Genomic DNA, 141896 nt, shown 5'->3' on the forward strand with positions numbered 1-141896 from the left:
GTAATGTAAAGTGAACAATTGCAGTTCATACAAATAGGGGGTATGGTGTGACAAGAACAGTAGTTATGACAGCTTCTTACCAACTAAAGGATTATTACGGATATCCAGTATGCAGAGAGTAGAATTTGTCTTCAAGGCCTCCAGAAGATGACAAGCTCCTCGATTGGACAGGCCGCATTTCTGCAGGTCCACAGCTGCTTGTAAGACCCCAAACAAACAAAGAAAGATCTTAATGAATACCACAAAATAAACAAAACAAATAAAAAAAACTTTCTGTCGCTGCTGCTAACTTTCCACCTTCTAACCTTTCAGCCAGTGGTCTTCAGCTAGCTCGCGTGCAAGATGAGCAGCACCCAAGTCCCCAATCAAAGTGTTACAGTTCAGGGTGAGGCGGCGGAGACCTCCCATGCCTTCCAATTTTGGCTGTTGATACCTCAAAGATTGTGCCCATGCAGAGCCACGCCTCTCCATTCCTTGATGCTAAAACACAATAGCGTTTGTGTCATCATTGACATGAATTTAAAAATATCTCCACTTTTGAATTATTCACACATGTACTATTCGTGTATTATATAGTAAATTCTACCTGGATAATGTTGGCAAGATGTTCAGCTCCTCTCCATGTGATGTTGCATCCTGTAAAATCTATTTCTTTGATTTTTGTAGAGTATTTCACACTTTGACAAATGACTGAAAAATATGAGAAAAAAGTGCTTGGTAAAATCACGAAACATCAAACCAAATTAGGAGAATCTAGATTAAGATTCTGTGACAAATAGCTAAGGATTATGTGCATCACAAATAGGTAGGCACTTACCCTCTAACCCGTCATCTGCGAGAGGACAGTTTGCGAAGGAAAGAAATTGCAAGGAAACACTTTTAGCTATACCCTGAAATGAAACATGATTTTCATGCATTAACTAAAACCTCAAGAAGAATATATTTTTACAATTCAATCTTGAATAATCCTTCCCCCCTGAAATGCATAGATATGCCATTTATTCATTCTACAAGAAAATAACATTCTATAATATCACATTTTATGAAATTTCCACTGTCTTTTTGAGACCTTCGGTTTTGATGAAGAAAAAAAAAAAAACACAGGCACATATAGCACATAGGGCAAACTGGAGACTGTTGCCCCCCATTTGCAAGCACCTCCGTTATGTGTAGACTATAACTAAGTCAGACTTGCTTATCTAAGTGTTAAAGCACTTTGAAAACCTCAAAAGGTACTCAAGTGAATTTGTAGTTATTTTAAAAGCAGACTAACTTTCAGCAACCCGAAATGCTGGAAGACAGAGTTGTTCGTGACATAGGTTTCAATTGTACCGTAGTAAGTAGTCATTGTAAGCTGCAATTGTGTGGCCCATTGTTACCTTTGTTAAGTTGACAAGGTCTCTTTCCCTCAGAGGAAGCCCATTGAGCTTTAAAGTTTTCAGGCTGGGAGAAAGTAATAGACACTCCTTCAGAGCTTTACATAATTTGAATGTCATGTCCTTAGAGCGGATATATGGGATCTTCTTCCTAAACAATGGTTTGTAGTACCTTCTATCTATGATATAAAAGAAAAAGATTAAGATACAAAGTTGATACCAATAGAGCTCAACGTTAGATCATTTGTAAACATTACCTGCATCTCCACAACCGTGACTTGTCTGGAACGTGCTAGTAATTGCTATGTGGTGAAGGTGTTTATTGATAGAGATAGCGTCCAAGATAGGAGGCCAATCGGCTAACTTGACCCTGTCTGCATTGAACTCCAGAATGCCTTTGTTGAGATGCATTTTCACAGCAGTGAGGGGGATGCATTGTTGTTGGGTGCAGGTATAAGTGTAGTATTCCATGAAGTCATGGGCACCCCGCTTTTTCATCTGAACACTCTCCTGGACCATTGCTGAGAGTTGAAGAAGAATGGTGGTTAGCAAATCCGCTTGGTTCATCACTGCCACGTTTTTTAATTTGTGCAACCCCTAAACTTGTATCATTCACTCAAGAGGGGTTTTATACTGTAAAGATGAATTGTTGGCTGCGTACTACTATGCAGTACAAAATTAAATCAGTGGTTCTCAAAAACTGTGGGAGTCTAAGCAGGAGTCCATGGGATGCAGCTTGGGGAAGCCACAAAAACAATTTGCAATAGTAGTAAGAACATGTGAATACCTCAACGATTGGTATGCCAATAAAATAAACGTACAAAATCAACTAATCTTTCCTTACCTTCTGCTCTTGATGTTGTGTCAATGGAGAGTTTCTGGTTCTCGGTTATCTAATGTGAGGTTAAACAGGAGAAGAGTTGACATCAGAAGCACATACTTCCGGTGAAACGTTTATAAAAGGTTGATGACAACTGTGTGGTCAATCAGTGGAATAGTCCGCGAGTTTTCCACTAGACTCCTTCCTTGGTAAAAAAAAAAAAAAAAAAAGTCTGCCAATCATGCTACGGTACATTTGCTTATGTTAGGGTATGCGTGTAAGCGAATGGCTTTGCGCCATTAAGAATTTTTTTTTTCTAATGAATTAAGGAAGTTTGCTTTCAGTAAAAGAAAATGTTTTTGAAACGCAAAAATTGATTCCCATGGCATGCTTGTGGTGTTCACATAATTAGAAAATGTCTTTGGGGTTAGATTAATTTTCAGTAAAAGTAGTACAAAATTTGATTGAACGTTAGCATCATAGCAACTGTCGTGATGTAAAACATTACTAGTTAGCAACGTGTTGCCCAAGACAAGTGCTAAAGTCTCAAGCCGTTAGACGAAACAAAATCTGATGTTTCACGTCAGTACGTGATTTAGAAATACTGTACCTCAAATTTCGGGGGATACCTTCAGCGGTTCTCTTGCTTTTACGTGTTGGCAACTTCAAGGGTTTGCTGTGCATAAACGTAAACAGTAGAAGCGGTGTTTCAAAAAGTGACGCTATCTTGTTCGTTGTATACATGTCATGTCATTCCTCTTGATGTAATATACTTGACCGCCCTCTATTGTATGTAATACGCACGACACAAATATCACAATTTCTTATTTGAATTGAGCCAAAGGCAAGGGAAATGACAACGACATAAAACCACAACAGACATTTTGTCTTGCAGTTTTCGTCCAGCAGTTTACATCATCACCAAAATAGTCGAAATATATTCTTTTTCCAGATAGTAAGGAAATATGTACCATCTCTTGGGAAACTGTTTAATTGGAGTTGTCCAATTCTCTTCTGCCAGGCTCCACTTTCAATAGAATGGAAGGGATGAAATGATTTTAATATTCAAGACCAATCCATCAGTTTAGGTAAAGATAAGTGGTGAATATATTCTTTTCGTTCTTTGACAACAGCTAGACAGCTAGGATTTCAGGATATTTGGGTTACCAGCATCTTTGTATTCCACGAGATCCACACTCTTAATCTGAGCAGCAACATGAGATGACTTCTCCTCAGGACCAGGACCAGAGAAAGCCGTAAATTCACCTTGACATGGAGCAGAGAATGGAGCAAACGATCACTATCCTCAGGCATGCCTCCCCAAATGATGTGTGAATGATGGAAAACAATGGAGGTAGAGATGGAAATGTTTTTTTTTCTCCTTACGAGTTATACTGGAAAGTAGCGCCATGCAGGTTGACAGCCTTGTGAATTGTTAATTAGGCTAAAGCCTTGTTTCCATAGAAACCACTTACCAATGTTTTTAAATTGTCAGATAATCTTGAATAAACATTTAACTGACATGTCACATAATTCTAATTCTATGCATACATGGGGAAAAAAAATTCGAGTTTGTTCTTGTAACATTCAGAGTGCAGTAATTTGCCAAATACCAAATAAATAAGTGCCACTAACGGAAAATAATAATTGAATTACTGTAATTCCCCAAAATACGAGACGCACCCTTATTTTTGGGGTGAAATTCTGGTATTTTCTTTGTTACTGTGTATAAGACATACCAACACTTGTAAAACAACAAAGTAAAAACTATACCAAAACATAATCAATCTCATCTTTTGTAAGTCTTTCATATTTTCTTGTTCAGCGTTGTTAAGCATGTTTCAGATTTTCCACGTTGTCACATTGTGAGTGGTCAATGAATGCTTCGCCAGAGTTGAATGCGCATCAAGCTTCAGTTTCTCTTTTTCTTGAGTTAATTTTCCCATAAATATAATCTGAAATTGAACAAAATCCGTGTTTCACCAAATTTATGATTGTGTGTGTTTATGCCAAAAGACCGCAAATAATGAACTAGTCAAATGGAATACCGTTCAGTGTTCTCTAACCGGTGCAATCTTAATTGAATAAGCTTGGCATTTCATACATGAGTAAATTGGGTTACAAGCTTGGTCATGGAACAAGGTTATCTCTTCAATCATGAGATAACTGAATAGTGTTCATTTTGGAGAATCCCTCAATGTCAGTAAGTGTCAGTCCCACAACATAATGGAAATTATGATTTGTTAGCAGCATTACGAAAAACAGTATTCTAATTTTCACTAAACTCTGCACTGTACAATACAGGCATGTATAGTTTTAGTGACTTTGGGGTCAAGTTGTGCAGCGCTATATCCAGTAGATGGTGGTGCCATTAAAGGAATGGACTGTAAAATTCTGCTTCCTTCTGCATTGGTGGGCAACATTATATAGAAGGGGCAAGGAACTCCGGTTCCTCGAGAGCCATATCCTGCCTGTTTTTGATGTGTCTCACTTTCGACACACCTGATTGAAGTGATCAGGATCGTTATCAGGCTTCCACAGGGCTTGCTGCTGAGCTGATTATTTGAACCAGGTGTGAAAGTCAAGGGAGACAATCACGTCTTTTTTCTAGAAGACCTAATATTTAAGCTGCCTGCGCACATTGTTAAACTGCCCTAAAACATTAAATTAAAGTATTAAACCACTGACTTATTTTGATGATCATTTCGCATAGCACAGGTGTCAAACTCAGGTCCACGGAGGGGCATGTGCTATTATTTTTTAGATGTTTCCCTCCTCAGCCACACCTGACTCAAAAGGTAAGGATCTTTATTAGGCTCCTGCTAAGCTTTTTGATGCAGATAATTTGAATCAGGTTTGTTGGAGGAGGCTACCATCAAACACAGGCTGGATAGGGGCTCTCGAAGATGTGGTAGACCACTGATCTAAAACATTTTAAGACTTTTCTGAAGTATCATTCACAGATATATTTTTAAATCATTACTAAGACATTTTTACAGTGGCCTTGAAATGCAATCACACACTCACACAAAACTAAAGCAAACCAAAAAAAGGTAATTGCAAACAAAAAACAAAAATGCCTTACAAGAGAAAGAAGCTCATAAGAGAAAAAAAAAAGAGCATGCAAGAAAAAGGAGCATGCAAAACAGAAGATTGCAAATACAAGACACACAAAAAGAGACACGCAAAAAAAAAAAAGAGCATGCATAAAAATAAAGCATACAGGAGTACACTAGCTTTCCCTACCAGAAGTGGCCGGTGCAGGTGGGGGGAGAAGGATGTGGAACCACTTTTGATTTGACAACAGGAGGCCACTTGATTGAACGTAAATGTCCATCTTTGAGCAGGAGATTAATCCCATGGCAAGTCACGTTCTGTTGGTGTTTTGGGGGTTGCGTGTTAATTGTGGAGTTCCTGTTCATTTCTGTCTCAGGTTCATGTTGTGATTCCCTCGTGTCTGTCTTTTTATTGTGATCTGTTCCACCTGTCGTCCACCTGTCCAATCAGCTGTTGCGTGTCTTCCTAATTGTATGCTGTGTATTCAAGCCCCAGAGTTTTCCCCCAGTTAGTTGCTGGGTCATTTTATGATATTGTTACCTCTTTTGCTATCTAGAGGCCCATTACAGGGTGGCTCGGTAGTGCAGTGAATAGCGCGTCCGCCTCACAGTTCAAAAGGTCCCAGTTCAAATCCACTTGGCCTTCCTGTGTGGAGTTTGCATGTTCTCCCCAAACCTGCGTGGGTTCTCTCTGGGCACTCCGGCTTCCTCCCACTCCCAAAAAACATGCATGGCAGGTGAATTGGACATACTGAATTGTCCTTAGGTGTGATTGGTCATTCTTCTCTGTGTGCCCTGCAATTGGCTGGCAACCAATTCGGGCTGTCCCCCGCCTACTGCCCGAAGCCAGCTGAGTTAGGCGCCTGCGACTCCTGTGGGGATAAGCGGCTATAGAAAATGGCATTACCTCCCTGTTTTTTCGTGAGTTTGGTTTGTGTTTCAAGTTTCGTTTGTTACTTAACCCTAATTTTTGCTCTTGTTGGATTTATAGTATTATTAAACTGTTAATTTGAACACCTCACCTTCCAACTTCCCTTGCATTTTTGTAACCCACTTTCCAACACCCTTCACCACCATGCCACATGATCATGACAACTACCAGCAATTCAAACGTTGTTGCTGTTATCAGAATCGTGGACTTGTCAGATCGCTTCTGAGGAACTTGTCAAAACTTTAAATTAAATTCAGCAAAGTATTAAGGAATCTAATTATTGTAGATGGTGAACTCAATGCCCTCAAATGGCGTGGTGGGTTAATCTCAGTATCCTATGGTCTGGTGGCATCCTTTTTTGCTGTTTTGTTTTTTCCTTAATTTACAATTTCTTGCTGCTCCTTTTTTTTTTTTTTTGGTGCTCCTTTTTTGTCTGCTTCGTTTTTTGAATGCTACTTTTTTGCACGCTCTTTTATTCTGTGCTCTTTTGCCTACGCAATCGTTGCGTGCGTCAATGTTTTTGTGTGCCTCTCTCTTGTAAGGTGTTTTTTTAATGTGTGATTGCGTTTTTTGTTTGTGTGATTTGCACTTCAGGGCCACCTTACATTTTAGATAAACATTAGAATTGCATTATTCATTAGGATTAAAGTATGTCCTTCGAAAAACTTCTTAAAATGTGCGTGAGAGAGAGAGAGGGGGGGGGGGGGGGGGGTGATGGAAAGTTGAACACGTTCGCATCACAGTATACAGAGATTCAGCCTTGTTTGGAGTTTGCATTTTCTTCCCGTGCTGGCGTGGGTCTTCTCTCGTCTCCTGCCGCATTCCAAAAACATTCACGGTAAATATTGGACTCTTCAAATTGCCCTTAGGTGTGATTTAGAGTGAATGGTTGTCTGTCTCGGTGTGCCCTACGATTGACTGGCTACCTGTCCAGGGTGTTCCCTGCCTACTGCCCCAAGACGGCTGGGATAGGCACCTGCAAGCCAGCGACCCAGTAAGGATAAGCAAGTTGAGAAAATAGATGGATCGACGTGTGCGAGCACCTGCTGTTTGGTTGACTCAATGTCATTTGAAAACGTTTTCCTTTTCCAGTTGTTCTTGAACGCACCATGACAACGCCCTTTATGCGGTTCTAGGCTGTCTTCGTTGAATACCATTGGTCCATTCTCGCGCCAATCAAAAGATCCTTGGTTCCAGGAATCCCAACCCACGCTTCTTTCTATCCATTAGGATTGGGTACGCCACAGGCAGCAAGGAGCTAGCGCCATAACGCAAAACCATAGAACTCGCCGTGTCAACGTTTACTCACTGGATTACGTGATCAAGACATCATAAAGGATTTGTGGCCACATACCAGGTGATTTTTGCCTCACTTAGTGACCTCATAATAACCGTTAAACTAAAGGGTGATCGGATGTGCGCTTGTTGTTGGCTTGATGTTCCCCCGCCCCCACCCCTATACAATATATCATTGACGCTGCTACGCCTATGCTGAAGGCGAATATTTAAATCGCGTCATCCACCCGGTTACGTTGAAGATTTCAAGATATTATCAATCCAGAAAATTTATGCGAGGCAAATGGCATGATGGGCGTCACGACATCTTTGTTTCTGCTCCTGACCGCTTGCTAATGCTAACATTATTGAAACGATGCAATGCGGACAGCCTTTTCTGTGACCTGTCATGGAGGATTACATTTTTTAAACATCAAATGCTTATTATTTAATTATGCATGCATGCAGTTGTTTGCCTACGTGTACTCGTGTAAATATGTCCTCAAAATGTTTATTATTGTAAGGTAATCCAAAACAAATAATTTTCATTTGTCTTGCCCCAATTCCCAAGTTTTTTGTTTTTTTTTGGTCATTTTATTCACTAAGCAGGTGAAGAGCCACACCCCTCATACAGTTGTTATATACAGACACCACATGAGCAAGCATTGGACTATAGAGGAAGGCAAATCCAGGGACCGTGGAGTGACTGTTGGCTGGTCCAATTGGTTTGAAATGAAGTGAGAGAGAGAAGAGGGACAGAGGCAGAGAAAACAGGATAGTGGGATTGAGTGACCGTAGGATAAGAGAACAATGGGCACAATAACAGCTGTATCACCAACAGTGATGCTGTAGTGACTACAGTATTACTACAGTGTCGTCCCATGGGGCAGCAGTATCTCAGTCTGATTTGGAGTTGGGGGACAGAGGTTTGTCGTTTGCACATTGAATCTCATTCGTATGCGCGTGATCTAGTTCAATGAGTGGTCAGCAACAAAACGTAGAATCAAAGTGTCAGGTAAACCTTGCTTTAATGGGCTATCATATTTAGGTATGATTAAAAAGACTGCAACAATGGCGATGCTGAGACATTCAGGCTTGATCATGTCTTTTAATCGTTGTGTATATGTAATCGCGAGAGCATCACAATTATCTATTTTTTATTAACTCCTGTTGCATGGTTATGAATCTTAAAATATTAATTCTACTTGTGTTCAAACAGCATGCGTTAAATGCAGCCACCAGCAAAAAAATCTTTTGTACATGTGCACTACAAGTCAAGAGATGATCCAAAACAAAACTGTCTTTCTAAGTATACCTTTAAAAAATGTATAGCTTTTAATCATAATCAATACATCTAAATGAATTCAAACAGAATGTTTTATATTGTTGTGTAGCACTGCACTCCGTTATGTTTGAGAGCTATTGTTTATATTTTAACGATACTGATTATGATACGATCAAATGGATCAGCGACACATTTTCAATTTTGGAGCTGCTCACCATTGATTATTTCAATAAATGAATAATCTGTCGTTTTCTTAATTAATTGAGAATCAGTTAAAAAAAAATAAAACATGATTTCCAAAGTTCCATCTCGTTATACAAAACAGGCCATTTATTCAACCTGAGTGGCGTAACATGCAATTGCTACAGTGCACATAGGCTAGTCCCTAGTTGGATGCAGGCTGCAAAGTACAAGCTGCTAATGATCATTTTTTTGTGATTGGCTTTAAATGACATGGCATATTTGTAATAGTTGCCCTGAATTAGTCAGTCAGGTTTTGCTAGTCCTGTACTCTGGTGTGTCTCGGTAATGGAAACTTTTACTACATACAGGAGCTCCTGTTACACTAGCTTGTGGTTTCTTTCTCTCCACTCACTGGTAGCCACAGTACGTTGATATCAGATGACAGCATAGGTTTATGATGGGAAGGGTGTTGGTCTAGGCAATAAATGTAATTCATTTTATTAATTGTATTTTAGTTTTTCAGGAAATACAATAGATGAAACGAATCATTCCAGAGAATAACCCAGAATAACAGAGTTAGACTTTGGCCAATGATTTAGTGGTGTGTTATTTCAAATAATTGGAAATGGACTTTTTTGCCGTTTGCCTGTTGGCTACATACATTTTGTAAAGTTAAATGCATGAAAAACTACAGAGAACAGGAAGGAAGGACTGATTGAGTTGTACAGCTTCACACACTGGACTGAATGTCCTTTCACTAGTGATGTCAGAGCACTGGCATTTTCACACATACACGCACACACTCTCTCTCACACACACACACACACACACACACACACACACACACACACGCACACACATACAAATACACATCTGTTAACTTATTTTGCTCTTAATGCATCCGGTCGTCCTCTAGTTCTCATTCAAAGGTCAGGATCAGGATTGTGGCTCATGTTTCAGAGTGCACATACCCGAACATGTTATTATTTTTTTCACTCCCATTTTTCCCTCCCTGGTGATGTGACATCCCACAAGTGGTCAATATAATTAGTTTGTATTTATTCTAGTTTTGAAACGATCATTAAAGTAACCTACAGTGCTCATTTTACCTCTGAAAACTGTTGGGTTTCCAGGACTTGAAATACTGAAAAGCCCTGAGTCCCAACAGAAATGTTCGGAGTCCCGACAATGATCAATGATTTGGTAAAAAAAAAAAAAAAAAAAAAAAAAGTAGGAGTGGGAATATTTAACTGTCTCACGATTTGATTTGATTCCGATTATGGGGTCTCTGATTCGATCCAGAATTGGTTTTCAATTTAGTTCAGATTTGTAAGACACATGTCTTCTTCCAAAAAAATAACATGTAGACAACCGCTACTCCTTGAAGCTAGCTATAAATTATATAGGTTTTAACTGCAAAATATGATGAAAGAAAGTTTTTATTTTAATTGAAATTGCAGTAACAAAATAATACAGTATGTGAAAAACTGTTGCCCAAATGAAAAAAAAAAATTTCAGTACATTTATGACAAAGAAGATAAAAAAATAAACTTTTTCAAGTGAGCAGCTAAATTGACAGTATATGCAAAGCATGAAACGTGCCAGTTTGTTCACCTCTGAGCTTATTATTAATCACAATGGTAAAATGTTATTTACTACAGTATAGGCAATATTTTAATTCATTTACATGTATGTGAGCAATATGTTTGCATGAATTAATTTGGTGTTTGCAAACATGGTTGTGTATTTTATCTTGTTTTATTTTATTTTGTGAACATGCTGAAGTTTTGTGTTGCTTTGATTACAGACCATTTGCTTTCTGTATGAATATTTGTTCCTGGGTAGCTCATTTAATTCCTATCTGTGCATGTGAGGGCGAGCTGGCTCAACTTTAGCAGCAGTGTTCACTTTTATCATAAAGAATCAGATGGATGCCTCATGGAATATATGTACCCATGTTTACTATGGTCTAACTAAAGGGATTCATATTTAAAAAGTCCCTTTGTAATGTTTCCTTGCAAACAGTTGAGTAATTTGCAGGAATAATTACATTTGACTGAGATGAAGTTCAATGAGAGTCGAATGAAAAGGCTGGAAACCATTTTATAGGGTCACAAGGTTTTACTGTTGTCCAATTTTTCTTTGAAAAAGACAGAACAAAAAGTCCTTTAAACAAATTTGGCTTCTGAGAAATGTTTACAGCCCTTCACCTACACAGCATTTCAACATATTTTCCCGTAGCTCTGAATGGCCTTGGACAAAATAGACTAAACTCCAAGGGAGGAAAAAGTCTTGTCTAAAACGGGAACACCGCTGGCATACAGATGAAGCTCCCGGCTCAGTTTTTAAGTGCTGACCACGTTCTCGTTGTTTGCCCCGTTTGTGGTTGCATTTATCGCTGCTGCCCAGCAAACAAGTATTGATTTGTTCGTGTGTGGCCAGCTTTTGGAGCTATCAGTTTCTTGGGTGCGTTTCCCAGAATCTGCTCATTGTCCAGCTTCCAATCACTGGACTTTCAGCTTTCAGCTCATAAGATGTGGTGGGGGCCGGCCGTCTGTCTGGCTGGCTGGCATATTATGCTTCAGGATCTTTTGATGTGGGGGGGGCCCACCTACCTTGCAACCAGTTCAGAAACCATCCTGATGATGACACATCTGTGTCTGTGCTGCTTTGTTTTATTTTTTTTTTCAAACCAAAGAGAGTCTGGAAGAATTTCAAATGGAATAAATCACAAGCTCATTATTTTGAGTCCAAGTGTAGACATGGAGTCTTTTGTAATCATGAATTGAGTTGTACCCATGTGTTATCTTTTTGTCATGCATGTCCCATCTTGTCCAATCGGGAAACCGGAGCACCTGTGTTACAGTTGAACACAACAAATCCGAGAATAGCTTACATAAACACACTGGTTCGCAGAGTTCATGGCTTTAAATATCCCATCCTCTCTAGATGTTCTTGTCATCCGTAATGTTGACTTTAACACCAACTTGGTTATCCTCCCTTTTCCAGCACCACTATGTTTTGTCTTGTCTTGGTGCAGTTTTAAGTTATAGACGTGACTTCAGCCTAACCAGCATATGGCGTTCACCTTGTTGATCAAGTTGATTTCGTACATGGAGTCTTATGGGAAAAATTGTTGTGCCCTTTTTTGAACACAGGGGTAGTATTTTCTGCTTCTCTGACATTGCCAAACTTTTTTCTTGCTCTGTGACTTTCCATACGTTGATGCATGACCTTTTCCTCATGGAAGAAAGGGCTTCTTTATTCCTATCACCAACCACCTTATTAGGGACAGCTATGGAAAGAGAGCTTGTGAGAGAGTTGTTGAAAATTCTTCCTTTACGAGATATTCAGTCTCATTGACTCCCACTGTCAGAAAAGTCATCATTTTAGTTGTTTTCAACATTATTTTGCAGATGGGTATAGAGTGCCTAGATATTGTGAACTACAAAAAATATTCCCTGCCTTGACGTAACCTCAAAGGTTTTCAGGTTATGACGGTTTGCTTGAATTATGTATATATGTTTTGCTCTGTTATACATGCCAAATTTTGCGTCACAGGTGAGTCACTGCTTTGTTGAAGTAAAAAAATAAAATAAAAATGCAAATACCATCAACGGTACAAGAAATTCCTTGCTTTAGATGTCAATGCACATCCATCCATTTACTAAACGTGACAGTCAAATAAAAATAAAAATTGACAACACTCAAAAAGAACGATTTGGATACAAGCTTGTAACTCCACAGAATGCCGCAACTCAGAAAAACACACATCTGTTGCTTGAATCACACACTATGTCCGCGACTCAGAAAAACACAAATCTTTTGCTCGAATCACACACTATGTAAAATAATTTATTGCTTTCATTACATGCTGTTTCATTGTATTGCTTCGATGTTATAAGATACTGTTCTAAGACGGCTCAGTTGTGAGTGGTTAGCTAATCCGCCTCACAGTTAAGGACCTGAGTTTGAATCCAGCTGACTCTTGCCTTCCTGTGTGAAGTTTGCATACTCTCCCCGAGCTCACGTGGGTTCTCTCCAAGCACTCCGGCTTTCTCCCAAGTTCTAAAAACATGCATGGAAGGTTCATTGGACACTCTCTAAATTGTCCATAGGTGTGATTCGGTACGTGAATGGTGGTTCGTCTCTGTGTGCCCTGCACTTGGCTGACAACCAGTTCAGGGTGTCCCCCACTTACTGCCTGAAGTCAGCTGGGGTAAGTACCAGCAAGCCTGTGACCCTTGTGGGGATTAGCGGTTATAGAAAATTGTTGGTTGGATGGAAAATAGTTTTATTTTTCTTTACAAAAAAGGTGTTTAGGGGGATGGAACTGATTGAAAGCCTTTTCTCTGAAAACATGCGTTTCAAACCATATTCCAATTTTCATTAAACTCTGTACAATACACGGATGTGTCATTTGGTGACTTTGGGGTTGATTTGGGCAGAACTATATCCAGTAGATCATAGGTGGCAAACTCCTGTCCTCGAGGGCCATGTTTTTGATCCTTCTCTCTCAAAACCACCTGATTCAAATGATTAGGATCAGTTTCAAGCTCCTGCAGAGCTTGCTGGTGAGCTAATCATGAGAATCAGGTGTTTTGGGGAGAAAAACTTGGAAAACATGCAGAATATCGGCCCTTGAGGGCCGGCGTTTGACACCTGTGCAGTAGATGGCGCTGCCAGTAAAAGAATGTATTGTGAAATGCTGTTTTTTCTGGACTGGTGGGCAACGCTATAGCTTGGCACATATTATTACTATTTGGAAAATGACAAAGACAAGCCTAGAATTGTTTGGCCTCTGTCGTAGCGTGTGCAAAAAAATTGGGTAGAAGCTTATTGCGCAAGTGTGCAAATGCTGTGGCCAGTGTTTTTTTTGTACTTTGGTTGTTCCTTCAGGTTGGTACATGTGCTATTGAGGGATGACTTCCAGTTAGGACAAGATAAACAGTTGATGTGCGGGAAGAACAGGCGTCTCTTTCTCAAACTTATGGCTTATTTAAAACAAACTGTCTCATGTACATAAATGGATGAGTTGTCTCTATTTATGTTTTTTAGGCTCTCACGGGGTGCTCTGCCAACAGCATGCTGCTGCCATAGTGGAAGGGACCGCAAACAGTCACTTGCCAATCACCATGCCTCAGTTACAAGCCAGATGCTGGTCTGTCTGGCTCATCTGTTTTGTCCTCTCAGTGGTACACACTCATGCTCAAAATGGTAGGAATCTGCCATCTTTGTTTCAACATTGTTGCAAATGTCTTTGTACACAACATTCAAATTGAGGTGAACTTGTGTAATGGAAGTGAAAAAAACGTTTTTTTTTGTGCTCACTTCTGTTGCCCCTCAGATCTGACCATACCCCAGCAGGTACAACTGACACCCAACATGCGCACACAGCAGATATCTATTTCCTGGCATGGAGGCAGCACCACAACGTTTGATGTCATGATCCTCAGGACGGAGCTCAATGAAACTGTCTTCTATGTGAGGGAATTTTCCTTTTTTGTTTTTGGTTTTTTTTTTAAATTATGTTTCAAGAGTCTCACATGAAGACCAGATTTGAACCCTCTGACCTCTGAACTAGGAGGGAGATGATGCGAACCAGTTGTTCACCAAGAATACTAATAATTTGGGGGTGGGGGTCATATGATTTGGGTAGCAAAGGGGAAGCAAAGTCTTTTTTTCCAACAATATGTTCTGTGCACCCCCTGTAGCTGAACACATCATTCTGATTAATACTGTGTTTGTGGAACTGGAACATAAATTAGACAGCAAAATCCAGCCATTCTCATTCATATTGAGATGTCCATTTGTCCACTTGCTGTCAACTGAAAATTACATCTGGTTGCTTAGGACTCGGGTTAAAAAAAAATTTCATCTGTTTTTTTGTTTTTTTTGTTTAAGTTTACTTATATGATGCAAAGGGAGCCGTGGCTTGTAGTTTCCTGTGCTCTTAATTTTATTTTCGATTGACAGCAAGTGTAAACATGGCCACCGCTTGAGCCGTATGAAACCGGATAGAATTTGCAGTTTAATTCATACTCCGCAGTCAGAAAATCATATGTATATTATTGTAAAGTTATTAGTGATATTATTCACTCAACTTCCCTTTTAAGTTGAAAGGAAACTGTTATAACACTTACAGTAACTAATGGTAACTTAATAGTGTTAATGTCTGTTATTAATGTCAGTAATGAACCATTGTTACCATCATGTTTTAGGACACACTGCATGCCAATTTCAACCAGACCACTGCTCGGTATGAGTGGAATTGGACCTCAGCAGAACCTCTCGAATGTACCTCATTGTCTGTCCAAGTCCGCTCCAGAGAGGGAACACTTACGAGTGAATGGAGCAACACGCAGATCCTCCAAGGTCAAACATCCATAATAATCTAACTCCACTGTGCTTTAAGACACCAAACCTGTCTATTTATAGATTTCCGCCCTTAAATGATCGAATTCCTCCCATTATTTCTTCTTCTTCAGGAAAAGATCTGCCTACCAATGTGATCTACCAGATGTACCCCCAGGATAGAATTGTGCTTACGGGGGACAGCACCACGTTCTGTTGCATTGTAGCAGAGGGGCAGCTCTTTGGTTCCATGCAATATGGCAACAAAGCCATGAATGCCACACGGCTGAGTCGGCGGAGTTACAGCATCACGGTAACTCACCAGGCTCCGTCAAATAGGACAGGGACCAATGTCATCTGCAAGGACAGCTTGGACAGAACCAAACTGTCTGGAACTGTGGTGTTTGTTGGATGTAAGTTTGTTATGACTCCTAAAATTTGGGTTGCTTTGGTTTATTTGCTATTATTTGGTGACATGTAAATTCAGAGAAGCAACTATTGCTTTAGAGTCATAAATTGTGTTTTGTTGTTTTCCAGTAAAAAGCTTTCATTTCTGTCCTTTAGTTTTAATGGATACAATACCGTATAGTTTAATCCCCACTATGGGACAGAAACCTGATACTGTATATCCAAATAGGCTATTTCACAGACTAATGCAGTTAAAAGCTCTATTACATTTGAGTAAGCCTGTTTGTGTTTTGTTAAAAACTGAAATCTGGAATGCTTCACTGCAGAAGGAATCCATAGCCACAAAGGAAAGTCTTTGTTAATTTTTTTTTCATCATTTATTAAGTTTCTTATGGCTACAACCTTAGGGAGTGTTAAGATGAATAACCACAGATGTTTTAGTAAGTACGTTTCCAGGCTTTTCGTCTGGTCAGGTGTCACATGAGCTACGATTCTGTGAATGACCAGTGCCGGCGTGTTATTCATGCATTTTTAGACAAAAAATAGAATAATAAAATATCTATTTACATTAAATGCAAGTTACCTTTCTGAACCTTTTAAATCTATATTTTGGAATATAATCTATACCAGCAGACAAGGAGAACGCTTAAATTAGCAAACTTTTATTTTAATAAGATTTGCAAATGAGTTTGTGATTTTAGTGCTTGCTGGTGTCATACTAATGTCACTTCATACTGTTATTTCCCCAGATCCTCCTCTGCTCAGTGATTTTCAGTGTGAGACTCGAGATTTGAGGTCAGCCGTGTGCCAGTGGAAAGAAGTGCGAGGTACAGGACTGTATGGCAGACGGAAAACAATCTACTCGCTAAATAATAGGTACTGCTGGCGTGCTCATCAAATTCGTAGCAACCTTAATCGACAACAAAATGCCAGTTAATTGTCTAACATGACTAATTATATTTTTATAGGAAATGTGAGGAGACCACCTTGCTAGAAAATCTGAAGACATGTAGCACGGAGCAGTGGGAGGGTAACTGGACACTGGAAGCTGTGAATCCTCTCGGCCGGTACAGCATGCTGGATTCAGCTGAAATCCGACACAGAGGTGAGTAGCTTGACTCATGTTATTGTGAAACACTTATATGATAAAACGTAAATATACCTAGTGCAATTGTAATTCATATTGTTTGTTTGTTTTATTCCAGTGCGCCCAGTGGCACCTGAAAATCTGAGCGCTGTGGTCAATGCTTGGAATGCCACTTTACTGTGGAAGTGGGTATATGACAGTTATCATTCCCTGCCGCTTGTCTGCCAGGTAGAACTCAGGTCTTATGACAACAAAACCAAGGTCAGTTATTTCCTTTACTTTGAGCTCCATTGCATCTTTTCATGTTCATCAATACATTCTTACATTTGTTAAAAATGTACGTGTCCAGCGTACCTTTACAGGCGTCGGTCTGACGGCGGTGCGGCTTTTTGAGCTTTATCCCAATGAGGAATACAGCGTTAAAGTCCGCTGTGCTGCGCAGCAGAATTTCTGGAAGTGGGGTAACTGGAGCCAACCCTTTACTATCAAAACAAATATGGATGGTAAGGATGGATGCATGGTTTGTATACCTTTATTTACGTTATAACCATCTTTCAAAATAAACTAAATACTATTTGATTATATTGGAACCATTATTTTCATTTTCACCACAGTTCCAGATCAGCCTGATGTGTGGGTGCATATCAACAATGACAATAGTGGTCAGATCGTTTGGAAGGTGATTTTTATATTTATTTTCGTCTCAGTCAACTGAATGAGTTCATTGTATATTCACAGTAGCTTTGTTTGCTTATGAAGTTCTGTTGTGCAGTAGCTTCTAGTTTTTCCAGTGTATGATTGATACGAGTATAAATTGCATTTTTCCAAAATGAAAATGGAATATCTAAATTGGACAATTCATTCATAACTCAGCAAGTATTAGTTTTGGGGGTTGTTGTACACATGGTTAATCAGTTGATTTTTTTGAGGGGTGAAATCGTACACTGTATTTGTATACTGCAGATCAGAGTGTCAAACAAATTTTTGTTGCACACCAGCTTCATTTACAGAACTCTAATGACGGTGAAACAAAATATCACCATGACCATCTCATCAAATTATTACAGATAAACAACAAATTGATAGATTATTTGAAATCAGGACTCAAACATAGTTTGCTAAGTTATTAAAATTATTGGAAAAAGGGTAGCAAAAAAAATCTCTTATTATTTTTTTTACACATGACTTCAAATTGCGTGAAACAAATTTAGTACAGATTTCCACATGGATCACAGACACATGTTTTGCTTTTGCAAAAATAAATTGTAGCGGGCCAGATCTGGCCCCATGCGACACCGTATTTCTGACAGTGATACTGAAGCCGACAAACTAAAAAAAGAGCTATGTGATTGGCTGCTGCAACAGAGGAGAACTGATGTGTGATACACAACGAGAGCTACACACTGCACCTGCCCATTGGCTTGGACGATTTAAAAAACCTTGACTTCTAAAGCCGCAATATATTGCCAATCCGGTTATCATCCCATGCCCAGTTGGTCGAATTATTTAAAAAAAAAAGTTTTTGTACAGTATAAATTGTGGTTGTTTTTTTAAAATGTCTTTTTTTTTTTTTTTTTTTACTTGAGCTTTGTGTTCACGTTCTTCAGCTGCTGTATCACGATAATAGACGTATATGTAATGATATTAATTCCTCCCATAATCTCCCTCTTTCCTCTTTCTCTACCGTTCCCTCTTTAGCCTTTGTCAGCTCGAGAAAGCCATGGTCAAATTACATCTTATGAAGTGACACTGTGGAGCCCCAAAGAGAACCTGCAGCACACTGAAACGCTTCCTCCTGACACCTTTATGCTGCCAATCAATCTCACTCGAATCTCCGCCTTCACCAATGACAATCAAGTTATGGCAGCTGTCATTGCCAAGAACGCGGCTGGGGATTCGCTGCCCGCAAGTGTAATTGTTCCTCTACGTGTTGCAGGTATGTCGTAGTTAGGAGGCTGCTGAGTCCTTACAAACATATGTATAGACTTAACTTGTTTGCATAGTCACAACATGATGGTACACTTTTGCAATCTAATGAGATCATTTAGAAGAGACTCTGTATTCAAAGTGTCACAAAAAATTACATTATTTGGAATATGAATATCTGAGTCACTACATGTCCAAGGCAAATGAAATTAAGAAGGCGTAATTCTGAAAAGGTATCTCTCATAATTCCAATAACATATTCTTAGGTCTTCATTCATTTTGCTACTAGAGAAGTACAAACTGTTCATCAATTAAATAAATAAATTAAACATTTTTTTTTTCCTTATATTCCTCCTCTTCCCAGATAAAAGTCACATTTCTGAGTCCAGAGCGGTTTATATGGACAGAGGTTTCCCCCTGGTCTGGCAGGATGAATCCAACTCAAGCTGTGGTTATGTCATTGAGTGGCATGATGCTCTCTGCCAGAAAGATTGCCATGTTGAGTGGGTCAAGGTGGCAACTGGATACACAAATATTTCCATTGAATCAGGTACTGTTTTTTGTCTGTTATGTTTTGTTTTTGTCTGGTAGGGTATTTATTTATTTACGTGTTTAGGTGTGTTCTTTGTGTTAAACTTCCAGGAGCAACATATTTATTTACATTGGAATGTACATTTCTCTGATATATGATAAATAAACTAATGTAATGAGCATTGTTGTTTTTGACCAAACATATTTTGAAATTTGGCAGAAGGCACAACATTTGTTTCATCCAACAATAAAAATTCTCCCTAACACGTGCGAAAACCCTTTTTTCGTTATACTTACATTTTTCTTGTAACTTCCTGTTTGTACACATTTAAGACCATCTGTATGTGCCCTGTAATTGACTAGCGACTGATCTAGGGTGTATCTCGCCTCTTGCTCAAAAGGCATCTAGGATAGGTTGCAGTACAGCGGTATTCTGAATGAACACACTCAAAAATTGATTGAAATCTTTAGGAATACAATCATTTAAATATGAACTTTTGAGACGGACTTGCATCGTTACATTTGGGTATGTTTAAAACATTGCGCATCTCTCATCCCGTCAGTGAACTTCCAACCAGGTGTGAAGTACAACATCTCCTTGTTCAGCTGCTCATCAGAGCTGTTGCACTTCTGGCAGGGCTACATGCAGGAACTGGGTAAGTAGGAATGACCTTTTTGCCACCGACACAGCATTTCTTGTCAAAATATCTTTCAATTTTAAATAATCTAAAAACCTTTCTCTCCTAGCTCCCTCCACAGCTGTCCCCTATCTATTCATCAGGCAACAGGACTCAGATGTTCTCTTGATGTGGGAAGCCATGCCTGAGGCCAGCAGGAGAGGATATATCTTGGGCTACAACATTTACCTCAACAATGACTCTCACCTTGTGCTGCTCGGTACATATTGGCTACTTTACTTATCATTCTAGCAATGAAACCAATACATCCTGCTGCGCGCTTTCATTCCACCATGTTCCCCACCCTTGCAGCCAATCTATCGGGAGAAGAAAGCAGGAAGTATACAGTAAAGGGTCTCTCCGAGGGCTCCTATAAATTCACAGTCAAAGCTTACACTTCAGCAGGCGAGAATACAGGCTCCACCATCTCCATCACAGTGGAGGAGTTGGGTATGTCTGTCCAGTAAATACTGTATACTGTATTGCATCCTGTAAATATATATTTGGTCTCTAATTTTTCCTTTGTTCTTTTCCTTTAAGCTGATTGGCTCATCTTGGAAATATTGGCATCTCTGGGAGCTTTAGCATTATTGGTGTCCGTTGTCACCTTCCTTTGCTATAAGAAACGAAAATGGTGAGTCAGTGTAGCGCACTTTCTTGCTGAAACAGTTTATTTGAGCATGTGACCTGGCCGAGGCAATATCAAGTAGCAGTTTCGGGTCAATACCTGGCGCTTATTTCATGTCATACTTGCCGAAGCAGCCAATACCATTAGTATTGGTCTCTCTCTTGGAGCAGTTTTGCAATCACGAATTAGATGTTACAAATTAGAAGAATGGAAAACTGTTGCTCATCCATCCAATAGCTATCTGTTTGTTGGAGGTCGGATCACAGGGGCAGCAGCTTAAGCAGGGAAGCCCAGACTTCCCTCTCTCCGGCCACCTCGTCCAGCTTCTCCAGGAGGATCCCCAGGGTTTCCCAGGACAGCCGAGGACTAGTCTCTTCAGCGTGTGTCCCGGTGGGACATGCCTGGAACACCTCTTGAGGGAGGCGTCCGGAAGTCATCCTATCTAGATGCCCGAACCACCTCCACTGTCTCCTCTCAACGTGGTGGAGCAGTGGCTGGACGCTGAGTCTATCCCTAATGACTGAGCTTCACACCCTATCTCTAAGAGAGAGCCCAGATACCTTGGCAGAGGAAACTACTTTGGGCCGCTTGTATCTGGAATCTTGTTCTTTTGGTCACAACCCACAGGTCATGACCATAGGTGAGGGCATAAACGTATATTGACTGGTAAATCGGGACCTTCACCTTTTGGCGTAGCTCTTTCTTCACCACAACAGACCGGCACACTGTCCGCATCACAGCAGACGCTGCACCGATACGCCTGTTGATCTCTTGTTCCATCTGACCCTCACTTGTGAACAAGACCGTAAAATAATTGAACTCTTCACTTGAGAGGACCTCATCCCCGACCCAGAGAGGCACTCCACCCTTTTCCGACTGAGGACCATGGTCTCAGATTTGGAGGTGCTGATCTTCATCCCAGCCATTTCATACTCTGCTGCAAAATGCTCCAGTAAGAGTTGGAGGTCATGGCCTGAAGAAGCCAACAGCACAACATCATCCGCAAATAGCAGAGCTGCAATGCTGAGATCTTCAAACCGGACCCTTCAATGCTTCAGCTGTGCCTAGAAATTCTGTCCATAAAGATAATGAACAGAATCTGTGACAATGAGCAGCCTTGATGGAGTCCAACCCTCACCAGAAACGAATTTGACATACTGTCAGAAATGTGGACCAAACTCTGACATTGGTGATACAGGGACCGAACAGCCTCCTATCAAGCTGTTTGGTACCCTATACCCCCACAGAGCTCCAAGAAAGACACAGTCAAACGCCTTTACCAAATGGACAAAACACATGTAGACCGGTTGGGTGAACTCCCATGCACCCTGGAGGATTCTGCTGAGGGTGTAGAGCTGACACCTAGGGTGTCCTGGTGCCAAGTGCAATATGGATACCCATATATTTGAACATTTTGTTTGTTATGGTCAATCCGTGATGAGCACAAAAGTCCAATAACAATCCTCTTGGGTTCAGATCGAGGGGGGGGGTGCATTCCTCCCAATCACCCCCCTCCTGGTGTCACTGTCATTGACTACATGAGGATTGAAGTCCCCCAGCAGAACTTGGGAGTCCCTGGGGGGAGCCCATTCCAGCACAGCCTCCAAGGACTCCAAAGAGGGTGGGTTCTCTGAAATGCTGTGTGGTGAATAAGCACAAACCACAGTCAGGAACCGTCCACCCCACCCGAAGGCGGAGGGAGGCTACCCTCTAGTCCACTGGGGTAAACCCCAATATCCTGAGCCGGAGAGCAAGAAGTATGCCCACACTTGCTATCGCCTCTTACCTCGGGCAACTCCAGAGTGGAAGAGAGTCCAACCCCTCTTGAGAGGACTAATACCTGAGCACAAGCTGTGTGTGGAGCCGAGTCAAACTATATCTAGTTGTAACCTTTCTGCCTCACACACCAGCTCAGGCTCCTTCATTACCAGAGAAAATTTTACCTCTGGGGATTGGAGCGCCAAGCTCCCCGCCTTTGGCCGCCACCCAGCTCACAACGCACCCGACCTCTATGGCCCCTGTCACAGGTGGTGAACTCATGTTAAGATGGAACCGCTTCTCCGCTAAGGGCTGAGCCCGACCAAGCCTCAAGGGTACAGGCCTGCCCACCAAGCGCTCGCCAGCGAGCCCCTCCCCCAGGCCTGGCTCCAGAAGGGGACCCCTGGTGACCTGCGTCCGGACAAGGGAAAACCAGATCCAAATGTTTTAATCATCATAAAGGGTCAATAGTCTGTGCTTAGTCTGGTCCCTCACCTAGGACCTCTTTGCCATGGGTGACCTTATCAGGGGCATAAACCCCCAGACAACTTTGCACACAGGGGGGTTGCCGCTAATTTCTTGTAATTTTATTTATCTTTCCTTTAAAGAAAGACCTATCCCAATATAGCATTTTATTTTAAAAAAAGCTGACACAAATTTCTTGAAATTTTAACAAAATGCTAATTGAAATAGATAGGTCTTTAAATGGAACTGCCATTGTTTTATCAAAAGTACTGGTAGTATCAGTATCGGTGACTCAAACGTTGAGTACTCATACGTATATGCTTATCGCTGAAAAAAGAGGTATCGAACATCCCTGCTAATATTTATTTTGACAGTGTATGCTGCACAATAACATTTTACTTTTTTTTTCTCATCAGGGTTAAGACAGCATTCTATCCAGACATACCCCAACCCAAATTGAACGACGACTGGACCAGGACACAGGTACATGCCAGTATATTAGGCCCTACCACAATACTGAATGCACCAACTTGAACTCACTTATCTGTCAAGGTCATCTCATTCTAGCTGCACAGAGATTTCTCATGTACTGTATGTTAAGTGAAATGTTCTTTGTTCAAACAAAGCCAGGTGGTCACTGAATAACAAAATATTATGCTTAATATTTATTTTCCATTACTCTCACCAGCATACATACTGTAGATAAATTATAAATTAAGATATTTTGCTGCAGCAAAATTTTGATTTTTCATGACTTTGATGTCTTTGGAAATGACTCATCCAAACAAATGTTCTCAAGAGGCTATTAATTAAAGTTTATTGTCATAGTTTAGAGCAACAATTCTCAATCTTTTTTCCAATCATGTACCACCTGATTTTTTTTTGTTTGTTTTTGCCAAGGACCCCCTAACCAAAAACAAAGTATTTTTTAGATGGGAAAATAAGAAGACTTTAAAACAGGGTGCTGTGCGATCCGAACTTTGGAACTACATTTGAACCCCCCCGCCCTCATTGGTCAATGTAGCGCCAGGAAACAATCACGTGTCTTGTAGGCGAGGCCGTGAGCTGACTGACTGATTGGCTCCCAGTCTTTTCTAAGCTGTTGAGTGTTTACTACAGTACCTCCAGTAGCTGTCTCCATGTGAATCTCACACGCGAGTGAACACGCAGCTGAAGGAGTATGTTGAGCTACACTTTCTCATTTGCATGTGAGATTCACTCGGGGATAGCTTGAAAAATGAAGCGTGATGTAGTGAGGGAACTCTGCAGCTGTTCAAATCTCCCTTACCCCCAGAGGTTCTCGTCCATCCATTTGAGAAGCACTGGTCTGGAGTGTTGTACAGCTGCATTGTACCGATCGTCAGAGTTTTCCTCAGTTCACTTTGATGTGGTTCTATACCATTGTAAACTACAAGAATACATGTTAGTTTAATGAATATTATCTAATGCATTCTTGATCATCGATTGTTTCAACCAAACAGGGTCCGCTGGATGTGAGGCCCTCGCCCCATAATCTGGTCCATGTTGTCGAAAAGCCCGAACTGGATTCTCTTAAAGAAGTGTTGGTCGTCATTCCCGAAGAGGATGAGGAGGAAGAGGATCAGATGTTTGGAGATGAACCGGTCGACACGGACGAGCCATCGTCATTACGCTACTACAACCAAATGATTGACGAGCGCCCCATAAGGCCACGCTACCCAGACTCTTCGGCTTCTTCTTCGTCTTCGATGGACTCTGGGCAAACCGATGTGACTTACACAGGAATCCAAACTTCTGGGTCATCTCTGGTTCTCCACACAGATCAACAGGGTTCCTCTGAGGTGGAAATGACTGAAAGCGGAGGCGGATACCGCCCTCAGGTGCAACCTGCAGCACTGAATGACAACTCACAAATGGTTCCATCGCTGTCTTCCCAAGATCCCCACGCTGCCTGCTCCGGAGGCTACAAACCCCAAAACTCTTGGAATTTGGATTCACCCGGGGAGGCTGAAGAACGGGATCGCCTGGCACCGTGCTTGGGCTCGCCCACTTCTGTGGCTTCCACTCAGTTCCTTCTTCCCAATGGCGAGTCAGAGGAACACGGCGAAGAGAAACGTCCGCTCAGTACTTCAGCGGCGGGGTGGTTCACCAACCTGCTGTCATCTACAAAACCGTGATATCCTCTCTTTCGAAGCTACTCCGCCAACAGGTTGGCTTACCCTTTTACATTCATGAGTATTACCAGCGATATTGATCAAACTGCAAAAGCCTCACCCATCGGGTCAAAAAGTAATGTCTCCATTTGATGCAGGTAAATTAATATGATTTTTGAAAAACAACACGAAAACACAAAACTCAAGTGTGATCCACCCAATATCCTCATTTAGTGGCCAGTGGCATTGATTTACTTATTGGTGGTCACGTGATGTCTTGATGTCTGTCAGCCATGATGCATATTAGTATCAATCATAGACAAAGTGAAGTCAAAAATGAGTTGCGCTGATATGCTTCAGAGATGCAGCTTTTAGTTTGTATTCTACTTTTTTCTTTTACTCATTGTGGTATGTAAAATGCTCGCTCTAGAATGAAAGTCATTTTTCAAACCAAACATTTCCATTTTTTGTTGAAACACTATAAAAGGAACAGTTAATTTTAGGTTTAGTGTGAGTGTAACATGTCTGTTAATTGTCTTTGAGTAGCCCTCATGAAATGATGTCCTATGCACTTTTAATGAGTCATTATTTTACACAAAATCAGAAGGTGATTTATTTTACACTCTGGAATTGTCTGGATGATGACACTGATGATATAAGCTAGAATGTATTCAATGTCATGTACTGAACAAATGCTATCATATTACTTTTGTTTATGTTTGTCTTCCTTTTTTTTAACCTAGTTTTTTGTAAATATTTTACAGGCCAGTTTTTTTATGTCCTATGTAGCATGTTAACTGCTAGTCAGTGGCTTTCCATGCAAATATTCAGAATGATCTTTGGGAGTCAATCATAATGTTTGTGTTTAAAGTACGTATAAATGTAATGCTTCCAGTCATTTGCACCACGTCACCTTTCACAGACTGCCTTGCTACTCAATTAAGTGTTTCAAATATGTACATGATACACACACACACACGCACACCCACACATATATGTGTGTGTGTGTGTATATATATATATATATATATATATATATATATATATATGTATATATATATATATATGTATATATATATATATATATATATATATATATATATATATATATATATGTATATATATATATGTATATGTATATATATATATATATGTATATGTATATATATATATGTATGTATATATATATATATGTATATATATATATATATATATATATATATATATATATATGTATATATATATATATATATATGTATATATATATATGTATATATATATATATATATATATGAAAATGAGAGTGGTTCAGAACAGATCAATAATGTATGAGACACCAATGATAATGTCAACAGCATATTGTTGTTTTATAATGTTTTATTTCAATTTGCTAACTGTCTTCTATCTCACAAAACCCTTCCTCAAATTTTGTTTAAATTCCGTTTAAATTTAAACGGATTTCGTTTTCCGTTTAAAAGCCGTTTAAATTCATTTGCATATACTGTATGGCAGGACATTGTATGCTAATTTCCAAGTCAAATTTCTCAGTGCCTACAGCCGACAAGCTTTAAGTAAAACTACTGTGATAGGAATGGTGACAAAAATAATGAGGATGGAACTGGATGACTTTGCTGGTCAACTTCTCAGGTGGTCCTTTTTTGACTACTGGGGAAAATGTTTTCATTTAGCAATGCTGTTGTTCTTATACAAGAAATATCGATTGACTGGCTTTAATCCAAAAGCTACAGTGATGGTAAAATGACTGTGCTAGCCAATATGAGATCATATTAGACGAGGGGTGTCCAAACTCGGTCCTCGAGGGCCGCTAGAAGAAACCTAGAAGACATCCAGGATACAGGTCCTTGAGGACCGGATTAGGACACCCCTGTACTAAACAGATGATATAGTTTTGAGAATTTAAAAGTGGCTGTACATTATTTTCCCTTTTTTAAAGCCTGCAATGAGTCAGGCTAGGTTACTAGATTTAGGTTGTGTCAACAGATAAGGTTTTATACTAAGCTATATCTGGTGTACATGTATCTTTTTGCTCTCCTACATAGGAAATATAAATGTTTACGATTTAACCAAAAGATCTCAATGTTTGTTATTAATAGCATATTGTGATTTTATTCTAATGATAGCTTAGTCTGCTTTCACAGCCTTGTGTCACATTGTCCGATGCTGATATGGTCTCAAGAAAAGCTTGACTCTGCTTATATGGATGACACCAGGGTAGCTTGCTGCCACCCGTCCTGATTTGTAAATGCATGCTGTATAAGCAAACACTACAAAACTATGATACTGTACTTTATGCTGTTTGAGCTCCTATGGCTTTAAAAACTAACAATGACTAATGCAGTGCATGACTTCATGACTTAATGTACACCCATATTTGATCAAAATAATTCATAATTAAGTGCTTTAAATTCTATGATCTTTCTGACAATATCATGTTTGTAATTCATGAAAATGATGAGGTGGGAGAATACTCGGATAGCTTATAAAAACGTGGATTTTTTTTTCCTGAACCGATAATGTTAACACCAAGTTGAAATATTAATCATGTAAAAGATAATAAAAAAACGAAACAAAAAAATGTTGGCTAGTTGTCTGTTATTCCATCATGTGTTTATCGATTGTTGAGATATGTTGCATAGCCTCAAATAATGGCTCTAAAAATTAAAACAACAATGTTGTAGCGTTTCCATGGTGACGACAGAACGTTGTATCGTCTTCCCTCACCGTACTGTATGTTTTTTGTTTTTTTTTTCCTTTGGCAGTCATTTTGTGGCTTAAATTGACAGTGCAATCATTTAAAATAGTCAAGTGTGTTGTTACATATCTTATATTTAAAAGTGTAGTTCAACGAGCACGACGTCACGAAAACCGACGAGAAAAATGTGGCGGATTCACTGGGAAGTACAGTTTGCCGGGTAACATAGCAACACCGAGTCCGTTTGCTTGACCATCACTTAATGACGTATTTTCTCATATGGAAAATGTTTCAAATCCCCTTGGTGGTAAGAGTTCGAAACGACCGCAAGCACTGGTCGTAAACTCATCTTGGTAAATCGAAAAGACAAATGTTCCAAAGAAGAATATGTCGGACATATTGTGCAAGTGGCTCAACGAAGAGCTTCGCCTGTCAAAGGTTATCGGTACGTATGACTGAAATTAAATGTATCGAGATTTACTTGTGTGCTTACTCATTTATGTATGCTTATTGTGGCTGTTGATGGTTTTGGTGCGTCAAATTATTTTTTTTAAAAGCTTCAGATTGAGCCAAAAAATGATACATCCTGGCAGGTGGCAGTTCAACTTAGTAATGGTCGGGAATGATTTATTCAATAACTACATTTTATTTTCTGACAGCCACCTACATCTATATTTAACAAGCAGTAGTTGTAGTTTTCATTACTTCAGTTCACTTTAATTCATTCGGTGTTTCCCAACTTTTTTTGTGCCAAGGCACGTATTTTACATAAACAAAGAAAAAGTCTCATGGCTCACTGTAAAAAAGTCCCCCCAAAATTATACTTTACACCGTTTAAATAATCGCAATCCAGGGGGAGAACATTTGATTGTTCTGCTGCACTAAGGAAAATACTTAGCACAGTATTAGTATTGAGTAATTAAGTCGCTGCTTGGTGCCCCCTGACCACTAGAGGGCTCCCACAAAGCGTGAATTGTCATTCATTCATTCATTCATTCATTCATTCATTCATTTATTCATTCATTTATTCATTCATTCATTCATTCAATCAATCATTTAGAAAATGAAAATATGGCTGGAGATTCAAAATGTAACTTTATTTCATTTACATGTAGGCTCAGCAACAATATTCTGTTTCCAGGCTTTTTGTGGTTTCGTATTACATTTTCTAAAAGGATTTTGCATTTGACCCAAGTTCAATTCCAGCTCGCTTTGGCCTTCCTGCGCGGCGTTTGCATGTTTTCCCCGAGTGTGGGTTATCTCTTCCTCCCACACTCAAAAGAACATGCATGGAAGGTATAGGACACACTGAATTATCCTTAGGTGTGATTGGGTGCGTGAATGGTTGTTTATCCCACTGTGACCTGCATTTGGCTGGCAACCATTTTAGAGTGTCCCCCGCCTACTGCCTGAAGTCTGCTGGAATAGGCACCTGCAAGCCTGCAACCCTTGTGAGGAGAAGCAGCTATAGAAAATGGATGGATGGATGGATTTTGCATTTGACAACTCATGCCACTCTTTGTAATATCCATTAAATCATGTGTTTATCTTTCTCAGAACCAAAGCACTTCGCCAGGGATTTTGCCAGTGGTTACCTAATTGGAGAGGTTTTACAGAAATATCAAATGATTAATGATGTCAGTATCTTTACAAAAACTGAGTAAGTTCATTGTTTCCCCATTTTTACAACTAAATGTCAAAACTGCATGCTTTGTCTTGAATCCTTCTTTATTTTACTCTGCAAACCAATGTGCCCACAGCACCTCCACCTCCAAATTGAACAATTTCACGCGCCTCGAGCCAACTCTTCATCGGCTAGGCATCTCCTTCGACCTGGCAGCAGCTCAGGCAGTGATGCAGGAGAAGCCTGGTGCTGCCACACATCTTCTTTATCAGCTCTATGTCTCATTAGAAAAGCAGAAAAAGAGAAAGTTTGAAATCATGCAACCTGATGCCCTGCATAAAAAAGGTCGCGAAATGTTCTCTGATGTAAGTGTGATGAGATTCATCAATGTAGCACCCATTGAAACGGTGACCTCTGACAAGTAATTTAAATATGCATCCTAAATCTGTATTTGTTTCATGTAGCGTCTACATCTTGCAGTGAAGAAACATGATGCAGAGTTGAAGTTGCAGAAAGTCAATCAAGACTTAGAAAAGAGACGCCCGCAGCTTGACAAGTCAGCTCAGAAGAGAAGTCACCTCAAAGACCAGGATGAAAAAAGAGCCACGCACCTGAGAAAGGTGCGCAAGGAAAGTCATCTCAAAGTGTCCTTTATCAACACAAACATGAACTTTAAACCAGTACATGATTAAAATAAACACCTCCCCCTTCCACTTAGTAACCTTTCCGTATAGGCTTTCGAAACAAATTCATAACAATCTACATATTACTGACTTTATTCTGTATGTTGTGCAGTTTTCTCGTCCAAAGTACAGTGATGTCATGTCAAGTCAAAACCAGTCCTCTGAAGTCCAGTTGCCAAAACCTCCTCCCTACTCGTCACTGGTCAACATGAGGCGGCAGAAGCACCAGCAACGCAAAGATCAGCAGGCAGAGGTCACAATCTAATTAAAGCTAACCAGAACGCAAATACCTTTGACCACACTTGAATTTTCCTTGTGAAAACAATACTAAAAGTGGTCTTGATACAACAAAAGGAAGAAAGGGCTTGACTCCAACAACAAGTATGTTTAATCTTTCTACAGTATGTCATATATTCATATCCGATTGCACAAGAAGAGCACAGATGAATGCCTGTCTCATATCAAACATATTTAAGGGAGATTGATCAAAGAGAGATTATTATTTGTATTTTTCAAATATCATTGATGAGTTAAGTAAAAAAAAAAAAAAAAAAAAAAAGTGACAGTCTAAGTAAAAGGCAGTTTTTTCCTCTGGGGTGATAAAGCTGATGCTGTAGCACCATGAGTGAGTCTCACCATGTACGTAGCTGCTGAAGATGACTCAAGACTCAACTTGACCCCATGTTTAAACATTTGTGGTCAGAGCGCACTCACTCTCCAGCTAAAATACTTCATCTTTTGAGTCGACGTGATCTTCATTTCATTGGCTCAAATCATGTAAATTACACATGGTGTCCTGCTCAAAGTCTTGCAATTTAATTGACGTACAAAGACATGGCCATGAGTCTGTGTGAATAATATAAAAGTAACGTGCTGTGTCATACTTCCGTCCATGCAGATAGTCCAGGCTGAAATTGCAGAGTTTGAGATAAACAGGAAAAAGCTGACCACTTCAGGCTTGGCTTCTTCTCCAGGGTGTGAGAAACTTTTTCATTATACATTAATTTAACATGTTTATGTTCCTCATAACAGTCTGTGTTTTCATAGAATAGCAAAAATGCAAATAGTCCGTTTATTGCTGTATGTAAGGATTGGTGCTCCCTATATTGCAGTTTAAGGGATAAATCAAACATCTAAGATCACGAAACCATTTAGCGTCATTTCAAAATCAACTTACAATATTACTCTTAAGAATAAATGAATTACACATATTTTTTTCATTTTGTTCCTGAGCAACAATAACAAACTTCAGCGGCAAAAAAATTGACAAACATACATTTGTGTATAATGTTTTGTAGATTGTGTATTTGCAGGAAATGACATATATGCATGTAATAGTACAAATGATAATAAAATTAACAACTGAATAATTAGTAATAAAATATATTAATAATATGTATTGAAAAAAGGAGTTAAAAGACGTTCAAAAGCTGTTCTTATGTTAAAAGCTACTTGTAATTCTGCCTTGAACAACCTTGGATAAACCTAGCTCCTCCTTACCTTCTTACCTGTGTGCACATTTCCGATTAGACAATCCGCTGATTCCATCTTGTGGCAGTTTGGGGCTTTTTAGAAAAAAAGGTGAATAGGTGGATTTTTCATGGAATAACGCGGAACAGGTTCCACATAGGAAAAAGACAAATGGAACCATTTGTGGATACTAAACCTGGAGTATGCAGTGGAGTACTCATCTTGTTATAGTTGGATGTTCTTTGATTCTCTTGATTCACTCTCACTAGAAGCCTAGATGTTCCACTTGGAGCTAGCACTCAGGGTAATGGAGGTGAAAATGAGCTGACACTCCAATCCAGCAGCGCGTATATTCAGGCGATTCGCCAGAGGTTGCAGGAGAATGTTGCCGCTTCTGAGCAGAGAGAAAAGAGACGAATAAGATGCCTGGTCGAGCAGCTCAAAGCCCACGTGGCTCAAGAGGTGGGTCACTCGTAAGCTTGAATAGGTCCATTGAGACATGCACTGGGTATTGGTTAAACACACTTATGCATTTGTCAATTTGGTAATAAACTCACCACACTTTATATGTACTACTGTATGTACTCTATACTCGGTATGTGCCCTTCTCCCTTGCAGGAGAGATGGCGAGAGGAGCAGCTGGTTAGGTGTCTGACAGGCCAGACTCAACAAGAGAAACGTTTGGCAGTTCAACTACTCCAAATGCGCAAGCAGAAGGATGCTTTTCGACAGAACCGGCTGCTGATAGAACAGCAGTTTCAGCAACAGAGAGAAATGGAATTCCGAGAAGCTCTTGAAAGGGAAGCGGTGAGTGTCAAAATATGTTCACTTCACAGACATGTGCGTTTGTTGATGTCATTTCTGGCATTTTCTGACCTGCCAAAGCACTTGTGATACCTTTGGGATTCAGGCCTTGACCCGTCAGGCTCAGTTGGACCGGGCAGAGGAGATCGAATTGGAGTTGGAATTCTGCAAGAAGATGGCTGCTGAGTTTGCTCAGAACAGATCCAAGAAGCATTTTGAGAAGTGTAAGGAGATTTTGTATCAAATCATGGACTTGGCCACCAAGGTTACAGAATATCGCCTGCTCACTGGAAAGTAAGTGATAAGTTCACACCTCACATGTGGCATCGGTTTTTAGTAATCATAGCAATAAAAATCACTGCACTTACTTTAGCGCTTCCCAAGATTTACTGTATGTAGTGCAAAAATCACGAAGGGACCCACGCCAACCACATTCTAACTTTAAAAACCACTTCACATAAAGATGCTTTCGCAGTTGTTTGTATGACAATTGTAATTGTATTTCTCACAGTAGCAAACACATCAGTGGTGTGGTATACTTTGTTTCTAGATTTGCATTTAAGATAAGACTGCGTCCTTTTCAGTCTGATTCCTGCCAAGATGATGCGTGAATGGAAAGAACTGCTGTTAAATGGTCTCCCTCTTTATGAGCAACAGCGACTTCCATCGCCCGAGCCAGACCCAGTTGAACTCCAGAAAGAGGAGCTGCTCAACACACAGGATTACGAGGAATATGTTGTGAGTCAAAAACATAAATGTAACACTTATGTCGTGCCCTACTTTTGAACTCAAAGATCTAAGAGTTTTTCAATCATGAGCATTTAATAGCATCTTGACGTTGCACTTGTGACGTGGATAGATAAGCATGGCAAAGGAGAGATGCTCGAATGTTTCCAGATTTGTAAAAAAAAACTCTGGGATTTGTGTTGATATGTCGTAAACTGGGAACAAAATGTGCATTAATATTCGTGATTAGAAGTGCGCTACTTTGATCCATGTGGACTCGGATGGTACGTAAGACAAGGGAGCCCTGAGATTCAACTTAATTTTGTTGTTACTGTTTGGTGTGTGTCAGAATATGGTGGGAGAATGGACATGGACAGAGGAGGCCGGGGAGGCCAGTTCACCAGTTGTGCCAAGTCCCAACAATATTCTCAGACACATGATCTTGAGAATGAGGACCTTGATCCCGTTAATGAGCCCATCAGCAGTTCCTGGCTACAGGCTCAAGGCATGCGTCCTGGGCAAGTTCTGCTCCGGCAAGACCACCTGTTTGAAGAGGATTGCTCAAGGTACATGATGTCAATGAATCAAGCGTGACTCGTACACACACGAACAAGCCTTGTTTTTTTGAGGTCTTACCTTCTAAGTAAGCCTGTTGTCTTCTTGTAGAGCTCAAAATATGTGTCATATCAGTGGACAGGCTTGTAGAAGAGGCACTGAACGCTCACCGAAGTAGAGAGAAGGTGAGTCAAGAATCACCTCTCAGACCATTCTGGAGGTTAGCAACTCACCTGTAACCATTTTAAATCATATGTGCAGATCAAAGAAGAAAGTGAAGAACGTGAGAAAGAACTTGCCCCAATTATGAATACAGGTGTGTTAAACTTGTTAGTACAATTGTACCCCTAATCCTGTGATCTATAACTGCAGTTTCTCATTGATATCTTTCGTTGTTCAGATGTGCGCGGTAAAGACGAACAATCAGGCATGGATGTAAGAAGCAATTGCTGAAAAATGTCACACAAAGCAAAATTCAAGTCAGCCATCCCAAGCGCCCTCTTTGTTTTCATACCAGTTGTCGATCCGTGCAATGCTGGGAGCAGCTGCTGCTGAGAAGCTAAGCAAAGGTGGCGTCACCCCTGATGAGTTATTGGTGGACATTGTGGTAGAGGCTGTCAGGTATCATGAATAAAAAATGCACATGAAGAATTAGTAGACACTCAATGTAGAAATATTTGCAATCTTGTGAGCAGCCAGATTCCATTAGAGTCCGGTTGGATCCTAGATGGCTTTCCGGTCAACATAGATCAGGCCCATCTACTTGAGAAAGCCATGGCCTCTCTTGACGCGGGGTGTGAAGTAGTGAGCAGAAAGGTAGATCTCGCCATTGATCCGATTCCTCCACTGCCCCCGCCTCCGCTGCCTGCACTGGACTTGGCTATACTGCTGGATATTCCTGATCAGTGTGTTGCCAAGCGGGCGATCAGTGTCTCTGGTACGTTTTGAATAAGTTGTGAAGGGGTCTGAATACTTTGACAAAATACAGTACTGTGCATAGTTTTTAGTGCTTTGCTATTTTTGCTATTGTAATAATTCTTTTCATTCTATTGTTTTGATTTTGTGAACGATGAAATAACAAGACCCAAACCGAAAATAATTTCGCCAAATTTAATTAAGGTGTCGAATTAGGCCTGGAAGAACCCACTCCATGTGATTTCTGCTGAAGCTTTAGATGATGATATTCATTAATGCAATTGTCCACTCACCCATAATCATGATGGCACACTGCAACACTTTGTTCAGCTTCCATGAACCAGGAAGTAGTAGTTTACTGCCACAAACAGATGGACAAACAAAGTCAACGTGACTAACAAATGTTTTTTCACTTGACCATTAAACCAGTCTGGCTCTGGAATAAGCTGTGTGAATTGTAGTTATGTGTGGTTAGCAGATGGTAATTCGCGTGTTGCCTGTGTGCAGTACTGTATCGGCATATTTTTTCAAATCAATAGAACAACAAATAAAGTAAAAAAACAAATACAACTGGATTTCATTTAATTATCCGACATTACTTTCACATAAAGATGGAGGCAAACAATCGCCTGTTGCTAGAGCGTCCCCACACAGAACCAAGCGATTGTTTGCGGCACAGATTCCACACAGGTAATAACATTTAATGAACTTTTTGACTGGCTGTCACCTTGCATCCCCAGTCCAACAACAATTTTCCTCGTTTAGGATCGCATCTTTTCAGGATAAATGGGTCAAGCTTCAAGAATGGTGTGAAAACAGTGGCAGGAAAAGTATTTTGATTCGTGTGAATGCAGATGTACCAATGGAGGAGCTTTACATAAACATGAAAAATATCCTGGAGAAAGCTTTAGTGCAAAAACAGGAAGGTAACAGGAAGTGAATGCAATATATATATATATATATATATATATATATATATATATATATATATATATATATATATATATATATATATATATATATATATATATATATATATATATATATATATATAATTCATTTGATATGTTTTTCAATTTGCTGCACCAGCTCCTTGGCTGTATCTTGCTGAGGAAGTTGCATTGGACACCTCAGTATCACCTACAGTTTCTCCCCCTCCTGCGCCGGCCGTCACAAATGAAGATGTCGTACTTGAAGAATCCCAATTGAGCGTTATGGAGGAAAACTCCAACTCAGACACCCTAACAGGTACAAGACTCATATTTGTAATGCGTGAAAACAGATGTGAAATGTACTGGATGCAAAATGTATATTGAGAACATACAATTGACTTTCAATTCAATTCCTACTGGGAACTGACATTTTTAGAGGATAACTTGAAATTATCCATTGTGTATTTTATTAGCTGTAGCATGGTATTGCCCAAGAGCTCCCACATGCACACTGGGGTATGGATTGATATAACTCGGAAAACACCCAGATTTTAACGAGGATAAAGTCATCATCTTAAGTATTACACAAGGAAATGTTGTTGTTTGTTTTTTACCTCTTGAGATGAGTAATCTCATTTTCAAGAGGATCCAACATACAAATTCAATAAACATAACACAAACAATATCTCACCCCTGAACCCAAACAGAGCAACAGATGTCAGCTATAAAATAAATCAATATATCAAAACTGAATTGCCTGCGTGAGTAAAATCAAGGATATCTGAACATAGGTCACACATGCACATGCTGTAACATCCATATAAAATAAAGAAATGTCACTAATTTCAATTCAATTCAAACAAGCCCGGGAACAGTAAGACGGCTTGAATTCAAGGTTAGGGTTAGTCTTGAGTTTGGATTTGAAAGACACTAAAAGTTGCGACAGTCTGGTGGCAAAGAGCTCCAGATCTGGGGAACAGAGTGGCTGAAAGCCCTTTTTACGTCAAAGTGTAGTTGAGTGGCACCTATTGTAAGAGTCACAGGAGTATAACAGACCTTTCTAAACTGTAGATCCAACAAGCAAGGCAAGCAAGAGTACAGCTGACTCAGTGCCTGATGAGGACTTGGAAGAGGGCTCACCTATTTCTTCTTCACCCCGCCCGGGTTCTATTGGTTGGGTCTACGTGGACGAGCCAATGTCCTCAGTGAGAACCAATTTATGTTATTAGAGCAATATAGAAAAATCCTCTTCCTACCACCTAAACTTTTGCTCTCTCCATGCTACCCTTTAGGATAAAGCGGAGTATCTATGCCAACAGTGGGACACAGTATGCGATTCTTATGTGAGCTGCATCAAGGGTGTGATGCAGGAGCTCCGTTTAGAACGCTCTGTTATTGACCAACACTTGTATGATGTCAGGTAAATGACCTTTGAAAGTGTGCTTTAACGGAACATATTAATGGAGAGGTTCTCAAAGTGTGGTCGGAAAACCACACCAAGAAAATGTACAAGTAAAACATGAAATAAGATACAACATTTTGGAAAGACCCTTATATTTCATACATTTTATTTGCTTTTCAATTTTAGTATATTTTTAAGTACTTGTCAGTTGCATTTAACCTATTACAGTACAGTACATTGAAAATGAAATGTCAGATTTTACTCTTATTCACAATTTTTATTGAATCAGTTTTCAGGTGCAGTTGTTTTCCTTTCCCATATTTAAGTGCAGCAAAGTGCATTATGTTTCGGTAGCTGACACAATATAACTTTGGTGAATAAAATCACTTCCTTCCTTTTTAATGGTTACTGAGACCTACTTTTTAAAACGATATACATTTATTTTAATGTTGGTCATACTGGTGGTACTTGGAGAACTACAGTAAGTAGTTTGAGGTGGTATTGGGTGGAAAAGGTTTACCCCTTTTCTCCCCAATTGTATTCCATTCATTCCAAACCTTGCGACACTTCTCCAGAGAGGAGTTCAAGCAATACCTGGAGCGACCAGACCTGAAGCAGGAATTAGTATCTCAGTGGCAGAAGGACTACAACAGCATACCTGATGACCTGAGAAATAATGAGGAGACAAAAGCAGAGTTAAATCATCGCTTGGATGTAAGCAAATAAGACTCAACGTAGAAGTGCCTCAAGAGCAGAAACTGAGGCGTTGTGTTTGGCGCATAGGACCTGCGGGAGCATTTGTGGGACATTGTCGACACACACAAGGAGGATGATGAGGCACAACGGGCTGTGTTCATACATGAAAAATGGTTGGAGGATCACACAACTATCCTAATCAACCATCATTTAAGACTCATACAGGTAACACTCTAAACCTGAATATCAAGTTGGACAGCTGTTTGCTTCCATTCCATGCGGGAAATGACTGCGGATTTAAGAATTAAGTTGCCTACATTTTCTTTTTTTCTAAGGATACGTAACAAATTGTGTGTGCATGCAGTACTGTATATGCAGTCATTTTTGTTCCAAGTCGAAACTATTAGAGCGAAAGCAAACAAAACACATTTGTTATTTTGTTCCCTTTCTCATTGAGATCGGGAACCGGATCGATAAGCTCTAAGGACAATGTAGTCGGAATCATTAAATTCTTATCAAGTTACCTCGCCTGTCATTTTATTTATTTATTTATTTATTTGCTTAACTAAACTTAAAAAAAATAATCTTTGCTTTACATAGGTGGAAATGAGCCGCTTTCAGAGCACACGCAATATTTTGAGGGACTACTATCTAAATGCAGTTCAACAGGATCACCTTGAACCTATTCCCCTCCTTGACATAGAGGATTTAGAAGAAGAAGAGGTATTTCTTTGTGGTCCGATTTCCTGTATTTTTCAATTGAATATTTGTGATGAGGATGCACAGTTGTTTTTATCCAGGTACTTCGTGAGATCTTTATCGCCAAACACGAGGATGCCCTTGCAGCCATAAGTAAACTGGTAATGCCGTTTGTGTAACATAGGATCTTAAACATGTACATTATATTTGGATCATGTACTGTAAATGAAAGGTATGTTTTGAACAATGACTTGTTTGTGTGCAGGTGTCAACAGAACCACAGCAGGTGGACCTGAAAACACAAGACACAGAGAAAATTCAAGAGAAGGAAAAAGCCCAGGAGAAGGAGAAAGAGAAGGAAAAGGAAAAAGAGAAGGAAAAGGAGAAAGAAAAAGAAAAGGAGAATGCAAACAAAAAGAATAAAGACAAAGATAAAAAACAAAAAGGTGTGCCCAAAAAGACAGGATTAGATTAGTGCGAAAGCTCATTTTCGACAATACTATATTTTCATATTATATACTTTACATCGTGTGTTCAGGTTCTCCATCTCCCCCGCCTACACCCACCCCAGCACCACCTGTGGAGATTGAGAGGACTCCTGTAGTCATTAAAAATGCCAAACAGCAACTAGTCAGGGAATACACCGCTGCGTTGAACCATGAAGGTACAGTATGTTCACATGACATTTCTTTAAGGCTGATCTTATAATATTTACACATGAAGGACCATATCAGAAATGCTTTCAAACCATTATGATGATTTTTGAAACATGCCATTTATTCAGACAGGCAAATCTTTACAAACATGACCTGTATCTTGGTAAGCAATTCACAGACTCAGTCTGAAGATGTTCTAACTAATTAACTAACTAACTAACTAAACTTAATATCATGTACACAATGATTTGGATGGGAACATTTTCGTCTTTAAAACCAGCATTCTGTGTTCCTGTTGGTGTGCTTGTATGCGTGTGCGTGTGTGTGTTCCAGAGAGAGCAACAATTGCACGAGTTAGCCTGGTGAAGGGACATGGGCTGATATTGGTGGACTCTTTGCAAAGCAGAGCAGAACAAATCTTTAGTGACATGCAAGACAGCTTAGAAGCACATTATGTCGCACAAATGAAGAGGTCATTGACTCTTTTTCACAATGCCATCACAGTTTGTTACTTGGTATGTTAATAAAAATAAACATGCTGATAAACATGAGGCATTAACATCTTTTTTTTAGTATTGACCAACTGACAGAAGTGGTGCGTCATTTCATAGAGACTGCGGCGAAGCTTCGGAACGAGTTGGTGCTGGTAAGTAACAATTTGTTGTATGTGTTTTTTTTAATATATATCTTTCAGAGTATCTTTGCATCATACATTAACTCCACAGTACATCCGGGACCTAGCCGTGACATAAATGGCGACACAAAATGAAAGAATGACATTTTGTTTCTAATATTACACCTACAGTTCTTGCTAACTCTCCCTACGTATGTGGGAGATTCCCAAGTGTCAATCCCCTCTCTTGAATCCCCCAACCGACGTTTTGAACGTTGTGTGCCAGTGCATGCAAGCCCCAGCCCCCAGCCCATCGACAAGCAAATCTTTCGATATTTCACAACCAAAGGTTGGCAATTATGATTACCGTACGGTATGATCCCGTGTGGCCTCACCGATTCTGATAAATAGACCTAGACCTCATTGAAAAAATTATTTGTGCACCTTTAGGGTTTGTATTTTTGTACCCTTGTTTGAAAGAATGACATTAACTGGTACTTCGTGGTGAATAACAATTGTGGGTTTTTAATATACTTCATAATTTCTTGGTTTAAGGACAAAATTGATTTCTATTTGAACGGAGACTCCCAGTTGATTGCAAGTTCACCTACTCAAATGAGTCTTCATGCATCAGAGAATGTACCAACCTCGATGCTGACCATTCTTCAGTTGGACTCGCTCTACCACTGTCTTTGCAATGAGGCTCCAACTGGTAAACAAATGAAGTATCTTTGCTGTCTGTCCATCTTTTCTATAATCATTCCTCTCTCAATTTTCAGGTGTCATGTCCAGTTCTGAATTCTTCCATCTGATTAGGGACATCCTCCCTTTCAACACTCTGCCTGAACCTTGGGAGAACATGACCGAAACACAGGTATGTTCACCTCTTCTGAATATGCTCTCATTAGATTATGTACCTAATATTGGGAACATTTTTTTTGACGAGTCAATTCAGATTTTATGATATCAAATCATGTGTGTCATTACAATACATTTCCTTTTTTGTTTGTAGTTGAACGAGATCATTTCTCTGCTCGCTGATGGATACAAACAGATAGACTGGCGTCGATTTCTTCTCAGTGCTGCCATTCCGTGGCCATTTCCCTCTTTGACACAACTGCTTCTTGTTCGCAAGAGTTTCAAGGAAGCAGACACCGATGACACAGGCTACATAAGTGAGGAGCAGTATCTGCAGGTTAGCTTCTGCAACAGGCATGAAGCCCCCTATCTTCTTAAGTGTTGCCTCTATTTCTGTGTACTTGTTTATTCTGACTGAGCCCGCGTGAGTGAGTGTTGAATCCAGTGTTTTCTAACCTTTCTTTTGCCAAAACACATATCGAAAAAAAGCAGCAGTTTGGGAGGCAGTAAACAATTCTTCAACCTGTTTATTTTGCCACTCCCAATTGAAGCTTATTGTCAAACATCATTGAAAAGATTTCCCTATTGTGTATCTAAAACATGTTCATAACATTGCCTTAAATTCCCCTAGCTAATTGCTAACGCCAACTCATGGAAGGTCTAAATAATAGCATCTAATCGGTGGTGTTATAACACTTCTAATCATTGGATTTTTGAACACAAATAGCGCAGCAACACATGTAGAAAGACTCAGGCATATATATTTTTATCTGTGAAAAGTGACTAATATTACTGCAGCTGGGTGAGTTACTTACACGACAATAGTTACAAAACTCTTCTTTGTATATGTCCACAAATTTTGTATTCTTCTACCGACTAGTGGTCAAACTTTGCACACCAGAAAGTGCTTGTTCATGATGCACAACCTTTACATTCTTTTTATTGAATGCCATTATTATAATTTTATACAATTATATTTCTGTTCATATTAGTAGATTATTATAAAGTACAATATTAGTGCTATGTTCCTGTAAAATAAAAACACACATTGCTAAATGTTGCTGGATTCATGGTACGTAGGCTGTAAGGACGTTTTGATGAAAGTCAATGGGGGAAAATGATTGGAGATGAGGTTTTTAGTTATTATTGTGGTCACGTCAGGACCCATTGTTTTTTAAAGCACAAAGCTATCATTCTGTTATATAAATGGCAATAGGTTAATTAGACCTCCTGTCATCTTCTGGAAGAGCATTTAATGGCTCTGCCAGTCCTACATTGCTTGCATCAAGAGATCAACGATCATTTGTGTAGTAAATGGATCATTTTTGTGAAGATTAAGTGAATTTCAAATCCTTTCTTGTGACATGGATGTGGTTTGGAATCACTGGTCTATGTCTTTCCTCACACCAGACTGAGTTGTGGTTTCCCAGTGAGAGTGAGCAGTTTGTCTTCGAGGACTCCTTTGACTCTCTAAATACCCGTCGAGCTAACCTACGCAAGGTAAAGTGTCAGCAAGGCTGTAATGGCATACATATATTTATGACAGTGACATTTTTTTTCCATGTTTTTCCTACATAGTTTTTTTTCCAGCTGTTTTCTGATCACTCTACTACACCACCTCAGTTGGACTATATGACCATGCTGCTGTGCTTTGCTGCTGATCCTGATCCCAAGCAGGGCTTCATTAGAGCACTGAGTGTAATGACGGGACATCATCTCCAGTACCCCACGTCAATTCCTCTTGACACAGTGAGTTTATTTACACGCAAGGTCAAAACAGCAATTATCAGCAAAAGGCATGCTCTACAACATAGCCACATCTTGTCAGAGGATTCTCTAACACGCTGCGTACACAGACAGAAAGCATCTTAGGGGAGCCCACAGTGCCCATGGCCTTAGAACCAGAAGAAAAGCGCAAGGAGGAAGAGGAGTGTGGAGTGGGTAGCAGACAGACAGTGTCAATACCAGCTCTCCTTTCCGTCGTGGGCCCAGAAGTGGTAAAGATGAAAGGTGGCGTCAATCCTCCTTCTGGCTGCTTGAGCCATGAGGAAAACATCGAGGTATGGTGGGACCAAAGTAATAATGTTTGCTTCTTCTTCTCGCAAAAGTTAGATCAAGGTATCTTTCATATGGAGCAACATTTGGGTTTAGATATACCAGGGAGGATGCAGAATTAGCTGAAATGGTAGATTTCTGAATGTGGATTTATCCATACAAAGCCTTTGCCATTTCAAGCAATCCCTAAAAAAACAATATGATTTAATGAAGAAGCCTTACAGTCAACTCAAGTGTAAATGAGAGACTTAAAGAAATGTTCATGTTTTTTGCGTAGTCATATTGCACTTTGGTCATTTGGCTGCTTAAGAATCTTCGAGTGTTCTTTTATACCATCACAAGCAGCCTCAAATTTGATACTCTAAAATTCTCTTATGCCTCCATGATAGGCATGACCATTCCACAAAACAGCACACAAAAAATGACATTATTATTCCTGGATTTAGAACTTGTGCAATGCAAAAAACAATGTCACATAGAGCAGCTACTCACTGGAACAAGCTACCATGTACTCTTAAAGCTAAAAATATTAAATGCTATCAAATCAGTCTCAAAGTTGACCTAATGAAAACCGTTTTAGGTTTTTAGATTTTGTTGCTCTGTCATCATTGAGCATTTTTAAATGTTTGCAGCCTACATTGTTGAGTTTTATTTGTATGTATATGACTCTTTGTTGCTAATCAACATTGTCTTTTGTTTTTTTCATTTATCATTTTGTCATATGTATTTTGTATTTTTGATTAATGAACCCCAGGAAGACTAGTTACTGCCTCTGTATCAACTAATAGTCATCCACACAAACACTTAAACAAATATTCAGAAAGAGATTGTAATTCTGAGTGCAAATTTAACCTGGTAGATGTGGTCATGGTCTTCTAAAACCGCTCAAATCCTTAAAGGTTTTGCAATGACATAGCTGCATCTGCAAAAACAACAATGCAACAATGTTTTCCATATAAACGTTGTGGGTCATTGAGATATTTCTTCCATCCAACGGACTTATTGATTCCCATTTTATTTTACTACGGTCACATAAGTGATGCCCTTTTGCTTTGAGATTGACGATGACGTTCAATGTATTTTGCTTGTCACAAATGTTTTTGCACTTGGTGCTGCTACGCTTTGTAGCCCTATTGATGATGACTTTTTAAATAGATTGTTTGCGAAAATTGTTTGCCTTGACTAATATCTACCCTTTCCAAAGAATATGTCAATAAATAGTACTAATGGTATCACTACCTTTCTACACTGTAGCACCTGATGCAGATATTCGCAGAGCTGGGCTACACTCCAGAAGATTCTATTCCCTTCACGGTCCTCTCGGAGCATCCTTCCTTTCATAACCTGATAGAGATCACTGACCACCATCTCTTTGTCGTAAGTCAAAACTCTTCTTCTTCTTTTTTTTTTAATCTGAAGATAATTTCCTATGCAGAAAAATTCTCAAACATTGTTTTACATCGCAATGCACGTGATCGTCATAACTCGGGAGTCGTCAGCTTTCGCCACTCTGAGATTTTTAGTCGTACATATTGAAAAGGTCTCAATTTTGGACCATATTATTTGGGAAAACAAATCATAGCACTCCTCAAAAAACTAGATCATCTAAATAAATCTGGCCTTTGTCATCTTTGGTTAGAAACGGGCAAAATTGGCGCTACCCTCAATTTGTTCCAGGCCTTCTTAACTCGGGCAAAGAGGTTCCAATGCAGTTTCAAGCAATGACTTCACAATAATTCTCCCTATTGGACATGCGTGCATATTGCTGTCTAGTGCTATGGGACTAATTTACTTACATGTTGAAGAGATTTTTTTTTTTTGGAGGGGGTTGGGTAGACTTTGGTGACGCAAGTGATGACGGAAATGTTAAAAGTGATGATGTAAGCGCCCTTACCGTTTGGCTGACGGACCGAGAGACTGACGATTAAAGTTTGGGTAAATTTAAAAAAAAACACGGACCGCGACGATGAAAGGGGATCCACGTACCGATGTGACTGTGAATTACAGACCAAAAAAAAAAAAAAAAAGTAAAATACCCACTTTTGCTTAAATTTCACTTTTTCAAACACTTTTTTTTTCAGAACATTCATAATGTGCTGCAGGCCCATCAGCCACAGGCCCATCAGCCACAGGGAGAGGCTCAACTGTCTCCTGATTGATGACACATCATCGACCTTCCTTAGTCAGAATTGAATTCAACTTTTAGGAGAGAATAAACTAGATTTCAAAACCATCTCAATTCCTGCCTAGTGACTCCAGCGTTGAGCGAGTTAAACATTGTACAGTTTCAACGGGTAGACTTGATTTAAGTGACAAGGCAATCTGGCTGAAAACATCAGTCATGATGGGACTGACCTCTCTGACTCTGCATTCTTTTTCTCAAGCTCTCCAGCAGTTTTTCTGATTCACTTGTTTTTCTAATGACCTCTCTGACACAGAGGAGCATCGGTTTGCGTCCACAATGAGTGCATTGTCCAGGATAACCTACATGTCAAGCCTCACTTGCCAGCAGCGACCTTCCGGAGCACCCGCAACCCTATTGTAGCTCATTTAGCTGGGATTCGCCGTCCTCCCTACTGCTGCGCCCTGTCCAATCAATCCCGTAATCAGCAAAACAAACATTTCATTAATACATTATTTTTAAATGATTATTAGCTAACAAATGATATTTTGGAGAAAAACAAATAATAAAGAGTAGGCGAAGTGAGTTAACACTGAATTATAATTGTGTTGCCTTTAGTTAATGTTCCTATTTATCCAATTTGATTGAAGACCTGCTTTGGGGGACCCTGAGCCCCCCTTTTTCCACCGCCCCTCCTCCTGGTCCCTCCCTTTCATTAACACTGCAGGTCCAATGCTGGTAGAAATGTGAGCGTCTGACTTTTAGAAGAAAAACGGACAGGCTATGTTATGTGGACAGAACCACGCATAGAGACTGGCTCCTGAATGATAAGGATCACCGCCTAAAGGTCGGAACTTTTCCGTTAGTTTACATTGACAGCCAAGCAAAGTGACTCTCAGATATTGTGGTCGGGCGCCTTCTCCCTTTTATCAACTTGACCCTGAATGTAATGTTCTCTTTTTTTCTAGCTTTTTTTTTTCCTCATTATTTGGACTCCTTTTGCTTAGAATTGCCGTCCCGTTATAATTCCGCCTGCTAGAGTCAACCGTCATAATTTTACTGTGAGTTTTACAAGGCAGACACTCAAACAAAAAGGCTTTCATTACAGTTTATTTTTGAACTGGAAGACTATTTACGGGACTTTGGCTCCAGATCAGGGTGGCACCAACGACATGGGGCTAGTGATTTGGATGTGCTGGCTGCTGGCTCTCCCACTGCTGCAGTCTGCCAAGATTCTGACAGTCTGTCTAATTGGTGAGTAGGAGAGCAGACATTGTCATGCTTTTTTTCTTCCCCCGTTTTTTTCTTAACTAGGCACTAAAAACAGAAGAAAATGACTCAGGAAATTATATTATATATATTTTTTTTGGGGGGGGGGGTAAAGGGTGTAGGTGTTTTTAATGATTAAATGCACCCTTATCTCTTCTCTGTGTCAGCTTTCAGATAATAGTCTCTGAATCTTTGTGTAATGTTGCAGGTCACATTGATTTGTTTTGCTGTTTAAAATTTAGGGAAATAACTCGACATTAAGCTCGACATTTTGTAATTGGACTTTTCTATTCTTATCTTGAGGGCCGGCTCGCCCATTAGGTGAGATTATATTAGGTGAGGCAGATGCTAAGGGGCACCGGACACCAGGGAGAACCAAAACGTGTGAAGGGGGCATTAGTATGAAGTTGCTCTTTTTAGTTTGTGCATTTCAATGTTGCGACAAATCACTCGCATGATCCTTGACAGTAAGGAAACCATTTCAGATAAATATTCAATTTTAATTTTATACTTTAAATTGTGTGACATCCTATTAAAGACAATGTTAAACCTTCATCTTCTCTTGTAAGCATTATGTAAATTGTCGATTGGGTGGGGGGGCGCCATGGGCTCTATTTACTAGATATGTTGGAGATATTTACTAATAAATCATCTTTTGATCAGAACATTAATTCAAGGGCCCCAATTACATATTTGCCGTAGTACTTAACAATTAGACAATCTAATATTCCATTGATATAAAACATAACTGAATGTCAAATTTGCTTTCTAAGCAAAGATCTGATGTGCAGTCATTAAATCATTCAACTTTTGATTATTGATGTATAATTGGTAAATATGTTAAATAAATGGAAAGAATAAACAGTAGAAAACTTCTGAAATATTATTTCATCTTCAAAATAAAAACCATTTTGATTAAGATTTGCTTTTATAATTTCCTAATTAGCGACGATAATAGATTGGGCTCCAAAGGATTAATTAAAAATGGCTTCTTACCATGCCCTAATGCCTTCCTTCTTCAACTAAAATCATCACAATTTCTTTTAGAAGTGTTCAATTAAAGAGCAAAGTATTCCTCCCCAACTTGGCCTAAGTTTGGGGAACCAGGAAACATGGCTGGCAAAAAGAGAAGCCGAAGCCCTGAAGCATTTTCCTTTTGATTAACAAGATAAAAAAAAGATAAGTGTTGCAGTTACTGAGTATATATTATAGCTTTGCTATATGAGTAATAGCAGGCATTGGTTTAATATTGAGTTTGTGAAGCGGTGTGTTTCGCATCTTACTCTAAGCTATTTTGTTTCAGTCGAGTAATCATTTTTAAGGTTGCCTTTTTCAAAATTGGTGAATTTTGTTGTTGTAATCAAGATTTTTAGTTGACGCCAGTCCTGACTGGTATTTTAAGCTCATATGAAACATTACATCATTACATCACTTAGACACAGTGCTTGCATTCTATCAGTGCGTTAAACCACCAATCACACCTGCCACGGCCTGTCATCCTACTTGACGATAGCTTCTTATTAAAAAGAAGTCTAGTCTAAATCAAAAAGTTCCATGCACCCACACCAGTTGGGCCAAACATGGTGATCTGATCAATATTACGTTGCAGTGCCATATGAATTGAGTAGAAAACACAGTATTTATCCATTCCAGTCAGCCACTTGCCGTCGACAGAAAATGGCACCGCAGTTGCTCGGAATCAGTGTGCATATGTCACAGAGCCAAATCTAAAAACACGTAAGCTTTGACTGTCGTTACCTGAGCCCTTATCATGTCATTTGTGCGGCAATGTGGTGGCTCCTGAGATGGATAAATATTGGTGCGTTTGGCTGTTTTATACTGTACATGTTCTACCGTTCCAAATTGAATCAGAATGCCGTGTTCACTAGCGGTGCCTAGAAAAACGTTAAAAGGATCTTTAACTTGATATCCCCTTTAAGACTTTTAAACATGTTCGCGTGTGAATGCTCTTTACATGTACAGCATGCTCCCTGCCACTGACTGGTAACCTGTACTGAGATGGGATGGATTCCATTTTCCTTCTTAGATGTACCTAACGGAGCGGCCCATGAGTTTGGCTCTAGTAGCCCAGTTGCTGGTTGTCAATGCCGTCTTTCTTGCAGGAGGAAGCCACTACTTGTTATTTGACGAGATCTCCCATAACTTTCACCTGCACGGCCACGAGGTCCGAATGCTCCTGCAGCTGGGCAACCCGCTCATTACAGGTAATGTTTGGGATTGTTGTGTTATCTTCCTTCAACAGGACTTTGTATGATCCTCTTTAATGTAAACCCGCATCTGTCAGGTTTGTCCTATGCTCCCCGCAATGGCAGCTACCAAACCAGCACCTGGTCCCTAGGAGAGGATTACATTAAACAATACAACGGCTGGTTCTTGGAACAACAAGCGCAGTTTTTACTGGGCCGGTATCACACTTTTGATATCCTTTTCCATTCATTGTATGAGTGTTAGACATGGGCCACGCATACATTACAGCTATGATTTGAAGTCAAACCAATTTTCTTCCCACAGGGACAGCTTTAGTGGCTTTTTGAATTTCATGGGCCACCTTTCTTATCAGTGTGACAAGCTCCTAGGGGACAGCAGTCAAATATCATTCCTCCAGAAGGAGCAATATGACATCGCTATCCTAGATGCTTTTAACCCCTGCTCCTTCATCTTTGCACACAAACTTGGTACTTGCTGTCGCTCAGTGTATCGATCAAATAAAGCTGGTAGAGACTCTGAAAATTGCACTCCACACCCGTTTTACCTCGTGCAGGTGTCCCCTACATCGCCTTCTATCCAGGCTCTCTGAACGGCCCTCTGTCCATTGCCGTACCCAGCTCCATTTCCTCAGTGCCGGCCTTCAGCTCCCAGTTGTCAGATCGCATGGATCTCTGGGGTCGTGGGAAGAACTTCATCTTCTATCTCCTGGGTGCTGTAGGTAAGGGCAATTATCTCTACGGCCTCATCATATTGCAGTGAACCCTCAGAAGTCAAACATACACTGCGGAATACTGGTCATGTAACATAAAAATATGTTGTCTTGACATCATAAAATGTTACCGTAACAATTGCGCAGGTCATGTTTTAAAGAAGAAATGTTAAGTGTAGCTTTCTTTTAAATGAACCGTAAACAAATATTTAGGTCTCTGAATTGCTTTCCCACCCAATGAGGGTTAAATTAAGCGAGCGAATAAATCTTAATTGGATCGATGTCACATCTGACACACTGTCACATGTCAGCTGCCAAAATGTAAATAGCAGTACATCGAGTGTTGTTGTTTCTGATTCAGTAAGTGAAATTTGAGTGGGTGCGCGTTCTGTTTGAAAATACTTGTCCTGCATACACCACATACAGTACATGGATCGGCACTTTCCAGGACTGGAGGAGAAATATGATGATGCTTTGTACAAACTTTGTGGCATTTTAATTTTGAGGTTTCACTGTACACCTTCCACTTTTTTGATATAAAAATGCTGCAAAATGTTCTAACAACTCCCTAAAATTGTCTACTTCTCATGGAAAGGTCAGAAAATTGTCTGGTCCATTTTCAAGGACGTAGCCGAGCGCCACCTGGCCTCAGGCTCCCCCCTCGGTGGCTTGGACGAGTTCCACCAGAAGGCTGAACTCTGGGCCTTCAACACCGACTTTTCCCTGGAGTTCCCGCAGCCTCTTCTGCCCGCCACCGTGTTGATGGGGGGGCTCCTCAATAAACCTGCCGAGCCTCTGGAACAGGTCAGTGCTCTTCATAATAATGCATTTTGATGTGTAGCTTATTATGTAAATGGACTTTGTTTTTGAAGATTTTTATACAAATAGTCATGTCTCTGGAGGAATTGTTTATACTGTACTTAAATTAGTCAGTAGTGCTGCATTTATTTCCGTTGTACGCACAGAATAATTTTAGCTAGCAGCGATAGCTTTTGAAAGGTTCCTCTTAACATACTAAATAAATAGATTGTGAAGTTGAGGACTCAGATGCGGTGAGGCGGGGGTGCTGTTTTGCCACATTACACACATTACAACAGGGGTCATCAACCTTTTTGAAAATGAGAGCTATACTTCTTGGGTACAGATAATGGGAAGCGCTACCGCCTTTCAGTTTGATACACACTTCTGAAACCGCTGACACAATTAATTATCTTTATCAGTTTAATAATGCTATATGAAGATTCTGATCATGTTTAGTATTTCTCACAAATCTTCCCAGTGAAGCAAACGGATATGCATCAATGCCACACTTGATTTCTATAAATGTCCGCAAATGTTGACAGTTGATCTTTTTTACAACATTCCTAGGAAATACAAATGACCCATCACTGTCGAAGAAGGGATGTTTTCAACTATGACAAAAATGCACTCCATGTCTACATTAACTCGGTCAAACAAGGTTTATCTGTGTAACCGGCAGGGTCTTGACTCCTGGATCTCCAATTTTGGAGAGTCAGGTTTCATCATCGTGACCCTGGGATCGATGGTCTCTTCTGTGTCTGTGGATCGACTTCTGATGGAGCTGGTGGATGGCTTCTCCATGATCTCCCAAGGCGTAATGTGGAGGTACAGGCAGGTCACCGTCGGTGCACTTACACAAAAGCTGTGTTTTTGATCTTGATGCTTCTTTTTGCATTCAGGTATGACCGTGAGCGCTGGCCGCCTCAACTGAGCAAACCTTCCAATCTCCTACTGGTGGACTGGCTGCCTCTCAATGACTTGCTTGGTGTTCATCCACTTCATTTTATCTTGCATAATACTTGATAGTTTGTGTACAAAATCACTTTTAATTGACACTGGTAGTGGTGCGCATTGGTGTAGAACTGGATCAAATCACAAACACGTTATATTAGATGTTAATATGCATTGTTTTGATTTGAAAATTTGAGTTCGATCCAATTAATTTTCATTTCTTCCAAGGACATGACAAGGTGCGCCTCTTCATCACCCACGGAGGTCAGAACAGTCTTCTTCAGGCGGTGTATCACGCCGTCCCCGTTCTGGGTATCCCCCTGTTTGGAGATCAATTTGACAACGTGGTGAGGGCTGAAGCAAAGGGCCTGGGCCTTGCCATCAGTCCTACGCGGATCACCGGCAAGCTGCTTAACGCCACCATCCAAAGTGTCATAAGAAATGTCAGGTGCATTCATAAATTTGCAAGCTAACAATTTTATGAAAAAAAAAAAAGAAAAACAGATAATTTGAACAAATCTGACAAGAGTCTTGATAAGGTAAACGCCGATGTAGCGATATCTGTGTTCCATTAATTTTTTGCGTGATTCCTCCCCAACTCTCAAGGTTTAAATCGGCAGCTTTGTCGCTCAGCCGCATCCACAGATCGCACCCTGTGCCTCCTGCGCTTCGACTTGTGCAGTGGGTGGAGCACATCCTTCACAGCGGAGGGGGCGCTCATCTGAGGCCGGCCTCACTGCAGCAGCCGTGGTACCAGAGATGCCTGCTGGACCTGCTCCTCCTCATCCTGATGAGTTTTGCTGGAGCTGTCCTTTTCTGCTGGATTTTTTGCAAGAGCAAGTCTAGCAAAGGCGATGACAAGAAAACGCAATAGTTGAACTCCTTCGGTATCCTGCGTTAGTGAGTCTGGTGCCTCGCTTAAGGGAACCTAAGCCTTTTGATCATTGTGGCACACTTCTTCACTGCAACCACAGGATTGAATTTGTGTTGAAAGAAAGACAGTAGCATTCATGTTAAAGATATTTGCATCACCAAAAGTCTTGAAAGGACATTTCTTCGTAAAATGATTCAAATTCTTAGTGGAACTTCAAACATTTAACATCACATCAAACTATCAAGTAAATCATTTTACTTTCTAGTCTTTTGACTTTCATTTCATTTTCTTTGTATTCTTACCATTGTTCCCGTAAATACTTTATGTGTATATGTGATGGAAAACTAACTCCCTGTTTTAAAATACTTATGATTCATTCATATGTTGTAATATTATTCTCTTTGTGTGTGTGTGTGTGTGTGTGTGTGTGTGTGGCACTAATTAACTTTGATGAACTTTAAACGACCCTATGGCAGCACTTCTCAATTCTATTTTGCCAAGCCCCCCACTCAGAGAGAGAACCCCCTCACTCGACACACTAACTATAAATAAGATTAGTATTTATAAACATTCTATAAGTATACCTAAACCTGTATCCGTTTTAACATTAACAAAAGAAAAAAACAACATAAATCATCTTTTAACAACAGTTAATGATTTTTTACAGCATTTATTTGAGTTAAAGCTTAGTCTAAAACAACAAAAGAATCAAGTTCATCAAAGTGCCTGAAACAAACAAAAAAAGTGATGAAAACTCTTATTTATAATAAAAACAAATCCTTTTCCCTGGGGTCACCCCCCTGCATCACCTCACGCCCCTCAGGAAGGCATGCCCCCACAATTTAAGAAGCACTGCCCTATGTGAACATCATATTGTACATATACTGTATATAAATACAGTATACAGTATGTATAAGTGTATGTGTGTGCATTGGTGAGTGCACTGCTTCGTATTCCAAAACCACCAAGCTGCTTTGACCTGTAGGTGGTGGTGTGTGTGTGTGTGTGTGTGTGTGTGTGTGTGTGTGTGGGGGGGGGGCATGCCAACACACTTTTTGCCCACATAAACCCACCAGCGTGCACCATTATTTGTGTGTTTGTGCAAATGGAAATGCGTGCATGTGACTAATCCATATGGCCTCCAGGCTCTTCTTTTCGCACCCACACGTGCAGGCTTCAACTTTGACCCCTGCAACCTCCCCTGCTTGTTGGCACAGTCTGCTTCCCACTCCTACACAAGGCTCAGCAATGTTCACGGTCAGCGCTCACTCCGCAGTGGCGAGCAGAAAAGGTCCTGGAAGACCTCTCCCCTCCCCTCCCACTGCCCTTCTTCCCACCCCTTACATCTGTGTTGGGGGGAGGGGGGGTGGGTAAATTAGCAAGGAAAGAATGACCAATTAGAATGGCATGTTCTCTCTCTCCCTCCATTCAGCTGTCCAATCCTTCATGCCATCTCTTCCTTTCATTTGTCTGGCAGTTGCAGGTGCCAGTATGTCTTCCCCTGCCTCGCACGCAATCCCAAGTGGGCCGGGCAAAATGGGCCCAAGCATAATATAACAGCAAGCGGGGGGACAGATAATAATGGCAAAGGAGAAAAAAAACAAAAGATGAAACGGCAATGAAGCAGAAGAGGAATGAAAGAAAACAAATTAGACAAGAGGAGGGGAAGAATCTGACAAGCTGTTGGCACGAAATGTCAAAGAAGCAAAACGCTACAACTCACGCGATAAAGCAACACATTCACACGTCTTCTGCTGCTTCACACATGCACTCATTTTGCTAATGTGCAGTGGTTTATTCCCTGAACTCCTTGTTTAGTCCACAAAAGTTAAATGTCAAAAATTGGCCCACCTCAGAAAAGTGTCGTTAGCAACCTTAAAATTTTTGAATGACACTATTTAATAAATTAAGGCTTCAGAATCAAGCTGTTATCTCATCTCTCAATCATTTTAGGCGTGCCCTCTGACTGCGTGAAACCACACCGCGCTGAAAATTAGATGCTACTTAATTGAGCATCTTTCTTGTACTTACACATCCATACGTGTTAGAATCATGTCAATAAAGCCTCTTAAAGCTTTCGTTGGCTGGACTATATCTCTCCGGGCTTGTTGCGGGGCCTTCCCCGCAGAGAAAAAGGCGCTAGCCTCCGACTAGCTCGTAAGCTAAGTGACGATAGCCTTTTCCGCAGCATTACTTCTTCGCTTAAGAATTTGAATAACACTGAGTTGTTCTGTTAATTGTGACATTGTATGTGGACTGTGGACATCCATTATCTAGCGAAATAGATAACTGTACATCTCAATTGCACCAGATAGCTAAGCACTAAAACAAATAAGGGAGCTTATGTTTTCTTGGTTGGAAAAATGGTGTCTCATGTCTGAACAGCTAAGTGCATAAATAGGCCCCGTTTAATCCATTATGCATATCACTAAGTTTCTAACTGTAATACAGTCCAAACATTTTATTATGACTATTTCGTAAGACAGTTCACTATTCAATATTCAGTATGAGTAGTTCATATTTAACCAAAAGTTGTCAAATTTCTACTTCAGCTGAAATTTTGCAGAAGCTATACTGTGGCGCGGGTGGCTCGGTGGCGCAGTGAATAGTTCACAGTTCAAAGGTCTCGGTTCAAATCCACCTGGCTCCGGCCTTCCTGTGTGGAGTTTGCATGTTCTCCCTGAGCCTGCGTGGGTTCTCTCCGGGCACTCTGGCTTCCTCCCACTCCCCAACAACATGCATGGCAGGTGAATTGGACATATTAAAGTGTGATTGGTCGTTTGTCTCTTGTGTGCCCTGCGATTGGTTGGCAACCAGTTCAGGGTGTCCCCTGCCTACAGCCCGAAGCCAGTTGAGATAGGTGCCAGCAAGCCTGCGACCCCCCTGTCGGGATAAGCGGCTATAGAAAATGGATGGATGGATATGGCGCATTATTCTGTAGTGAGAGGTCATCTGGTGTAGTCCAAGGAAAAAATTATTTGAATTTCACTTACATGTTCTGGAATGGATTGCATTATTTATTTACAACAAATAGTGTGTACCTGATCATCTATCTATGCTAGAAAGTAATATTGAAAGGCAGAACAATGAAATCCTCTTACACTATATGGCAGGAGGTACAACGTAAACCCCCTGTTGCCATTCATACTAAAGGTTGGAATTTGTGAGTAAAGTGAGCATTTTTTACATTTTGTGTCATTTTGTTTGATGGGGCAGGAGATGAAACACAACTGTAGTAGACCTGCAGTGTGTTTAGGTGGATTCACAGATTAACGTTAGCAAGAAGCATTTTCTTCTCTTATTGGAACTTCACAATTGATGTAGAGTCGGTATGAGCATTAAGGCTTGAATGCTCACCAATACGGATACAAAGCACCAAGTAATAATACTTATACTATAATACTGCAGTACAGATACATTTCATTACAAATGTCAGTTCCCACAAAGACAGATATCGGCCACTGTCTAGCAGCAACTAGTGGCAAGGTCAATGTCACTTTTTTTTTTTTTTTAATCCTTATGTATCAATGGCTGATATTGACATCCTGAGTACCTGAGAACTTGAAATAAGGCCAATTCAGGGCCGAGACTGATACGTGTTACCGAAACTCTCCCACCCCAATGAACAATACAGTGTAGATAAGCAGTAGTAAATAAGAGTGAATTGTTCAGACAAAACTTAAAGCAATTCGTTTTGTTTAAATCCTTAACCCATCTACAATTGCTATTTTACTCATACTTTTTCCAAGAGCCAATCCCCATTTCTGGTGCTATAGCGTCATCTAACGGTATGGATTAGAATGTGTGCCCCTGGTAAATGAGTACAATCTCAGGATATTTAATTTTTGGAAGAAAAAATAAATAATGGAGGTGGATTTAAAAACATAATCATGTTACTTCAAGCAATTACGGTATGTATTTACTGTATTGATTAAAAATTAGTTTTGCGCCACTTAGTGGGTTTCAGTATAGGTGGACCGGCCTGGACGTGGCTGACGTTCGCTACTGATACGATCTTATTTTTTATTTTTTTTCCTAAGTGATATTTTTACAACCCCGTATTATATGATGTTACTGATTATGTTAAGTCCCAGGAAGACATTTATGTTGAGTGTTTTGTCATCTGAAATATTCGTTCACTTTTTCCTGGCGACGCTTTACACATCGGAAAGACGTACTGTATTCACTGTTGATTTTGTGGACTCCGACTTGACCTTTTAATGGTACCTTTTAATTTTTTAATTAAAAAAATCCATACAAAAAAGCTCCATTTTAGTTTTTGAAATATACACCATATAATATTTCAGAAAATTCCTCTAGCTCTTTCTTGCTGTGCGTTGTAATTTGAATTGTTCCTTGGATGTGTTTTGTCATAAAAAAAAATGAACATTTGCGACGAACGTCCTGGTGTTGTAGTACGTCCCTGATTGGTCAAAACGCCACCGCAATGCGATTGGTCGGAGTTTGACCGGGCGGGCGTGGCTACACGTCAAGCAACCTCCAGTGGCTGGAAGACGGTACGTAACATCAGTGAGGTCCTCTCCGCAATGTGATTGAACAGGCTGCGGAATCTGCCTCCCAGTCAAACACATTATTATGGTCCAGCTCCTAACGCGACGGCGCTCTTGGAGGTGAAACACGGCAGAGGCCGAGGACATCTCCGCCATGGCGGCCACCTTTGGCTTCAAAGCCTGCCGGAAAATTGGCGGTACGCAGATACGAGGTCTCCTGGAGGCGAAGGATTTCTTCCTGTTTGACTGCGATGGGGTCCTGTGGCACGGCGAGAAGGCCGTGGCGGGCGCGGCCCAGGTGGTCAACTCGCTCATGAGGCAGGGCAAAAACGTCGTGTTCGTCACCAACAACTCGACCAGGCCGCGCGAGAAGTACGTCCACAAATTCTACCGACTGGGCTTCACCGCCGTCGCTCTGGAGCACATCTTCAGCTCGTCCTACTGCTCGGCCCTCTACCTGCGGGACGTGGCCAAACTCCGAGGCCAGGTGTTCGTCGTTGGCTGCGACGGGCTCCGGGACGAGCTCCGCGAGGCGGGAATCCCCTGCGTGGAGGAGGCGGACGAGCCGGGCGCCACCATTTACGACTGCGCCCTGGCCGCGGACGTGAAGGCGGTGCTGGTGGGTCACGACGACAAACTGACTTTCCTCAAGCTGGCCAAGGCGTCGTGCTACTTGAAGGACCCGAACTGTTTGTTTCTGGCCACCGACAACGACCCCTGGCACCCGCTGTCGAGCGGAAGGATACTGCCAGGTACGAAGGTGGTGCTCCGGTCACACGCACAAGGAGGCAGTTTACTAATATCGAAACTAAATGATTATACGCTAACTTAGTGCCACAGTTTATTGCACTTATCTGGGTCTCAAAGGGGCACTGTGTAAGATTTAGATCGTTTTTCATTAAAAAGGAATCAATTAAAAACCTATACATTTCAAAAAGTTTCAAATAGATGTGTTAACGCCCACCAGTATGTTTTAAATATAATCGTAGGTCTAGTTATCATTCAGTTATATTACATGGGGAACTAGGAATGGGAGATATATTAAGATATTGGCGTGTGCAAAGTCAGTCGAGAATAGAATGGTATAGAAAAATTCAAATAATTTCATGTAATTTTAAATTTACTCTGTTGAATCTAGTGCCATATAATGGTGAAATAAGAAAATGCCCTGCTTTTGAAGCACGCACACTACGGTGTCTCAGAGACCTCACTTTGCAGGCCTTTTAACCACTACACTTGCAAAAATCCTTTGACAGGCGGGACTTATTTATTATAATTGTAGTTTACTAGCATTAGGATTCTGTAAAATATTAACGTTGATCAAGTGATAGAGCATGCATTTGACATATTATTGAATATTGTAAACTTTTTTTTTCCGCTACAGATCTTCTTACTTTCCCATTAAGGACAAGGCCATTTTGGAATAAGTAGGTGTTTTGGGGGAAAATTTGTGTATCAAAAGTACAAACGATATTGGTACTGTACTTGGTATCAGTGATTACCAGAGCTGAGTGTGTGTACCGGTATCGGTTTGAAAAAAGTAATGTCGAACATCCTTATTGAACAAAAACACACAAGTGCAGTTTTACACTAAGGGCGAGGGCCACATCTGACACCAAGTGTCTCAATTTAGCGCCCGGTCGTTTCATTGGGATTCCCGTACCTCAGCTGACTCATTCAGAGAGTCCAATTTTTAAGTTCCATTTTCATCCATCCTAGTTTTGTTTTCTTCTGTAGGTTCGGGTTCCCTCATGGCAGCCCTGGAGGTTGCGTCAGGCCGCAAGGCCACGGTGATCGGCAAGCCCAGTCGCTACATGTTTGAGTGCATCTGCAGCCAGTTCCCGGGGATGGACCCAGCGCAGTGCCTAATGGTGGGCGACCGCCTGGAGACCGACATGCTGTTTGGCTCCAATTGCGGCCTTGACACCATGCTCACCCTCACTGGGGTGTCCCAGATGGAGGACGCCCACCAGTATGGGAATAACGAGGTGTACCAGAACTTGGTGCCGGACTACGTGGTGGACACCATCGCTGACTTCTTGCCTGCGTTTGAGGAGGTGGAAGAGCAGAGCAACTGATCAGTACTTTGTTTCTATTGGTAGAATACAAAGTCCTCCTGAAAATAGCAAAAAAAAAAAAAACGCGAGTAAAACTGTTATCCCAAAAGTTCAATGTCAATTCAAACTCATTTCAGAATCGCCTTACATTTCAGAAAAACCCTTATACATTACGAACAAAAAAGTACTTTTTTTTTTTTTTTTGTTAATGCTAAGTCGAGGTTGTTCAGGACTGTGTCCCTTTGAGGATTTTGCTGCCACCCTGTGGCAATTAAGGGTATTTTAGAAAGTGAACAAATACCGAACTTGAGAAAGTGACGAAAAAATGCATGAGAGAAAAATTCTCGACTGAACTATTGTAATTTCAAGCATACCTCAGTGTTAAAGTGTTGTGGCATTTGTGATATTAAGTGTTTCACAGTTTAATTTGCACCTCATTCGAAAACTTGCACGCCTGATACTGGGTCTTTTTTTTTTTTTTAATTCTTTGTAACCTTTCCAAACTGAAAAGACAAACATCACAACAGCAAATAGCATACAGCTTTTCTCCTGACACTCTGCCAGTCACGTGTGCCAATTTGATAATGTATGCAGTAAGGCCACTTTTGAGGAATGTTTTTTTCTTTTTTTTAAACGCTTTTACCCTGTTATAAAGCTTGCCACATGAGTGTGAAGGCTCATATTACAATCGTGAATATTCAGTGTTAGCATAGAGAGCATGTTGGCAACAATAAACTGCATTTATGCTAAATATATTGTTTGCCTTTTTTGCATCTAATACATCACAAACTCTGGAACACAACAGCATAGAAGAGTGCTTTAATGACTTGAATGCAGCATTGGAACAAACACCAATCGACTGTTACTCGTGATAAACACAGGCCATGGAAGCTGGAAGAACTCTAGCCTCATGCCATACAAGTTAGTCAACAGATGGAAACAGCAGCAGTCCGGTGCAAGATATTGATGCAAGCGAACATCCAGTGTTCATTAGAAATGTCCTTAATAATGTCATCAAAACAAAGATAAGTAATAAAAATATGTACATTATGAGAAGATTTGTGTAGTACTTTATTCTAAATTGTGTCTTGTGGCTTCAGGTTTCTTTGTGCCCAGAGCAGCAATGATGACCTCCATAGATAAAGATTCTGGTTGCAGTCATGTGACCCATTACTCTGGTCCACCACGCTGGAACGACAAAATATACTTTATTACCGAAAATACACTGTTACTGTTATAGTCACCACTGGTCATATTTAACAAAGCACTTGTTTACCTGAATGTATTCCATCTCTTCTACCACCAGCGGTCTCCGGCGATACCTTGCAGGGAGCAGATGAACAGACGCCAAGGTGTCGGGTGTGCCCGGGATGGGCGGTAAAGTTACGCGACTTGGTACATGCGGCGACGCTGAAGCTGACACTAAACTGGGGCTGTTGGGTTGTGGGATGTCAACTACGAATGTTTTCAAAGCCTCTTGGGCTGGAGGAGGAAGAAAACAAGACAAAAATTATAATGTGTATTAAATAAACAATCAAAGTTTTTTTTTTTTAATTTTCTTTTAAAAGTGTAATGTAGTAACTTTCAATTTTTTGCCCCAATAAAATATTTTAATACAAGTGAACGTACTTTGACAGTAATTCTTTGTCTCACCACTAGAAGGCGCCTGCACTAGTACTACACGTAATCACTGGGCTGCATTTTTACCAAATAGTCCCGTTTTGGGTGTTCATATTACATTATACTATGATAAAAAACTCAACGCCACTCACCATTGGGTTTAGGGATGCCTTGTCTGCTTGGAAACTTAATCATTGGAGCATGAGGCCGCACAGCCTGAGGGAAACAAACACACGGGAAAAAGGTCTATTCAAATGATAATACTGCTTACTGTCGTCCTATTTATTACATTAGATTAATGGGTATTGCCAGAATGGTGGGTCAGTGGAGCATTAATAGCACGTCCGCCTCACAGTTCAAAGCTCCTAGTTTAAATCCACCCGGCTCCGGCCTTCATGTGTGGAGTTTGCATGTTCTTCCAGGGCCTGCGTGGGTTCTCTCTGGGCACTCCGGCTTCCTCCCACACTCCGAAAACATGCATGGCAGGTGACTTGGATATACTAAATTGTCCTTAGGTGTGATTGGGTGTTGTTTGTCTCTGTGTACCCTGCAATTGGCTGGCAACCAAACCAGTTCAGGGTGTCTCTCGCCTACTCCCCGAAGCCAGCTGGGATAGGCACCAGCAAGCCTGCGACCCTTATGAGGATAAGTGGCTCTAGAAAATGGATGCATGGGTATTGGCAGATTTTTTTTTTCTCTTCTAGAAGGGTCTTTTTGGTTATTATTTCACGATAAATATAAAACATTCAGAAAGGCGAAAAGCCAAGTAATAAGCTAGCTTCACTTTCATTCCGATTATATAAAATAGCACATTTGCAAGTGTACTATTTACAGTGGAACAAATAACGTCCCAAAACCAACATTTTAGGAAAAACCACAGTCGTACAGTCCACATTCAACTGTTTAAGCTAATAGCAGCCTCTTGAGCACGCCTATAAGACGCCTGCATTGAGAAGGAATTTTGGTTTAATGCACGTATTTATTAAATGCCCAAAAGGGTTATCTGCTGCTGTTTCAACGAGAGAAATCGACAATTATGACGCCGAAAAACAAGGACATCAACAAGGGTACGACCAGCTTTGTCGCCGAAGGAGGCCTTCATTCCTGAATTCGTTAACAGTTCCTGTCATATTATCGCTTTCAAACTTTACGCGACTATGGCCAGTAAAATAACCGGAAACGTAAAGTTGTTAGAGACGTTACCTGAATAACTCTAGCCGTGGGAGCAGCCATTTTGGAGCTGACTTTGCTCCCCATGACGACCTCAGCACTATCACTTCCGGGTTGAAAGGTAATGGCGCGTCTTCTTACACGCCACGAGATGGCGCCGCCCACAACACGCAGTGGCGTCTCTCAAGGTCCTTGGACCTGGAGTGAGTTGACGAGCCCACATCACATAAAGCAAATGTGACTTACGTCATTATGTATGGGCGCTTTAAAAATAATCAGACATAATTCTCACTCCAACCCGACCCCAAACGCTACGTTACCTATCAAGCAAGCAGCAATCTTCGCGCCATCGCAGTAGAGCTGATTAGAATCCTACCAAATAGGCTCACGAAAATACAGCCAAATTAAATCAAAGACCTAAATCCGCCAGACACCCTGTATTAACAAGAGTACTAACCCATCCGGGTAAATATGTTAAATGGCGCATATGACGTCGGAATTAGAAAGAGATGACAGTATCAGCCACCCTGGTCTGACATAGCTGGGATAATAAGACTGATCTTTTATTTTTACATTACCCAGGAAATAACAAACTTGTCACGTGATACAAGTCGCCCAATAGGCAACAAGTTAAAAAGGCGAGCTACATAAGCGATTTTAAAACTCTTTTTTTATGGTATCAATTGCTAAATGCATTATCTAATGAAGTATGATTTCCAAAACGTTTAAGTAATCATTTCAAAATAATCTTTGAAATTTTTAGGTATTCGCGTGTGTGCGTGTGTGCGTGTGTATCGTGCGGGGCACGTTCGTGTGTGGGGAGTGTGCATGTGCTAGATGTAGTGACGGTCAGTTCTCCCCACAAATTTCAATGAGGGGAATGAGGTCGAGTAGGACTGTCTTTCTTGCCATTGTTTGTCCATGAAGTGCATCTGAACTTTGCGTATTTGTTGCAATGTGACAAAACAAAGTATAAAACAAGTAAATATAAGGGAGGCCTTCATCTCATCTCCCAAATTAGGAATCCTCACAAATTAGGCATGCATTTCCGTGGAAAAGGAGGGGTCTTGTTAGAATAAATCAGACCTCCATTTCTGATGGCAAGGTTTGAGCCTGGGATAGACGATGCTTGAGCAACATCATCGTTGTACATAGGTACTATACAACAGCTGCTGTAGGTTACATGACATTTGCCAGAATATAAACATGTCAGATAGTCCTCACCTATAGTTTGTGCTTCATGATACAAACACACTTCAGGTTTATCTTCATGTTACAGTTTATTGATAGTATGACTGCAAAAAGGGCAGCTATAATTGTAATGTATTAAATTTAACTGTTCAGAGGCAGAGATCAGAAGATTTTGATTATTTTCTGCTAAACAATGGCTGCAGTGAATTTCTTGTCACGTAAATTGGGTGCCTTGTACCTTGTGATGTCTTATGGTCATTCTACAGTATAACTCATGTACAAATACATTCGTGAATGTAATCGATATATTGTATTTCGATTTACATATATTTCCTTTTCTTTTCAATTTATATATTTTTTTCTTTCCATTGTAACAGTCACGACACTGAGTCACATTGCATTAGGTCTCTTTTTATTTTACAAATTGGCCCGTTGTCATGGAAAATAAAAAAAAAGTTCCAATCTTAAAACTGGAGCTGCCACTGTGGCTTTACATAAACTCTACAGAAGTTTACAATCATCAAGTTTCAAGTGAGTATTTGGCCCCCTGTATGGTTAGCCATGGGGAAATGCTGACATTTGCACACACATCATGGTTGGGTTGTGAGTGGCTGTTTACGAGAATTCCTGCACTCAGGTCTGAGGAGGGGCGCTAGTTTAATCTAATGACTTTTTGAGCGATCAAACAGCTCCTTGAGTTGTTGCTTGGATGTGGCTTCTTTCTGCTGCATGAGCTCAGCGTGGCCTTTGGTGACACCCCAGCTGGCCGGAGTGGACAAAGAGGAAGATAGTGGACGGCCAGAGGCCGGCTTCAGGTTCTCCCAGTAGTCGCGACGAGCTCTAAGTTACACAAATAAACATTAAAACTTCACATTTTAAAATAGAGTATTTTGAGATAACGCATGTATCGTGTATGGGAAAGGTACATTGTCTTTTGTTAGAGATATATGGTACTGGCCAAAGGTTTGGACACACCCTCTCAGTCAATTTCCTAAAGTAATGATGGACACTCGTTTTCCTTTAGTCATCTAATTGACGCTTGTCATAATATGAAGTTCAACAGTTGACCAATAGGGTTGTCAGCTGTAAATTAACCTGATTTGAGCACGACACTTAACACTAATTAATCCTGATAAGGCAGACGGTGAAGTGAAAACCATATAACAAAAGACACTGTACATTGTAGACATTGTAGACTCCGCAAACCTAGAACTAGCCCAGTAGCTTTCCTGACCCTGCCTGACAGCAGAGGCGCTACACATTTCAGGTGACCATCTCTTGTAAATCATTGAGAGAAAGCCAACAGTGCAGAGCAACAAGGCAACAATCACGAGTGGCTATTTTGAAGAGACGATAATAAAAATGTTTTCAGCAATTTCACCATTTTTGGTGAGTGCTTCACTTCACATGTGTATTCATTGTTTCGATGTCTTCAGTGAGAATCTACAAAATGAATAGTCAAAAAATTAAAGAAAGCGTTTTCAATCATACGTTTTGTTGAAACCTTTGGTCTGTACAGTACAGTACAGTCCAGTCCAATAAAAGTATACAGTAAAATATGCAGCACTGACACTTAAAATGTAGGCTATTTAAAATGACAAAAAACCAAAAAAAAAACAACCTAATTTCGTCTTACCTTCTCGAATGGAGTCATACCTGATAGAATCCTGTCCTAATCCTACCTAATTGAACCAAATTAAATCAAACAATTTTCGAATCATATGTTGTACAAATATAATTATTAACCGGTAATTTGGAGATTTAATTCCATTTGAATTCCACTTTTGGCCACAACGTGGCAGCACACAAGTGTTCACCATCACCATCACGGTAGGAGAGAATCAGGGCCAATCAGAATTTTTGCTGAAGAGATTAGGAAAATATAATTGAATATTAAAGTCTTAAGTTTTTCAACAACACACCAAACCACCAAAAAGAACACTGTAAAACAATATAATATATTTAATTTCTAATCGTCATAGAGGCCTGTGTCCCTTGTATTAGGTAATTGTACACAAACGTATCCTCAAGTGATTATGGATTACCTGGCTCTGACCCAAGGTTTGGTGTGCATCTCCAGACCGGCACCCCACATGCCGTGTTTCTCCGATCCAGGAGGCAATATTCCCCTCTCGGGCGCCAGCTCCTCAGCCACGGCTCTGATGTGGTACGGCTCGAATCCACAGCAGCCGCCGATGAAGCGGATGCCTGCGTCGAAGGCCTCCCGGGCATACTTGTGCATGTCCCAGCGGGTAAGGATCCTGGGTTCCAGACCTAGACAAAGATATTTGTTCTAGTTGCAATATGTCGAAATTGACTTGAGGTATATGATTACCGAATGGGAATTCTGGCAGGTCGATGAATCCCTGGCAGTTGCAGTCAGGAGTGTGGTAGGCCAGAGGCTGCACCATGTAGTGGGCCTTCAGGCCAGCCTTCTCCACAGCCGCCTTCATCATTTTGACAGTCTTCACACAGGTGAGTGGGTCAAAATGGCAGTTGACACCCACAATCTGGGCACCTACATATGAAGATGCGCACGCATATAAGTTCACAGAATTCCCAGGAAAGCACATTGTAACGGTGATATTTTGTCGTCCATGTAATTCAACCCACAAGAAAAAAGCAATTAACGCATTGTATGGGTGAAAGTCTAACTTGCATTATGGGTAGGAACTTGCATGAAGGGTAGGAAGATGTAGATCTAGATAAAGATGTAGAACCGATTAATTTTGTTATCACCGTCATGCATTTGTCTCAAGGCTTGATTCCAAATTGTCAAGTCCTAATGTATTTTTTCTGACACCAGAATTCTAATCAAAAACTATATATGCCCCAAAATTCACTCATGTGAGATTAATTTTATATCCTGGGCATCTTATTCACAACCCTACCTTTTTTCAAATCAAAACAGTTAAGTCTTGAATCAGGGGCTAGCCAGCTAATTAGGAACTCAAAAGTCAAACAATTTATGGAGCCCAATGATTTTTGTCCTGTTTTTATTTATCTTATTTGCCTTTAGATGCAACTCTTACCTACTTGTTGTATCGTACAAGTGGTCCGACTCAAAGGCGTTTTGGGGTGCATGCCTTTGTCAATGTGATGTTTTAGCCTCAACTTGCAAGCAAAAAGATGTATAGGTGCTGAATGATGAGTTAACTCAAGGTGACATCAACAACTATTCCCCTAGAAAGAAGCTTTAAGCTGTTTATTTGCTCTCTTAAGTTATATTAGCTGCCAAACCTAAAATAAAACTCAGAGAATTACAGGCTACCTATTTAAAATAACCGCACAACTTGGCGTTAGCTAGGCTAACATGCAGAGTAGCAGCTATTGTTGTGGTGTCATAACCTGTTAAACAACAAATATTTGAACAGACACATTGACACAACACTTGTAGACAGACAAGATAACAATGGCATATATTATTGATTCTCTGGTAAAATGGATTAATATTACTTTAGTTTTGCAATTCCATTGGGAAATTCTTCTTGGTGTTTGTCTCTTTGTCTGCATTATACTGCCCCCCTTCGTGACAGAGAAACTGTCAACCTGTCCAGGGTAAGCCCGCCTACTGCCCAAAGGCGGCTGGGATAGGCACCAGCAAGTCAGTGACCCTAGTTTGGATATCCGGCTATAGAAAATTGATGGATGGATGGAAGGAAGTCAAGGCACCACTGTCGCAAATATGGAGTCATCTGTGTTAGTTTTGAAATGAAAGTTTACTAACCAGCCTTGACCAGCCTGACAGCGCACTCTCCAGGTGAGACGCCATGCATGTCGCCTTCCGGCCCGATGCACAGAGAAGCAGCCACGGGTTTTCCTGTCCCCTTCAGCACCTCCACTGCCCACACGGCCTCCTCAACGTGCTCAAAGTACTACAGGAGGGGCCAACCTCAATGCGCGGCTAGGAAATTCAAAAGTGCACACGCACAAACGAGGATTCGCTTCTACCTCGGCAATCAGGAAGTCCACGTTCTTCTTGATGAAAACGTCCAGTTGCTTCTTGAAGATGGCCTTCACGTCAGCCTCACTCTTACAGCTCAGGTAGGACGGCGTCTGGGACACGCCGCCCGCCACCAAGGCGTCACCCTCGTTGGCCACCTCGCGGGCCAGATCGCAGGCGGCCTCGTTGATTTGGGCGCCCTGTGCAAAGAAACACACTACCGTAATGTTGCCATGCAAAAATGTGGCAAAATGGGTTTTACTCAACGTACGGTGTAGGTGAGCTTGTTGCCCCTGTTCTCCAGCTTGTCATCACTGGCGTAGAAGGTGAAGGTCTGCATGACATTGGATCCTGCCCTCAAAAACTCCCTGTGCAGTTGGCGCACTGGAAGTTAAGCAAGGTTATTGTTAACAAAGTCACCAAGACTACATTCGAAAACATTTTCAAGATGATGGATGGAGTGAATGAGTGCTTTTAAAAATAAAAACTAACAAACTACTCTTTATCATATTAAACGATGACTGGTGAAAATGTCCTTCATTTTCAGCTTTATCAATTTTATACCTGAGTTCATGGTGTTAATTTGAAATGTTGTTTTGTTATGACCGTACTTTTCAATCATGAAGAAAAGGGATTTATAGTCATTTAGGAAAGATAGTTTGTTACACGATAACTAGTCATTTTTCTGCGCTAAAAATACTCCATGTACATAAAATACTAAAACAAATAAATATTAAACTAAAACAAAGCATTTGAATGAAAACTAACCAACCTACTCCAAAAACAAATTTTAACTTACTGAATGAAAAATAACCCAAATCAAATTGAAATTAAAAACACACTGTCATGAACAGTCCAAAACTATGACAACTCAGATAGAAAAAAAAACAAACATAAAAAAATAGCATGAAAAAAAAGAACCAGAAAAACAGACATCCAATGCAGGAGTGTCCGACCCCTTAAAAGTTTCAAAACAAGAGCTGCATTAAAAAAAAAAAAGAAATAAAAATGGACTCCCAGCCCTCACCTGCTTCGGGGTGCTCAGCAGCGGCCTCAGGAGTCCAGGGTCCCGCCTTCACGTAACCTCTCTTTTCCAGGGCAAACACGAAGCCGCCATCACCGATCACCACCTCGCCAGCGTTGAGACGCTCCAAAATTCCCTAAGAGAAAGAAACAAATGATGGATGTCAACTTAGCAATGATAATAAACACACATATACGTGTACAGAAAGTACTTTTGTTCTTAAAAATACCTCTGCTGCATTAGTGGAGTCAAAAATAAGCCACTAAGGTGAAAGTTTTGCATCGCAAGTTTTTCTTCCCAGGCAGACTTTGACTTGGAATGATTACTGATGCGTTCCTGTGCACTGAGCCAGAATCAAGATGGTTGAATATTATTCAGAGATCTCACACTTCTCTGTGGAGGTCTGAATCATCCTTTGCAGCTTTTGACCTTAATTTCAATACAAATCCAATCCGCAGAATACTGAATTATCTCTTGGTAAAATGAACAGATTTGCATCATGTTTAATGTAATAACATGAGAAGCTGCTTGGAAGAATTAAAAAATGCAGTGGCATCAATGTTTGGCCAAACACATTTATTTTAACTTAAAATTGAAGGTAGAATTTTTAGAGGTCATTCTCTTTGTGCATTTTTTTGGAACTGTATTAAGATGTCCATTCTGAATATTCTCCATGCAATTCCAGTGCTTACCTTTGCTGGTGCCATATTCCCAGAACTGTGTGGACTCCTGACTGCTCAGACTTTGAGTGGTTGAAACAGACATTAAAATGGGTCGGAGCACATCTTTAAATAAATTGCAACCTGGGGAGGGGTCTAAGTTAGAGACCTTCTGATTGGAAAAACGCAAGTTACACAACTGCACCCCCCACCCACCCACCTACGCCGTTCGAGATGAATGAGTATGTCCACAATTACTGGTTTAGTCCAGATGAGTTACACTTGTTGCTTTGTTTGTGTTTCTCGATGAAAGTGTAAGGTTGCGCACTTGAAACAGTGATAAGATAGCGTCTCAGCAAGCATGCCCAATTAAAGAAATCACATCCCAAGTGATGGCGGCGTTCAATGCTATTAGTTGAGACAGGACATTCTTGGAGAACTTTAAACTCGGTGGGCAATCATTAAACCTGGACTGTTTGCATTGAGTTTTATGTGTTATGTAATGTTACTGCTCGTTGAGCGGATCTGGATCACAAAGTTAGTTTGTCAGTGAAAAACATTGTTTAATGTACAAAAAAATATACACAATCCCACAACAAAATATGTTTGTGAGTCATGTCTGCAGTGGATTTACAATGGATTTACATTCTGGATGTAGTCTGGTCAGTCTTACTCTTTGCATAATCTTGCTCAGTTGTAGATTCTGAAAAAAGAAGTCAATAAAGGTTACACAAATAGCTACGCAACAGATATAATTGAAATCTGTTCATGAGCATGTTGAGTTACTGTTTGTACATGTTAAATGCACAAAAAAATCCAGATTTCAAATCAAGATCAGGCTCTGTATCATGATTAAAAAGCATTTTTTTAAACAAAAAAATTTCGACTATGTCTCTTTTTTTTAAATACTTTTTAAATTAGCCATCTGCTTCATTTTTTCCATGCTCTTAATCCCAGATTCCTGATCATGAGCCAAAGATCATCTAATTCACATATACAGGTTATTTATTGATTTATTTATTGTTGATTTAAAGGTCATCCAATTAGTGATAGTGAAACTGCCACAGCATTTTAAAGCTCTAGAAGGATAGATCTGATTCCTGATCCTTATCACAATGTCAACGTTTATGTCAGTTAGTTTATGTTCCGTTGTCAACTGTTGCAAAAATGATCTCGATCTTATTCAAAAGTACGTTGACTTGTCAGATTAAAGCGACACCAAATTTAATCAGACGCAATCAATTTACTTTTCACTTGCAAAAGATCCAGACTTCCCGTTGTGACCTTAAGTCCAATATTTTGCTCATACCAAGAATATTGGATACATCTTCAAAATCTAGATATAAAACTAACATAATTCCCAGCAAATGAACATCCTAAGTGTCACCTTTTTCAGTTACATCCGCTGTTTTGGTTCTTACAGATCTGATTCAGAACGGGAACATACGTAGAACTGTTTGACATATTCTGCACACATTTGACACATTTCATAAGCAAAAAAAGCAGATTGTCATCATGATCTTTGTTGTCGTCACAAGGTGTAATCATAAGCACAAGTTTGACCTTTCGAAACGTTTCCACCAAACGTATCCAGTGCATGTTCAACTTTGGATCATCCATGTTTCACAAATGAGTTAGACTGAGAAAAAAAGTAATCATTTCATTTCCTATACAAGCCATATACACCACACAATCTTATATGATGTTTGCAGAGACAATATTAATGATTTGCCACACTTAAAATATCAGGTTTGAGGTCTGAGTTTATTTTCCTGGAATTTACAGCAAATTCTCACATGCATCACTCAAACTCGTTGGTTCTTTTGTCTCAGACATTTTTTCGAGATTGTGATTGATCTAAGATGTTCCAGTAAAACCGTTTGCCTTCTTTTGCAGGCACTCTGAAAAAGACGCACGATTCTGCCAAAAATATGTCAGGTAAACCCAGAAAAAATATATACTATTTGAGAAAAAGGAACCGATGTGTTTAATTACAATGAAGACACACAATTACCTTTGTTGAATTATTTTGCATGCACCAAGAGCTTTTACATTCTGAAATTATGCTCCCCTTCCTTCATTGCTTGTTTCATCTTATTGCTTCAATTTCCCCATGCTGTCTCGCAGTTCCATCACATGCTTCATTTCCTGGTCGCCGGTGGCCTCTTTGTTCTGCATAAGCTCAGTGCGGCCCCTTGACATACCCCAACATTCTGATGTGGACATGGACGGACATTTGGGGCGACCGGACGCAGGTAGGAGATTCTCCCAGTAGTCACGATGAGCCCTGAAAGAAACATCAACAACAGCTGGAAGATAACATTCAACCATTATATGGAGTATCTAGTTCAAGTGGTTGAAAGCACAATTAGGCTATAGTTGCTTAACACAGAAGTACAGTATATAGATGCCAGTTGGGAATAAGCATTTTTTACTCGCAAACTCATTTGAATGAATTTTCAAGTACGTATGCGTATTTGCAAATATGTTCAATCAAGCTTAAAAATTAGCTTGAGCATACTTATGTCACAGTCCACCATTTCAGCCACCTCACTTCCAGCTTCACCACACCCGCTCAGCCCTCCTTCTAATCAGCCTCGAACACCAACACCTGCAACCATTTACCCGCTCAGTATAAAGCCCGGTCACTTCCCTCCACAACCCGCCAGATCGTCTCTATGCGCTACGCCGAGCTTTCCAGCAATTCCTCCTGCCAGCCTGCCTGTTGTCCGACCCTGTTCGCCCTTGACCTCCCGATTGCCTGCCGAATTGACTGGATCCTTGGTATTTCGACCTTGCCTGCCTCTGACCACCCGCTAGCCTGCCGTCTTTACCTGTATGCCCGAGCCCCCCTCCCGTCTCGCTCCCTTTGCCCGACTCCCAGCCAAACCCCAGCTCTCCCGACTCCAGAACCCCCCAGACGTCTGTGCCACGCTCCCGTCAGCTCCCACGACTACCCGCACCTTCTGTTCAATAAACACTCTGCCATTGCCCTTACCAGTGCGTGCGTGCTCTTGGGTCCTCCCTCGTCCCGCCGTAACAACTTACAAATGTGTTCAAATGTATGCCCAGGCCTAATATTAAAAACACATTTGTTTACCATGGTGTACTGACGTACACATAATCTCGTGAAAAATGCATTTGCACCACATTATTCCAATTAAATTAAAAAAAAAAGTAAATAACATTGTTCATTAATAATTCTATGGTTTTATTTTTTGATGTTCAACATTTTTTTTTTCTCATTGATACCAGTATGAATAATTAGCTCTTGGGTAGTTGCTGATACTTGCCAAATATCTGTACCGCTAGTATTTTGAGACACAAAATTTAGCAGATTATTTAAAAAGGATTTTTTTGAAAATTTCGTGAAATTATTTTCAAGTTTGTTTTCTTCAAATTATTAGTTTCTATCTTATTGTAAAACAGTAACGCAGATACTCGTGTCGGTTGCCGTTGCGAAAATAAGGCCAGGTATCAGCTCAATACCAGCCCTTGCCAGCATACCACACTGTGGCATTATGGGACAAAATGCTATGTTTCTTGTATTCATTCTACAATTATTTAGGTAATGTCAATTACTTACAAATACCTTCAAAGTAAACATCAAAATGTGCAAATACCGCTAAATTTGTTCAAACGAATTTCCCAGTCAAACTTGACGACTCCTCATTGGCAGCTTCACGCTTACGTACGTTAATCTTTTTCAAATGTTCAGCATCCAGCCCTCGTATCCCTTCACACACCCTTAAAAAGTCCAAACAAAGTAAATACAGTACACATGATCAAATAATGATAATGATCAAGATGTCATTGAATTAAAAATGTTCACGTCATACAAGAAGGCATTTTAGGTGCCATAATTTTTCTCATGAGATAAAGTTACATGTCATAAGGATTTCTTTTTTTCAGCCTTTTTGTGTGTGGAAAAAGCTCCTGCCCTTCGCAGCGGGAACGTTTGTTGACAATTTCTTTACAGGTGGCGTCTAGTCAAAACGTTTTTCCAAATTTTCCTCAAAACATGAAAAATCCACACCCGTTTTTAGCCATCAAGCAAGCAATCTTTGAACGCCACAAATGACTAAAATTCACAGTGTGACAAAAACAGTTAATAAGATTGCTTTACCTGGCTCTGACCAAGGGTTTAGTGTGCATCTCCAGCCCGGCGCCCCACATGCCGTGTTTCTCCGATGCAGGGGGCAATATTCCCCTGTCAGGTGCCAGTTCCTCTGCCACGGCCCTGATATGGTAGGGCTCAAATCCACAGCAGCCACCAATAAAGTGGATGCCGGCATTGTAGGCCTCCCTCGCATACTTGTGCACATCCCAGCGGGTCAGGGTCCTGGGCTCCAAAGCTTAAAGCAGCCAAGAATCACTGCAGGTACCAATGTAAGTTTGGTGTTTTGAAGAGAACATTATGAGGCTATACCAAAGGGGAATTCTGGTAGGTTGGCGTATCCTTGGGCGTTGCAGTCAGGGGTGAAGTAGGCAAGAGGCTGCACCATGTAGTGAGCCTTCAGTCCAGCCATCTCCACGCCCTCCTTCATCATCTTTACAGTCTTCACACAGATCGATGGGTCAAAGCGGCAGTTTACACCCACAATTTGGGCACCTGTGGAAAAATGCCAATTTCAATGCCTAGTCACAAATATTAGGCCATTTGGGCCATATGTCAGTGGGATTTTTTGTTTTCAATTATTATTAGGTGTACATTAAACGATTGCACATCACAGCATTAGTAGTAGCATACCGGCCTTCACCAGCCTGACGGCGCATTCGCCAGGTGAGACTTCATGCATGTCGCCCCAGGGTCCAATGCACAGCGTGGCGGCCACCGGTTTTCCGCTAGTCCTCAGTACGTCCACGGCCCAAACGGCCTCCTCGACGTGCTCAAAGTACTGCGCACGATACAGAAGTCGTCTCTCGCTTCAATACATCCATCCCTTTTCTGCCATCTTGCCACTCACTGTTGTTCAGGGCCAGGCAATAACCAAGCATGGCTCAGCTTGTCACATGACCAAACTCAAAAAAAAAAAAAAAAAAAAGGTGAGCCGTGATTGGTCGTCACCTGAGCCCTGAGCAAGTTTGATGTCAGTTCCAGTCGACAACTGTGGGAAAATGGTGATCCCCTAGATGTTCACAAATGGGTACTTTTTGCTGCTTAATTCTTATAAGTCATACTCACAAATGCAATATTAATCTGAATGCTGTATTTAGAGTAGTGGGGGGCAAATATAACATATTGTAACGAACATTTTTTACTTGACTCTTTAATAGAAAACTCCCCATTCTTGTCTCCCAATCTTGTTTAGTAAACGGAATGTAACACAGTACTGCAGAACTAATCTACTGGCAAATCGAGCGGGCTATCTCCATTTTGTCATAATGCAGGACATTAACTTGAAAGTTTTATCATTACAGTGACATATGGGAGATTTCGAAAAAGTAGGATGAGAGAAGCATTTGTTAGCGCAGTAGTGATATTAGAGAATCAATCCAGCAAATCTATCGATATTTTATGAAATACTGTTTGTATATGCCAACAATACTAACTGACTGTCCCATTAATTGTTGAACCTCGCTTTCCAGGTTATTTGTGTGGGAAAGCCTAGTTTCATGGGCTCAACTATTGGGAAAGGTACTCTAAAAGATTTCCCCACCTATTTATCAAAATAAGAACTAAACCTTGATTTGGACCAATAGTTTTCTGTAAGCCATTCCTTGTCTCTCTTTAAATTGTGTTATCCCACCCTAGTTTCCAGTGACGTCGTCAGCCTCTACCTCAGCTATTAGGAAGTCCACATTCTTCTTTATGAATACTTCCAGTTGCCTCTTGAAGATGCCTTTCACGTCAGCCTCATTCTTGCAGCTCATGTAGGAGGGCGTTTGGGACACGCCTCCTGCCACCAAGGCGTCGCCCTCACTGGCCACTTCGCAAGCCAGATCGCATGCGGCCTCATTGATTTGGAGCCCCTAAACGGTTGGACGATAATCCGACCACGTGACCACAACAAGACACAAAATGCCGTGTTTTTCCTTTAAACTATTGCTTGTGTAGCTGTGGATTTTAGGATTATTTGGGTAGCTTTTACTCCAGGTTGGTTTTAAAATGTTGGCCCAGCAAATTGGATTGAAGGGTTGATTTGACAGCATTGAAGTCAATTTAATGTTATCTTCTAAAACTTAGGGGGGTTTCTATTTGGTTATTTTGATTCACAGCTCTACTGATAACCTGATCATCAATTTTTTTGATAGCTTTACCTCATTCATACGGGTAGTTTTCACCCCTTATTGCATCAGAATCTTGACCGGTGTTGGTTCAAATCCTTAACCCAATATGCTGGGTGTAAATGACCCAGAATTTGCTCAATCTATCAATGTGGATGCCATTTTGCCCAGGGTTTAATATTTTTCTCATTCGGATGCTCACCGTCAGTCGAAGGTTCTGGCCCCTATTCTCCAATTTGTCATCACTGGCATAGAAGGTGAAGGTCTGCATAACGCTGGATCCAGCTCGCAGGAACTCCCTGTGGAGCTGCCTGACTGAGACCATCATTGATCTTTGTCATATGAACCTGTTATGCATCTGTGTAAATTTGGAGGTGCACTTTCAGCAAGCCTCACCGGCCTCGGGATGGGTAACGGTAGCTTCAGGTGTCCACGGCCCGGCCTTGACATAACCCCGCTTTTCAAGGGCCATCACGTAGCCCCCATCTCCAATCACCACCTCGCCTGAGCTCAGAAGCTCAATGATACCCTGTGTAAAATCAAAGGTCCTTTAACACCATTGAGTGCCATAGGTTTTAACTCCTTGGCACCTGAAAGCATTTCCATTAATGAAAAAGAAATGGGTTGTGTATTGCTTTCGTGTATATTGTTAAATTAACCGTTAAATTGCTTAGTGCACATAAAATGGATATAGAACGGACCTGTTCCCATCTCGGGTATGGAAATTCTTTCATTGACGTGACAATTTTATTTTCAGGGGTTACAGCTCTTACAATTACCCTGATATTATAAAACGTTTCTAGGAACTATAAAAACACATTGTCAACACAAAACACAAGTTTACTCCACCATAGTTGGACTGACCTGTGGAGAATGAGCAAGCCGATTGTCTCAAATTAACATCAAACTCAATCTGTCAAATATCTGCATCAATATTTGTCATCGCCAGCAATCTAACTTTTCATGTTAACAAAAGTACAAGGTTGTAGTTGAAGAATGGCAATGTTTCATGAGTCAAACTTTGCGGTCCAAAAAAGGATGTAGTGTCTCATCTGACCAGAAATGAAAGAAATTATTTCTTGCAAAATATTCTTAAGCATGTGTTGGTCATGTATCAATCAACAGTAGAAGAAAACAGATGCTAATTATGACTGTATTTGGAGCGGAATGGGTTCAATGTTTAACTTTGCGACAATCGCCATCGAAGAGTTAATGGGGTTTACATGGTCATGTACATTGAAGACTGCAAATTGTCATTGGATGTGATTGTGGGAGTGGTTTGTCGACAAGTACAAAATTTTAAACTTTGGGCCATGAAGCCGATTCAGACTCTATTGTGATTAAGGGCTATATAGATAAATGAATAAATAAATATGTAAATAAACTTGACTTTCCCAAGATTGACTGACTAGCAAGCAGTCTAGGGTGTGTCCGGCCTCTCGCCCCAAGCCAGCTGGAACAGCCCCAAACGCAGCATCTTCCCTGTTAGACTAGGCCTCTTTGGCCCATAGCTTGATGGGTGACTTGAGCTAGGCCGTTGTGTTGCCGTGACCTTTTCTCTTGGTTCTGCATCTTCATATCTCTATGACACACTTGGCACACATCTTGGTTGAAACAAGTTAAGACCGTAGAGTCACACATGGTCACATGGGCTAGGCAGAGCACCCCTCCTGTATTGTGGCAGCAAATGCAGTAAAAGAATGGGAACCATTTTGTATGTATTATACCTTAGAAAAGGCTCCATGGCTTTGTTTGGATCTTTCTTCTGCTACCCATTAAATTTAAATGAGAATTACAATCTTTTGGTTGTTAGTGTTCATATAATATCATTTAATAAAGTCAAGCATCCCCCCAGGCCAGACCCTAATAAGGAAAAATACAATATAGAACATGGATGAAAGCATGGGTTCTAAAGGCTTAATGAGAAATTTTGCACAATAAGTCTAAAAATAACTGTCATGCCGTTTTGCAAACAAGGCTGAACAAACCTGTCGATGCAGTGACAATTTATGTTTATGAGTGCTTTCATAACAAAAAAAGGCTGAGACACCAGGTCCAAAGGTGCACTGATAAAATGGCGCTTGTACGCTGAGACCTGTTGCAACAGTGCGGCCTGCGCGCCACTCAGTTACACTGGATGATCAGTCAACAATTTGAACTCACCTAATAGGACATGCACACTTATGCAATCGACCAACATTTAAAAGCTGGATCAAGTCTGTAAGTTAACAAATGAGTTGGCTTTTATTGTATTAGTTTACCATTTGTACACCCCCGGACAACTAGATTATTTTATTCAACACTTGGATTGGCTTTTCCGAGGTACACAGCACATATGTACTTTATGTAATTAAAAAAAATTATCACCAAACATCGATGCTGACCTTCTTGACGGGCGCCATGCCTTCGTCCGATGGCAACAGTAGCAAATCTTGAGTCGTTTCTCCCGATAATACTTTTCCACTTTATATACCTGTGAAGTATAATGGGAGGATTTTGAATCCATGCCAGCGTCTTGCCAGATGATGCCCTGGCAGAAGCAATCGATAAAGTAATTTAAAACTGTTGACACCCACGACGCAGTACACAGATATTTTAAGTCATTATTGCATCAATAATTCTTCTTTTAAACATTAACTCTTACTATTTTTTTATTGCTTCAAGGTGATTCTTGCAGTAGTTAGAAATGGTAAAAGTGCATTACTCTTTTGCGATCATACCTATAGATGCTTGGTCAAGAGAGAACTCAGCAAAGGCCTGCAAAGTGACACGCTCTCTTAGAATTACCATAATATGTTGGCATGATTTTGACCAGACTGCTCAGAAAAAAAAAAAAATCAGAAGTTTAACAGGTGTTACGCTTGAGAGAGATTTGAACACTCTCGCTGTAGATCATTGTTATTCTTTATGGTTAACCCATAACACCTTCCTGTCCTCAAATGCATGCGTATACACAAACACATCGCAGAAACACACAACACACACCAGATCTAGTTTATTGACCTTCAGCAGAGAGCTGTCAGTTCTGGGTCGATCCAGTTTAAGGGAGATAAGCGATGCGCCGCCTCCAAGGTGTTTATCAACAGGGCCAAAGTGCAGTTTAAAAAAAAGAAAAAACACTGGCAATCTACAGTTCACCGCAGGATTTCATCAGTAGGGTGCCAGTGCAAGACATAAATAACATGTGTAGTTGCACTACAATGCATCCCAAAAACCACCTTGATATTTCACGTATTGGTTTTTAGGTTGAGAAATTAGACAATGTGGTATCTTTATTTTTCCATGAAAACAAACAATAAAAATCAGTAGTGATTTATTACAAATATTTATTATAAATATATATTTATTTGCATTTTTAGCCAAAGTACATAATTTTCAATATCTTGTTTTTGTAGCCATTTGTTGCCCGGTAGAGATGTTAGTAAAGTGTGTCTGTCTGGCTGACCATACTTGCACCATTGGTCAGCTAGACAGACACAATTTTAAATGATTCTGCATTTCGCTTTTTTCCCAGTGACTTGGTTACATTTCTCGGATAAAAATTGACATTTGTTAAACAACAAGTGTCTTTCTCAAAACGAAAAAATGCAAATAGCGCAACATTATGGTTCCTCCACAAAAGCCCTTTTAGTTCTCAAAATGCTCAGTTTATGGCTCAAAGGTCAATTTTGCTGTCTACATACAGTGTGTATAACTATAGAGGTGATTTTCAGGTCACAGCGGCACTGATGCGTCCTCAAAGGCGTTAACAGCGAGAAGCTTCACATGAGGTTCCAAAGTTCCACTTACATCACATGGCCTGACCCCAAGTATTGTCAATACTCTGCTCTCCCTTTTTGGCCCTATTGATGATTTTCCTACCGTTTTCGTTTTTATTCTGCCGACCTTGAATGTCACACAATCTTTACCGTAATCTACCGTTATGAACGTGTGAGACTTTATTATCATTATTATTTGTCTGTCCCCACTTTTTTAGCTTTGCTGTATGATCAGTTTACCAGCTAGCTAGCTATTTCAATTAACGTAAATTAACGTATGACTTATTGTCATAAAATTACCACAGTATTCTGTCAATACTAGTATGAGTTTGCTTGCATAAAATATTAGCCTTTCATCAAACTAGTCTAATAAATTATGAAGTTTTCTTAAAAATAGATATAGAATATAGAATATAGAATATAGAATATAGAATATAGAATATAGAATATAGAATATAGAATATATATATATATATATATATATTATTGCTATACAAAGGTAAGTTTTTTCGTCATTCATTTAAAGATGAATGATTTAAAGATTTAAAGATGGTACAGTATTTTGTTCTCATAATTTAACTACTTGACATAAATTTACACCATCGTTCGCATATTTTTATACCTAATCTCATAATTGCAAGTTTATTCTTTTTCAACTTCATCTTTACTCTCATAAAATTTTGTTATTTAGATTTTGTTCCATTATGAATACATTTTAAGAATATCGCCTTGTTTTTGCAATATTATGAATTTAAAAAAAATATTTTCTTGTTTTTTTTTCATTTACTTATATAAACACTGACCAAACAATGAATTTTTTAAAATTTAATTTGTAGCCACAACTAGTTACCACTGGCTATAAAAGAAAGTAGGGCTGGGTGGTTTTACCTCAAAAGAAAATCTCCATTTTTTTACATACTTGTCGGGTCTGTTTTAGTTACCAAATAAGGTTTGTTGTGCTGCTGCCTTTTGTTGCAACAGGCTTGAACAATGGTTGCAGTGGTACTTGCTCTACGTTTGTCGCCACAAACCCAAATGACTTGCAGAGCAATAAAATTCCTGTCTTTTGGAAACAAATGGTTTGCTTTCTTTAGCCATAAACATGTTGCCCTAACATTATGTTTGGCTTGAGAGTGAAGGAAATGAGAGAAAGGCAGATTTTATGGAAGCTCATGAGGACCGAAATGTACTGCAGCAAAAAGTAGGAGAATATAGATTTTATTATTTTTTAAATTGTAACAAAAAATTCAGATTAATCGCAAAAAAATGATATATCGCCTAGGGCTACTAGAAAGGGGCAAAACCAAAGCAGTTTGAAAAAGGCAAAACTGTAAAGTTGAAACAAGGTTTTGGGAGGGGTCAATGGGGTAGCCACTATAGAGGAGGAGGAGGAGTTAGGGTTGAAGTTGGGTAAAAAAAACAAAAAAAAAACATGCAAACAAAACAGAAAATACACATCCGATAAGCTGATAAAGTTGTGGTTAACTTTTTACTCCTCTGATAGGTTTCGGCCTTCTAGCTTGTCACATGCTCTCTTGATAGTAAGACATGCAATAATCCCACAAATAAACTAACAAAAGACATCACGTCTCACAATGCCATCACAATGTCTCTTAATTATTCTTCATGGTGTTCCTTTGTTGCTGTTGCTTCACTCTATCTGCCGCTATTAGCCCCCACGCCCTCATCAGGTCCAATCACAACGCAAGTTGCACAACAAACTGGAATGATTTTTTGACCGCAAATGGCCGAACGTGGAAAGAGGCATTGAGGTCGTCAAAATGTTGAAAGGAAAGTGAATGAGCGCCCTCTGTCGACCAATAACATTTATTTTGCAACATTCTTGTCTCTTACTGAAATGTCTGCGGTAAGACCGTGAAGTGATGCTTGTAACAAATAGACTGCGGCTGTTATAAAAATAGGTAATAAGATGCGAGGCAGAAAATTGTTTACTATTTACCATGATTTCCGTCGAACATTTTTCATATACTACAAATAAGGGTCCTTGTTCTTCTGCCCACAATTATTAAATGCACTTCAAGTAGATGGGAGGAAGTACAATTTACCTGTGTCTGTGTATTCACCTGTTGCCACTCACACAGATTCAGTTTATAAAGTCAATACCCTGTTTAAAACCACCCTGGATATGCAGTCGCATATATTGGATAAATCGGTCATTCAGCTGAAGAACTCACATTTTGCTACAATGTAGAATAGTCGATGTACACCAAGTATAATAGTTTAGACTTACTGTCCTCTCAAAATAACACAATGTACAGCTTTTTTTTGTAAATGATGAGCATTTTTAAAGGTAAATGTTTTCTTGGTTTCTTGGTTATGTAATGTACATATGTATGTAGAAAATGGATGGTGCCACGCACAAATGAAGCAGCTCTTCAGATCGCCAATTTCTGTCATTATAATTTATCCATGTTTAATTTAAACTGCATCCAACAGTAGAGTCTATACCCCTGTGCTAAACTGTTGCAATTGGTCCCCAATGCAACCATTTTGCCTCCCTGCTATCATGTTCCTTGTAGTGTTACCAGCTTTAATGTGTATGTGAGGGACTGGCTTGTTACATTTGGTGATTCACTCTCACACATACGTGCCACTGGGAATTAAGTGCGGTGACTGTAGAACTCAGAGGATCAAAAAAATAAATGAAAAGCACTGACAGAGTCTGGCACATATGCATGACCTCTGATATGTGATCTCAAGACCATTACATGGCTTAATGCATCTGCATATAGCTGAATAAATTCAAGTATATTATGCCCCATCTTCTGCAGTTACTTGACCATTCTCTATTTGGGCTTCAGTAATCTGAAACTCATTTCTATACTCTCACATTTTTGTTAATTTTGTTGTAATTATTTTCTAAATCCAAATTGAGTAGAGGAGGACGTGTTAATTTTGTTTTAATTTTGTTCTAAATCCAAATTGAGTAGAGGATCACGAATTTGTGCCAACGCCCTAACACATTTCTATGCATAGTTGAGCCACAGGAGAGCGCTTTAGAGCATAGTCGGTCCATCCTGTATCCAACTCCAATCCAATCCAATCCAACTTTATTTGTTAAGCACTTTAAAACAACCACAGCTGACCAAAATGCTGTACGGAGAAATAAAAACATCGTAAAACAGACACAACAGCTCACTGTAAGCTCACTGTAACATTTTTTCTATCATTCTTGTCTCTCTGTTTCTCTTGAGGAAAGACAGCAAATATAGAACTTGCACACTGCTAGAGAAAGTAGAACCCATTTCTCAAAGAGGCATTCAATGGACACAGAAAGCTTTTGCAAGCGGACACGGCAGCTTGGTTTGTCAAGATTTTATTTTGGATTTTCAGCAAAAGGCTAATTAGTCATTTAATGTCTCTGAAATACCATCCTGGACTCTTATCCCGGGGTTCTGTGGTGTGGGCTGTGTGAAGAGTGTTTGTCTTTGTCTCCTAGCAACCAGCAGGAATCTCTTCCCAGCACAAGTCATGAAGTGACCTGCGTGTCCTTGTTGTATTTATGTTGGCGCGGCGAGCTGCGTAGAGCTTCCAGCGGATACAAGTTGCGTTTCGTGCAGGATGAGTCACGCCATCGATGCTGCAATCTTTCCCTCACGGTTGTGAGTAATATGTTGACACTGATGGAAGATAATGCGTTCATAAATAAAAGCAAACGTGGGAGAAATATACGTGTGCGGTCCAACTTTGTGCTTGGAGTATGATGACCATACACAGGCAGAACTTGTCTACTGTGTTTATGTGGAATACAAATGAGAAAGTGAAACACTTGAGAGAAATATTTTCACTTATGGTTACACTCACTTTTGTTACCAATATACTAGCCACATACCAGCACTAGTATACAAGATGGACATGGAATAAATGACCTTGTGGAAAAAGGTCATTCCCATATGAGGACTCTATCCTTTACAACACATTTATTGTTTCTTCTGTCATCTTGTAAAGAGTATTTAATAGTCAGTCACTTTACAGTATATCAGGGGCATAGCTAGCTGAAAAATGAGCGATTAAATAACTATGGTGTGTAATTAATTGGTTTAATTCATCTCTTTCTAATTTCACTTGAATTTGTTGAAAAACCCCCAGCCAAGGTTTTTTGAGATACACTGTGTCATTGTGGTTGATGAAACAATTGATATTGTATAAGAACCCAAAACTGGCTTGAGTCATTTGTTTTCTTAAACAGATGCAGTCGTAACAACTTACCTTCTGCTTTATTTGAGACCAGTCCCAAGTGCAGGCTGCAACCTTGAGTTTCGACCATCCTGATGAATGGTGCTGCTTTCTTTTCGCACAAGCCAAATCATTAAGAATTAACTTGAAAATGAAACATTGTCCATCATGTACATTGCAGATTTGATCAAACGTGTGGTGTTTTCCAAAGAGCATTACTATGGCTCACTACATGAGTGCCTTTGTTGCTATCATTAGTTGTGGTCGCAATCATAGCTGAGTGCTTTGCATTGATGTGGTAGGCTGAACTTGACACAATGATAGTGTCCACTTTAGGGTGTGATTGAAATTTTTTTTTCCAACCTCCAACAATGCAAGCACATGATGCCTGAGCCATAAAAAGTGATCTCCAGTAATCTGCATACAGTAAGCATAGAGTTAATGTACATTTAAAAAAAAAAAGATTAAAAAAATAAGACTGTAATTGCGACTGTAATTAATTGATCCAAATTAGTCAGTTGTTTTTACACCCCAATAAATACAATATACTTTGTAAGTAATTAATTTTCAGAACAAATAAGTGAAATTTGATCTTTTATTATATATTAAATTATCCTACAATGTTGTTAACTAGCCAAAATACAAAGTATTAGAAAATGCGTTCAGTATGATACACTACCAAAGCAAACTACAAATGCATTCATAAAAAATGTACTGTTAAAGAGAACAGATAATGCAAAATTGCCTTTTTTTTCAAATTACAAATATTTAGGTCTGGCGTGGCTAACAGCCTACCAAGTAAACAGTGTTGTTGCCTGAAACAAAGCAACATTTTTGCTTAACTTCATTTCGCACAAAGTAATTTTTATGTTTTTTAAAAATACCTATTGATCAACTTTAGAAACTTTGAATTTCTTTCCCTCACTCTTTCCCAAGAATGTACTCTTTCCCAAGCAATTCCACCATAATTTATGCACATATAATTGAAGACCCAGCACAGAAATGTATGTTTATCTCTGAGCACCATGCACCACAAATGGCATCATGGCGGGGTGGAACTTCCTCCTTGTGTCCACACACCACCAAAGATGTGTTTCCTGCTCACATCCGCACTCACATCTACAAACACACACACACACACACACACACACACACACACACACACACACACATTCACGAAACCTCCCACAGTGTACTCACCATGGGAAAACATGAGTGGTAAAAAAAAGAGGAATGCCTAAAAGATGACCAAATGACACAAAGCATGGATGTCCACGTGCAGTTAGTGTCCTATCCAACAGTGTGACCTATCAAACAGCCCCAACAAAAGAAAGTACAGTACGAGTAAGCTTGGAGAAAAGCTTGCGCGTTTTGTTTGTTTGTTTTTGTGGCTTGTGGTGTAGGAGTGGAACCGTATACACACAAATGCTAAAGCATGGGTTTTTGTGCATCCCATCAGTAATGTAAATGTGCACATTCTCTCTATGTGGACATGGGAAAACCCGCATAAGTGTACCTTTTAAATCTTTCAACGTTGAATGTCCTTTTTTGAGAATTCAGAGAATGCCATACTGTTCCAAATCTATTTATGAGAGACTTAAAAATGTAGGGTCAGAGTAGTTTCACTCCCATTGCAACTAAGAAAATAAATGCAGAGAAAACGGTCCTTAACATTTGCATTACAAAAGTGAATTCCGTGCAAAAATGCAACTCCTTTTCCCAGTCAACTGTAATGTGGCATTTTCTTTTCTTTATTAAATGTAGCTTTTGTTTATTACTGGCATTGTCGTAGATCAGCTGTTGGCACAGCCGCCACACACTCAGGAAATCCGACTTCATATCACAGTTTGATCATTTCTTTCTACTCTGCCTTCGACCCACATTCCGAAAGTATGCGTGTTGGCTTCAATGAAGTCCAAACAGTTCATTAGGGCGAATGTAACCTGCTGGAATGCTTCTTCGCATACAGTACATGTGGTATGTGATTGGCAATAAACCCGTTCAGGATGTGTCCCAACTATTAGCATGTTTAATATGCGCGACCCTGTGATGGTCACCAAAAAAGGATTTTCCCCATTCAAGCAAGTACCCCGATAATGTCCAGCACTATAGGCAGGGAAAATTACATGTATTATTTAAAAAGATTTATTAGTTGCATCAAATAATTAGGAATGTATTATTTGCAGCAAATCATTTGTCAAAAAGGTTTGATCATTAGATTTATTCTTGAAATCAACATTATGAATACAGTACCAATAAAAAGGTTGTTAATAAATGAAAACTAAATAAACTGCGTCATTTTAACATTTTCAATTGATAATTTAATTTGAGTTTTGTTTCATTGACTAAATTTTTTTTATTTTATGTGTCGACTTATTTTAATGGATGAGCTACCTTTACTCGTCAGTTGAGTGAATATTACTGATTCAATAATTAATCATTTTGAAGTAATGAATTCTATTGTTTAATATTAACAAAATAAAAATACATTTTAATTAATTTAATTAATGTAGCTTTTTCAATTATTTTCATGCCAGCTGTTGAATATCCTATAGGTATTTAATATTGGTGAGTAAATGCATTTGTTATTGTATTCAGTCTTGAAGGTTCAGAACAAATACGATTCTCTTAAAGTATATATGATAAAAACACAGAACAAGTTCATTAAAAAGAAGGAAGACATACAATATTGCAATGCAAAACCACAACATAGGATGCAAAATGCAGAAGTTCACGAAAAAATACGTTTATTTTAACTTGTAAATTTTAGTACACAAATTCAAATCTTATAAAAATATAAATACAACGTCTTAAGCATAACCTTATAAAAGAAATAAATATTTACATTGAAATACTGTATAATTACTTCATATCTTGAAACTTTTTTACTGATTTTATTTTGCAGTAAATTTGACATCATCATCATCATCATCATCATCATCATCATCATCATCAACGTCGTCGTTGCCTTTTTTGATTTTTTTTTTTCAAACCCTCATCAATTTTTGTCCTGTTGACGTCATCAAGCCAGGGCGGGTGGGAGGGAGGACGAGGGGGCGGAGGCACTTTCAGAAAGAGAAGAAGACTCGTGAATGAAACAACCTTCTTACCGGAAAACCGATCAGAGTTTCTTCCAAGACAAAACAACAGAAGTCACCTTTTTTCAACACTTTTATTTTTTTTTTTGCAACCGTCGCGTGGAGAAGTCGACTGGCGGCAGGTTCTTGTCTCCACTCTGCCTTCTCTTTGATAGGTATGGAACAAATGAAAGCATGTTTCTCTTCAACGGACGTTTGTTTAGAACGTCTACAGTAACGAGCAAGGTTCGATTTTAATGTACTGTATTTTTAAAGATATTCAAATCTCCTTTCGTATTGTATCGTAACAGTCTATTGTATCCCAAATGTATGTATGGGGCGAAAAAAGTATCTATTCACAAAATACTGAAGTAGAAGTACACATTTGTCCAAAAGACTGCTTGGGAATTATGATTCGACTCTTGTACTTTTGAGTCATCTTTTCAAAGCAAAACCAGCAAGTGATGGAGTAATGTACTTCAAAAAATATAACAGCAAAACATTTCAAAACAATAAAAAAAAAAAAAAACGAAGCTAAAACTTGATGAAAAAAGGCAAAATCTTATGAAGTGAAAGGAAAAACAAAAAGGTTTTATAGATGACCAGTGAGTAGGGTTGTTTAATATGCACAATGAGGGCGTGTAAATCAAGTAAACAAATAAACAAACAAAAACGTTCTAATTCCACTTACTTTGGTTTAGTTTTTTTTTTTTGTCCAAAAACAATGTGTTGCTGTACTGTAGCTACCTATCAGTGTTTTTTTTTTTTTTTTGATGATTTTTTTCCCCAACTGATACAATTTTGAATATAAGTACTTGGTGGTTGTTAGACACGCACAAACATAGTTGGCGATGACAGCACAAAAACTTCCTGAAGGGAATATCAGGATTCTGTGAATCTGTTGCCGTTGTTGTTACAGGGGTTCTAATTTAGCAGATAATTTAAATTCTACTTTTTTGGAATTAAAAATTTTAAAAAAAGAACTTTGGAACAAAATAGTCTTATATAAATCATAATAGAACTAATATAACTCATATTATTTCATGTACTATTATTACTTTCAAACCCAAATTTTTCCACTGGCTGTTAACTAAAAAACAACATCATTCACTCAATGTTCAGGTAACTACCAATCATTGCTCACCTATTATCTGGGTTTGGTCATTTGACGTTCACATGCTTAGCTGTGATTTGTCTACCAGAGCCTTAAAGGTATAGTGTGTAAGATTTAGACAGTTTTGCATTATGGACTGCAGGAGGTGCTGCAGGTGCTGCATTTACCATTGTCCGTAGCTATTACAAACATGGCTGCCCGAAGAAGTGCCAACCCCCATGTAAAGAAATGTAATCATAACTAGACCTATGGGTATATTTAAAACATACTGTTGGTTATTAAAACCACATTTGGTTGCAAGTTTTTGAAATTTACACTCATTTAACTTATCACTTATTCACTGAAAAACAGTCTAAATATTACACACTGTCCCTTTAAGCATGTGATCTCATTTTCAGTCGACAAGTTGTAAAATGTGATTTTAAAGTACAGTCGGCCCCCGGTTTACGAACACCCTGTTTTACGAACAATTCGACTTACGAGCGTGGACTACGGAGATTTTTGTCCCCCACTTACGAGCAAACCTTTCGTCTTACGAACATCGGACATGTCGGCCATTGTGTATGCAAATATATTTTCGCTTAGTTGCGTCAACAAAATCAGCAGTTGACGCTTGTGACAGTAACGTGAACGCTATTGTTCTTACAACGTCACAGTCACTGTCCAGTCACGGTGTCAGTCACGGAGTCAGTCACGGAGATGCCAATATGCTATTGGTCGATTAAGGTCACCCGGTCTCACTCACGGAGATGCTATTGGCCGGCGTCACGTCAATCACAGAAATGCCGATATGCTATTGGCCGAACGCCTTTATCTAGCTTGATGGCACAGCTGGTCGGGATGGAAGGAAGGATAGAAAATGAGTGAAAAACAGAAGGAAGGAATGTTGTGAAGACTTTGCAAACTTTATTTGTTAGACATAGCTTCTAAACTTGCTAGTAGCGGTAAAGGAAGAAGTAAGAGGATGATATGTTTTAGCATCTCCGTGACTGACACCGTGACTGAAACAGTGACTGTGACATTGTAAGAGCAATAGCATATCAGTGTTGGTCTCTGCTCCCCTCCGCCTCCACCCAGCTCAAGTCACGTTGCTCCAAAGGTAAATATCATGTTTCCTTTGTATATGTTGTTTAATTTAACTGTACAGTAGATTATGTTACTCATTTTTAATATGTGTATAAAGTCGTGATGTTTTTACCTAAAGTTTTTTGCACGCATTGCACGCATTCACGAATTAACATAGGTTTGGTTGCACGCATTCACGAATTAACATAGGTTTGGATTGCCCGTCATACGAGCAGTTCGAGTTACGAGCGTAGTCGCTGAACGGATTAAGTTCGTAACCCGGGGGCCCACTGTATTAATTGTTCATGAAAAATAATTTGATTTGTTGAAGTAATTGTAGACAAAATATTCATATTAATTTACTGCTCAAAATGACAAAAAAAGTTCAGTATTTCTTTAATTCTTGCCTTTCCACTTTTGCCACTATTTTAAGGTTTACAAAGTAAAGATATCTGTTTTCAAAAGATTTACTTGGAGGGTGCTGCTTCACAACCACAAAGATGTCAGCATGTGCTGGAAATAATAGCCTATTCTTTCAAAAATATGCAGTAATTTGACTTTACTGTCAATATTATCCTAACATGCTATGCGAGCAGTTTTTCACCACTGCTGGATTGTGCTGAAGAAAAAAAAAACAAAAAAAAAACTGGAACAATGTTTAATATTCTTAAAGTGCTCAATTTTGTCTTCCATATTTGAAATCTTTTCAGCTGTTGAAATGCAATTTACTTGATTGATTATGTTAAAGTACATTCTTTTACATCAGGAAGCCACCTTTTGAATAGTTGAAATTAAAATAGTTCTACGTTTTATGAAAACATTTTGACATGGTGTGACATCACCGTTATTTATTGGTGCATTTTTTTCTATTGTGTAAGATAGGTGACATCATCAATTAAAAAACAAACAAACAAACAAAAAAAACAAAGCAAGCACATTAATAATAATGTGGATGTGCGTGATGATATTTTTCTTAATCTTTTGTGTGCATCTCCAAAAATTCACACTCACTTTGCATATGTCGAGCTTGGTGGAGAGCAGTCGGTCAGATTGGCATACCTGCAGCAGGCTTTGCAAAAATCATGATACTCTCTCATTTGCCCCACAATGCAGGTGTGGCGTCTACATGAATAGAGTCCGTTTTTTGTCTCTGCGTTTGTCGAATTTCCTATTTTTAAAATTTCATACTTTAAATGGATATTCCAGCATAGTTTCAAAGTCAAGTCAAAGTGCACGCAACAAGCAAGCGTTCAATGCTCCCTAGTCCTGATTCTTTTTTAAAAATGTTTCTTCACTAATTTACACAGCAGCTATAGTTGGCCTCCTCCTTTTTCTTCTTTCTCCTCCACCATGGTTCTACGTCCTTGAGTAGCAGAGCCCCCAGCACCACCCGCTCGCCTTTCGTAGCCACCCATGGAGCTGTGCGTGTTGCAAAGGGAAGTGCTACTACATCGCAAAACTAAACAAAACCAGGAAAGCGCTCGTGTTTGTTCTTGCTAAGTTCAAGGGCAAGCTACTATTTCAAAATGACTACATTTGGAATTCCCCCCCCTCTCTCTCTGACAAGGTTAACTTAACTTTCGTGTTAGGTATTTAGTTGCGTTAGTAGTTAGTTGTTGAAGTGTGCGAATTTTCTGCTTTTCCAGACAGACCCGGCCGGGTCATTCCTGCCTTTGTGTTCGCGTGAGGGTCACTGAGTGGGCTTTGTGTGTGACAAAGTGCAGGGGGGGCCACTGCCAAGTCGCCGCTGGCATTGAGGGGCCCAGCTTGCGGCACCCGGTGAAAAGGTTAGAGGTTGAGGCGGCCCGTCTTTGAGGATGAAGGAGAGCATTCTGGGATCGAGGCGGTGTGTCTAAGACGGGGGTGGCGGTGTCATTGGGCCTCTGAGCTCCCTTTTGTTGGGCTGAGTGGCACCGGATCAAGCGCTCTCTTAAATTCACCCACACATACGCAGACATGTGCATGCTAATGAGATGTGGGAATGTCTTTTAAAATAACCTCAAATACAATAACCTCATACAATAACCTCAGTGTCACAAGCTACATATCAGAGGAATTATAGTCAGTAAAATCAATGTATACCCGTGCATTAATCTTGAGAAATTACAAGATAATACAAGTTACCTTTGAACTCTACTATTACAAGAGGTGGTCTCGGTGGTGAGTGTTTATTTCCCGCCATTTTGTGTGAAGTGAGCTACTGCTTAGCGATTGTTGACCAGCATGTCTAGTGAATTTGCTGCACATGCATTTTCAATTTCTTCTCAAAGGCCAGACGGTTTCTTGCCGTCTACAACAACTTTACCTCTCCGTTATTTATGGGGGAGGGGCTGCCACGTACTGTAGAATGCTTGATGTATGCAACCTTTCCTTTAACTGATATGTGTATGCATCAATTTGGCTGACCTTATGTATGAATAGAAGTTTCAATCCGTTTGATTAAGTTCAGGTTCTTGAAAAGTATGTATGGTGGATTTTCTGGATTCGATAAAAATGGAGACAAGCATTCAAACAATGGCTCATGGAGAGTGAACTATTAAAAAAAAAACACTCCTCCCCTCTCCCTTCCTCCCAAAGAACCATTGTTATTAAATACTCCAAAAGGGTAAAAGCACAAGTGCCAAGTCATGAGAGGAAAAGCGCAATGTGGGGATGGTCTTATTCTGAACTCACACTCAGGCCAAAATTTGAACAGTTTGCTTGAAGGCACATTTCCTGGCATACTCTGGATAGCTCGAAATTGTTTTACTTGGTTGTGCAATCTCACACATGACTGATGGATAAGCACCCCATTGGTCCAACTATTTGCATACAAGCACCAAATACCATAAACTGTACCTTTTAACTACGCTAATGAAGCCAATGTTTGAAGTTGGTTACTTCTGATTTATTTGTAACTTGGAAACTCTGCTATTTGGTCCACATGCATGTCTTGTTTCGCGACATGGACGTTTTATATCAGAAGAAGCTTTATTTTCTCATGCTTGTGCTTTGGTTGATTTTGTTAAGATGATCTGTGATGACTGTTCCTTATTGAGTTATCACTGCAGGGCAAAGATGTCCTTCTCCTCCTGATGTTACGGCTTGCCTTCTGCTCGGCCGTGCCAAAACACGTTGTTTCATTTGGGCCCGAAGAATGTAGTCTTTGCTCTTATAACTAATAGGAACCCGATTGGCAAACAGAGTTCACTTGGTATGGTTTCTACTATACTTTAGCGTTTAATCCATCTGTTTTATCTCATACGGTATGTCAGAGAAAAGGGAAGGACTGCTAACTTTAGAGCTGTATCAACTGAATAGATTAACGTGGATGTTGCTGGAGCAGGAGTCTTATCTGAACAGAACAGCGGATCTTCATGGAAAGCAGAAAAAAGAACAGCTCTTCAATGCTGTTTTTGAAAAGGTCATTTAATGAACACTGACTAACTTGCTTGTATGGGGCTATTAAGTGCGGATAGTGGTGGCTTTGTGTATGCAGCTTTCATTCGAATCTGGATGACGTTTCTAATAACACCACAAAACCTTGTTAGATTTATTGCTTATTAAATATTGCTGGAAGGGTTGGAAAAGTTGCTAAGTATGGCAACATCTTGCATGTGACAGTACTGCATGATTTGACTCAGCGTGACATTGGGGAAAGTGTGCAGTGATTTTATTTTAATTTTTTTTCATCCTACGTGTTGGACACATTTGATTAAAAGTTGAAAATCTTTAAAGCCATGGGTCCCAAGATTGCTAGTGATGTTAAAGAGAGAAGTAAGAAGATGATTTATATGGAAACAAAGCTGGAGAAAATCAAGAAATACAAAGCTAGCCTAGCCTAGGCTAACCTTACTAGGGAATATGGGCATAACAAGCACCACTCAAAGGTAAATAAATCCTTTCTATATTTTTTATTTATGCTGTTCTCTGATTGTATACATGTGTATTATATATACGTAGCACTTGCTATACTATTTTGATACCAATTTTTAATATGTATGTACAATTTTGATGTTTTTACCTGGGGTTCTAAACGCCTTACCTATTTAACATAGGTTTGGATTGCCCGCCATACGGTGAAATCGCCTTACGAGCCCAACCGCGGAACGGATTAATCTCGTAACACGGGGGCCCACTGTACTTTCATTTTACGTCATACCAGAACTAGAACTACTTCTTCAGTGTCGACAAATCATTGAAATGAAGTCAGATCATGGCGAGATGCACCTTCTGGTCGTACATTGCCTATGTGATAGCGAGGTACATCGTGTCAATTGATTTTCAGTTTATTTGAACAGGTTTTTCAAAAAAAAAAAAAAAAAGAAACTGCTTGCATTTGACGGTCAAAAGCTATGTGCAGAAGCAAAACAAAAGAAAACAAAGAATGAGTACTGTTCTCGTAAACGTCGTCGACTGGAGAGGCATTCAGTGACCACCCACACAGTAGGATATCTTAAATGTCAATAGAAATACTAATTTAAAGCACCTAATGCCAATGACTAAATGTGAGTGCATTTCAAGGGGTACATCAGAAAAAAACCATCAAAACAAATGAGCTCCAACACAGTGGTTAATATTAGTTTGTTAATAATAGTTAACTCCGCTTTTTTGAATGCATTGTAATTTCCCCACAAATGGTCATGAATTGAGACACTGGCAGTGCACTTAAAATCACTTTATTGACCGTGCTTAACGGTGCTTAAGTTAAACACAACAAAGTATATTCATTGCTGAGCTGCAACGGCCGTAACTGAAAGCAAGGCATTTAACCTACATACAGTAAGCTAGTTAACTGCTCATTTCTGGTTTAAGCTCACAAAAGGAAACTACAACTCTCATTTGTTGACTCAGTTTACCAAGCAAGGCCCTGCCTTTGTTCTCCTTTACACTAGCACTCAAATTGCTAAGGTCAGTTTGACCTCATACTGTAGCTGACTAAAGCCAGGATAAACTTGGTCTGTTTACCAAATGTTTTCTCCAAGTGAATTGCCCGTTAGATTCGTGAAACAAGCTGTGCTGTGTAAAGCAAAGAGGAAACAGTTCCTGGTGTCTTATTTGAGTAGCTGTGTGTCAGTGATATAAGATGTTAACGCAGACTCTGGTGTGGTTTTGGTTTGAGGCTGTTGAGCCCAGATGGAGGACGGACATCGGCGTAATGACCATTTGGTTTGAGCTCGCCCCTTTTATAGAACTGAAAAAAAACATTGTGGTAATTCACAGTTCTTAAAATCTTTTTCGCGGGGTTAAGTGGGGTGAAATTTACCAATATAATTGTGGTGATTAACTTGGGGAGCTTCAAGACACTAATTGGCTGTGGTGCAATTTCGCAGCACATTCATAGTGTCCATGGTTCAGTGGAACTTTTTGAGCTCATGCTTAATGATTGTACATGACAAAAAAAAAAAAAGAAGTCATGTCTAAAGATCAAATTTAAACCTCAAAATCAAATAATTGAACTGTTCTTGGAGACACCACACTGAGAATCCCTCTTGCCAGGTTCACCAGTTGGACATTTTTGAGAAACTATACACAAAGAAGGAGAGAAGGCATTTTTTTCTTTCTCATGCATGAGGAGAACGGAGAAGGACTGCACAAGATCAATTCTACTGCGCTGTGACGCAGCGCCTCCGAACCCTCTCTTTTGTTTGATCTTCGAAGTCCCTAATTTATTTTCCACCTTTGGTCTTATTATCAGCATGTGGGTACTTTGCATTTGACAAATTCTATACTAAATGGGCACTTTTTAGTCAAACCTGCAAAAACACGCAAGACCTATATCAACATTAAAATAGCAATACTACATTTTGATTGGGCTAGGCACGTTAATCTTACAACAGTAGCTTGCAGAGGAATAGAACCAAAATGCTTCACACAGACAGCTGTTTCTAATTCTGTGCCTCATTTTCAATGAGATAAGCACAATACTCAAACATTACATCATGAGTTCACCACTGCAAACTGCAATAATTAACAGTCTTATATTAGTAATAGTATTCAAAAGTGTTACATCAATGATTGATCCGAATTTATTTGTTTTTTTTTTTTTTTAATTAGTACAATTCAGCTTGTGGCTAAGCGAGTGTAAAAGACATCAACTGTTTTGAGACTTACCCAAAAGTTGGGCCCTTTTCTGCTGACCTTAAACACACTCATAAAAACATAAATATTCTTAAATAAATTATTGTCCCTGGTCTGTTTTTTTTAATCACATATCCGTTAAACAGACTTTATTGTCAAATCTATGCAGTTGTTATAAACAACGTGTAATCTTCTTTGTTTTAATGTTTAGTTTGAGTTGCATTCACTGCCACCATGCAGTGAGGATAATCGGCTCAAGAAAATGGTAGGCCGGATATTTTTCTGTACAAGTACAAGCAAAAACACATCTAAATGATGGCTCATAAGCCCTCACAAAAAAATAAACTGGGATAAAAACCATCCAGAACGGTTTTTTACGTGATGGAAGAGCACTGTTGTCAACATTACACAGTACTACTGGAAAATGTGATATTGTTGTTCCAAAGTCCACCAGAGCAGGTTTGTTTCTAAAAGCAATGTTCATGTTGGCCCGCTGACTGCAGCATGCTGCGAGGGCGTCGGCGGCCCCGCCGCGCGCGTATGATCTTGCGCGTTCGAGTCGAGACTTGTGTCACTGCAGGATTGTGAGAACGAGCGGTTCCACGTTGCACGTACTATATCCATCTCGAAAGGTATCAAGTGTTTTCATCGGCCTATGTCAGCATCACGGTGGAGTTGGGGAAAGACACACTGGGCAAAAATACAATCATACAATACGACTCCAGAGATGTGAAGGAATGATGATAGGAATCTGAAAAAGACACAGAGTCTGCTTTGATTCGGGGCTTTTTGCATCTGATATGGATGATATCAACAAAACATCTCCAGTGTGCACTGGAAGTGCTTACAGTATATAACACATTAAAGATTTGAAAATTATTGATAAACTGTTGGTGCTTCCTGATTGTTATTAAAAAAAATGTACTATAATGCTGCTCAGTTTCAAGTATGGAATTATGACTGATGTCAAACCGCTTTGCATATTTTGACAAAGGAAGTTTGAAACTGGTAAAACACTAAAATCCTCTTAGAAAACTCAACATTATGCGAAGAACTGCACCAAACTTGTGAAACAACAATAATGGAGAAACCAAACCGATAAGTATTTTGTGAAGCTGTTGTCAATTTTCTGCTGAAAATCACAGATTGATGAATTGATGATTAATTAATAAAATGCCATTGTTTCATGGCATGGTTTCCTCCCAATGTATTTCAATGATATATGGAGTTTCACTATTCGGGGGATGGCCTAGTACATACTCCCCACAAATTGCAGGAGTTATCAGTAAATACTGTATACTCGTTTAAAAAACAAACAAACAAAAAAAGTCCTTCTGGGTTCACAGAATGCATTGCATGGCATAATTGGTGAAATTATACCAACATTAATTCTTGTTATAAGTGTCTGTGTTTCCAGAAATTGAATGGGTGTCATATTTAACACATGAATGATTAATTTATGTTGCCCTATGTATTTTATGATTTTTTTTTTTAAACAAACTGAGATTTGGTTGTGTGTAAAATTATATACAGAATATTTCTTGCACAACGTTTTTTTAATTGAGAAATTATTTGAGAAACACTCAGTTATCTGTAAATGCACGTCATGGGCGACTGCAGTTAAAATAGTTGGAATTAAGATTCACTTTTTTCAATTGCAGGCCTGCAAAAGAGTTTGTGCTTGGGTTAATCTGTATATACGCAACCCAGCTGTTTGGATGGGATTCACTGGCCCGTCTGCTGGGCTTTTGTGTTGTCATTGTGTATTGAGTAGGTGTGATTGCTACTGTGTTCAACCACATGCTTTGACGACGTCCGCCAAGGCTTGTGCGGACCAGAATAGAAGATGGTCTGACCTAAACAGCTGTGCATCCAGACAACCTAAGTTTGGTAGACAATCACGATGTAAAATGTGCTACCCATCAAAAGAGGGAGAAAAAAAATGGTCATACTTGTTGCTTAGATGTTTTGTTTTGCTGTTCTATCGCGGGTGACCGCAGATAAAGCTGAAAAAAAAGACTTCATATTGCAGCTATGGAATTTCAGCCCCTTTACCTTGAAGCATCTCTGATATCAGAAAAATGCCAGACATCATTAGTGGCATCTCAACAATGTCACGGGGTTAAGTTTAATTCTCCAACCAACATTAACTCTGCAATTTTCTCATTTGAGGAGCATACTCGGAGTCTAGTGATGGACAAACACAGAAGTCGGTCAGTAAATCATATCCCAGAATATGACAATACAGTGATCCCTCGCTAATGCGTGCCTCATCTCTCGCTTTAAGCGCATCGCAGATTTTTTTTTTTCCTGAAAAAAAAAGCTGCATTGCGGAGAAATGCGTTGAACGTTTCCTGCATGGCAGAGAGATGAGTTAATTGTAATTGCACATGCCACAGGCACGCCTCGGATGTAGAACTACTGAAGTACACATATTTACTTCAATCTTAAACCTTATTCAGTGACTGTACTGTTTCCCTTCTCCTTTCCCTGCCTTTAGCTACACTCGGGGAACTTGGAAGGAGGAGTTACGCTTGGATTGAGGCGCTCGAACGTCAAACTCAAATGAACCTTCACGCCAAAAGCAGTTGGGTGAAAAAAATAACGCAGTTATGGGTCAAAGAGGACCGACCAAGTTTTTGGGTCAGTTTGATCCAGCATTCTGGCTTGTTTTATTCAAAAGAACCCAATTTGTGAGGTTATTTTATACACTACAACCCAGTTTTAAGTGGTGTCGAGCTGAACGAAAGACAAAAATTGGGGTCAAATTTAGCCAAATATTGAGTTTATGACCCATAATTGGGTTATTTTTAACCCAAATCTTGTTAGTTTGTGGGATACACTTTTTAAACACTACAGGTACACCTGTTTAAACAGTAAATTGATAAACAATACCAGTCGAAAGTTCGGAAACACCCTCAAATGCAATTTTCTGAATTGTAGATTAATACTTAAAGGGACACTGTGTAAGAATTAGACAGTTTTTCATTATGGACAACAGGACGTGCTGTATTTACCATTGTCGGTAGCTATAACAAACATGGCAGCCTCCAAAGAAGTGCCACCCCCAAAGTAATAAAATTTAATGATAACTAGACTTACGATTATATTCAAAACATACTGTTGGCCATTAACAATACATTTATTTGCAATTTTTTTAAAATTTATAATCATTTAATGTATTCCTTTCTAATGAAAAACTGTCTAAATCTTACACAGTGTCCCTTTAAAGCATCAAAATCATAAAGAAAAAAATAATTTCACTAAAGCAATTGATTACTTTAGTGTATAACTAAAGAAAGGAATACCATGAATAAAAAAAAAAAATATATATATATATATATATATATATATATATATATATATATATATATATATATATATATATACTTTAAAAAATCCTTAAACAAAAAAACGTTTTTCATTTCATATAAATGGCAAAATATATAAACAGCAGTCTTCGCAATGAGGAATAATCATTCTGTTGCAATGTAATGTTGATTTAAATTGGTTGCTCTACTCAGCTCTACTTGTACAAAACAACAAACATCATTTAAAAAATTTTTCTTTGATAAGACCAAGAAATGCTTTCCATAAAAACTCCCCTGACGCTAAATCAAACTTAAGTGAATAGAATAATGGCGCTCCAGTTGATGTCATGTGTTGACTTGCCGCTTGTGACTTATGTCACACACAGTGGAATGCCGGGAGGCCTAACCGCCTAACCCCGGATATCAACGATACCAAGTCATACAATGTGTGTGACTAATACGGCGGCAGGATGGAGCTGGCTTGTGCGTGAACGTGATTCATCAAGTCGGTGGACATCTGCAAGCGCTGCTCGCAGCTGGCTAGCAGAGCAGAGTTTGTGGGAATGTCATGGTCCGTTCTGAAGCCTGGATGGAAATGTCACCACTTTCAAACACAACAAAAGACGGATGAATCAGCTAGGTCCGGGAAGGCGCTTGTTTACGTCTCCGACTCTCACGTGGCCTAACCTCCGTGCACCTTTTGTGTGTTTGTAGGTGTGAGTTACTGAATGTGCCATGGAGGAGGGAAGCTGCTTTGCTACTTTATAGGCTGCTTGAGAGCATCGCAAGTGAATCTCTGCTTGAAGGACTAAAAAAAAAATTATTCTCCTTTCGGATCATTGGAAGGAAAAGAAGTCATCGCCAAAAGTTTGATTCCAAGAGTGCAACCATGTGCCATGTGATTGTAACATGCCGTTCCATGCTGTGGACGCTGCTCAGTATCCTCGTGGCCTTCGCTGAGCTCATCGCCTTCATGAGCCCCGATTGGCTGCTGGGATTCCCTCGCTCCGATTCCAGCGTGAGCCGGGCCGGAGTCAATCCAGGGGAGTACCGGCCCTCCCTGGGCCTCTACAACCGCTGCCTGCGCCTCGCCACCCGGGGAGGAGGGGTGAGCTGCGGCCCGTACGCCGGGACTTTTGCCGAGGTGGCCAGCGGATTCTGGCGGGCGGCCATGTTGTTTCTGGCAGCGGGGATATTAGTGCTCGCAGTGGTGGCCTGCGTCTCCGTCTTCAGCATGTGCTTTCAGAGCATCCTGAGGAAAAGCATCTTCAACATCTGCGGTCTGATGCAGGCCATTGCCGGTAAGTACTGTAGGTGACGTTCCTTGAAAACTTTTCATGCCCCCCACCGGCCACACTGTCTATAAATAAGATTATTATGTAGAAAGAGTGTATATGTATACCTAAAACGTTATCCTTTTTTAACCTGAAGAAAAACGACCGCTAAATACTTTGTTATAGCGTTTATTCAGGTTCCAGGTTAGTCTCAAATTTTCTAAAGGGTTAGTCTAATCTAGGATCTGTTGTTTCCATACACCGAGTCACCCCGCGTGTTCTCCCTCCAGGCCTCCTGCTCCTAGTGGGCCTCATGCTCTACCCCGCAGGCTGGGGTTCTGAGAAGGTGACCGGCTACTGCGGGCCAGAGGCCTCCCCCTTTCGGTCGGCCCAGTGCTCCCTGGGCTGGGCCTTTTACGCGGCCATCGGGGGAACCCTGGCCGCATTCCTGTGCGCCGTTTTGTCCGCGCAGGCTGAGATCGCCACCTCCAGCGACAAGGTGCAGGAGGAGATCGAGGAGGGCAAGAGTCTCATCTGTGTGCTGTGACCCCAGCGAGTTATCTTCACTGGAAGGAGCATGGACTTGTTGACACGAGCAGGAGGCCTTGTATTTTTGTATTTTTATTTTCCCAAACGTTTGGTTTTCTATCTTAGATGGTTGAGGAAAAAGAGACTTGCGCATTTGCTGGCCAAGTGCATATCAGACTTAGTACACCTGCACAATCTAGCGTAAAACGAATACAACAGACCTAAACCTACAGTGCGTTCAAAAAGTATTCACAGCGCTTCACTTTTTCCACATTTTGTCCTTTGTGGGAGCTTATTTAGACAATTGCGTGCCTTTCCTCATTATGTCCAATCAGCTGAATTTGGACTCGGGTTAAGCTGTACAAATAGCTCAAACATACACCTGTGTTCAATTTTGAGCTTCATGGCTAAGGATGTGAGTACTTGTATGAATCTGATTCCTTTGTTTTCTATTTCCTAATACGTTCTAAGACTGTTCCCAAAACCATTTTTCACATTGTCATAATAGGGTATAGTGTATAGAATTTTGAGGTAAGAGTAACAGAATTTTGAATGGAGGAATAAGATGACAAAACGTGGAAAAGTGTATCTCAAGATAAACTAAGATATTCTCTTTATCCTAGCACCCCCCCCCCCCCCCCCCCCTCAAAAAAGGCATCCTATATTGAAAATGACTTCTCACAAAATTCAGAGCTACAGGCTGTCGATTGAATGATGAAAACACAAGTGATGTTTCCCTCCCTAGTGGGGAAAATGTTGAATTACAGTCTCAGTAGAACTATCACGAATGCTTTGAAGATTTTCATTCAGGTTACTAGCCAATTGCCAGTCTAACATTTCTTATGCCAATACGCAAAATGTGAAGTCAAATCTATACTGTGAAGTGTGAGTGTGACTAATAAGGTCAAGTTTTATGTGACACTGTAAAAGTGCTATACTATTAGCCAAACAATATTATTGTGATTGTATTTACAGTGAAGCATCATCAAAGATACTATTATCGATGTAAAGGTTCTTGAATTGGAAATTGAAATTTGAATTGAATCACACTTTGATCATGCAGGTGTATCTAAGGTTGCGGCCGGCGAGTGAGCAGATGGACCAAACAATGCAGACCACTTAACACCATTGTACAGTATGTATCCACTAGAATGATTTACGACATTGTAGAAGTATTGATTTCAGTAAAGATTGTAGTTCTGTCATCCGTGATGGTTGCTCATTGTGTTCATAGTGTACACGGCGCCATTTTTGCAAGAGAACAATGTTTGGCTCCTTCACTCAATGTGACTTGCTCCGACACGGTAGTGTGCCATGATGCATGAGATTGCACGCCTTGCCTTCTGCGATAAATAAGATCAATTAGGAGTTTCTTTGAAAGTGAGCGGCTGAGTAAGACTGGAAATGAGTCAATGGAAGGTTCTTGTTGTTATTACATTAACAAAGAAGTTATTGTTTTGGTGAATGAATGAATTATTGATGTTAATGTGGAGAAAGACAATTTGAGTGTTTTTTTTAAACATAAGTGTATGCCTAAAGAAATATTGACACCTAAACATTAAAGGTGATAAAATAAATCATACATTTTGTAGCCATAATGAAAAGGTCTAATTGATTTTCAAGTGCAAATCCTTGTGTGGCCACTAAGCGAAGTTGTGCTTACAAATTAAGTTGAAACCCCCGTGACCTGTCCTTCACAGGCTCTGCACATTGATGCAATTCTAAAAATAAATCTTAGATGGACTGTTTTAAAAAAATCCACAAAGCTTTGAATATGGTTTTGATATATGACTACAAACTCCAAATTTGATGATGGGAGTGCATAATTTAAAATGACTTCACATCCTTCTCCTTATTGAAACTTGCAAACTTTGAGCACCATCATTTGGCCAGAAAAGACTTTGAGGACATCTGAAGTTTACTACCATGAGTTTTAATGTGGTTGGTTAATACCCACCCAATTATGAGGCTGTGCACACGTGCAACCATATCTGTGATTCTATTTGACTTCCACATCTCCAAAACATTTTTTAAATACGGTTGTGTCGCTTGTCGGTCACATTATTAGTTAATGTTAAGAGTATGTGTCATGGCAAGAGTTGTAAATCCAGCAATGGGCTCTAATTAGAAACTAAAAAAGTCCACAGACTCTTTCAAATCTTTATTTCATGTTAATACCATAAATATACAAAACTGAAAACTATTTCACATGCGACAAAGGCCAGACAAGAGTGCATTAAATTTTCTTTTTTTTTTTTTCTCCTAAAGTGGGCCTCAAATGATCATCTTTACATAATGTACAAGTATGGTCTTCTTAAATAAGTTTACACTTTTGATTCAGTGAAGTAACATGGTCACAGGTCTAAAACAACATTTTTTTTCTTTTATTCACATTCTTTTAAGTGTAGACCGGCTTGCACAATACAGTACACCTTCCTTTGTTTGAGAAGTAAAATGTCAAAAGAACGCGTCACCAACTGATATTAAAAAAATGGACATTTGGTAGATTTCGCACAGCTTTTGAGGACATACAGTAGAATAACACTTGAGGGATTTGTCTTTAATCGGTCATTCCGGTGAACACAAGCACACTGTTGCTTCATGTAATACATTATGTAAAACAAAGAACATAAATTATGCCATAAATAAGAACTAGAAGAAATATGCTATAAAAAAAAACACTTCATTAGCGTCAACCTATTATGTCACGATTAGAATTCTAATACTAGCTAAGAGTTCCAGTTGATCATTTGCAACAATAACAGTTGAGCCATTCACTGTTTGGCGACCCCCCCCCACCCCCAGCGTGTGATCCAGTGTGTGACATAGTCTGTACGGCTTTGAAAGGCAGTGATTCCCAACCAATGGTCAGAAATTCTCCGATAAGATTTTAACAACAATTAAGTTGCGGATCCACTTGTTCCCCATCTTACAGCAGAGTCATCGTTTTGCATTCAATATACAGGCCCAGATTTCAGAGTTGATTTTGAAGTGAGACAAGGCGATCAATTATTTCAGTATCTTGCACTGTTTTCGTTTGGCGGTGTTAAGTGTAATTTTTCAAACAAAACAAAATATGTGCATTGGCTCAACAAAGGTTGTGTAAAGGTTGTGTATGCAAGCGTCATTCAATCACATGCCAATCACTTAACACTGAATAAAAAACAAAAAAAAAAATCATACGTTTATACCACTTCATCTATTTCTCAAGGCAGGTCACGTCACGTACGCCCCTCGTCCACTCCCTTTTAGGCGGGCCTGTTTGCTCAGTCTAGTGTGAGTCTCCTTTATGAGAAAACAGCAATAGGCCACAACCAGATTGATAGCAGCTTCGGATTTTTTTTTTTTCAGCGCGCGACGGGCTACGAAGACAAATGATGTCACGCGCAACACACACTCACTCACACGGTCTTTTGAGTCGTTCTCCCTATTACCGGGCGCCCGTCAAACAGCCGGTGGACATGCAGCTCACATCTTGGGAGACACCGCGCTAATGAATTAGCAACTTCATTGAGTAAGCTTCAACTTGCACACGTCATGCCGTCACTCAATCTCGCCGCGGAGTTACTGACCCGTCCAGTCGAACAGAAGGTGAACGGGGGGGTTTATTTTTAGGTGAGGGGTTGTAAATCCCGCTAATGGAAATGACTAGAAGGAAGCCTGACTCATTCGGGGCCAGGAAGCACACTTGCAAGGTGAGTTAAGGGGTTAGATTTAGAGTGAAGACATTTTTTGAAGACATTAGCAAATCGGGGGTGATTGAGCAGGGACGGATTTCCCTATCTGCATGTGTGCGAGTGAGAGTGCGCGTCTATGGATGAGGTTTGAAGGCCCCGCGCGCGGCGTTGGAAGCGGCGTTTGCAGCGGCGTTGGCCGCCGCCGTCTGGACCGTCTTGTTGGACATGACGCCGGTGGCGAACTCCTGCTGAGCCTTCTCAAAGCTGGCGCCGGTTGTCCGATACAACGCGTGTACCTGCGTAGATGCTTGAAATCAGCTTTGAAAGAAAAATAACGTTGCTTCACAAGCTACTGTGTCTACGGAGGTCAGCTATAGTGCCGTGGCTCTTAAATTCCAAAATAACATGCAATGATAATTTAATGCGCTAATAATCTGCAACTGAAGTAACAGAAACATCAAGAATGCTAAGTGTAAATGACCTTGCTATTGTTTTCTTTTTCGTAAAGGTAGTTTGTATGTTTATTGCACTATTACCATGACATTGCCGTTGTTTAAAAGGATGCCGTTTTAGGGATACTGTAATTATATAATTTTTACAGGTAATAATGTTATATATGGTTGGCGTGGCAAGTTGGGGGTGGGAGCAAAATATTTACGTTTCCTGGGGGGCTTTGCAAAATATAAGTGAGAAGCACTGTACTAGTCAAACAAACTTGCTTTCTGTAAAATTCTAAGAGTTACAGCTGATAATATTTGAAGTCATTTTGAAAATATGGCACGTCGATATTTTAGAGGATCCTTTTCATTGCCTAGTGTGCCTCACAGTGGACATTCTTAGAAGTGCGGTAAACTTTAGTGATATGCAATAACTGGTACCACCAATTTTATCTGTGTGTCACCTTTTTGAACATGATGAGTGATCCCACAGAGAGAGTGGTGAAGAGTGCAGCGATAAGTAGCATGATGATGCCCACCGGGATGCTGGTATTCAGGCCCATTAGAGCTGTGATCCAGCCACTGCAAAACAACAACAATGGCTTGATATGTGTCAGAACTTCAAGCGCGCGCTTGTCGAGCATAGCTGCGCAACCCGCTCACCATGTGCCCCAGCCGGTGATGCCGATCGTTTGGAGCACGTGAACTCCAAACTGGCAGATGTAGACAAAGAAGAACACAAAGAAGCGGAAGGAACTGTCGCTTCTGTAATGTAGACAGAGAAGCTCACATAAGGTACTTGTGGCAATGGTGATAGCTGGAGTTTTCCGAATGAAAGGAATGGAAACAATTGAGTAGTATTTGTTGCACTAGGCATAAGTTAAATGGACACCTGCGGGCAATATCACCTGGCAAAGACATACTATAATCAAATCAATATTATTTTATTCCTGGAAAAAAAAAAATGCAACCAGACAGAAAGTTTTGTATCCTGGTCATCACCAATAGCGTGTACATCAGGGGTCACCAATGTCGTTGACACAGAGAGCTACTTGTTCAATAGTGATAAATGTGAAAGGGCAAATGGTTTGATCAAATTAGCGTCATTTATATATTACTATTAAATAGATTCATCTATGTGAATACGCTTAACAAAATGTCTCGTACTAATAATCAACAATGATTTAACAAGGTCCTAAAAAGATGACTAACAATATGGAATTACACATGCAACCTCCGTGAGCTTCTGCAAATAATACCATTTTCAAATGAATACTGCAAGATTTAAGGCAATCACAATGTCACATTCACTTGTGACCTATTTTTAGAGCAGGCAAGCGGGCTACAAATGTGGTCCGTGGAGGCTACCTAGGTGCCCACAGGCAACACGTTGGTGACCCCCAGTGTACGTGGACTTTGACACATCATAGATGTCCCAGTTCTTTGTAGAGGATAAAAAATAACTGGAATTGCGATAATGCATGGCGAAATACGTTGCTGCACAACTTGTTAAAATATCAGTTGCTCGAAGTTACATAAGTGTAAACATTAGCATAAAGCTAGCACACTAAATGCAAAGCAACATGATGCACTTGTTTTAGCTGCACAATGTGTAATTCTCTTTAGTTTCATTATTTGGGAGAAGTGCGGCGCAGTTTGGTGATTTGAATTTGATTTGGGAGAAGCGACAATTACTTCCTTGCGAATAACAATGTTAAAGAACGTTAAAGCAACAGAGACACGCACTTACTCACCTGAAAGCCCCATAGAGCGGTCTGTACCAGCAGACGAAGGAGCAAGGCGTGAAGAGCAGAAACCATAACATGGCCAAGCCGAAGTCGACGCCGTGGCTTTGATCCACGCAAAACCAGGCCAAGCAGCCAAACATGTTCACAAACAGTGTGCCAGCATGGACTGGTGGAAAAACAACAGTAAGATATATAATGACAATATCAAATGAGTAACACCTCCTATTCCTGTGGATGGATTCACTTACAGATCCAGAGGTTGTACATGATCTTTACAGTCTTCTGAAACTCAATGGGAATGTCCACTGCAATGTCGTGGTAGAAACACGGACCTACAGGGAATTTCTCAGGCATGGGAGGCCAGTTGTTCTTACGACCTGCCAATGCATGGATGATGTCTTTCTCATATACAGTGACGAGTAGGGTAGCTAAAAATTCTACTGAGCATTGAAACCTTAGACTCGTGTAAAAGTTAAAAAAAAAAAAAAAAAAAGTTGATCTCTCTGTAAGAAATTTACAAGTAAAATTTACGAGTAGAACAAGTATTTGTTGAAAAACCTTGGCCAAAAATCTAATCAATCTCAAAGGTTTTAGTAACAGCAGCGACAGATTGATGGCTTCACCGACCCGCTCCTCCGTGAGACTGTAGCTCTCTCTCCCTGCGATCCAGCTCAGCCGCTTTCCTTTCCAACTCCTCCTGCCTTCTCAGCAAATCAGCTTGAGCACGTGCCTGGTCCTGCAACAGTCACACAGTGTTCACAAACCATAAAAACTGTATTTCTAATCAAGTTAGATTCTATTTTGTATCAAAGGTATTTTGGAACAACCTCCGTATGGTTTCCTTCCACATTCCAAAAACATGCAGAGTAACTAAATTGGACACTGTAAACTGCCCTTTGATTTGATATTATATTTCGTGAGGACAAGCGACAGTAGGAAATGGATGGACGGATTTGTTTAAAGCTAAAATAATAACCGATATTGCACCTGCGTTTGTTGCTGCGAGTAAGCCGGGGGTTCTTCTGTGGGCTTCATGATGGCAGGTTGTGTGTTCTGCGAAGGTGCTGGAGCAGACTTGGGGGCATTTCCAGGGGCAGCCTATAAAACCAATCTCTTAGCTTTTAAGTAATTAGGCCATAGTCCTTTTTTGTCAGTTTAGTCCCCTGAGATTGAGGAATTTGAAAGTGATAAGACTGAAGTATATAAAATGCTCACACACAAAGATGAACAGCAATATTTAGTAACGCAAAAAGAAGACAGAAGCTCAGCTGACCGTTCTGGCATCTGTGAAGGGGTTGTATTCTTCTAGACCACCAGGAGGGGTGGAACGGGTCACTTGTGTAACGGAGGGATCCTGAAACACAGAATGGAGCGCACAATTTATCCCCCCCAAAAAATGATATGTTGGATGGCATTCGTTCATTGGCTTCAAATTTGTCAAGAAATTATGGTGGCAGACAGGTTAGCTCGTTCGCCTCAGTATACTGAGGTTGTGGGCTCGCTCCCGGCACCAGCTATCCTGTCAGGAGTTTGCATTAACTCCCCATGTCCATGCGGGTTGTCTGAGGCACCGCCTATCCTGTGTTAATGCAAACACCAAACAGAATAGCTGGTGCCAGAAGTGAACCCACATCCTCCGTATGGTTTCCTTCCACATTCCATAAACATGCAGAGTAACTAAATTAGACACAATAAATTGCCCTTTGATGTATTTGTGAGTGCAAAAAGTTATTAATCTTTTTGAACCCTGCAACTGGCTGGCAACGAGCTCAGGGTGTACCCCGCCCACTGCCTGAAACAAGCTCCAGCACACCCGCGACTCTTGCGAGGTTAAGCGGTCAAAATGCATGTCGTGGCCCCATTTAGATCAGCATGCATAACCAATCTGTTTAAACATACCTCCATCTAACCATGCATCTTTTATTATTGAATTTGCGCTATGTAACAGAGCATAGAACATGTTAAAATATGACCTTAAAGTCCGGTAGCTTCATTGTTTTTTTTTCATATTCTGTTGGTCTTCGTTTTTTTTTTTTACTATGATGTATGAGCCCAGCCGATAGTAAAAGTTCTAAGTATACCCATACGTCGTTGTGCTAAATGCAAACATATGCAAACAAAATGGCTGCGTACCACCATAGCCCTGAAGAGCCAATCACAAGCCAACTTTTGTGCCATCGAAAACCTTCGAAATTGCTAAGAAAGGTGGCTTCAATCAAAACAATTTGGGTTAGCTGAGCTTGGGAGCTTGTCACCTTTAACGGGCAAGAGCGCGCAATAATTTTATACTTAGGAGCAATACTGCAGTTGACAAAGCTATTGTTTGCAATTGTCAATTTGGTTAGTTTGGTGTTGCAAAGCGCCAACACCTGTGGGACGAAGCGCGATTTTTACATTTTATTGGCAACTTCGAAATCAAGAACCTGCAGCACTGAAGGTAAGCTCAGTTAAGTCCGTTATGTTAAGCTAGGAGAATGTTCTAGTTTACAGACATATGTTGACGTTACCTAGTCTAGCATTTTAGTAAAACGACTGTTACATACAACCGTAAACAGTTTACAGTCGTCTTCCATCGGAGGCCTTGTATTGTAATAAATCCCTTTAATTGCTTCTTGGTAGCCGGTTGTGCTACCTAGCCAAGTGCCGACTGGGGAAAACCTGTAGCTAGCTTTACGGTTAGCTAGCTAGGTACGTTGATACTGACACAAACAGTATTGTGAACACAGCCTCAACATTTACATGCAAGGGTAATCTTAAAAATGTTTAGCGATTATTAGTTCGTGCAACGCAGCTATGTGTTGAAGCTAAAGCTGCAGCTTGACGGTTAGCATGCTAGCAACTATTTCGTTAGTTACCTGAAAAGGATTGTTAAAGTCCGGGTCCGCGAACGGGTTACTGTCAAAGTCGGACATTTTACTGGCTTTCGGAGAACGCGTTCCTGTATCTTAGGGCCTGGCAGTATTCGCTCTGTCGCTTTTTGCTTCCCCTCACTGCCGCCTGCGGTCTTGTCCGCCTCCGTCAGCTGATGGAGGACCCTCGGCTCTTTGCTAGTCCCGTTAGCACACAACAACAAAACCGGGAAAAGGGAAGGCCACGCGCGAAAGGAGCGTGACGTCATATATTCAGCACCACGGACAGCGTGACGTCACGCCGCGTCCGTCAACACAAAATGTAGGTTCCTTTAGTTAGCCTTTTTTTTTTAACTCTGATTTTAATAAAGTTACAACAACGTAAGGTCAATTAAGATTTAATTTACTGTGATAACCTCGATTTTTTTCCCCCCCTTAGCTTTTAACGACCATCTAAACCACAAGCCCGGGGGACAGATCCGGCCGCCACATCATGTCACGTGGCCCGCAAAATGCTGATTTGAGTTCAAGTTTCTAGGTAAAATTGCAAACTTGGAAGTTGTCTTTACCTTTTTCTTGGGGAAAAAAAACAAACAAAAAACAAAACAACACTATTTTATTCCCAATATCTCTGATTTCAAAACTAGCTAAGTGTGCGACAAACTCGAATACTTATTTGATTTAACAATTATTTCGGCCCTTTGACAAAACTATGACTAACTACAATGTGGCCCACAGTAAAAATGAGTTTGACACCCCTGATCTAAAGGATAGGTGTCAAAATCCAGTCCTTGAGGGCCGGTATCCTGCATGTTTTCCGCTTGTCTCTCCACAGCACACCTGATTCAAATGGTTGGCTGATTAACAAGCTCTGCAGGATCTTGAAAGTGATCTTAATCATTTGAATGTTTGAGAGAGAGGGCTAGAAAATATGCAGGGCTCCTGTCCTCCAGGACTAGAGTTCGATACCAGTGATCTAAAGCAAAGAACAAAATCAGTCTCATTTCTTTCATTCTCCATCTCCTTATCCTCACTAGGGTCGCCGGCTTGTTGGTGCCCATCCCAGCCGTCTTTGGGCTGTAGGCAGGGGAAACCCTGAACTGTTTGCCAGTCAATCACAGGGCACACAGATAACAAACAAACAACCATTCAAACACAAACAACCAAGCTCCACAGAGGAAGACCAGCGCGAGCTGGAATTGAACTTGGGACTGAATTGTGAGGCGGACGTGCTAAGAACTCTTCCACCATGCCGCCCTTCTCTCATTCTCTAGCAGGTAATGTCCTTCTGTTTATGGATTAGGAATATGCATCGCACACCTTCGTTAGCCACTCAATGGTGGGCTACCAATAACCGACATGTTTTATCACTGCTGGTTTTAGTAGTAAATTTCACATATTTACACCAATTACTTTCAACCAAGTCTTATCTATTTAAAACGGTCTTTAAGTTTCAATAGTTAACAATTACCGTGGAAAGATGAGTTTCAGCAATTGTCCTTGGCAATGACTCAGTCTTGGGTAAATGGACATTTAACATTATAATATCTTGTAAGTACATTGAGTCTTTTGAATCATTTTTAAATTTGAAAACAAACCGCAGGTACACAATTAGAGCTCCCACCGAAAGGGTTTGTAATTGCCCCGAAATTCCACAAGATGGTGGTAAATGACTACATCTGTCTAAATGAAATTCCTCAACTCACTTATTCCCCCTTCACTCCCAAATGGTACCAAGTTGCCACCAGATGGTAGCAAAGCAACACTGTTAATCCCCCAGCCTTGGCACAACAATGCAAATAAATGAGTTTTTCTGACTATTATGGAGAGTAGGTTCCAAAATTACATCAGTGAATGCCAAATTTGGACTATGTGGGTTTTATTACAATGGAACAGTTTGTGTGGTAAATAGATATGTTTTTGACCAATTTAGTGGGAGTGAGTATTTTCCATTAGTGTGTGGTGAGAGATCATCTGGATTGCTCCAGGAAATTATCCATGACGTTTTGGATAAATGGACTCAGTAGTATATCACCCTCATTTAAATCCTGGGCTATACGAACGTATAGTGAATCTTTTTGCTGCAGCTCCTGTTGCATTACAATCAATCCTCTACGCACGCACCATATCTGTTGTACAGTATTTTTACCAATACGACAGCCATCTTCCTCTATGTGGAAAAAAAATGAGGGTGTTAATGGTGATGGCGCTAATGATGATGAGGATAATAAGCAATGGAGGCATCTGCTCTGTCGATGATCTCTGCTGCCAATGAGGATGATCGCTTTCATAATATCTACAATGATGACTTGTTTCTCATAAAATTCACAGCCTATAAATGATTTTGTCTCTCACCGCAGCGTAGAGTAGCAGCCAGTGGCTGCATTGGATTGGAGTTCTCATACAATCCACTTGAGGGCGCTACAACGCCGTCAGCAGTCGTCTCGGTCTCTGTTGGCGGAATCTTTTTTTCTCATTTGCCTCCAATTTATTTTCATTCAAACGAAGGGTGACCATGTGAAGAACATCAGATGAGTTGACAGCCTGTAAATGTGATTTAAACATTTAAGCACCATTTACCCAGATTAAGTTTCAATTGGAGAACAAATGCTATTAGGTGGAAATCTTACGGTATGCTGTAAACGACAGCGCTTAAGATATTCTCAATTTTATTGTTTTAATCTTATTGGTCATATTTGAACAAAACGCTCTCGTACCTCTTTGGTTTTATCGAAAGCTCATGTCCGGTACACATTTAGTGTATTTGCAACTTTGACTCTTAACTACTCCGTCTGCTTTATGCACTCAATACTTATTTTATACTGAACCCAGTGATGGACCCTAGATAAACACCGCATACACACGCACACACCCGCACACGCACAAAGTGAGCATCAGTTCCTCCCCTAATCTCGTATTAATGGACCCAATCACAGACTCTATGAATAATCAATGGTCAGTGGTCTGCAACCGCAGTGCTTAGACCTTGAGTAAAACTGAATTTTCCTAATCAGATGCACACACACCTTGAGGCCCTAATAAGCACTCTAATGGTTTCGAATCTGTCGCATGGTTTGTTTGCTGCACAATGTGAAAGATAAACAAGCCATGGCCCGTCTTTGTGTATGGACTCTACATGCGTGCCTAGAGGGAAAAGATGGTGAAAACGTCCACCCTCGTCCTCCCATCCTCTGTCTCTAATACTGCAGTCCGTGTGTGTGTGTGTGTGTGTGTGTGTGTGTGTGTGGAAACAACCACTTTGGCTAATAGCTGCTACATTAGTCTCCTAACCAGCTGGTCATGGCCATTTAGAAATGTTCATTAGGTCGCCGACCAGAGTGGATAGGTGCGATAGTTCACTCTCGGCTGTCGACTGTAGAGAGACGGGCACGGGCAGACCGAGAGGCAGAGGCAAAGTCATTCACCCGCCAACTTGACGACCAAGTGTTAAAAGCCGTGGATGCAATTATCCCCAGATTGCCCTGAATTAGAACCTGGCGTATAATTACATCTCATTAATGTCTATGAGTGTTATTTTAGAGTTGTGAAAGGTTGGATAAGCAGGACTTGGTATTATGGCTTATTAATGCTGCAACATCTGGCGCTATTCTGGCAATATTCTGATGAGTGAATGGGATGGAAATGTGGTATTTAAATGTTACCGTCATATGGTGCAAGCGCTAATTCTTCATGTAAAAATGCACAACCACAACATGCACAGAATGTAGTTAATATCGTTATGGTATTGCATGAAAAGTCGCATGTAAGGTAACCTGAATGCAGCCCAAAGTCTACGCATTAATAGTGAACACTCATTTTCCTGAAAAAAAAAATTCTACCAAATGTGTACTGTTTTTTTTTTTTTTTTTTTAGTATTTTTTAAATAAATTGAACTGAAGCATTTAGCTTGCCCAAGTGCAAAAAGTCTTCTCTAAATTTTAGTTCACAAATTATTATTGAAAAAAAAATCACTTGGTGACCTTGACCTTTTGCTAAAATAATTTTCCTCCCATATCCCGAGACGTAAAATATGTAAACAATGTGAGATTCCCAAATCAAAACAAAAATACCTCTCAATTTTTGTACATTTTTTTTGCAACGGCCATCAGTAAGCACTTTGCCTTTGTAGAAGAAATCCATCCACCAGGCTGTGAAAACAAACCATACTGGCAAATTACACTGAACCAGTTTGTGATGAAGCGTGATTGACTTGCTGTTGACATTAAAATTGCATGCTGTCCAAAATGTTCGCATCCATGACTGCACGTTATGTGACAGAACTGAACATTTAAGTGGATACTGGACAAGTCCAAAATCCTATTTGGTCTTTTTATCTGTCCACATGGGACTGCATTTTGATCTTCTTCAATCATACAAATTTAATTTAAGATTGTTTTCAATTATAATAATATGGTAACAACAAATGGAATAACACTTAATACCTTCTGTCAAAAAAGACCTCAAAAATAGAATAAATATGAATAACTACAGAAACTTTGCTGAAACTTTCCCTTTGGTTGAAAACATTGCTTTTAGTCAACACTGAGCTAAAAACATATAGCTGAAAACTTGTCATCTGCTTTAGAACATTATTATCGATGCACTTGGTTATTTTTTTCACACTGAGAAAAACTAATCATCTAACCTAATATAGTGTCCCCTATTGTAAATTGTTTTATTTATTTAATGGTAGTCTTCACACCGAGGTAGTTGCTGCAACCATAATCCATTTGGACTACCATTAGAAAATAAAAGGAAACAATTCATAATGTAAACTTCAGAAACCTGTTTGCATTATGTGGAGTGACTAAATTCTATCTCAGATTATGTACATTTTTGAATTGAATCACAATTAGGTTTCTAAAGACTGAGTCAACCGAAGGAGGTCCAACCCTGTAACTCTGAATTTAGTAACAGGTTTGCGCCGTTGCAGGTAACAGGGTTGCAAATCTGCACTAATGTTCATTTTCTCAGGAGTAGAAACTAGCCCTTTAGCTAGCTGTTATTGCTGGCCAGGGGGACACTCTTATTAATGTCAATGAGAAAAAAAAAGATTTAAAAATCATTGTCTTATTCTGATTATATATGTACCAGGGTTGCATGAAGTAAAGTGAGACATTCAAGTAAGGCTCACTATAAGTGTGAAAAATAGTACACCTTTTCTCTAGTCTCGCCATTCTTTTGGAAAACTGTTTGATGATTTCAAGTCCAGCATTTCATGTGATTTACTGATTTCTTTTTCTTCTACCATGCTAAAAAGGTTAAGGTAACAGGGTTTCATGCATGTTGTGTGACACACATTCCATGTATAATATTTTTTCTTTGAAACCGTCTGTTTACTGAAATAAAGGTTCCGACAGTTGCAAAAGACGGGAATGAAATAACTAGTACTACTACTACAAAAAAAAAAAATCTGGTTGAACTGTATCATCTGAGATTCACTTAGGTCATTACAGGGTGTGGGACAGGAGAATAATTTTAGGGGGGTACTCCAGATTTATTTATTTATTTTTAAAACTATTTCCATTCACTCTTTTCTCTTAGTCTCTTTGTTTTGGAAGGGTGAAAAAAAAAAAAATATATATTTATTTATTTATTTATTTATTTATAATATGTGTGTGCATGCGTGTGTGCGTGTGTATAAAATGTGTGGTCTTAAACAAAGAAATCTGCATTTAGAATTCGGAGAAGACATAAGTTCTACGCGAATATGTAAACATGTTTGCTCTGATGACCAGTCAGAGCACATTACACACAACGCCATTCGACAGAGGAGGGGGAAAAAGCCGATTGATTCCCCATTTCCATATTAATGAGCAGATTTGTTAAAAGCCTTGAGGAGGAGGAGAAAATAACAGGGTCTTCATAGGGCACGACATTTATAAATAAAGCTGATGCAGAGAAAAATGGAAATTAAACCTTTTAGTTTAATAAATTTGAGGCGTCCGCGGCAAGCGAGCGATTTGCATTTCCATTTGTGGCCGAATAATGAGAGCGCAGGCAGGCAGGCCCATGATGAGGCGGCGAGCATTGCTTTTGCCTCTCCAACCGTCAGGCAATCACACCGCTGTGCAAGCCCTCCACGTCAATGTCATTAGCTCAGGCCTGACAACTCCGCTGCTCAGCTCTCTTAATATTATTTGCCCGTAAAGCCACTTTGAAGGAGGAACGGCACTGTACGCAAAGTCAAGTGCATTCAAATTCGGTGTTTTGCAAACTTCAAGGAACGCCCTTGAATATTCAACATTGTCTCTGTGTGGAGGTGTTACTCGAAAAATGATCTTTTGTTGTTGTACCTGTCAGAGCGACACACAAGCGCGCACACATGCGCCATCACTGATTGAATTTATTGGGGAATGGATGTTGACTTGGACCACTCCAAGTAGGCTAGATTGTTGTTGTTCGCGGATTGACAGAAAGACCCGGAGCGGCTGATTGAAAGTGCCTTTTAGCTTGCTCTCACTGTATATTTGATTTGGCAAAATGGAAGGGGGAGTCCAGTCTTTTCCCAGGATGCAAGCACACGTCTGTCTTTGCGAGCCGCGTGTTTTGTGTTTGTGTGTGGCGGCCTGCGCCGCTAAATGCTGCATAAATTGTGCCCCTTTCAGGTATTAATTGAATAATGCAAGCACTCCTCCCGTCAAGCCACTGAGCGCCACTGAGTGCAGCACTCTCTCAGCGTCCCCGCCTGTGACTTGACAAGATTTATCTGTGTTGTTCCAGCCAATGCGTGCCATTTGTTCCGAATGTTGGCCATAAACATGCAAAGAGCAGAAGTGTGCACTCGTAAAATAAGGCCCTCAACGGCTGTTTTACAGCCCAAAGGGACCGCTGCCGGGTGGCTGGGAAAGGGGGGGGGTCAGCATATCAAATCGTGTTGCGGCGCCTGCCGAGCCAACCGCGTGTTTTAAGTTCTGCTCCAAGCACCGACGTGATGAAAAGGAACGAACGGCATCACAGAGGAAGAGCGTGGCGTGCGAGAGATGTGCAACATTGTGTTAAATATGCGTAATAGGCATTATTTTCCAATCCCTTTTTTTTAATGGGACGCGTCTCATTTGGTGGCCTTATGTCTTCTTCCAAACTTTAAAAAGATATTCAGCCTGACACATTCAGGAAACCTTCCGTACCAAAAAACCGCATCAACCTTTATATAGGGCAGTTATCACGCCTCTCCCGTCAAGAATAAAGTCAGTCGCCCTTTAACGAGCCTCATTCAAATATAAAAATCTTTTGTTCCAGCGTGGACGTTTTAGGTCCTCGGGTTGTGGACGCGGCGTATGGATGAGACTCAATTGCACGTCCGTAAATTGATTTGCTGATTTAGCACCTCTCTCATTTTCCACGGAGTAATATTAGCCTTACCTACTGCCATCTGTTTTTATTACCTGGGTAAATATGTTTGTCTCGGGATATCAATAATCATAAAGAAAGCCATGACTCACTCCCTGGAATACTGTTTGTGTGTCGCGCTGGGGCCGGCCCGTGCCAACAATTACGAATATTCGACATATTTCTCAACGTAATTGGTGGAAAGCAAACGTTATCAGCCTCCGTATCACTAACTGCGCACGCTCCCACACACACCTCGACTGCTGTGGCTGATGCCTTGACTGAGTGTGTGTTCTCCTATTACAGACAGTAATTACCGTCAGTCACCCTGTGTGTCCATAACAAGGCGGCATAATGCCCTAATCAAGCCTGGATTAATCCAACCCTCCCTCTAATCACTCTAAAAGTGATTTATATTGTTTTTCCTGTTCTGAACAAATGAAATCTGTAGCCCAAATTAATACTGGCTTTTCATCACCGGGAAGTTAAAAAGCCAGTAACCGTCACATTCTTGTCGTTGATGCCACATCCGAGGAGACGTTTACGTGCGCACATACGTGTGCGTTTAACAAAAATATACTGTATAATGTGATATTCCATTAGGTTGACACTCAAATAACCGTTAGTCCTCTGCTGAGAAAGGCTTTCAGACAAAGAAAATGAGGGTCATCAGTTGAATAACCGCAATTTTATCGCAGTGGTTTCCTCCAACAGAGTCGCTTTTGATTTAATAATTCAGATCAGAAAAAAAACAGCGGCTGATGAATGACATTTCCGCAATTACCAGCCGGACTTTCGAGGTGTAAATTAAGAGCACCCTGAGCATATTTGTGAGGGTTCGTGTCTTTTGTGAATATGGTTACACTGTAATGGACTTTTTTACCGCCATCGATCAATTATTGGAATGAAAAATGCACGATATCTTTCCGTGCAATTCATTTGTCAAATGGTATCTGCCACAATCTTGCAATTTCTTGGTCTCGGGTTTCATTTAAGATAGCGAGCCTTCTATTTTTGCTCTCATGCCTCCTGCTTTGTTCCATTGCCATTGTTAAACAAATCAATTCCAACACCGACTCACTTCCCACTGTTTTTCATTACGAAGAACGAAGGCTGGACACGAATTGTAACGGAGCCCTGAAATTTCCTGCGCGCTATTCAGTTTGTGCTTGGAATACAAACCGACTCACAAGACGTGTACTTAACAAATGCAAATTGTGAGCCAATCTGGCGACGCTCTCCGGGCTCTCCAGTTTCCATATTCATTTCCGTCCCACCCCGGCGTTTCCCAACTCCGAGAACAATCCGGAGGTTAAGCCGACAGCAAGAGAAGAAGAAGAAGAAAAAAAAATGGAGATCTGACCGTGTCCACCCTCTCTCTTTTCACTTCCCCTCACCCTTTCTCGCTCACCTGTGTTGCCCTCTCCTTCCTCTCCATCTTCCCCCCTGTTCTCCCTTCAGCCCTCGCTCCCCTGTTCTCTTCATGCTGCGTAATTCTCATCTTACACACTCTGTTGCTCTTCACTATGAATAATGCATGGTGTGTGAGAAATCCTCAATCTCATGCTTGGCTCCCAGCGAGCATTACGGATCTTGCATCTCTATTATAGAGACGGAGAAACGGAGAGAGAGCTATATCGCATATTGCTTTGTTTTCTTGCATTTAAGCTCCAATCTGGGTCGGCTTAAATGTGTATGAATAACGTAAAGATGCACCCATTTGCCCATTAATTGCCATATACGGACAGTTTTTCTACAATTTCATCATTTGAAAGCCTGCTCATCATAGAGCCTTGGTAGGCAAAGTATAAATAACAAAAAATTTTCCATTTTGGCCATCCTTGTGCAAAACAATTTGCGGCCTCCAATCGAATGCAAGCAAATGGTGATGGCTGTAATATAAAAATACAGAATATTAATTCAAAGAGCGGAGCATCTCCTCTGGTCTTCTGTTTTGATTGACTCCTCCAAATGGCAATAGATTAGGTCATCAAACTCTAGGCCTTAGGCCGGATCTGGCGTGCCACATAAATTTTGTCACCCGCTAAAGAGTATAACGCATCTATTTTCTCTTAATCTGAAAATTTTGCCTGTTCTGATTTTGACTTTCTGCACTTCTGAAGTCTCTGAATGACATTCAAGCATGTTTTTTTTTTTTGTTTTTTTGCGCTGTAAATTACTAAATTACTCATGTCATCCAGTCCATGCAGAAGCATGCAATAATTTACCAGAGTTAAAAATGTTTTTCAAAACAAAATATGTTTTAGATTCTACAAAGTAGGCACCTTTTGCCTACTTTTTAACATTGTATTTAAGTCTTTATAAGTCTTTTTTTTCTTTTTTTTTTTACTAAGTGGAATATATTAGAGGGGCATTTATGTTTTATTTGTGTTACTTTTATATCTTATAAAATTGTTAAAGGAAAAGACTGTTTGCTCACCCAATTTATTATGGACATGTTTCAACTATTCATCGGTATCGCTATTGACATCAACAATGCATTACATTGGTAACTATAACAATATCTACTGATCAATGCTGAACATTGGTCAGAGTTGATCAGTAGACAGGACAGAACTTCCATTTCTTTGACCTCCTAGGACATGCAGCGGCAGGGATGTCTCTCTTCAAATTCCAGCAGTAATCGGCCATGATGACTGCATCCCACCGTCCCTGATACCTGGGGTCCATCACCTTCATATCATGATGAAATCTTCCACCATCTGCTGGTCGCTCATTAATTCCAGATTCTCAGGAAACCGATCCATATGCGAGAACAGGTAATGCATTTTAATGTTCTTGTTGCATCCCAGGTTTTTGACAGCAGTCAGCATTTTGGCGATGGGTTCTGTTGGCCATGTTGTTGCCAAGGAGGTCCTTCACAACCGGAACAAACGCCTTTCACTTGGTTCGACTTTATTCATTGAGTTTTCAAACCCTGGATCTCTCATAAGTCTGTCAAAGATACCAGCTTTCAATTCCTTCATGATAACCCCTGGAAAAACATGCCACAGTTGAGTGAAGCGGCCACCATCCTTGTCTAGAGCTTTGGTGGAGGTGTGCCGATGACGTTTTTTAATCTGCTCGGCTCCGATTCCCTCCTTTTTCGTGTAATGCTGAGCTTGGTCCCTACTTTCTCACCTGTACTGAAAGCACGGGTATTTGGTGAAACCGGACTGCTCTCCCAACAAAATGTTCACCATCTTCAGGTCAACACAGATCATCCACCCATTTTGCCAAAAGAAGCATGAGAAGCACCTTTACGAATCTCGTCCCTGGTTTCAGTCAGTCAGCAAAGAATGTGCGGTCACAACTAGAAAATTCATCCAAATTGTCTAAAATCAGTTAAAAATCATCATTCATTTTTTGCTGTTGACCAGTGTAATGAGCAGTTTGATCCACACCAATTGATGTCTATCTTAAGTAGATAAAATTTACGTATATATTAATCGACAATTAGTCGATTAGTAAAAATAATGGGTTAGGGCAGTGGTTCTCAAATGGGGGTACGAGTACCCTTGGGGGCTTCTTGAAGGAACTTCAGGGGGTACTCAAGATTTTAAATAAAACAAACAAACAGACATGTAAACATCTTTTAAAAGTAATTATTGAATTAACGTTTTCAGGAAAATGTCAATGCATAAAATACATTTTATGTTCAGCAGGTTATTCAATTTCATTATTGTAAAAAGCCAGATTCTCCCCCATTCTAGAATGGTTCGACCCAACATGTGCCACCTCTCATCACCTGTCAAGTTAATGTTTTATTTTTTTGAACAAACCTCTACTGTAATCCCAAATGGAACACTTTATGTTGAATATTTTTCTGTGGACAAATATTTATAATTATTTATTTTTGAGAACAGGTCTGACACTTATATTGATTTTTTTTTTGTGGAAAAATATTTATTAATAATTATTTCTTTTTGATAAAAAGAATTCTTCTATGATCCTGAAGAGGACACTTTAGGTTGATTATTTTTTGTGGACCAATACAACTGAAGTGGGTCTAAAGTTTAATAAGGGTCTAAAGTTGAATAAATCAGACACTGATGGCATGTTTTAAGTCTTTTTTTCTTTGAATCCTAAAATGCTTTGCACTGGTTCAGGTTTACTTGTCTTAAAAGATATTTCACGGGGGGAACATCACTGAAAAAAGGTTGGGAACCACTGGGTTAGGGTTTAAAAACATGTTTTGGTAGTGAGCGATTACTCGATTATTTGATGGAATAATCTAAAAAGATTCAATAGTTGCAGCCCTGATATCGTTACAACAGCAATTGTTGACACGTTGGTATGCCAGTTTTACAAACATTTTGTAACTTGACTTGATCTACTATGCTGACAAATAGAAGGCATGTACAATTAGCAGTCATAGAAGCATTTATTCTGAGAATTTGGTTGTGTAATGGACAAATGTAACGCATATGCATTGTGTGTGAATGTTGGAGAGCGTGAGCGATGCCACATAGACTCAAGTTTTATGGGGTGTGTACACGCTATAAAAGCACTGAAGAGTTAAAGTGCTTTTCTACCACGCTCAAAGCCATGTGTCAGCAGCAGACCACTAAATCCACACAATTCCCCTGAACGCTTTCCCTTCCTCTGATAGTCCATCATGGCTCCGTTTCAGGTGGCTGGGCCGCTGTGGCTGACGGGGCCGAGTCCTTGAGGAGATCACGCGTCTGTAGAAAGTACAGGACAAGCACTGATGTTGGAGCTTTGGAATGATTCTCTCTAGCTGCTGCTCCCTCCTGTTTTTTTTTTTTTTTCACCTTCTTTCTGGTCTGTTTCGTCCAAATGTCTCTATGATAGTGTTTCATGGCTGCAGTCGCTCTGATTGGAATGCCTTCGATGATTATGTTGACGACATAGCCTTGATCATGTCGCCACCTTTAAATGACCTGGCTCATTACCTTCCCTAAGAAGGTTGTTTTTATTGTTTCTTTTTCTTGTTAATGTTATTTTGGAAAAATGTGGCATCTCTATAGATATAGAAGCAGGTCAAGGAATTCCCCCCAACGTACACATACACTTTTGGAGAAGAACCTTTGTTGCAAAATGGCCTAATTTGTCAGGCAAAACAAGTACTGACCTCTGCATCCATCGCTTTAAAAAATGTCAGAACTGTGCCGTAATATTCCTGAATTGGGTGGAACCATGCCCTTGCGGTTAGCTCATCCGCCACTGCTTTGAGGTTGGTGTTTTCGTATCAGTTGCTATGCAATTACTAGTCAAGTACGTGTCACCTTTTTCACAATGGTCATGTCTTTGTCACATTTTTCTTATTTTTCACCTTTGTCATGTATGGTTCTATTTGTACTCTGGTCAATGAATGTGATGTCTTTGTTCCTTGTGTATCAGTCGCCATGAACTTTCTATGATTCTTAAGTTCGGTTTAATATGTCATACCTGTGGATTATCGAATGGCAAGATTCAGCGGTCGGGAGACCGTCAGCAAGCGACTGACTCTCCGTCAGTCTGTCACTAATGGACACCCATTTTGCCCGCATAAACAACGAATGATGGCCCCCACTTATAAAAATGACAGAATAAGAATGTTAGAACGTGTGTTTTTCAAGTGTCATTGTAATCATTCGGATAGACATTCCGTCAGATGTCCATCAGTCTTACACTCCCCTTTTGCCGAAGGAAATACAAGCCAACTGCTTTACCTGTTTGTTTGCGGTGTTGCTTGTTTCCATTGACTTTAATATGGAATTGGACAGTGCATAGTTAAGTGTAAACTGAACTCATCTGAGTGTAGTGCTTTCACAGTAAGAAGCCTGTCGGTCTTCTGTGGCATGAACCTCAATCAATACAGTAACAACCAAATAGGGGAAAGTTGCTTATGAGAACAAGTGGGGTAATTTACATCACCTCCCTGTCTTGTTGCCTATAATACATACTGTGTTATACGCCATGATTTTTCCATTGTAGCTCGTTAACGCGCAAGCATTAGCCGTTTAAGGACATAGAAGAAGAAGGAGGAGGAGAAGAAATGGAAGAATGTGACAAACATTTTTAATTGTAACTCGTTGGCATGCAAGCATTAGCCAACTTGTATACTATACTATCCGTGATGAGACGTACGTCGTCACCGACAGGAAATGTTTTTCAAATGGCTCCGTAACTCCTAATCCATCTGTGCTATCAACATCATTCCAACTGGTTTTGAAAGCAGAGAAGCTGTGCTTTCCATTGATACCATACCGTTTTGAGAGTTTTGCGAGGTCTCAGTGGATCATTTGCGTTTTTTTTTTTTCCGGAGTGTAAGCAATTTTGTCAGTGTAAATAATATTTTGGTGTTGTTTTGAAGTGTTTTTTTTTTTTTTTTTTTTTTTACTTTGTGTTCACTGCATTTTTTGCATCGTTTTCTTCCATTGTAAAACTTTTTTGCAAGCATTTTTTTTGTAAATAATTACGTAAATACTGGAAAACAGAATGCCGAGACGACTCACAAGGAAGAGGAAACTTGTACAGGGTTCAGCAGAGAATCCACAGGAGGTGATGGGAATTGAAGTGATTACAGAGGCCAGCACCATCAGCATTTTTAATGCTTACCTCAGTTGCCATGAAAGGTAAGAATACTCTTCTTGGATAATCATAGTCATCATGCGACAATCAACTCTATCCTGACATTACTTAACTCTTTCTGGTGTGACCATAACACATCTGCAGATCTCCTTAAAAGTTCACTGTTGAGTTAAAAATGTGTTTCTCCGTTTCCGACGGACTGACAGATGAATGTTTACAATTGACCGAATGTTTAAACTGTCCGACCGACAATGACAAAAGGGGGGCATGGCTCTGACGATCAGCAAAAAAATGTAAGGTGCTCACCTCTGGCAAGTTTTAAGCTCTAGATTCTCAAAGACATGTCACAACATGGTGCCAAACTTGAAGCTCTAATGTCAGTTTGACTTTGTAGTTTCTACATGAGTTAGGTTTGGAGTGTGGTTATTCAGGTTGTGGTGAATGTGATGGTTATGTCATCTATACAGTATATGCCTACGATGTACCCAGCCTCTCATCTGAGATCAACTGGAACAGGCTCATGCGCAGAAATGTAATGATTTGTCAAGTGATTATTGGTGAAAAAAAATTATGAACTCCTCAGTTGAGGTGATGGGACAGTACATACAAACTGTACATTCGTAATGACCAAAATACCGGTATAATGTAGGCGACGTATACTTTTTGAAAGTATCCAGTTTGGTGCTAAGCCCAATTAGGATTGTTTGACCGTGTTGGGAGGCCGTTGCACTCAATGATATAAAGCAAAGAATGGGATTCTAGTAATTAAATCTTAGCCCGTGTCTCATAGCACCGAAACCAGAAATATTCTTTTCGTTGTGGTGGAAAAAACCTGAAGCTACTTTCTGTCTTTCCCCTACTATTTTTTGGGAGGAAGCCCAGATGAATCACTCTAACGACCTGCGCTCTGTGTGGCCGCGCCGCTTTGAAATTAATACCCAAGCAATGAAGATATAGGGCAAATAGGTGAGAATAGGGATCTTGGTATTCACTCTTGGGTGCTACGTGCTCAGGCACAGGCACACACACATCCATGCACTTACAGATCATGCACACAGACCCTGACAGGCAGGCTATTATCCCCCAGCCCGGGCTCCCGTAATTGGCTATCTCTTTTTACAAATGTGGCTCCGCCTGACTCGCATATCAGCCCCTGTCTCATCAACCATGTAGGGGTCACGCTGTTCATGCTTGTGTGTGTGTGTGCGCGTGTGTATGTGTTTTGTGTGCCTTTGTGCCTGTACCTGTATGTGCAAGGGTCACCTATGTGTCCATCACTTCTCTCCACATGCTAATTTATGTGCGTAGCTAAACGAGCCAGCGGATCCTAAGTGTGACCAAGGCTGGCTGCCCTTTAACGGCGCTTGAGTATTTTGGCCATTAGTCTGCTAATAGCATCCAGACTATTCCAACAACGGTTAGCTGATGATGAAATATTAGCTTAGCTCAGATTGTCATTAGTGTGAGCTTGCCATGAGGGTCACGTTAGACTTATGTTTGACATGCAAGTGAATTTTATCCCCTTTTCATTTTGAATAGGAGCGTAGAATACTGCATACATAATATTGCTTCCACTGCGTAGTAGTAATTTCAAAAGATTCTGTCAAAACACCTACAGTAACTCATTCCCTGCCAATCTTGGCCGTAGGCATCCAAGATCCATTTTACTGGGCTGGCAGTGAATGAGTTAATTATTCTACATGTCATTATACATTCATTTTCTGGCATATATCACAGAATAAAAATGCACTGCTTGAAGTAAATAACCGACTTTATCATTGGCTATAGACATCAAAGATATGTAAATTCCATCTCACTATTTATTCAGTTCATTGTTTATATTTGTTTAATAAACACCAATCGGAGCATCCCAATTTTGTTGTATACTTATCGTACAATGACGATAATTCTATTCTATTTTATTCTAGAGCTGTTCCGCTGAAGTGACTTTAGCAAAGAGGGAAAAACTCTTACGCATAGCAGAAATGAAAATGTCTGACGTGCAGTAGAGTTTTACTTTAAAAGAGGAGTCCCGGAGGTAATTACTTTACCACCAGGAGGGGCTCTGGGTCTGAAATTATATCCAGCCTAATGGGGTTGATTTAAACTTATATTTGAGAAGGCAACTGCTTGCCTATCACACTCTTGCGCCTTGTTAATCCTTAACCAATGAATTAACCCTTATTACCAGTCTTGGAATATAGATGAGTGATCTCTCTCTCTTTTCGCTTGGAACCCGACTCACCCCCCACGGCTCGCTTCTCCCCTCCATCTAGCCTTGTGTGATGGGGACGTTTGGGGTCACAGATTCTGTCCTACTAGTTCCTCCTGCATTCAGATTATTCTGACCCGAGAGCAGCCCAATCAGATGACCAGTAAATTACTTTAGACCCTGCCCTGTCTACCAACCAGCTGCTGCGCTAAATCTCCCCTTATATCTAAAGTCAAACGTGTTTTCAACAATGAAGCTGTGAGCAAATTCATGCTGGTGTCACTTCAAATTTACATGGAAAAACATTAGATTCGAGACACGCTCCATCCAGAGATCTCGTTTAAATTGCCACTTTTATTTCGTCAAAATAGCACGCACATGACAAGGCCCTCAGTCAAAATCGGTGGTGCAGAAGTGCTGGATTGGAGTGGTGACTGATTCAACAATAAGGCAAGGAAAAAATATCAAGCCAATCGCTGCAACAATTGTTAAGGCGCTACGGGACAGTAAAACACGCCGGGAATGCGCTGTGAAGACCAGCTTCAAAACGAAACCTTAGTTTACTAAATAACGTAAGGCCACAAGTGCCTTGGTGCACTTTTAATTTGAGCTTTTTCTCTGCAGTGTGTCAATGGGTAACAGCTTAACTAGTTTTTATACTTTTATATTTGGTCCTCACTCTCGACACAAACAACAGTATGTTCTGAAATCATGTTCGGTCACCTGTTTAGGTTGCCAACAACGAATGAGTGAATGAATGCCATTTATTGTCATTATATGCCGCAAAACAAAATAGGAGAGCTTCCAACTGTTGTAAATGCACCAAAATAAAAACAAAAGTGCATACAAGTCAAGTGTAAATTATAAGTATCAATAAAATATCAAAATATAAAATATGTACCACAGAATGCATAAAAGCAAACTGCGTAGAATGTTGAGTTCGCGTGTGAGCTCTGAATGATTGATTGGGTGGCCTGATGAGTAGTAGAAAAAAAAAATGTTATGTTAGTCTATTGGTCCTTGCTTCTGTACAGCTGGACTGCCTTCTAGATGACAGAAGCTCAACCATCTGAGAACCAGAATGTGTAGCGTCCTTGGTAACGTTCCCACTAACTCAAAGCATCTTAGTGCTCCTTATAGGCTGGCATGATAAACGTATAAGACTCTACACACTTTGATGCTGACAAACTGACAGAGTTGCCGTTCCCACTGATCCCGTTTTAACAAACCATGCTTAAACAAATGTGTTTTTTCAGTTGTCAAATTCGCCTCGTAAACTAAAATTTGTGTGGAGAAATTTGGAGGGAGAGGAGGTTGAATATGAGTAAGAAAATGTTGATCATAAATATTTTAAAAAGTTGGTGATATATAATTAAGTGCTTAAAATTATTTTTTTAATAATTCATTCTGGTGAATTCTTATTCCAAAAACAATTATTAACCAAGAATACTGTGCCTGCTCTACTGCCGGCATTTAGAATATATTACAGCTTTAAAATGGGTGGTGTTTACTTTCCCTTGAGCGCTAGCGTATCCCACCAGGTGTTGTGGTGTTCCGGATCTTAGCTAGCGAGTCAACCCAGGATTGGGGCCAGCGGCTGACATTAAAAGGTGCGTGGATTTTTTTTTCCTTTAACTTCCACATCTTCTTTTCCATCCATCCATCCTTCCATCTATCCACCCAAAGCGACCTATCTATCAATAAGTATCCGTCTACCTAGGTAGGTACCAACGAATCCGTCTCTGAATCAATCTATCAGATATAAGCTGCGCCTGTTTTTAATCATACTGTACGTCCCTGCATCCCGGGCAAAGAATGACTTTCCTGTGCTCGCGAATTCGGATGAGCGTCCACTCTTATTGTGTGTGACCTCTGTCTCTCTGGTGGATTGCCGTCTCGGATAACATTTTGACATTCCGGTCTCCTCCCCAAGACACGGCGATGCCTCGGGCCGAGGGTGAACGGGGGGCCCAATGATAAGGCTTCACTCACAATTAGCAGGCTGCAACGGAGAGGCGAGAGGGGGAAATTGAACTGTCAGAGAGGAGAAGAGAGAGGAGGAGTGGAGGAGAGAGAACGGGTGGCAGGGAGATGGGGGAGGGGTGACCCCATCCCGCAAAATGGAGCCCGTCATAATTTGTTCATTTGGTGCCCATCAGCCTCTACCTTCCTTCTGTAACGCCACACTGCTGACCTTCCTCCCTCTGTTTCACCCACCATTCCTCTTCTCACTCTCTTTCCACACTCCATTGCTCATCTTCCTTTTCACACCCTCCGTGCTTACCTTCACTTATCCCAGCATTCCCTCCATATTTCACACTGTGTACAAATTACACGATGCCTTTCAGCGACTCTCGCTGTGCAGCCGTCTACATCAGAAGCATTATTCTGATTAGGTTCATCAATTGATGATTTGGGAGGGAAATTACTCAGAGGTCTGAAGAGCCGGGAAATGGGAGAAACGGAGTCAACAAGACTCCCGCAACTGGGTCGGCCCTTCTGTGAGGGATGTGATGGATGGTAATGTTGATGTTAAATAAGCAGAGAGGCTTTTAGCAGCTCTGTATTTAAATGTCAAATGCTGATGGGCCCTAATGAGATAATACTGCTGAGAGCAATTAGCCTGTTAGGTACGGGAGCGCTATTCCCATCAACACATGGAGATTTGTACACTTACAGCACAATGACATCCACGAATATAGTCTTCTTCTTTTTTGGTTCACGCGCAGATGTAATCAGTCCATGAAAGCCTCATTTCTGCATCAAAAAGTGAATGGATGATTTTAGTGTTAATTTGAGGCCAAGCAAAAAGCTAATCTCAATAAGCCTTTTCCATTTCATTTTTCGGGGTCGTGCAGTTTATGCAGACACGCTTCAGAATCTTCTCCCAGGTGCTTCTAAAAACAAAGGCTGAACGGGCTGTGACATCACTGATTGTCCGACAGACGTGGCGGTCTTAAGTGGTGCGGCAAATAATTGCGCACGCCGTTTTGTAGCCAGCAAGCGGGAGCAGCTCGTCAGCCACCGCCAAGTCATAAAAAGACAGCATCCATGAGTGTGTTTCGCAATACTCAACCCCATTTAGAATATCATACTATATGCTCAAGTACCAATAGATGCAGTTGTAAAAGTTGTGGTCAACAATTACAACACAACGGATTGGAAAGAAATATATTTTTTTGTTTGTTGTTTGCGTGAAAGCTTCTGTGCATTTGACGGGCTGCATTATGTTTTTGTTTTCCTTGATTCTTTGTTGTATTATTGTTTTATAAATTACCTTTAATGGAGATTAAATGAACACGCAATAAATTAGTGTGGTAACGGGAGTGGAATGTACTCCTCCAAAACTCAACAATTCAGCCGAACGAGCTAAAATTGTTTCCAAAGTTTACTAATTTGATTCAAAATTTTTCATGCTGATTTGTTTTTCAACTTTTTGTCTAATTGCTTCTAAATGTTTACTTTTTACGGCTTCATTAAAATGGGCTTGTCAGGGGAATTGAATTGAATTGGATTGAATATGCAGGAGTCCACCACATTTATTCCACTTTTGTCAAATTGCTTTACATTTGAATATTTCGGAATTACTTTTACCTTTTTTTATGTGATTTTTTCCACTTGTATACATCACATTTGTTCTGTCATTATAGTACATTTTGTCCTATTTTGGGTTTTACTTTATGATTTTACAAATTAAGTCATGTTAAACCAGTTGACTAAAGTGCTTTATTCTGGGTGTCTGACTTTAAAGTAACTTTGCTAAATCTGTGGTGTTTTTTTGTCGATGTTTTGGCTGTAGAGTGCCTGGTACTGGTGTTGTTTGATTGTGGATTCAGCTGCCCTGAACCACTATTCCCAACACTCTCCTAGCGTTAGCTAATTCTGAGGGTAAAATGATGAGCTGTTTTGTTCAGAGGTGTCCCTTTCTGTCTGACTCCTTCGCAGGTTGGAATTGTGTGTTGAGGCCCGGATCGGATGTGTATCAGATTGTATTTTATCGGACTTCAAAATTGAATTCTGCAGTGAGCGTTTTCTTTTTTGTATTCTTTGTTGTATTATTGTTTTATTAATGATCTTTTAAGAGAGATTAAACAAACACACAATTAAGTATGGTAACAGGGGAGTGGAATCTACCCCTCCAAAATTCAACAGTCGCCACATCACGCAGCAGCGACTCATGTTTTGAGTCACCGTAAAATCAGCGGCCAAGACTTGCCACTTGAAATTCTATGGCAGAACCCTACTCATTGTATGTCTGCCCCGTGCAGTGGAGGCTTGCACAGTTCAGTTGATCCTGCCCCAATCCAACCCCAATCGATTGGCACCTGTCGTAATGGAAAAGCAACGAAAGCCAGGCCGGGCCGAGCGAGACCGTTGCCGTTGGGTTTCAGACCGTTTTGCAACCCGTAACAGAAAAAGAGCTAACGAGTTTGCCCAAACGTACATATTTGTTTGTTTCTTAAAAAGCACGTGTATTTTGAAAAGTGCAACTCCACTGTTAGTTTTGGCTTCAAGTCGAAGTGACAGGCCAGTATGGATTTTCGGCTTTGAAGATATCTCTCCTCCGTTCCTCCCTCTCTCCCTACAAAGTGAGTAAATTGCTATATGTCAGCAGAAGTGTGCCTGGTTTGTGTGAGTGTGTGTGCGTGCCTGTGTGACAGAGAGGATACAGGTGTTGTTAGCAAGCTTTGAAGGTGACTGCTGGTCTCATCCATCAAACGGGCTTTCCTCAGGCTGATCCCTAATGGATCCCCTCAATCAGAGCCGCTCACTGTCAGTCGCAGTGCAACAAAATGAGAAATCAGGCAACTGGTCACACCGCCAAGGTTGGGACTCATATAAAGGGGACAAAGTGATAAAGACCAGCTCGTGTCCAGCCTGTTGATTAGTACTGAGTGATCTCTGCCTTTTCCGTCATGACAGAAGTAGAGCATCAATCTGAACAAAAGTAGCTTTTTTTTTTCTCCCCACCCCAAAACCAATGACTCCTGTATGCATTCGCTTTACCCAAATCTTTACTGTGAGCGGATGTGCTGGCATTGCACAATTTCTACTGCACATCAGTCCATGCCTTTTATTGCACTTAGTGTCTGAAATTAACTATTTCTAATAAATCAGGATAACTTGATAATGGGTAACAGACTGTACTTGGTGTACGCAAGGTTTTGATTTCATTGTGTGCGATTTACAACAGCATCGCAAATGGAAATGCTAAATTGGCTGAGCCTCGTCCGTACTCTTAAAAAATAGTCCCACACTAATGTAGTTATTGGGTGTTAACACACTTCACTTTGCACTAGGCCATTAAAGTCTATGAAGGGAGTGCACATTGAAACGGCACATCCGTTCTATTCATCTGCTCCATGGCTCCTTGCTATGTTAAATGCTGCTCTGTGCTGCTTTGATTTCAGAAGCTAATATACTGAAAGCATCTTCTTGCTGATTGTCTCTAGCTCATTTTCTCAGTGTTAAAAAGCCAACCCCTTTATAGCGGCAGAGGGCTTTATTTGGTTTTAGCTAAAACAAATATATTCATCACATGCTTCCCTGTGTGGTCGCTGTACCTAATATTCTATAGCTTTGTTGTACTGTATGCATCTTTCTTAAGGAAAAATACTGATGACTTTGTAGGGAGAAATCATCTCCATAAAATGAAACAATCCACCGAGTAGAAAATACATGAATTATGATGTAGTCACTGCGAAGCAGCAACATTTGTCCAAATTTGGTTCATTTCACTTTTTTTTTTTTTTTTTAACAAATCCATACGATTGGTAAATCCCTACAACGGTTTGTTATTTTTGTTTGTTATTTTTATCATTGACGATGCAACGCACTGGCTACTGCTTTGTTTTTGTTTTTTTTGGAAAGTGATGCATTTAAAGATACAAGGATTCAGGTTGATGTCAGCTATAACAGTGCTGGTGGACATGGAAAAAAAATATTTTGATAGAGATATACCGAGATACTGTATATTGTTGTTTTTCTTCAGTTATTGCTTATGAATAATATGCAAAAACACTGATACTTGCATGTTCTCCCTTTATTTTGAAGGGACATTAAACTGACCTCCGTACAAAAAAAATGATCAAAATCCAAACAAAAGAGACACAGTAGTCTACATTCTTTTTTGCACAAAAAAGGCATGTAAGATGGCATTTCTGATGCTCAACTTCAACGTTCCGGCAACACCTCTTTGGAGAGTACTCCGTAGCCTCTATCTTTCCCATTTTCAATTACTCCTTGTAATCCTTTCGTATAAATGATACTTGTAAGATATGAAGCTTTTTTGCCAACGTGGAGGCTATGATTCCTGACTGTTAAGCAAATCTGCTCCATAATAACTATAATTATAATTATCACCCATCCATCCGTCATCTTAACTGCATATCCTCGCGAGCTTCACGGTCCTGGAGCTTATCCCAGCCCGTTCCCGGGCAATAGGCAGGGTACACCCTGAACGGGTTGCCAGCCAATAGCAGGGCGTACAAAGACGATAGCTTTCACAAGCACAAACAAATTTACCTACAAAGAATGTTTTTTGAATGTGGGGGAAACACCCGGAGAAAACCCATGTGGAAACGGGGAGAACATGTAAACTCCACAAAAGAAGGCTGAATCGAATCCACACCTTCCGCCTGTGAGGCAGACACGCTAACCATTCTTCCACTGTACCAACCATTATGACGATGAGGATATTAGTATCATTATTATTTAGATTGTTATTAAACAACTACTATGATGTCGCAATATCAATTATGATTATAATAAACTTTGGTTTTTTTTAAAGAACATTCTGTATTTTAAGAGCCATACTTGTTTAGAAAGAGTGATTTTAAGGAGAAAAAAACCTGGCGGAAATGCTGGACTGTACACTTAATGTCCAAATAATGTATTGGCTGATACCTGCATGTTGACGCATGTGATGTTATTAATTTTGGTGGGACTGGGTATTGATTTGGGGGCTTGCTTGGAGTCATACATATAGCTGTCCACCGGTGGGCTTACCGATCATCATTCGTCAGTGTCCCGCTGCATGAGAACACCGTGGGTGTGAACACACATTAGAAATGAATCACTGTTTTCAACCTGTTCCTCTTCATCGGCGGTATGGTCACTTTTTCATGTTGCGATATTCAAGCATGATCTGTTCCAAACTTCAAGGTGTTAAACATTTTCCCATCAGCATTGTGCGGGCGAAACAATTTGTACATGTGCGTGGCTGCCATTCTTTCACCTCACCCGTCACGTTTTTTTTTTTTTTTTTTTTTTTTTCGTGCTCCATAGCTAATGACAACTCCTTGGTTACTGTCCATGATTATCATACAGAGAGGATCATATCCCATTGATTTTATGCAGATGATCACCTTTCTGTGTACGCAGGCCTGATGGCGGTGGTAATTTACAGAAGAAAATCAATTACCCTTCTCGTCTGCAGAGTAATTGTTTATTATTTTCCTATTAGACTGTGTTGATCAATGTTATGGAAAGATTGCCCATGAATACTATCAACATAAATAGATTTGCCTCTGACATTAGTACTAGTTTGCCTTTAATGACTTATGCAATGTCAAACCAATGCCACGGGGTTGGATCCAGAAAGTGCCAGCAATGTGTGTGTGCGTGTGTTTGTTTGTGTGTGCCTTTTGCGTCTACCTTTGTCTTTCACATTAGATGAGCTCTACCAGTACTTTGTGGTGACTCCGAAGAACGAAACCCCCTTTGAGTTTTTGAAGTTACCATTTGATAAGTATCAGGATTTCGGACACACACGTCCCTACAAGATTAGGTTTTTTAAAATAAATGGCGTTTTAAAGTATTTCTAAAGTGGCACTGTGTAAGATTTAGACTGTCTTTAATTAAAAATGAATGAATTAAATGATTGTAAATTTCAAAAACTTGCCAATAAATGTGTTTTTAACAGTATTTTTAAAGATGATTGTTGGGCTCGTTATCATTAAATTATATTACATGGGGGGGCGGTCCTCCTCCGGAGGTCGTCATGTCTGTTATAGCTACGGACAGCAAGAGGACAGGTGTTTATTGCTGCATTTACCGTAATGCCCCAAAATTACTCCTTGCGTATACGTGTAATATTTGGCATGCGCTCGTGTGAGGTTTAGGGGCATTATGGTAAATGCAGCAAGAAACACTCGTCGTCCTGCTGTCCGTAGCTAAATCTTAAACAGTGCCACTTTAGGTTAATACAAACATGATCATTTTATGAACTAGATGAAGCAATTTCTGGGAGAAAGTGTGTAAATGCTAAAACCTGAATAAAAAATTATGGATGAACACGGAATGATGTGGAATATAATTGAATGAGTTTCACTTGAATGGAATGATATTTAATAATATTGTGGAACCATGCGGGGAAACACTTAAACTATATGGAATTATAAAAAAAATATATTTTTTTGCAATTATTTATAGATTTAGAGGGACTAAAGTGCAATAGCCAGGGATGTGCTGGACAATAAAATAATGCAACTTTTGAATTGATCAAAACATGATGTTTAAAACCCCAAACCCAAAAATGTTCTTTTTCATTTAGAAAATTTGAAATTTTGAGAAAAAAAAAAAATGTAGTTGGTAAGCATGTGCCGATAACATGACTGTCTATCGTGGTTTTTAAAGTCACCGTTATTTAAAACTCTTCAAATCTGACAAAACCGTTACGTTTTTTTCCCTCTCGCTTCGTCTGCCGCAACGGGCAAATGCACTGCACGGCTGGTGCCTCTTTTCATTTGTGTATCATACGCAAGTCCTCCTTGGCTTCAGTAGCCAATCACGTTACAGCTGCGGTTGTCCACTTCCTGCTTCGCTGGCTAACTACAGTGGGTAATGTGGGCAACATGCGATCTTATGCTAATTTTGCCGAGTGATGTGAGGGGCGGATGGGTGATGCAGTGGTTAGCATGTCCGCCTCACAGTTCGGTTGACCTGAGTTCGAATCCACCTCCTTCCAGTGTGGTGTTTGCATTTTCTCCCCGAGCCTGCGTGGGCTCTCTCCGGGTACTCCGGCTTCTTTCTACACTTCAAAAACATGCAAGGCAAGTGTATTGGACATACTAATTTGTCCTTAGGTGCGAGTGGGTCCGTGAATGGTTCTTCGTCCCTATGTGTTCTGCAATTGGCTGACAACCAGTTCAGAGTGTTCCCCGCTTTCTGCCTGGAGTCAGCTCGGATAGGCACCAGCAAGCCCGTGACCCTTAAGAGGATAAACAGCTTTTGAAAATGGATGGATCGATGGATGGACTTAATGGAATATTACTTAAAGTAGGACGCGCAAGCTGGAGTGTGGCCAATCTATCGAACAACAACAACCAAGTTGGTTGTGTGGGAAGAGTTCAGCCTTCGAAAAAGGGCAGGTGTATGTGTGTGTGTGTGTGCGAGAGAGAGAGAGAGAGAGAGAGAGAGTATTTGTACCACGTGTGCGCAGAAAATAAACACAGGTCACCATGAAAAAACTCCACATTATCTGATAAAGTAGTTGGAATGATGGTAAATTTATTTCAAACCAATCATGTTTTTAATATTGTGCTGTTTTTTCACACTTGCATATTTCGGTTTGGACAGAACATGAAATAATTCATGTTTGTTTATAGTTGAACAAACATTTCAAATTTTGATTTTATTTACATCTTTATTTTCATTTAGTATGGTAAATGTTTGTTATTGTTCTTCACTATACTTTAGATTTTGTTTAAAAATAAAGTTTTTTTTAAAATGTGGGAAAAATGGCTATTTAGCTAAAAAAAAAAGACATTGGCGCTGTAATATTAATAGAGCCATACTGTGATATTTGTACGAAGTATGAAAAGTAAAATATTTAGAAAAGTGTGAATTTTTCGAATTGTTGATTGTAAAGTGGTGTGACTTGATTGAGAAATGTAGTTTCCGTGGTAGGTCACATTTAGCTTTATGATGTTGGCATAGCACTGTAAATAACGGCATCGTGTTCTATCAGCAAGAATAATGCATTCACAAGGCATTCTTAACCAATGTTACACAATATATTTCAATATACAGTGAAAACCTTCTAATTCAATAAGTGTTATTTAGCATTGTGTTTGTCACAAAAAGTGCACAATTACCCTTGTTTGGTTTCAGAGCTTCCGCGGTAAAGGGGCACATTAGTCAGTGTAAAGCAAATTATTGGAATTTCAATAGCGTTTCTATCCACATTTTGATTTCCTGTGCTTGTGTGGGTTTTCTTCAATAGCCTAGCTTTTTCTGGCTGCGTGAACATATTCTTGTCAATTTAGGCAAATGGGAGAATGTAAACTGGCGCCTGCTCTATGAATGAATGTGAGTGTAAATTGTTTTTATTTTAATTTTTTGTCACACCCATGGTCCACTCACCTGCAAAGCTACGCAGACTGTTATAGTTTCAGTGAAGGACCAGATCGGCTGTCACAGCCCTCGCCTAGTTGTTGTTTTTTTTAGTCTCAAATGTACTGCGAATAGTCCCCCCCCCCCGCCATGAATAGTCTCCCAGGGTCTGTCCGCAGACTTTCTCCCTATTGAGGTACAGATTGATCTAGACACAAACTAATCGCTATAACTCACTGAAGTAATTGTCCTGGCCCAGATCACAGAGCTAGCAGCCAATCGACCGCTCCAGCGATCGATAGTCTGATCACATGAGGGTGGGAGAACTGAGTAGGGATGCGGAGGAAAAAAGGAGGGATGCTTTGTAATGTGCCAAATCAATGTTGCTCCTTTCTGGATGTGTGCTAGCTTGCCTGTTATTTTCATTATGCAGTCTATTTTAAGATATCCTACATGTTTTTGAGTGAGTGGTTTCACGATGCATCCTGATAACAAAGGTCCCAAATCTTTTTTTTTTAATCAAAAAATAAAGTCTTAACAAATATTTCGAATTAAGTAAGGTATTATTTTTCAAAAATAGATAGACTGAGGGATTACCTGATTAAGATCTGCAATCAGTCGTTTTTATTAATCTAAAATTAAGTGATTTTTTTTGTTGTTGTTTTTTTAACTCAGGGACGTATTTTCACTTTTTTTTTTAGGAATATCGATTTAATGCTAAGGTATCTGGGTTTTAATGTCCGGACTGTTAAAATTACATCCCTGGCTTTGAATGAGTTATGAATGAATGAGGATTTAGCTTTTTACCTTCTGCTGTAATTGTGACTAGGCCCAAGTGCTGGCTGCAACCTTTAGTTCTAACCATGAGGAGGAATCGCTTTTTCAATCGCTAAATAATTAGAAATGAACATTAATACAAAACATCATGCATCACCTGTCCCCTGCCTACTGCCCGAAGACGGTTGGGCTAGGCACCAGCAAGCGAGTGCCCTTAGTGTTTATAAGCGGCGATTGAAAATGGATGTATGGGTGGATGGCTCGGCCATCCTGTCCGCCGCAGAATTTCTCAAACCCGGGTTCTCTTCTTTGCGATCTTTGCTATAATAGCATCACTATCGCTATCGTGAGCTGTTGCTGCAGATGCAGCTGGGTGCTTTCCATTTATGTAGTAGAATCAAGGATCTGCTTCTGTGGGAAAAACAAATTCCTTCTTCCAAAAAATCACTCGGCGTTCCATAGGGGCATTTAACATTCATCAACTCTAGCATGCTCTTCCATTTTTATGTCTTTCTCCGCTTCTGAACCTGTCCTCCCACCCTCAACAGGAACCTATCAGATTACGCCGAACAAAATGACAGCCAATCAGTGTCCAGATCAGGATGTGATTGGCCTTTGTTTTCCACTTCATTAACTCAAGCAGAACAAGCCTGACAGATAAAAAAGCATCAAATCAGTGTACAGAAAACAAAGTTAGAGATGATATAGATTGTATGTTTTTTTTCTACCGGGATGCCTTAGTTTGTAAGCTACATTTGTACTGTTTTGAATGTGGTTAAAAGTATTCATTTTTGTTGTTGATTTAGTAACACACAGAAAGATATGTACGCATGGACATGCGTACATGTCCACTCCACAATTTGGAGAACTTACCTCTAAAAAAAAATATATATATACTGTATATATATATATATATATATATATATATATATATATATATATATATATATATAATATATACACATACTCATAAATATAGCCATACAATTAGCACTTTCAAAGTGAATCAGTATCGATTGTAGGTGCGGGGCCAGAAGTTGCACTGTAGCGGTCCCCTCGCCTTGCTAGCGCACCTGTTTGCAGAAAACATTGCAATTTAAAATCTCTGCAGGGAAGTCTATGTCAAAATGTTCAAGAACTGCGTAAACACCTCCGAGAAGCATTACGTTGAGTAATGGCGCAGCTTTCCCCTATTTTGCCCTGGCGCCCGTGCTCTCCTGTTCAGCCTATTTCACGGGAAGAGCAGGTGGTCGAACTATTTCATGCGATCCGTGTGTATGCAACCCTTAGCCCCACACTCCTGCCCTTGTCTGTTCCTCATCCCGCTTAAGCCCGATGCCGGCTGTCCCGCTTTTAGGAGGTTCCTGCTCGGCCAGACAGAACCATGAGCACAGTTCCGGAGCGGCGGCCCTCCCTTCGACATTCCCATCTCAGCATCTCCCTTGCTCTCTCTCCAATCTCCCCCGAACCTCCTCTTTCTTCTCCTCATCCCTCCTTTTTTTTCCCTTCCCATCCTCGTTCTCTCTGTGTGGTTGTTGATTGGGTGTCTGAGTGCTTGTGGCAGCTGTGTGTTGTGTGTAATAGAGCAGAGAGGCTAGTCTGAATGCAGCGAGGGGGAGAATTTGTTTATGTGAGAGATGCATAGATGGAGATGGGTCTCCAGACGCCGCCGCCGCCTCTCTCCTGCTGTCATGCCGCATTCAGGCCCTGACAGGAGATCTGAGATGGCCAAATATGCCAGACGCTCGGCCCAAATCCCGGAGCTGCACCCCACCGGTTCGGCCCATGTGTGTTTATTCAGATTTGACAGAATGGCTCTGTATGCGTGTATGTGTGTGTCCGTGATGGCGCCACGTCAGGTTCCCTTGCCGCCGGCTCGGTCCAGGGTCCATTACCACTGAGCGATAGAAAGGTATTCTCCTTTCATCCCATCCCAGTGATCTCTCTCTCTCTCTTTCTCTCCCTCTTTCTCTCGCTCTCTCTTGCTCACCTTCTCTGATATGTTAAGTCTGTTCAGTGGGCCAAGACTCCATCCAGCCTCTGTCTGAGAAGCTCCAAGATGCATGTCCACCTCAAACAGCTCATTTAGCATTTTCATTCCACACCCTTTTGTGTACTTGTATTTGAATGTTTGCACTTTGTCCAAGTTAGCTTTGTCACTTCAATCTCACATCTTCTCGGTCTTTGTGTCATTGTGGACATGCAGAAATGTGTTATCTAAAGTGTTTCAATTGAGAGCCTTGTTTGTGTTCATATAGCGATTCCAAGCACGCAATTGTGCGGTAAGGAGAATGGTGGCAAACAGTTTGGGGAAAATAAGGTCTGTGACTGCAAATTGTCAACAAGTCTAAACAGATTTTACAAATAAATACTCAAGAGCAGTTTAACAAAACTGTCGCCAACATTTTTAAGCTTGTTTTGGGAAAAAAAATGTGTTTAGCTTTTGCTTCCAAATGATTTCCTTTTTTTTAAGTATTCAAATTGTGTGTCAGTTTAACACATTTTAATCATGCACAACCAATGTACTCATATCAATTAAGTAAATGTAAAAGGAATTAACGTTTTTTTTCAGTGTATAAACATATGTATCTATTTGAGCAAACATGAACTTTTTACTGCATCTCTTCAACAAAAAAAACGGAACTTGAAACCACTTATTAAACATATTCATTGATTAGTTGACAAAATCAACATATTAATCAATTAAAATAATCATTAGAAGCAGCCTTAGAACAAACTGCATTAATTTGCTAAGTGCAGTAGATATTTTTTCATTTATTTGGAATTGCTGGATTGGCAGCCATTAATTGAACTACAGTATACAAACTGAATGTATGGCATGTTTTGTGAGACGAGGTCTTCTAGTCTCAGAAGTTACGTAGTGGGGATTTGTAATTGCAATAACCGATGTTTCTTGTTGTGTTTTATTATTTTTTAAACAAAATAAATAGATGAAATTGATGTGTTTTTTTGTTTTTGGGTGGTCCGAAATGCATCAATAAAAATAGCGAGGTAAACCTGCAACAGATATGGTCATAAATGGAAATCCAAATCATAGAGGTTTTTTCCGCCACATTTTGTCAGTTTCAAAATTGGTCCACAATTATCCTGCTCTTCCCCTTTTTTTTTTCCTGGTTATATTTGCTTACTGTTCTTCCTTGCCTAAGTGTTCACCTGTAAATTAATCTTGATTCACTTTGCGCTTGCCTGCTGAGTGCTACAAATGACCCTATAGCAACGAAACACCACAAGCAAGAAAGAAAAAAGAAAAAAAAAAGAAAAGAAAAAGCCAAATCCCTGCACTTGATAGGCTGCCGCTCCTCTGCTTTATGCCATTACATTAGGACTTCATAATGAATGCTCTCTTGTGCAAAGTCGAGTGTTGTTGGTTTTTAATTCCTCCTGAATAGGGAATGTTTGTGCACATCTCCCTCTTGTCTGTTTGCATGTGCTCAACTGGAAGAAGCTTTATTGAAGGAGGCCTCACCGGGGTAACCGCAATGCTTACGTTCGTTCCCTCTCGCCCCCCCCCCCCCCCCCACCACCACCAGAAGGCAGCATCCATCATTCCATTTACAGGAGCTTGACAAAATTAGCAGCTTTTGTGCCATAGTCACTCTAATTGGCCGAGGAAGAAAAAAAAAAACAGGCTTTTGACACAAACACGGGCAACACATTCACTTAGCGGCACTTGTCTCTCGGCGGGCAGTTAATGTGAAATAGGTTTTAATTCATAAGCGAGGAATTGCCACGACTTCGAACGCTCCGTTTTCTTTGCGAGTGCTCTTAGAAAATTTCCTCGGTGTCTTTATTGCCTTTAAGCAACTTTTTTTTTTTTTTTTTTTTACACGCCACTGATGGATTTTCACTCAGTAACGTCTAGCTTGTTTAGTGAGCTCACCTCTTAAGGGAGCCAGTCTTTGTTCCTGAATCATCAGGACGGAAAGCGTGTGTGTGTGCGCGTGTGTTTATTCGCGTGTTTGTGTGTGAACTTGTTTGCTTTGTTGCATCTAACTGTATTAGTTGCATATTCTACTGAATATCAAATAACCTTGACTATTGACAAAGCAAGGGCATTCACTGTGTGTGGTTATGTTCTTGTCTTAGTATGTGTGTGTGCGTGTTTGCGCAAATCAATGACAGTGAATGGGAGGAACCCCTGTGCAAACCCTCATCTTTCATCTTGAATAACCGATATCATAAACAGAGCCTGCTCATCAATCTCACCTGTGTTCCCAATACAAAGATAGGAGGCAAGCCTATTTCCCTCTTTCTGCGGACCTGATGACATTTAACAAATTGCCCTATGGGTCTGAGAGTTGTGTGTTTGCGTGGCTGCGTGCGTTTTTCTTGTGTTTACGCTCAGCAACATTTGCGCTAACTCAGTGCCATCTGTTTTTATAGCGCTCAAATTGTAGATCAATTCCGTTGGAGTTGGACGATTGTCCCCCGAGTTGCTGCTTTTCGAAAGTCTGGCTTGCCTTCCTGCACGTCCCATGCCGTCCACGATGGGGCAGTGTAACAATTTGCAGCTGCCACGGAGCAGAGGAGACGTAATAGAAGTGGGAATGACTCAGGAAGAGCGGTACAAATTAAAATGAGGCCGAAATTGAATTATGGTAGTAATTCCGGGAAGAATGTGCTTTATTATGACAAATGATAAAAACGTGTTGTAATGAGATGTCATGAAGGCACGGAAGACGACCTCATTCAAAATGGATTTGCTAGGTTGAAAAAAGAGCAACGTGACTTAAGGACAATTATATTTCGGTTTATTTAAGCCTCCGCCGATACCATAGCCTACTGGATGAGAGTGTGTGCTGGTGTGCGTGGCCCAAGGTCATAGTAAACATTTATCAGTGGCCTCAGGCAACAGTAACGATCCTTGGGTAAATAATAGATGGAGTATATAAATCTATTAACCCAAACAAAGCTGATAGAGCTGTTTCCCCATGTGAAAGGAGGGATTACCCCCACCCCCGATAGTGTGTGTTTAAGAAGGGCTGAGTGCTTGATTTGATGACGGATACTATGAATCCGGTAAAGCATCTCTGTATTGTGTTGCATGCAGCCATCCTCACCAAAAGTAAGTTTCCAACAAATACGAACATAAAAAGTGCCAGAACAATTAGGCAACAATCAGATATCATTCAGCTGTAATTAATCTGCATCACAAGTCATTAAATACTAATTTTGTATGAAAATGGTGAGAGCAAATCTGATCAACATGTTGCGTCAATCAAATTAGCACGCGATTGAAGGCTCGCTGAAATGGAGAGTTTTTGTATTGACTGCGTGTGTGTGTGTGTGTGTGTGTGTGGTGAGTGGATCATCTTAAGTATGTAAAGATGAACTCCCTTCTGTCTGTTGATAGTAATTAAGCACGCTCCCTGTGGGGCTTGTGCTGTTAAGGCCAGGTTTCGGCTGGGGGTTCATGATCTGCGCTAATTGTTGTACACAAGAGCCCGTTTTGGCTCCCGATAAGCGCTGCGGGGCCCCTGTGTGTGTGCGTGCGGTGGGATGGTCAACGTGTTTGTCTTTGAAGAGGCTCTGCTGTGAAACTGAATGGAGCCATATGACGACGGGTCACACCCCGAGTGCCGTTGCTAAGATACCGCATCTCACGAAGGGGTGGTACCGGGGTGCTCCATCTTCGGCACCTCTCGCCGCCAGCTCCCCCTTCCCCCGACCGCTTCCCCACGGGATTTGGCTGAATGGGCCGGACTGACAGAAGCTGAATGGTTTGGGGTGACAGGGGGGTGGTGTCCTATTTGTCCCTAAATGCTTCTCTATAGACCCCTGATAATAGACTGGCTGTGCCCCCCCCCCCAACCCCCCCAACCCATTCCCACCCTCCCCTCAGAACCCGCATCGCCTGCACCGTCACCCACTCTGTCTCTGTCTACTTGTCTCATCTCCCCCCTCATCCCCTCTGTCTCGCTTTCCTCCCTATCATGTCTCCTTCTCCTCCTATCTCCTCCTCTGTCTCTCTCTTTTTTTTGTGCTCCTCTCTCTGAGGCAGTCCACTCATGTATAAGCATTCTCCGCTCCTTGTTACGTACGACCCTGCGTTGCATTGAGTTACTTTTAAAAAAGCAGAAGGTCGGCGCCGATTACTCTGCATTGTCCGTCCGGCCGGTGTTTTAATAGCCGCGGCGGCGGCGGCGGCGTTTGATGTTGGTCGACTTTGATGACTGCAAGCTTGTTAGTCAAGTTGTGTGACAAATGAAAGGAGGGAGCTTCTTAATGGTGCTGCTGCGATCAAATGAAAGGAAAGATGAAGCGGTAAGACCTGTCCCAGCAAAAGCCTTGAAAGGACTTCCTCTGTAGTCACGACACTCAAAAATGAGCTACGTTGAGAGGTCACCATTGCCATTCTGCGCGTCTTTGTCACTGGCAATAAAATCGGCTTTGCTTCCTCAAATGAGCTCGCATTTAACTTGATGCGCGGACGTGTGCATTGTGCCCGTGGAAGCATGCGCTCCTCTGTTAGTGGTCAGGAGTGAAGATGTTAGCCTCTGCTCATTCATCACACGGGTGACACGCTCTCCCCAGCGCAGCGCTACGCCGAGGCAATGTTTTATAAAAGAATAACACGTCAGCGAGCGCGCGGCGGCCATCCATTATCACCCCAAGCAAACGTGCAAGTTGTACCGTAAGACTCCCGCATCTTCTGCGGCTACCTGGGTCAGACCGTCTGCATATGCGATATCTCCCAAGTAGTTTGCCCCGTTATCTACAGCATACTTTCCATTAGAATATGATGGCGTCCGACATAGCTAATTACATAGCTCGAGGCCGTCCGTCAAACGCAACGGTGTAGCTGCAAACAACCGTTTAGTACGCACTTTTGGTTTTAATGGTCAGGCCGTGTAAAAATATTTTATTGACAGAAATTCATGTGGCACCACTGTCAAAACGCGCCATTCTGATAAATCTTATGTTTGTGGAAGATGAATTAAGCGGCAAAACCCAGCCGTGTTCATCCATCTTAGGGGGCGGCCATTTTACCATTTGCTATTGACTGAGAATTCCATCAATTGCTCAGGATCAGGTAACCAATCATGGCTCGGCTAACAAATATCACATGACCAAACGCAGAAAACATATCAGCCATGATAGGTCATTTTGCCTTTTTATTTGTTACTTTTTTGAAAACGATAACACACCATCACCATTACTTGGAAGAGGGGAGCTGCCAATGTCGAGTGAACCATTTTGATTTGTAAACTTGTGTGAACACATTTAGTACGTTTGAACAAATTTAGTACCTCTGAACATTTTTGAAAATATGTTTCGAACATATTTTCACATAAATCCAAAAAAAATAAATAAAACAACATGCTTGTAAACTAATGCTAAAAACATAGCTTTTTTTCCTCATAATTATATGGGATATGCTTGTCAACACCCTGTTGCATTCTGGGAACTAATGTCATATCTTTAGCCTTTAGCCTTTGGTACATTTGGACAAATGTGCAAGGATGTTAGAACAAAACACGTTAGAATTTGCTTGCAAAGACCATACTTGCAAATACGTTTAAAAACATTTGCAATAATGCTTGAATGAGTTTGTCATTCAAAAATGTTTTCTTGGCAGCGGCACGCTTCGGTAAACATTGATACAGAAGTTGTGCTTTTCTTATGTTTTACATTAACTGTTATTTGCTTCTTTTTACACACATCTAACAGTGAAGAATATTAGGTGAACTGCATGAGGCATATCCACGACTATGTTTTCTGAAATGTAATTATATCAGAATTAGCCACTTGGAATTTGGTGACTGTTATAAACCAAATGAACAAGCCAACACATGGTGGTAGAAGTCCGAGTCCAAGCTGAGCAACTTTCTGTGAGCTGAGCGAGCTTGAAATCGCTTGAGGGAAGTTGTCTTTATTTTCACTCTCTATAGCACACATACTTACGTGCAAACACACACACAAAAACACACAATTA

At 40.3% G+C, this 141896-nt stretch overlaps 10 protein-coding genes and 1 long non-coding RNA gene across 16 annotated transcripts in view; 6 read left to right on the top strand and 5 right to left on the bottom strand.

Moving 5' to 3' along the window:
• LOC148429597 (centrosomal protein of 78 kDa-like) overlaps positions 1-2925 on the bottom strand; it is an 18541-nt gene extending 15616 nt beyond the window's left edge. Inside the window, exons 1-8 of the mRNA XM_088431811.1 lie at positions 2807-2925; positions 2221-2269; positions 1634-1897; positions 1380-1555; positions 818-890; positions 587-690; positions 306-480; positions 81-194 (exon numbers count right to left, since the gene is read on the bottom strand). Coding sequence (XP_088287937.1) covers positions 81-194; positions 306-480; positions 587-690; positions 818-890; positions 1380-1555; positions 1634-1895 — 904 coding nt within the window. The 5' untranslated portion in view covers positions 1896-1897; positions 2221-2269; positions 2807-2925. The remainder of the gene's footprint in view (positions 1-80; positions 195-305; positions 481-586; positions 691-817; positions 891-1379; positions 1556-1633; positions 1898-2220; positions 2270-2806) is intronic.
• A 4473-nt stretch (positions 2926-7398) lies between these two features.
• LOC148429598 (leukemia inhibitory factor receptor-like) lies at positions 7399-25896 on the top strand. The gene is made up of 18 exons (XM_088433394.1): positions 7399-7540; positions 13985-14143; positions 14274-14410; positions 15148-15301; positions 15415-15693; positions 16438-16564; positions 16657-16793; positions 16894-17036; positions 17125-17278; positions 17390-17454; positions 18474-18711; positions 19066-19251; positions 19796-19888; positions 19980-20129; positions 20222-20359; positions 20450-20543; positions 23177-23243; positions 24242-25896. Exons 2-18 carry the CDS (start codon positions 14062-14064, stop codon positions 24914-24916), a joined length of 2919 nt encoding a protein of 972 aa, XP_088289520.1. The 5' UTR covers positions 7399-7540; positions 13985-14061; the 3' UTR covers positions 24917-25896.
• A 1914-nt stretch (positions 25897-27810) lies between these two features.
• Positions 27811-44819, top strand: spef2 (sperm flagellar and cilia associated 2). The gene is made up of 37 exons (XM_088420822.1): positions 27811-28050; positions 29163-29265; positions 29366-29594; positions 29694-29849; positions 30025-30165; positions 30811-30887; positions 31652-31844; positions 32001-32189; positions 32293-32480; positions 32771-32924; positions 33262-33478; positions 33579-33652; positions 33729-33783; positions 33868-33902; positions 33985-34088; positions 34163-34404; positions 34994-35072; positions 35148-35308; positions 35472-35630; positions 36386-36519; positions 36607-36734; positions 37292-37430; positions 37500-37637; positions 38013-38135; positions 38213-38272; positions 38377-38557; positions 38650-38775; positions 39101-39239; positions 39341-39413; positions 39936-40092; positions 40160-40254; positions 40393-40575; positions 41649-41738; positions 41817-41987; positions 42095-42298; positions 43548-43670; positions 44375-44819. The coding sequence occupies exons 1-37, from the start codon at positions 27993-27995 to the stop codon at positions 44450-44452; spliced, it is 4956 nt and encodes a 1651-aa protein (XP_088276948.1). The 5' UTR covers positions 27811-27992; the 3' UTR covers positions 44453-44819.
• Positions 44820-45142: 323 nt separating this feature from the next.
• Positions 45143-51613, top strand: LOC148429600 (UDP-glycosyltransferase 3A1-like). 2 transcript variants are annotated; one of them, XM_088422955.1, is made up of 11 exons: positions 45143-45476; positions 45568-45669; positions 47808-47909; positions 47990-48110; positions 48217-48380; positions 48467-48631; positions 49218-49426; positions 50103-50248; positions 50323-50408; positions 50603-50822; positions 50981-51613. In XM_088422955.1, exons 2-11 carry the CDS (start codon positions 45588-45590, stop codon positions 51246-51248), a joined length of 1563 nt encoding a protein of 520 aa, XP_088279081.1. In that variant the 5' UTR covers positions 45143-45476; positions 45568-45587; the 3' UTR covers positions 51249-51613. The 2 variants fall into 2 exon arrangements, with proteins under 2 accessions (XP_088279081.1, XP_088279089.1); XM_088422963.1 differs by having other exon boundaries at positions 45195-45262; positions 45524-45669.
• Positions 51614-55723: 4110 nt separating this feature from the next.
• On the top strand, positions 55724-58567 carry pdxp (pyridoxal (pyridoxine, vitamin B6) phosphatase). Its single transcript, XM_088409794.1, has 2 exons — positions 55724-56511; positions 57497-58567. The coding sequence occupies exons 1-2, from the start codon at positions 55914-55916 to the stop codon at positions 57835-57837; spliced, it is 939 nt and encodes a 312-aa protein (XP_088265920.1). The 5' UTR covers positions 55724-55913; the 3' UTR covers positions 57838-58567.
• A 53-nt stretch (positions 58568-58620) lies between these two features.
• kgd4 (alpha-ketoglutarate dehydrogenase subunit 4) lies at positions 58621-61177 on the bottom strand. The gene is made up of 5 exons (XM_088409807.1): positions 60927-61177; positions 60640-60804; positions 59589-59652; positions 59093-59298; positions 58621-59004 (listed from the first exon to the last, which is right to left on the bottom strand). Exons 2-5 carry the CDS (start codon positions 60691-60693, stop codon positions 58987-58989), a joined length of 342 nt encoding a protein of 113 aa, XP_088265933.1. The 5' UTR covers positions 60694-60804; positions 60927-61177; the 3' UTR covers positions 58621-58986.
• Positions 61178-62192: 1015 nt separating this feature from the next.
• LOC148429603 (betaine--homocysteine S-methyltransferase 1-like) lies at positions 62193-67585 on the bottom strand. Its single transcript, XM_088409781.1, has 8 exons — positions 67457-67585; positions 66768-66900; positions 66012-66124; positions 65749-65940; positions 65525-65672; positions 64133-64315; positions 63843-64071; positions 62193-62637 (listed from the first exon to the last, which is right to left on the bottom strand). The coding sequence occupies exons 1-8, from the start codon at positions 67469-67471 to the stop codon at positions 62460-62462; spliced, it is 1191 nt and encodes a 396-aa protein (XP_088265907.1). The 5' UTR covers positions 67472-67585; the 3' UTR covers positions 62193-62459.
• A 1596-nt stretch (positions 67586-69181) lies between these two features.
• LOC148429604 (betaine--homocysteine S-methyltransferase 1-like) lies at positions 69182-76394 on the bottom strand. The gene is made up of 9 exons (XM_088417939.1): positions 76372-76394; positions 76036-76124; positions 74048-74180; positions 73854-73966; positions 73205-73396; positions 72174-72321; positions 71853-72035; positions 71550-71778; positions 69182-69710 (listed from the first exon to the last, which is right to left on the bottom strand). The coding sequence occupies exons 2-9, from the start codon at positions 76051-76053 to the stop codon at positions 69518-69520; spliced, it is 1209 nt and encodes a 402-aa protein (XP_088274065.1). The 5' UTR covers positions 76054-76124; positions 76372-76394; the 3' UTR covers positions 69182-69517.
• An 8305-nt stretch (positions 76395-84699) lies between these two features.
• On the top strand, positions 84700-100184 carry LOC148429605 (LHFPL tetraspan subfamily member 2a protein-like). Of its 4 annotated transcripts, none has more exons than XM_088419691.1 (4): positions 84717-84859; positions 96620-96873; positions 96948-97534; positions 97798-100184. In XM_088419691.1, exons 2-4 carry the CDS (start codon positions 96797-96799, stop codon positions 98052-98054), a joined length of 921 nt encoding a protein of 306 aa, XP_088275817.1. In that variant the 5' UTR covers positions 84717-84859; positions 96620-96796; the 3' UTR covers positions 98055-100184. The 4 variants fall into 4 exon arrangements, with proteins under 4 accessions (XP_088275841.1, XP_088275817.1, XP_088275824.1 ...); XM_088419698.1 differs by lacking the exon at positions 84717-84859 and adding an exon at positions 95495-95509; XM_088419715.1 differs by lacking the exon at positions 96620-96873 and having other exon boundaries at positions 84700-84859.
• scamp1 (secretory carrier membrane protein 1) lies at positions 100182-106994 on the bottom strand. Its single transcript, XM_088419681.1, has 9 exons — positions 106753-106994; positions 105171-105251; positions 104885-104995; positions 104525-104633; positions 104146-104274; positions 103904-104063; positions 102813-102914; positions 102614-102731; positions 100182-102008 (listed from the first exon to the last, which is right to left on the bottom strand). The coding sequence occupies exons 1-9, from the start codon at positions 106807-106809 to the stop codon at positions 101847-101849; spliced, it is 1029 nt and encodes a 342-aa protein (XP_088275807.1). The 5' UTR covers positions 106810-106994; the 3' UTR covers positions 100182-101846.
• LOC148429607 (uncharacterized) lies at positions 106027-119752 on the top strand. 2 transcript variants are annotated; one of them, XR_015866172.1, is made up of 6 exons: positions 106027-106334; positions 106920-107068; positions 107186-107284; positions 107784-108023; positions 116679-116858; positions 118712-119752. It is a non-coding gene; the product is annotated as an uncharacterized LOC148429607 (long non-coding RNA). The 2 variants fall into 2 exon arrangements; XR_015866173.1 differs by lacking the exon at positions 106920-107068.
• Positions 119753-141896: the final 22144 nt, after the last annotated feature.

Source organism: Hippichthys cyanospilos, chromosome 1, assembly GCF_059441005.1.
Source record: "Hippichthys cyanospilos isolate Australia breed blue-spotted pipefish chromosome 1, RoL_Hcya_1.0, whole genome shotgun sequence".
Classification (NCBI taxonomy): domain Eukaryota; kingdom Metazoa; phylum Chordata; class Actinopteri; order Syngnathiformes; family Syngnathidae; genus Hippichthys; species Hippichthys cyanospilos.

Coding starts and splice junctions, on each gene's coding strand:
- LOC148429598 (XM_088433394.1), top strand. CDS start 14,062: ATGCCTCAGTTACAAGCCAGATGCTGGTCTGTCTGGCTCATCTGTTTT. Junction 17,455..18,473: donor GTGGTCAGATCGTTTGGAAG/GTGATTTTTATA, acceptor TTCCCTCTTTAG/CCTTTGTCAGCTCGAGAAAG. Junction 18,712..19,065: donor TGTTCCTCTACGTGTTGCAG/GTATGTCGTAGT, acceptor TCCTCTTCCCAG/ATAAAAGTCACATTTCTGAG.
- spef2 (XM_088420822.1), top strand. CDS start 27,993: ATGTCGGACATATTGTGCAAGTGGCTCAACGAAGAGCTTCGCCTGTCA. Junction 41,988..42,094: donor CGTCAATTCCTCTTGACACA/GTGAGTTTATTT, acceptor CTGCGTACACAG/ACAGAAAGCATCTTAGGGGA. Junction 43,671..44,374: donor CTGACCACCATCTCTTTGTC/GTAAGTCAAAAC, acceptor TTTTTTTTTCAG/AACATTCATAATGTGCTGCA.
- LOC148429600 (XM_088422955.1), top strand. CDS start 45,588: ATGGGGCTAGTGATTTGGATGTGCTGGCTGCTGGCTCTCCCACTGCTG. Junction 48,381..48,466: donor CATCTTTGCACACAAACTTG/GTACTTGCTGTC, acceptor TACCTCGTGCAG/GTGTCCCCTACATCGCCTTC. Junction 50,823..50,980: donor AGTGTCATAAGAAATGTCAG/GTGCATTCATAA, acceptor CCAACTCTCAAG/GTTTAAATCGGCAGCTTTGT.
- pdxp (XM_088409794.1), top strand. CDS start 55,914: ATGGCGGCCACCTTTGGCTTCAAAGCCTGCCGGAAAATTGGCGGTACG. Junction 56,512..57,496: donor GAGCGGAAGGATACTGCCAG/GTACGAAGGTGG, acceptor TTTCTTCTGTAG/GTTCGGGTTCCCTCATGGCA.
- kgd4 (XM_088409807.1), bottom strand. CDS start 60,693: ATGGGGAGCAAAGTCAGCTCCAAAATGGCTGCTCCCACGGCTAGAGTT. Junction 59,653..60,639: donor CCACGGCTAGAGTTATTCAG/GTAACGTCTCTA, acceptor TGTTTCCCTCAG/GCTGTGCGGCCTCATGCTCC. Junction 59,299..59,588: donor AGGCATCCCTAAACCCAATG/GTGAGTGGCGTT, acceptor TTCCTCCTCCAG/CCCAAGAGGCTTTGAAAACA.
- LOC148429603 (XM_088409781.1), bottom strand. Junction 64,316..65,524: donor TGTCAGGCTGGTCAAGGCTG/GTTAGTAAACTT, acceptor CTTCATATGTAG/GTGCCCAGATTGTGGGTGTC. Junction 62,638..63,842: donor AAACCTTGGGTCAGAGCCAG/GTAATCCATAAT, acceptor TGTGTAACTTAG/AGCTCGTCGCGACTACTGGG.
- LOC148429604 (XM_088417939.1), bottom strand. Junction 72,322..73,204: donor TGGACTTCCTAATAGCTGAG/GTAGAGGCTGAC, acceptor TATCGTGCGCAG/TACTTTGAGCACGTCGAGGA. Junction 69,711..71,549: donor AAACCCTTGGTCAGAGCCAG/GTAAAGCAATCT, acceptor TGTTTCTTTCAG/GGCTCATCGTGACTACTGGG.
- LOC148429605 (XM_088419691.1), top strand. CDS start 96,797: ATGTCATGGTCCGTTCTGAAGCCTGGATGGAAATGTCACCACTTTCAA. Junction 96,874..96,947: donor AAGACGGATGAATCAGCTAG/GTCCGGGAAGGC, acceptor GTGTGTTTGTAG/GTGTGAGTTACTGAATGTGC. Junction 97,535..97,797: donor TCTGATGCAGGCCATTGCCG/GTAAGTACTGTA, acceptor TTCTCCCTCCAG/GCCTCCTGCTCCTAGTGGGC.
- scamp1 (XM_088419681.1), bottom strand. CDS start 106,809: ATGTCCGACTTTGACAGTAACCCGTTCGCGGACCCGGACTTTAACAAT. Junction 104,634..104,884: donor ACTCGCAGCAACAAACGCAG/GTGCAATATCGG, acceptor TGACTGTTGCAG/GACCAGGCACGTGCTCAAGC. Junction 104,064..104,145: donor CATGTACAACCTCTGGATCT/GTAAGTGAATCC, acceptor TTTTTCCACCAG/TCCATGCTGGCACACTGTTT.